The sequence below is a fragment of the Lynx canadensis genome, chromosome A2, assembly GCF_007474595.2.
Source record: "Lynx canadensis isolate LIC74 chromosome A2, mLynCan4.pri.v2, whole genome shotgun sequence".
Lineage (NCBI taxonomy): Eukaryota > Metazoa > Chordata > Mammalia > Carnivora > Felidae > Lynx > Lynx canadensis.
This window is the reverse complement of record NC_044304.2, coordinates 26,134,592-26,260,266: the sequence shown is the minus strand read 5'-3', so window position 1 is coordinate 26,260,266 and position 125,675 is coordinate 26,134,592. Positions and strand designations below refer to the sequence as shown.

The window sequence follows — 125,675 nt, the reverse complement described above, 5'->3', positions numbered from 1 at the left end:
CAGTGCCTGTCCTCTCTCCCCACCTCACTGCCTCTCAGCTGAACCGTGAGCTCCCTGAGAGCAGAAGCTGTGTCTATCTGTCTCAGAAGGGCACCCTGTGAGTACAATGCGTGCCTGGTACTTAGTACACACTCAACAACTATGTGCTGCTTTGGTGCATTCCCTCCACACCCTCTCTTGCCCCTTGCACTCCAGCCACTGGACAATGTTCAGTCCCTTCAATGAAGCATGGGGTCCCTCACCTCCAAGTCTTTGCTCATGCCGTTCCCTCTGCAGGAGTGCTCTTCTCTCCTGTCCCTCTATTTATTCAGCTAATTCCTATATGTTCATGAGGAAACTAGGGTTGTCAGATTCAGCAAATGAAAATGCAGGATGCCCAGTTAAATCTGGATCTCAGATAAACAACAAAGAATTGTTTTAGGAAAAGTATGTTGTGAATATTGCATTAAATACAAGTGCCCCAGCAGGAACCAGCACCAGTTCCACCCTCCTCTGGGAGGTCTCCCTGATCTCTACCCCTACCGTCTCAGGTCTGCTCACCCCCCAACAAACTGGGCTCCTAAACCACCCTCCTGTTTGCCCCCACTAAGCATAAAGCTCACTCTGTTTTGAAACTGACTTTGAATGTGGCCTCCTTGACAGAAAAACTGTGTCTCAGTCTTCATCCAAAGTGAGTTTTCTCAGTTTCAGCCCTGCCACAGGAAATGGCTAGTAAGGTTTACTGAGTGGAGAAATGAAAGGGCACAGAGGAGATAAAGGTAAAGAAGATAGGAGGAAAAAAGGAACTAGCAAATGAAACTGAGCCCAAAATGCAGGATAAATCTCTGGGATGATTACCCACAGTGGGGAGTTCCTCTTCTCACCCCTCCTCCACCCCCTGCCTTCTCTTTGTCACTTAGAGCCCCTACTCACCCACCCCCAGCTTTATTTATTTATTTTTTTTTTAATTTTTTTTTTCAACGTTTATTTATTTTTGGGACAGAGAGAGACAGAGCATGAACGGGGGAGGGGCAGAGAGAGAGGGAGACACAGAATGGGAAACAGGCTCCAGGCTCTGAGCCATCAGCCCAGAGCCTGACGCGGGGCTCGAACTCACGGACCGCGAGATCGTGACCTGGCTGAAGTCGGACGCTTAACCGACTGCACCACCCAGGCGCCCCATCACCCACCCCCAGCTTTAAAGGGAGCCTTAAGATTGGGGGAGCAGAAATGCAAAAATAAACAGTCTGTGTCCCTTTAGGGGTTTTTCCAAAACAGTCTCTTGAACATTCAAATGGGAGGGCCAGCAAGGTATAGGAAAAGGGGTAGGAGGGAGTGTATACATCAACCTTAAATTGGGAAGAGGCTGTGAGGATCCCCTGGGTAGAGAGGTACCTCCAGAAGTTGAGGGGTTCTGCTCCGTTGCTCAGAGAGCTATTGAAGTCCAACCAGACCACCTGGGGGGCCAAACCTACACTCAGCCCACCTGTTGCATTCCATATACCTCCCACATCCCTCCCAAGCTGGGGATGGTCCCTAGGGACCCCCAGAGGTAAGGAACCCTATCACAGCTAATTGCATAGATCATCTGGACCCAAAACATTGCTGAGCTCCTTCCAACTACCCCTCCTAGAGTATTCCAAACACCCCAGGAACTGGCAAATGGAGAAGTCCACTCCTTCTGCCTGTTTTGCTGACAGAATCCAGTCTCCTCTGTGTGTGTGTGTGTGTGTGTGTGTGTGTGTGTGTGTGTGTGTGTGTGTCTCCCTTTCTTGCCCCCAGTCCGCTTTGGTCCTTGTACCACTGGTTTCACTGGGCTGAGGTTCTCTTGAGGCTGCTAAAAGGCATTCCTTAGCCTTTTACTCACTGGCTGGCCAGTTGAGAAATACATTTCTAAACCTTCTCCCCACTCAGCCCCTGGGGACAAGCCCTAGTCCCTCTGAACACTTGCCGCAGCCTCTAGGCCACCCCTTTGGCACAAGTGACCCTTGAAGTCAGTACTTTACAATGCTTCCCCCACTTCCAGCCATGGAGACGCTTTGGTAAGTTTGATGAGAGCATTTTTCCTTTTTATAAGTTTTCTAATTACCTATTATTTCTGATCTTCTCTTTAATCAGCTTCCAGAACTCTGCCAGGAGCTACAGAACCAGGGGAAGGAAACTGGTTCTCACCAGTGTTGAGAGAGAGGCCCTGTGGTCCTTGGATGTCCCCATCCTCTTCACCATTATGACTCTGTAATTAGAGAGAATGGATCTGACATTAGACCAGGAATCAGAAGCTCTGGCTTTTGTCTTTAGTCCCATGAGTGTCTCAATGTGCCACATCTGAGAATTTCATGGGCCTTACGAGTCCAAAGGGAATAAAGCTGCCTGACCATAGCCTGGGCAGCTGGCATGCAGGAGGCAAAAAAACCCCAGATTCTGAGTCCTTATTCTCCCTGACAGCTCAGTGCTCTGAATGCCTGTCAGTAACACATTTCAGGCCTTGGTTGTCTTCCCACCTCATTCTTTTTTGTTTTTTTTAGATATTATGATTATTTTATTTTATTTTATTTTATTTTTAACTTAAATCCAAGTTAGTTAAGGGGCACCTGGGTGGCTCAGTTGGTTAAGCGTCCAACTTTGGCTCAGGTCATGATCTCACGGTTCATGGGTTCAAGCCCTGCGTTGGGCTCTGTACTGACAGCTCAGAGCCTGGAGCCTGCTTCAGATTCTGTGTCTCTGTGTCTCTCTGCCCCTCCCCCACTCATGCTCTGTCTCTCTGTCTCTGCCTCTCTCTCAAAAATAAACATTAAAAAATAAATAAAATAAATCCTAGTTAAGATATAGTGTAATAATTTAGTGATTCATCACTTACATATAACACCCAGGGCTCATCCCAACAAGTGCCCTCCTTAATGTTTATCACCCATTTAGCCCATCCAACACCCCCCCCACCTCATTCCTAATCCAAACCACCTCCTCTGCATGTGTTTATTAGCTTAGCAAGAGCCATATCCACTTGTAAGACACAGCTCTTGCCTCTTCTGCTGTCTCTCCCAAGGCCCTATGGCCTCTCCTTCCTACCATATCCAAGGCCTCTCTTTCCATACATCTTCCTGCCCAGATGCCCACACCCTCCCTCAACCTAGTGAGGGGGCATCCATGCACCTCCACCCAGCCAAATGCATCACTTTTGTCATGGAGTTTTTCAGGTCTCTGTCTAAATATGGTTGTATTACCTTTAGAGAGCTCTTATGTTTTACACAAAGTGGAAAAAAATAATATTGGTAAAGCTGCCATAGTACGAGATCTGTTAACGTTCCAGGAGCTTCTGAAATAAAAGCGTATGATTAAAAGGCAGGAATGCTATTTTAAACCTATTAAAATGTCCCTCGGGTTTCATGATGAAGGTAGGGGTTCAAACACCTCAATGGCTAACAGTGGATCCATTGTTATCCCAGCAATAACGAGAGCATCATGTAGAGAAGTAACTATAGTAACCGCGTGAAGAGCCATGATTCGGGCTTCAGAATTCTGTTACACATGTCACTTATTTCCTGTCACTGACGTCAGGTCCCAAGACATAGCAAAGCACATGGGTGGGACTCCAGCTTGCCCTCTGGCTCTGTCACTCACCAGCAATATGGGCTTGGACCCACTCAGGAGCCCCCAGCCTCAGTTTCCTCATCTGTAAATGGTATAAAAAAACTTCTTGGCAGGGTTGTTGTGACAGTGAAATGAGGCAATTAAAGTATGAAAAACTCTGATAATGCAGTGCCTGGCATGAAGTTGGCACACAATAAACTGGTAGCTCCTATTATAATAACTAATTGCTACACTGCTGATTTGAAAAGATAAATATAGAATTGAAACACTGGCAGGCAGCAGGACTGGGCTGAGAGAGGGGACATTTTGAGACTGATGATTTGATTGTTCCACCAAGGCCTCTTCAAACATCCATTTGTTTTGGTTGCAAGTTGAATATTGTCCACATTGATAATTGCTATGAATAATTAAGAAACAATGAATTCCGCTGACATTCTTATAGCACTGGTGTGATTAGCTAAATATATCTTTTCATAACCCTTTCTGAACTAAGACACATAAAACCTAAACCCTTCACATCATAAAACTAAGTTGGCAGGATGATGTCATTACAAAAAATAATAAACAAGAAAGTAGCAACTTTTTATTGGGAAGTTACGGTATGCCCCCCGCCCCCCCCCCCCATCTTAGCTGATTTTTTCTTCTCTCTCTCTCTCTTTTAGTAAATCCTGTTACTGGGATATAATGTTCATGTAGGAATGTACATGAAGCATAAATGAATGGCTTGATGAATTTTCACAAAGTGAACATACTCTTGTAACTAATACCCAGATCAAGAAACAAAACATCACCTGGACTCCAGGAGCCTCCTCAGGCCCCCTTCTGGTTGATCATTTCTTTTCTTTTTCTCTTTCTCTTTCTTCTTGGGGATATAATTTATAAACCATAGGATGTATTCATTTGAAACACACAGCTTGATGAATTTGTCTAAATTCATACAGATGTGCAACCATCACCACCATCATCTTAGAATTCTTCCATCACTCTGAAAACTTCCCTGGTTCCTGTTCAAGGTCAGTCCCCACTTCCATCCCTAGCCCCAGGCAACCACTGATCTGCTTTCTGTCTCTAGAGTTTTGCCTTTCCTAAATGTTCATATAAGTAGAAGCATACAATAGTAAACATGCCATCACAGTTTTTTTGTGTGTTATTACTGGTTTTTCATCCTAAAATATAGATATAAATATGACAAAATTAGTGTTTCTTAAGTGTACCCCATGAAATAACTTTAGGTGGCACATAGACAACTATTTGATATCTTAATTATGTATTTTTTCTAAGATATATGAAAACACCTAACCCATCAAGCCACTGATGTCACAGACACTATTCCTTAGGTCTAGAACAGAGTTAAAAACTAATCAATTTAAGGAACCATATTAGTAAGAACACAGATATTAAATAGAAAACACAAAAATTGTAAAGGTATATGCAGATGATTAAAGCCAGTAAAATTGTGACCTAGACTAAGACAAATTGTGGGCTCCTGGGTGGCTCAGTCAGTTAAGCATCTGACTTCGGCTCAGGTCATGATCTCACAGTTGGTGGGTTTGAGCCCTGCATGGGGCTCTGTGCTGTCAGCTCAGAGCCTGAAGCCTTCTTTGGATTCTGTCTCCCTTTCTCTCTGCCCCTCCCCGACTCGTGCTCTGTGTCTCTTTCTCTCTCTCTCAAAAACAAACATTAAAAAAAAATAATAATGATAGGGGCGTCTGATGGGGCATCCCACTCTTAGTTTTGGCTCAGGTCATGATCCCAGGATCATAGGATCAAGCCCCATGTTGGGCTCCACACTAAGCATAGAACTCACTTAGGATTCTCTCTCTCTCTGCCTCTGTCCCTCTCCCCTGCTCACACTCTCTAAAATAAATAATAATAATAATAATAATAATAATAAATAATAAATAAAGGAATGGCATCCTTTAAGAGTTTTCAGAAGGACCTTAAGTATAAGTTTAAATTGATAGAATACTCTGATGTGGTTGATATAATTAACAGAGATAGGAAGTAGACATTGAATGCCTACTTTTCATAGACTTGTATTATTGCTCTCATTTTATGGACATTTTGTGGAGACTCAGAGAGGCATGAAAACCAGGTCAGGTCACACAAACGGCAAGTGTCTGAGCCAGGATTTAAAAGCCAGGTCAGACATGCCAAAACCCTACAGGACATCCTATCCTCAGTGAGTTTGGATGGGAGCTGGGAAGTCAAAGGAAGAGTTGAAGAAGTCTCAGTAGGCAAACAAAAATTTAAGCAGAACTAGAAGGGGTTTTTTCTCTTTTCTTTTCTGTTTTTTTATTAGTAAACTCTACCCCTAACATGGGGCTTGAACTCACCACCCCAAGATCAAGAGTCACATGCTCTATACCAACCAAGCCAGCCAGATGCCCCAGAAGGGTTTTTCTTATTTTTTTAGATACAACAATACTGCCAGTGACCTCTCAATTTTTTTTGCCACATCTGAACCAAACACAAAAGTATTTGAAAATGCAAATGCTTATGAGATATACAATTCAAGCAAGTATTTATTGAGCTACAATAACTGCTGGGTGCTGTTTTATAGTCCCACTGAGAGAAGGGCTGGACTATGGTACAAACTGCATGAAAACAGAATTTTCTAATGCCACACTAGGGTCACAGGTCTGACATTTTCTTTTAAAGCATCTAAGATGGGGCACCTGGCTGGCTCAGTTGGTTATGCATCTGACTTCTGCTCAGGGCATAATCCCATGGTTAGTGAGTTTGAGCCCCACATAGGGCTGTCTGCTGTCTGCTGTCTGCTGTCAGCATGAAGCCAGCTATGGATCCTCTGTCTCCCTCTCTCTCTGCCCCTCCCCTGTTTGCTCTCTCTCTCTCTCCCTCTCTCTCAAAAATAGACATTAAAAATAACCCCATCTAATATGCACTGCTTATAAATAAGGATTTGGATTCTAGTGTCAAAAGACTGAAATTCAAATCCCAGCTCTCCTACAACTTGCTGTGTGACCTTGAACAAGTTTCCTATCTCATTGAGCTTCAGTTTTCTGATCTGTCAAATGGAAATAATAATAGTACTTCATTCAAAAGGCAAGTGTGCTGATTAAATCAGATGGTGCTGGGTTCAGAACTTACTCAGTTGAGGTTACAGAATATTAAGTTTTTATTATTTTACTATTCCTTTTGAAAAACTATATTTTGTACAACCCCATGTACAAACACAGAGCTGGAACAAAGGGAGAGCTGGCTGCCAGCCTGGATTATGCAGGAGGGTGTTAAACCACACTGTTGGTTCTTCCTATATTTTCCTTTCTCCCTTCCTCCTATTCAAGAAAGGAATGGATTCTAGGAATACTGACTGAACCTGAAAGCCTGTGGAAGGTGGTACAGCCAGCCACTGGGACAACCTCAGAACAATTCCCAGGGACTGATAATGTCAACAAAGGAGCAGAGGACCCTGCCAAAGGGACCACGTGGGCAGGGCCAACAGATCCCTCCATCAACCATGTGACTAATGACTCAGAGCCAGAGTCATCCTTCTCCCTTATCTTGGCCTTCCTTAAACCCTCAGCGCAGTGTGATGCTCAGTATGGTTGTATTGCTGAGAAGTGGGGAATATACGCCTAGAAAAGACTGCAGATAGAGGTTTTATACCAGCTAAGGAGGGGGAAGGCATGCATTGAATGGAGTTCTAGGAAAGAAAGCCTTATTTCTTTTCCACCCAAGTTGTAGACTGAGATTCATACCTGCTATGGCAAGAAGAATTCAGAGTTGCTTGTTCCCAGGAGGTTGGGGTGGATACAAGGTCCACAGATTCCAGCAAGAAATAGAAAAGAAGGCAAACCTGTCATGGCCACTATAGGCCCGTCATCTGTTGGAAAGCAGGCTGATGGCAAATGTCCAGAGGCCTTTGGTCTGAGCTTGAGGACAAACAAGGAAGCAAAGGAGAGGAGGAACAAATAAATGCACCTGGCAGAAAAACGGCACCATTCACACAGCCTTTCACACCCAGCTCTGATTAAATCCAGAAATTTGGGTTTGCAGCTACGGTTTAGCAATTAAAACTGTTATGTTGCGACACCTTTATGGTTTAAAGTGGTGAAGGCATAAGGCCTGTGAATTTGTGGATTTGATTACCACAGCCTTCTGTGCAAACAGGTGACTCACTCTGCCTGCCCCTCCAGAGAGGGAAGAAGCCAGCTCAGGTTTCACTATTAGCCCACCCCCCAAGCTCTGCTGTGAATGTCAGTTCTCTCCCAGAAGCAAATTGAACCACCAAATCTCTTTAAATCAGGGCTGACAGCCTAAACCTGAGTTTACGAAGCTTTAGGCCACAGAGGCAGCCCTTTGCTCTAGGGCTGCACCGTGTGAGGTGAGTGCCTCTGACTCTACAGGAACCAGAGCCTAGATTTCACTGTTTTCATTGCCTTGACATTTACATTCAGAGAGCCTGGGGAAATGGATCTTTGAGACAGAACATTAACCTTTGCTATAGGAAGTCTTGGCTGTCTTAAGCCTCTAACAAAAAATGGTACTCCTTATCTCCATCCTAGCCTCGAGTCTACTGGAAAGGTCACAACATGAGGGGAGCTCTAACAGCAGGAAATCTCAGGAAATCTTAGCGCTTACAGGACGGTAGTGACCATCTTAAGTTCACTCTGGCACTTTATGCATGAGTAAACTCAAGCTGAGGAGAGGTTACAGAACTTTTGCAAAGTCACATTACTGGATGGTCATTGAACTGTGGCTGGAATTCATGTTACCTGACTATTCATTCACTATAATGAACATCTATTGGTTACTATATTTGACCCTTGAACAATGCAGCGGTTGGGGGTGCTGACTCCCGCACAGTTGAGTATAACTTTTGCCTCTCCCTAAATTTAACTACAATAGCCTACTGTTGACAGAAGCATTACTGGTAACATAAAGTAAATCAACACATTATAAATATATGATACATATTTTATAATACATTTATATATATAACTGTATTCTTATAATAAAGTAAGCTACAGAAAAGAAAATGTTAAGAAAATTATAAAAGAAATTACATTTACAGCATTGTACCACATTTATAAAAAAAAATCCATGCATAAGCAACACGGAACCTGTGCATGTAGTTCATACTCATGTTGTTCAAGGGTCAACTGTATTTGGAGACCACTGTGGTTGTGTGGGTCACAGTGGGGAACAGGGCCTCAACTTTCCCTATAAGTCAGAGAGGCCCCAAATCCCTCTTTCCACTTCCTGGAAGCAGGGATATAACCTAAGCTCAGCCAACAGGACACTCTCATCCAGCACTATCATGATGTTCAACCTGCCGGTGGCCACCATGTTGGTTCTGCCCTAGGAACAGACTGAGCAGAGCCACGTGTTTTATTGATAAACTTACCTGGTGACCAGTTCACTCATTTACCAATTTGCATAATGCAGTTTACCTAAAATTCAAGGCTCTTTGGACTATTTTTGCATTCAATTGGCTGCCATGTTTTTGGAGGTTTTTTTGGCCACATTATTTGGCATTTTTACAGATTTAAAAATGAAAATTTCCTCTAAGGGTTTCTTTTTCCTCTGCTAAATTTTGTGTGTGTGTGTGTGAGCTCTACACCCAATGTGGGGCTTGAACTCACGACCCCAAGATTGAATCACATGCTCTACCGGCTGAGCCAGCCAGGCACTCCATAAAGTTTGTATTTCTGATTAAGTATTTTTGAAATGGGCCACCTTTTATAAACAATAAAAGTGTTCTTTATTGTTGTTGGAGTCTTTTAATAGTGTATGAACCTTCCAAACACACTGTAAGGGACTTTTTTACAAGTTTGTATAAAGACTCTTCCTTCACGTTAACTAACTTGAATTTAAAAAAAAAAAAAAACAAAACTCTTCCTTCAAAGTTGTGTGCTCAGCAAGAGACCCTTATTGAATCTGATATTCCAGGTATTAAATTCAGAATAATCCTAAGTTTTAAGCACAAAATGGAGTCCCTTGATCAGCAATTGATTTGACGTTAGCAAGGGCATGAGACAAGCACAGCTCCTACAATTAAAGGTGATTAATGTCTGACTACAATGAATACAAATATACTAGAGCAAATGTGTAATACTGGGTTCATATTCCATTCAAGTCCATTAAATACTTATTTAATACATAAATAAGTGTTAAGTTTGGCTATGATAATAAAACAACTAACATTTCTCAGAGGCCAACAACAGGCCAAAAGCCAGGCTGAACACTGTACTTTTTCTTTCTTTCTTTTTTTTCTTTTTACTGTCCACAGTATTTATTAGTTGTTTATTAATCAAGAGAAACTATTCCATAACCCAGTATTCATGTTTCATAGTTCAGGAACACAGGTCAGTAACAAACTTCCATGGAACTCAACCCAAAGAAATTCTTTACATTCCGAAAATCACCTTGCACTCTGAAAGATACCAGCCTTCTTCATCTCCTCAAAATCTTTTGTGGAATCATAATTTCTGTAGAAGTCTGCATATGCCCTCTTTCTTGGTTCGGCCATAGCAAACATATAGAAAGCTGCAACCCCCAGGGATACAGTGAATGTTCTAACAATATGAAATCGCAGACACTTGGCCAGAAGGCCTCACCTCTGAGGTTTAATCAAAGCACTAGAAGTCATGGTAGTGACATCCAACATCCTTCCTAACTGATACCTGAACACTGTACTTGTATTTGCTCTTTTAGTTATGATCCTTGAGGTCAGGGCTTCCCTTTGTTAACTGTATCCTCAGCCAGCCCATAGCAGACACTCTGTGACTATCTGCAGATAACACAATGGCCCTGTTAGCTGGTACCGTTTTTATGCCCTCAAATGTAAAGGTGAGGAAATTCAGGCTCAGGAGTTGTTACTTGTCCAAGGACACCAGGAAGGGCAGCATGACCCTGGAGCCTGCGCTCCTAACACAGAGGAATGTGACCTCACCTGTGTATTCTAACAACTAAAGCTTAAAGGGTGGGGTGAGGGTAGACAGACTATTCAATAGAGTTTTAATGATGTTTAGTTCTGGGGAACCGGGGATAGGTTGTATAGATACAGAGGTCTCTGGGAGGGTATGGTTCTGAAATGACTCTCTAAGGTCTCTACATGACTATTATTGGGGGTAGAACGTTCCAGAATAAGCCTAAGCTTCATGGGGAACCTTGGGGCAGAATATAAGCAAGGGTCAGAGATCCGGGGAAAGCCCAGGTGGCCTGTGCAAAGTGTTGTAGCTTTCCAACAAAAGCTTAGCTTGATGGTAAGGGAAGACTCATTTTGAAAACCTGACACAATAAACATAGGACTATGGCCCAGCAGAGATTACTTTTGACCTGTATTTTTCTCTTCACTTTATATAAAATTTATTTTTTCTAGAAACTAAAAGTAACTTCGATTCTCATGTGCCTTTGGCCTAGTGCCATGTGCTAACAGTAGTCAATAACATTTTGTATAAAAAGAAAACTGTGTTTGGGAATGTAAAATGGTACAGCACTCTGGAAAATAATTTGGCAGTTTCTAGAAAACTAAGCATACACTTATCCTACAACCCAGCAGTTGCAGTCCTGGGCATTTATCCCAGAGGAGTGAAAACTTATGTTCACACAAAAACCTGTACATGATTGTTCACAGTAGCTTTATTTGCAATACCCCCCAACTGGAAACAGTCAAAATGTCCTACAACAGGTGAATGATTAAACAAAACCGTGGTACACTCATACTACATGGAATAATATTAAACTATAAAAAGAACAAACTACTGATACAGGAAGCAACTTGGATAGATCTCAAGGGCATTGTGCTAAGTGGAAAAAAAACCCACAATCTCCTGCTATGTGATTCTATTTATATAAAGTTCTCAAAGTGACAACATTTTAGAAATGGAAACCTAACTAGTAGTTACCAGGGGTAGGGAAGGGTAGGTACTAACAAGGTAGCACCAGGGAGATCTCTGCAGTGACAGAACAGTTCTGGTGGTTAGTCAATACTACCTAGGTGATAAAATAGCAGACATGCACATTGTAGTGATATTAATTTCCTGGTTTTGATATTGTATTATGTTCCCTGAGCCATAACCATTGGGGGAAACTAGATGAAGGGTAGAAGGACCTCTCTGTGCTATCTTTGCAACTTTCTGGGGATATATAATTATTTCAAAATAGAAAGTTCAAAAAAAGAAAAGAAAATTGTGGTTGAAACATCACCTGATTTCTCAAATTTCCCTTTAACACCACTCTGAAGAAATTTTAGTCAAGTGGAAATATGGATATGCCTCTCATATACAAAAGTCTTCTTTACTCCTTTTGTATCTTCATAATATTCCATTTCATGTCTGTGCCACATATTTTTTTCATCTAAAACCTGAATATTTATTTCCATTTTTTTGCTATTGTCAATAGTCATTATAAATATTATTATAAATAGTTACCACAAATCATCTTATACATAAATCATTTCACCCATTTCTTTTATGACTATGTTTGCAGCTCAAATTCTTTGAAGTAGCAAAGCTGGTTTTCCTAACAACTATGCTGTATTGCTATATTTAGTCTGTATTTTAAGAAAAATATAAATTTTCCAAAGAGACTCATTTCTGAAAACAGATATTTATGTACACATTCTTAATGGCAAAAATTTTTAGTCTACTTCAAGTTGCTGTACATATTCAACATTAATAATAAAACATTTCTATCTGACTAACTTAAGCTAGTCATTTATCCATTGGTGTCGACTTAAATACGTTTTTAAAGCTATACACCCACTATTACAATACAGCTCGTTCTTACACAGATCCAGAGAAAATGTGAAATCTTGTCTACCTAAATATAACAACTTACACATAGAATAAGACTGGTGTTATTAATTCAGAGACATCTTCCAACCCCAGCGTTATAAACAGGTTCTAACGTATTAAATAAAATGGCTTTCCTTTAGCCAAAAACCATTTTTTAATGTAGTCCCATAATCAGCAGCAAAACGTTTGGGATGCTATGCAGTGCCTGGAAATGGGGTGTTGTATCCATCCTTCAAAAGTTCACGGTACAGCGTGTGGGTGAAGGTTTCTGGGCAACCTTTCACTCTTTCAGTCTTTCCTGCTGCGAAGCCAAAATGTGGGCTCTTAGTCTAAGTTTTGCAACCCACAGAAAATGTGGCTAAGGCCAGAGAACAGACGTATTTATACTTCTGGAGGCCCCACTTTTCATGAGTCACGTGGCCGCCCTGACACTGTGGCTTCCGCGCCTTCTGCCGCTTGCTGCCGCCAGTCAAGTGGAGCGGGCGCCCTCTAGGGCTGAACCGCGGGAATAAAATAGCTACCAACACCTGGGAAAGGGACTGGGCGAATTCACCTGGATGGCTTTTCCATAACAGCTACCCTTGTAAAGCTTCCAGAAACTAAATTCTATAAATGCGGTACCGGAAATAACCCGATGGACCGATGTGTGTGCCTGTGCGTGCGTGCATGCGTACACACCCATAAAATCCCCTTTAAAACCCATAAAAGAGGAGCAGGGCATTAATAACAGTGCACACCTTCCAGAAGGGGAACGTAACAAGGCAGACAGGTATGTGGGACACTCACTTTCCCTCCCCACAAACTTCTGAAAAACTTTCAAACATACAGAGAAGTTGAAATACCGCAATGAGGGGCGCCTGGGTGGCGCAGTCGGTGGAGCGTCCGACTTCAGCCAGGTTACGATCTCGCGGTCCGTGAGTTCGAGCCCCGCGTCGGGCTCTGGGCTGATGGCTCGGAGCCTGGAGCCTGTTTCCGATTCTGTGTCTCCCTCTCTCTCTGCCCCTCCCCCGTTCATGCTCTGTCTCTCTCTGTCCCAAAAATAAATAAACGTTGAAAAAAAATTAAAAAAAAAAAAAAGAAATACCGCAATGAATTTCCACATACTCACCACACTCAAGATTCCACAGCTGTTGTCATTTGTCATATTTGCTTTACCTATATATTATTTTGCCTGGATTATATAATTGGAGACCCACATAAAAAATTGTCTATTTGGACAATCCCACGGAACCTACAAAAAAAACTTCTACAAATAAAAAATGAGTTTAGCAAGGTTGCAGACATAATGTCAACACCTGAAAATCCATTGTATTTCAATATACTAGCAGTAAATGACTGGAAACTGAAAATTATTAAAACAGCACTTAGTAGCTTAAAAAGGACAGAAACACTAAGACATAACTCTAATAAAAGATGTGCAAGATGTGAATGCCAAAACATACAAAAGGCCAATGAAGAAAAGAAGATGGATGTAAACAGAGAGACATCCTGTGAATGTGGTTGGGAGACTCAGTATAGTCAGGATACCAGTTCTTCCCAAAATGTTCTATAGATTCAACACTATTCCAATAGAAATTCTGTCAAGAATTTTTTTTGGAGATGCAGATAAGCTGATTGTAAAACAATTTTGAAAAAGAAGACTAGAGGCAGGGCTGGCTCATTTGTCAGTGGAGCATACAACTCTTGATCTCGGGTTATGAGTTCCAGCCTGCACTGGTTGTGTAGAGACTACTTAAAAATAAAATCTTTAGGGGCGCCTGGGTGGCGCAGTCGGTTAAGCGTCCGACTTCAGCCAGGTCACGATCTCGCGGTCCGTGAGTTCGAGCCCCGCGTCGGGCTCTGGGCTGATGGCTCAGAGCCTGGAGCCTGTTTCCGATTCTGTGTCTCCCTCTCTCTCTGCCTCTCGCCCATTCATGCTCTGTCTCTCTCTGTCCCAAAAATAAATAAACGTTGAAAAAAAAATTAAAAAAAAAAAATAAAATAAAATCTTTAAAAAGAAAAAGAAGGGGTGCCTGGGTGGCTCAGTCTGTTAAGTGTTCTACTTTGGCTCAGGTCACGGTCTCACGGTTCATGGGTCTGGGCCCCACTTCAGGCTCTGTGCTGGCAGCTCGGAGCCTGGAGCCTGCTTTGGATTCTGTGTCTCCCTCCCTCTCTGCCCCTCCCCTGCTCATGCTCTGTCGCCCTCTCTCTCAAGAATAAATAAACACTAAAAAAAGAAGAAGAAGAAGAGTAATGCTGGAAAACTTACACTATTTTATTTATTTTTTAATGCTTATTTATTTCTTTTGAGAGAGAGAGTACAAGCAGGGAGGGGCAGAGAGAGAGAGAGAGAGAGAGAGGGAGAGAGAGAATCCCAAGCAGGCTCCATTCTGTCAGCACAGAGCCCAAAGTGGGGCTCCAGCTCAAGAACCTTGAGATTGTGACCTGAGATGAAATCAACAATCGGATGCTTAACTGACTGAGCCACCCAGGTGCCCTTACATTATCTGATTTTAAAAACTATTACACAGCTACAGTAATTATAACAGAATAATATTGAAGGGATAAACACAGAGATCAATGGAACAGAATAGAGAGTCCAACTATAGACCCACTCAAAACAGCCAATTGATTTCTGTGCAAAGGTGCAAAGGCAATTCAATGGAGAAAAGATGGTCTTTTTTATCACATGATGTTGAAACTAATGGACACCATATGCAAAAAAAGAAAACTCGGGACCTAAACCTCACACCTTATACAAAAATTAACTCAAAGTGGACCATAGATCTAAATGTAAAACTACAAAACTTTAGAAGAAAACATCAAGGAAGACCTTTGCAACCTGGTGTGAGACAAAGAGTTCTTAGATATGATACCAAAACATAATCCATAAAAGAAAAATGTGGTAAACTGAATTTCACCAAAATTTAAACCTTTTTCTCTACAAAAGACACTGTTAAGAAATTGAAGAGATATGCCACAGACTGTGAGAAAATATTTGAAAATTAAATATCCAACATAGAACTTGTATCCAGAATACATAGATAACTGTATGAAAATTTCAAATGACCTAATAAAAAATGGGCAAAAGATTTAAACAGACATTTCACCAAAGATGATATACGAATGGCCAATGAGTACTTGAAGAGATGTTCAATATCATTAGCCATTAGGGAAATGAAAATTAAAACCATGATGATATCACTACACACCTAACAGAAAGGAAAAAAAAGCAAAAAGAACAAACAAATGATGATACCAAGCATTGGTGAGGATATGGAGCAGCTGAAACACTGTTGGTGAGAATACAAAATGGTACAGCCACTCCAGAAAACAGTTAAATATACACACCATATGACCCAGCAATCTCTATCCCACACCAGAGACAAATAAAAACATATGCTTACACAAAACTCTGTAAAAAATTTTTTTGTATAATCTCTGTTCATCATTGCCAAAAACTGAGAACACTTTAAATGCCCTTCAACAAGTGAATGGAGAAACCAACTGTAGTACATGCATACAATAGAGTGCTATTCAGCAAGAACAAAGAATGAACTATTAATACACATGACAACTTGAATGAATCTCAAAGGTATTATGTTGAGGGGAGCCTGGGTGGCTCAGTCAGTTAAGCATCTGACTTTGGCTCAGGTCATGATCTCATGATTCATGAGTTTGAGCCCCACATGGGGCTCTGTGTTGACATTTTGGAGCTGGAGCCTGCTTCAGATTCTGTGTCTCCCTCTTTCTCTGCCTCACCCTCCCTCTCTCTCACAAATAAACATTAATTTAAAAAAAAATTAAAAGATATTATGTTGAGTGAAAGAAGCAGTCTCAAAAAGTTATATACTGTATGATTTCATTTATATAACATTCTGGAAAAGACAATAGTATGGCAATAGAAACAATGATTAGTGGTTATCAGGGATGGAAGGAGGGAGTAGGCTTCATAAAGACAGTAGGAAGCAGTTTTTGGGGTCATAGAATTGTTCTGTATCCTGATAGTGGTTGTCAGCTTCAAAACTCACAGAGCTGGACAGACACACACATACCACACACACACACACACACACACACACACACAAGTTTACTGTATACTCACTTAAAAATATATTTTTTTAAAAAGCTAACTTTTGTGTAAAGAAAGGCAGATACAGACATACATGCTTATACACAAACAGTCCTTCTCTGTAAATACAGAGAAGAAATGAGTCATAGTGGCTCCTGAGGCAGGGAAAGGAGGCAAAGTGGGTTGAGGTGGGATGAGGGAAGGGCAATTACTTTATACCTTTTAGTACTTGAATTATTTTTACTACAATGAAATAAATGTCCTACTCAAAAGTATTTTTAAAATTCAAAATAAAACATAAAACATAAGTGCATATGGATACATGGGGAAGGAACATGTAGAAATCATAAGCAATATTTCAATCACAATTGAGATTTATTATAAATCTTTCTTTTATTTTTAAATTTTTTTAATGTTTATTTATTTTTGAAACAGAAAGAGAGCGCGAACGAGGGAGGGAAGGAGGGAGGGAGGGGCAGAGAGAGAGAGGGAGACACAGAATCTGAAACAGGCTCCAGGCTCTGAGCTGTCAGCTCAGAGCCCGATGCAGGGCTCGAACCCACGAACAGTGAGATCATGACCTGAGCCGAAGTCAGACTCTCAACTGACTGAGCCACCCAGGCGTCCCTCTTTTATTTTTAAACCTCATGTTAAGCTACTACATTCTCCTTTCTAAGTATTTTTCTGTGCATATATAGTTTTAAATAAAATTAGGATTATATTTCAAACTATTTTTATCTGCTTTTTCACTTACTATTATTTTATAAACATTTTTGCATATTATTTGATATTCTTTAAAAAATAATTTGTTATTATGTAATATTTCAACATCTGGACATATCCTAATTTATCTAAATAGTTGACAATTTTTCCTACTATATATTATAGTAGGAATATATATAATATTATATGTTATATATATTATATATTATATATTATATTTCACATAAGTTAATCAGTAACAACCAAGATTTAAGAGGATAAATCCCTACAAGTAGATAACTTGACGAAAGAAATATGTATATAATGTGCAAACACATTTATTTATATGTATAAACCTATTTTTAAAGGTTCTTGAGATCTACCAACAAACTGCTTTCCAGAAACAATGGAACAATTAATACCATGTATGAGTGTCCATTTCCATAAACCTTTACCAGTACTGAATGAACTTTGTTAAACTGTTAGTAATTGAAGGGCCAAGAAACAGGTCACATTGATGCTTTGATTTCTATTCCTTTGGATATGACTGAAGTCAGACATAGTACATGTTTGCTAGTCATTTCTACTATTTTGTGAAGTGTGTATTCACACTCTTTGTCCATTTTCCATTGGGATTTTAGAATTTTCTCATTACTCTTTAGAAATTCTTAATGTATTAAATATTTATATAAATATATTGCCATATTTGTGGCGAAGATTTCCCAGTATATTATTTGGCTTGTAATTTTATAAATTGTGTATGTTAATTAACAATCAATTAAAGAAATATATGCTAATTATTAAAAAATCATACTACATAAAAGGTATAAAAAGAAAAGTAAAATGTTTCTTGACCTCTATTAGTCAAATCTTACCCCTACACTATTTAGTCTTTGTTCACAGTTTCTTATGAATTCTTTCAAAACACTTCTTTATGAGTATATATATTTATTTCTGCATTTTATTTACACAAATGGGATTCCATTTTTTAGTTCATATCTCCCTTTGCTTGGAGATTGTTTCCAATAAGTACATATTGTATATGTGCGTGGATCTGTAAATGTAGATCTGCCTCACTCTCATATTTTTATTCTTTTAACAGAAGAATGACATTCCATGGAGGTGTAATATGCTTTGTTAAACCAGTTCCCAACTGATGGATATATGAATGCTTCCAGTTTTTCACTACTTCTAGTTTTTTTTTTAAACTTTCTTTATCCACTATTCATTTGTATATTATATTTTGGTATAGGGCTTCCCACTTTTTGTAATGTGTGAGGAAGATAAAAATGTATTTGTAAGATACCATAGAAACTGGAGACATTGTTGTTGATAAAATAATTATTATGTCACCAGTCCCTGGAGAAAAAGCATGTCTTCTCTGCTTCTTCCTATAGGGAACAGAAGGAAAGCTTCATTACTGAGAATTTACATGGGAAGTTTGAATTCTGTCATGATCACTTTCTTAAAAGAAATTGACAGACAATAAGCACATGGAAAGTGCTCAATGTGATTTATATTCAAGGAAATAAAAATTAAAACCACATGAAATATAAAAACACACCAAGCAGGATAGCAAAATTTTAAAAACTGGTATTACCAAATGTTGGTAAAGATCTGGAGCAACTGAAACTTGCTCATCTTGGCAGAAGGAAAATAAAACGGTATCACCACTTTGGAGAATTGTTTGGCATTTCTTGTAAAGTTAAACATATACCTTATCTATGACCCAGAATTTCACTCCAAGAGAAAGAGAAACATGGGTCTACATAATGACTTTTATCTGTATATTCATAGCAGCTTTATTCATAGTTGCCTCAAACTGGAAACAGTCCAGGTGTCTGCCAATAAGATGGGTGAACAACAACAAAAAGGAGTGAACTGCAGACAAACTGATTCTAAAATGTATGTAGTAAGGTAAAAGAACTAAAATAACCAAAATGATTTTGAAAAAGAATAATGTGAGGCGGCTGGGTGGCTCAGTCGGTTAAGTGTCCGACTTCGGCTCAGGTCATGATCTCACGGTCCGTGAGTTCGAGCTCCGCATCGGGCTCTGTGCTGACAGCTCAGAGCCTGGAGCCTGCTTCAGATTCTGTGTCTCCCTCTCTCTCTGACCCTCCCCCGTTCATGCTGTCTCTCTCTGTCTCAAAAATAAACAAACATTAAAAAAAAAAAGAAACTTTAAAAAAAAAAAGAATAATGTTATAGGAATCCCACTACCTGCTCTTAAGAATTACAATATAGCTACCGTTATCAAGACAAAATGGTATTGGAGGAGGAGGGACAGAGATATAGATCAATGAAACAGAATAGAGTACAGAAATACATCTATACAACCCTGGCCAAATGATTTTTGACAAACATGCAAAAATAATTCAATGGAGAAAGTAGTCTTCTCAACAAAAGGTATTGGAATAATTGGACATTCTTAAGGACAAAGCCCAAAACCTCAACCTAAAACTCATGTCTTATACAAAAATTAACTCCAATTGGATCATAGACTTAAGTGGAAAATATAAAACCATAACACTTTTATTAAAAAGGAAAAAATCTTTGTATGCCAGTGTTAGGTGAAAATTTCTCAGATATGATACCAAAAATCATAATCCATAAAAGAAAAAATTGAAAGATTAGACTTTGTCAAAATTAAAAATTTGTGCTCTGTGAAATATCTTCACAGGATGAAAAGACAACCATAAACAGAAACATATTTGCAAATCACATAACTGACAAAAGACTTGCATACAGAATCCACAAACAGTGCTCTGAACACAACGTAAGAAAACAATCTCAACATGCACAAATCAATCAATGAAATACACCACATAAACTGAATGAAGGGAAAACTGCATGATCAATTCAATGGATACAGAAAAAGTATATGGCAAAATCCAATGCCCTTTCATGTTAAAAACATTTGACAAACTAGAATAGAAGGGAACAACCTCAACATAACAAAGGTTATATATGAAAAACCTACAAGTAACATCAGCTAGGTCAATGGTGAAAAACTGAAAACTTTTCCTCTAAGATCAGGAAGAAGACAAAGATGCCTGCTTTTACCACTTGTACTCAGCATAGTTTTGGAAGCTCTAGCCAGAGCAATTAGGCAAGAAAAAAAAAAAAGGTGTCCAAATTGGGAAAGGAAGACATAAAATTATTTGTTTTTACAGATGGCATTATCTTATACATAGAAAATCCTAAAGATCACACACACACGCACGCACACACACACACACACACACACCTATTACAACTAATAAATTCAGCAAATTTGTAGGATATGAAATCAGCACTCAAAAATCAGTTGCATTCACTGAGAATGGACAATCTGAAAGGAAATTAAGAAAACCATTCCATTCATAATAGCATCAAGAAGAATAATTAGGAATTAACTTAACCAAGGAGGTTAAAGATTTAAACACTGAAAACTATAAGACATTGCTATAGATAATAAATGAAAAGATGTAAATAAATGAAAAAAAGACAAAAATAAATAAAAAGACATCCTGTATTCATAAACTAGAAGGCTTAATACTGTTAAGGTGTCAGTACCACCTGGAGCAACCTCCAGATCCAAAGCAGTCCCTATCAAAATCCCAACAACAGTGTTTGTAGAATCAGTAAAACCCATCCTAAAATTCATATGGAATCTCAAAGAATCCCAAATAGCAAAAGCAACCTTGAAAAAGAATAACAGGGGTGGCTGTTTGACTCAGTCAGTAGAGCATCCAACTCTTGACCTCAGGGTTGTGAGTTAAAGCTCCACACTGGGCGTGCAGCCTACAAAGAAAAGGAAAGAATAACAAAGGTGAGGACTCAACTTCTGATTTCAAAACTTACTGCAAAACTACATTAATCAAAAACAGTGTGATACAGGCATAAATATAGGCATGGAGATCAAGAAATAGACTAGAAAGCTCAAAAATGAACTCTCCCATATATGATCAAATGATTTTCAACAAGAGTGCCAAAACAGTCAACAAGTAAAGGATAGTCTTTTCAACAAATGATATTGGAATACCATTTGGATATCCACATGGAAAAGAATGAAACTGGACTCCTACTTTACACCACATATAAAAATTAACTCAAAATTTATCAAAGACCTAAACATAAGAGCTAATACTGTAAAACTCTTAGAAAAAAATATAGGAGAAATGCTTCATGGTATTAAATTTAACAATGATTTCTTAGATATGTTACATCAGAAATAAACGGAGACCAACCTTAAAAATTCCCCAAACAGACAAAACCAGTTTAGTCGCACAAAGCTTAATTTAACTTACTTTGCAAGGCTAACTTGATCTGGATCATTTCTTACTTGTGCCCATAAAAATGAAAAGCAAAACCTGAACTCTTTCCTAAGGTTAACGTGAAGTAACCACTGAAAATTGTAACCAATCACTGCAAAGAATAAATTCACTGCTTTCTCACTATATAAAATGCTTTATAACAATATACCCATGAGCCTCATTTCATGCTTTGGTTTGAGTGCTCCCGGTTTACAAATGGTCTTTTTGGTGTGTGCATAGTAAGTTTTTACTAATTACTACTTCAGTGATTAATTGGTGTTACTTGGGCTATTTTGAATCTTTGACATAGGATATAATACCAAAAGTACAGGCAATAAGAGAAAAAATAGATACATTGGACTTCAAAATTAAAAACTTTTATGTAACAAAGGACACTATCAACAGAGTGAGAAGGCAACCCAAGGAATGGGAGAAAATATTTGCAAATCGTATATCTGATAAGGGATTAATATCCAGGATATAATACAGAACTCCTATGACTGGGGCACCTGGCTGGCTGAGTTGGAAGAGCATGCGATTCTTGATCTTGGGGTCATGAGTTTGAACCCCACGTTGGGTGCAGAAATTACTTAAATAAATTTTTAAAAAAGGAACTCCTATAACTCAACAACAACAACAATTCAGTTGAGAAATAGGCAAAAGACTTGAATAGCCATTTCTCTAAGAAAGACATACAGATGGACAACAAACACATGAAAAGATGATCAATATCACTAATCATTAGGGAAATGAAAATAAAAATCATGATGAGATACCACTTCATACAGATGAGGATGGCTATTAGCAATAAGGCAAAAAAATAATAAATGTTGGTGAGAACATGGAGAACCCTTGTGCATTGCCGGTGGGAATATAAACTGGTGTATCTACTATGGAAAACAGAATCGCCATTCCTCAAAACATTAATCATAGAATTAACATATAATCCAGCAACACCACTTCTAGGTATATACCCCAAAGAATTGAAAGCAGGGACGCAAATAGGTATTTGTACACTAATGTTCATAGCGGCATCATTCACAAATCTAAAGGTTGAAAACAACCCAAATGTCCATCACAAGAATGGATAAACAAAATGTGGTACATGCATATAATGGAATATTAGCCTTAGAAAGGAATGAAATTCTGGTACATGCTACAGTATGGATGAGCCTTGAAGACATTATGCTAGCTGAAATCACACACACACACACACACACACACACACACACACACACACACACTGTCTGATTTCACTTACATGAGGTAGAGTAGTCCAATTTATAGGGATAGAATGGTAGTTGCCAGGAGCTAAGGGAAGACGGGAATGGAGAGTTACTGTTTAATGAATACAGAGTTTCCTTTTGGGAAAATGAAAAAGTTTTGGAGATTAACCGCGGTAGCGACTGAACAATACTTAAAATGGTAAATTTTATGTGATGCATATTTTACCACAATAAAAAACAATCTAATTAGAATATGAGCAAAAGACTTGAACAAACATTTTACCAAGGATGGATGGCAAGTAAGCATGTTTAAAGATGTTCAATAATCATTAACCATTAAAGAAATGCAAATTTAAGTCATGAGGGACATTGCTACACATCTATTAGAATGGCTAAAATAGAAAATATGGATAATATCATACACGGGCAAGGATCCAGAGCAACTGGATGTCTCATACCTTGTTGGAGGTAACATAAAATGGTATAGCCACTTTGGAAAAACACTGATACCCTTCTCAGTATTTACCTGAAGAAATGAAAACTAAGGTTTACACAAAAACCTATGAGCCAATGTTCATCGCAGCTTTACTGGTAATAGCTGAAAATGGATACAACACAAAGGTCCTTCAAAGGGGGAATGGATAAACATACAACTACTGGGCAATAAAAGGGTTCAAAATGTTGACACGTGCAACAATTTGAATGGATCTCAAGAGCATTAGTCTGAGTGACAATAGTAACTCCAAGAGTTACATATTGTACAATTCAATGTATAAAACACTCTTGAAGTAACAAATTATAGTCACTGAGAACAGATTACTGGTTGCCAGTGTAGATAGGGGTGGAGGAAGGTGTGACTATGAGGTAACATGAAGAAGCTGCTTTGTGGTGATGGAATAATACTGTATTGTGATAGTGGTGGCAGTTACGTGAATCTGTACATGTGATGCAGTTCTACAGGATTATTATGCTTTCCCCAAGAATGCATATAAAAACTGATGAAAGCTGAATAAAATCTCTACCTGAGTTAACAGCATTGTACCAATGTCGGTTTGGGGAATCTGACAATGTATTATGGTTATACAAGATATCAGGCAAAGATAGGTGAGGGGTACATGGAAACTCTTTCTTGCGAGACTTAGTCTTTCAAAAACAACTGTAAGAAAGAAAAGACGAGGGGCACCTAGCTGGCTCCGTCAGAAGCACACGTGACTCTTGATTTTGAGGTTATGAATTTGAGCCCCACTGTTGGGTGTAAAGATTACTTAAAAAAAAAAAAAAAGGAATAAACTATTGATGCACTTAACATGGATGAATCTCAAAAACATTTTCTGAGCTATAGAAGTCAGACACAACAGTACACTTTGTATAGTTCCCTTTTTTTTTTTTTCAAATTCTAAAAAGGGCAAATTGAGTTATCATGATGTAAATCGAAACTGTGATTGCCTATGGAGTGATGTATGGGGAATGATTGGGAGAAACATGAGGGAACTTTCTGAGGTGGTGGATATGTGCATTTTACTGTTTAAGTTACACCTAAAAAGGTGGGAGGGGGCCCTTTTTAATAAATCTCGCTTGAAATGACCAAAAAAAAAAAAAAAAAAAAAAAAAAAAAAAAAAGGTTGGTCAAGCCCACAGAGACTGAAAGTGTTGGATAAAGGACTTTTAGGACTTTCTGATGACTGACAACCCAAAGTGACTTGAGGACAAAAAGGGATGGTAACAGTAATTACCTGAGAGGGTTCCTGTGAAAATTAAATGAGCTGTACAATTCTTACCATAATGACTGACACACAAGAGGCCGCTTAACGCACCTATGAAAGCTCTCGTTCGCGTCCTACGGGAACAGACAGCGCAGTCCAGGGAAGACCGGGCTCATTCACAAGGGAAAAAGTTCCTACACTAGACTGTGCGCAAGCGTTACTTGGTGCCCTAAGGGTTTCAGTGCCTCAAAGGCTGACCTAACTCTTAAGGTCCCTCCAGCCTTCAGTTATGTTCCTCAGAGTCTGACTTTCGGTCCCGTGCTTCAAGGAGCACCACTTAGGGACGTGTCCCCGACGTGCGGCCAGCATGCCAGCAGCCGCCACTCCGGACGAAGTCGATTGGAGTCAGGCCGCAGAAAGAGCTGTAGAACCACCCCACGCGCCACTTTGGTCCCGCCCTTCGGCCCCTCACCCCAGGGGGGGGATGGGCGGGGCACGCAGGCGCGGCTCCCTGCCATTGGCTAGAGCTGGCGGGGGAGGCGGGGCCTGACAGGACTGCGGCCGCGCTGTGTTGTCATTTGGCGGCGGCTAGAGGACACGGTCAAGATGGCGGCGGTGTCTGGGCTGGTGCGGAGACCCCTTGAACAGGTAGGCAGCGGCACGCGTGCCTCCGCGTGATTCCTGCCCACCTTGTGCCCCCTCTCAGCGTGCTCTCTCTTCCCTCCAGGTCTCCGGGCTGCTGAGGAGGCGCTTCCACCGAACGGCGCCGGCGTCGCTGCAGGTAAGTCGCCTGGACGCTAGCCGGGGGAGGGAGGGGGTCCCTCAGTCCCGGGGAGGAGACCGGGGACGCGCCTGCGCTGTGCAGAGAGGGGGGCGGCAGCGGGCCCTATGGTCTGCGGGTTCCCACGTCCTGCGTGGGACTCGTGGTTCCCGTTTTGTGACCCATCGCCAAGCACACCAGCATGTCACCCCCTCCAGGCTCATTGGAATCTGTGGGCGACCTGAGTAAACTAGACGCTTCTTCCCTCATCCCCCTTTAAAATGTTTTATTGTAATAAAATATACGTAACCAAATTTACCATCTTAAAGTGTATGTTCAGCGGCACTAAGTTCATTTACTATGTTGTGAGACCATCACCACCATCCGTGTTTAGAACTTTATCATCCTCACAAACAGACACTCTTTACCCCCTTAAACACTAACTTCTCATTTCCCCCTAGCTCCTGGTAACCTCTATTGCACTTTCTGTGTCTGTGAATTTATCTATTTTTGGTACCTCCTGTAAGGAGAATCATACAATGGTTGTCCTTTTATGACTGGCTTATTTCACTTAGCATGATGTTTTCAAGGTTCATCCATGTTGTAGCATGTGTCAGAATTTCATTCCTTTTTTAAGGCTGAATAATATTCCATCTTATGCATATACCACCTCTTATTTATCCATGCATCTTTTGATGGACATGTGGGTATTTTCACATGTGATTGTGAAATATGGATTTGTAAATGGTGCTGCTAAGAACATTGGTGTGCAAGTATCTCAGTCCCTGCTTTTTTTTTTTTTTTCTTTTGAGCATATTTAGAAGTGAAATTGTTGGATCATTCCTCTTTGAGGAATTCCCCACCCCCCCCCCTTTTTTTTACTAGAGGATTCTACCAAGCTGTTTAGTAAAATAACTTGTAGATTTTGAAGGTAGTGCCTGGCACGTGGTAAGTGCTCAAAACATAGTTTTATTTAGGCTTCCTTAATAGTTCTCTGCCCTACACTATACCAAATGTGGAAATAAAACAACCCAGTATATTTTCTACTTAGGAAACTACCCATGAGCTGGTCTGGCCAGTAAACAGATTTTTAGAATTTTTTTAACTTTTATTTAAAAAATTTTTTTTCATGTTTATTTTTGAGAGAGGCGGGCGGGGATGGGCAGAAAGAGAGAAAGGGAGACACAGATCCGAAGCAGGCTCCATGCTCTGAGCTGTCAGCAGAGAGCCTGACGTGGGACTCGAACTCACAAACCACAAGATCGTGACCTGAGCTGGAGTTGGATACTTCACTTACTGAGCCACCCACACACCCCAAGAATTTTTTGAACTTTTAAAGAGAAGCCTGTTCTAGTGATAGTTTTTATATTCTCTGCTGTATGCAGCCTAGGTAATTATAAGAGAATCTGAGTCGTATCCAAAATGATCCTATAGTTTATTAACTGTTTTTCCCATCCCTGTGACAGGTGACAGTTCGTGAAGCTATAAACCAAGGTATGGATGAGGAGCTGGAAAGAGATGAGAAGGTATTTCTGCTTGGGGAAGAAGTTGCCCAGTATGATGGGGCATATAAGGTAATCAAGATACCTGAAATCAATATGAATTAAGGTAGCCATTTGCCCCCAGATACACTTAAAAGTAATGAAATCAATGTGTAATTTTAGGTTAGTCGAGGCCTGTGGAAGAAATACGGAGATAAGAGGATCATAGACACTCCCATATCTGAGGTAAGGCTTCCATCAGGAAGCAGACCTTTCAGGGTGTGTCTGTTCACGTGTACACTGTTCTAATTTTTATGGATTTTCACTTGTGTTTGTGTTTTACTTATAGATGGGCTTTGCTGGAATTGCCGTGGGTGCGGCCATGGTATGTAATCCTCTTTATGAATCTCATCCAAAGAAATTTCTTTTCATGTGACCTTTTGAAAACATTGTTTGAATTTTGGAGTGATTGCCACTCTTTACTGCTGTTTCTCATTTTTTTTAAGATCTTTGTTTTTGATTTGACAGGCTGGGTTGAGGCCCATTTGTGAATTTATGACCTTCAATTTCTCTATGCAAGCCATTGACCAGGTTATAAACTCAGCTGCCAAGACCTACTACATGTCAGGGGGCTTTCAGTCTGTGCCCATAGTCTTCAGGGGGCCCAATGGCGCCTCAGCAGGCGTGGCTGCCCAGCACTCACAGTGCTTTGCTGCCTGGTATGGGCACTGCCCAGGCTTAAAGGTGGTCAGCCCCTGGAATTCAGAGGATGCAAAAGGACTTATTAAATCAGCCATTCGGGATAACAACCCAGGTTAGTAGAGTGACCCTTGGGTCTCTTTTGATCATTAAAGAACTAAATTGAAATCTTTGCCTGGAAGGAACCCTTATAGGCTTCTAGTTAGGCTTAGATCATATAAAATGTTAATGATTTAGAGAGACAATAAACACAGTTTAAAAGTTGTTTTATTTTTGTTTTCCTACTATAAGGGATCCTGTTAGGTACCTACAACACTGGTTTAATTGCAACAGGTAAAATTAGGATTGGCCAGACTGTAAATGCCAGTACCTAAACCATCCATTCAGGGCTACTGGACATGACAGATATGAGGCCTCCTAATCAGCACAGTGTTAGTGTTGAAAATACATTTAGTCACGTAGTTACTTTTGTTAAATATCTGTATTTTGCATGGTGCCTGGAGGCTCAATGAATTGAGTGGTTGAGTGTCCAGCTCTTGATTTCAGCTCAGGTCATGATCGCACAGTCATGAGATTGAGCCCTGAGTCAGGCTCTGTGCTGAGTGTGGAGCTGCTTAAGATTCTCTCCCTCCATGGGGCACCTGGGTGGCTCTTTCAGTTAAGCGTCCAATTCTTGATTTTGGCTCAGGTCATGATCTCATGGTTCACGGGATCGAGCCCCGCATTGGGCTTTGCACTGATAGTGTGGAGCCTGCTTGGGATCCTCTCCTCTCTCTGCCCCTACCCTAGTGACACATGCTCTCTCTCTCAAAATAAACTTAAAAAAATTTTTTTTTTCTCTCCCTCCCATTTCCTCTGTCTCTCCCTTCTTGTGCTTACTTTCATTCTCTCTTTCTCTCTTCTTTTTTTTTTTTTGTATTTTGCAGTGGTGGTGCTAGAGAATGAACTGATGTATGGAGTTCCTTTTGAATTTCCCTCAGAAGCTCAATCAAAAGATTTTCTGATTCCCATTGGAAAAGCCAAAATAGAAAGGCAAGGTAAGAGAACTTAGTACATTTAAACATTATTTGTAATTCAGCCACTCTACTTATGTTGGTCAGATTCGGTCTTAAGTTATTGCTTTTTACTTTGATCAGGAAATTACAGGATGAGTTCAAGTTAAGAATGTGTCATGAGTTGCTCATACGCTTGTGCTTTCCTAAATCTCAGCCCAGTAGATTTGTATTTCATCTTTAGGGAGGCCGCCACATTCCTCATCCCACCGGAATGGAGTGGAGCTGAAGATTTTACACGTGAACAAGAGCTGCAGTGGCCGCAGAGCAGTACGGCAGCTTTCGTGCCAACGCGCCTCTGATCTGTGACCGCTCTGTTTCAGGGACACACATAACTGTAGTTTCCCATTCAAGACCCGTGGGCCACTGCTTAGAAGCTGCAACGGTGCTATCCAAAGAAGGAATTGAATGTGAGGTATATGGACATTCATTTATTCTTAAAGAATCAGAAAGTTTCCTTTTAGTTTTAAGTTAACCTGCTACAGAATTCCAACTCCCCTAAGTGTAAAACTCTTGGTTTGTCACTCAGTTCTGCCTCTGCGTGAAGCTGGGAACCCGCTTGCTTTTCAGATATCTAGCTTTTTACCACATAGGTTGGATCTTTTAGAAGAGTACCTGCTTTCTCAAGTGGGGAGCCAGCGTTGGAGCTGGAGGTTGGGAGAAGGGGAAACTTAGAAATCGGTGTCTTACCCTTTCACATCCAGGACCTACCACTTGCTAGTTCTACTTGAACAAGATACATACTCTGAATCTCAGCCCTGTCAGCGGTAAACTGAGGAGAGCATATTTACTGTCCCATCAGGGTGGTTGTGAGAATCACACTTAGTGTGGCGCCTGGCACATGGTGAGCAGTCAGTTGTTAGTTATTAGTTGTTTTGATGAGAAGGAAGTTAAAGTCCAGGAGGATAAGTGAATTTTTTTTTTTTTAAGTTTATTTTGTGAGAGAGGGAGAGAGAGGGGTAGGGGCAGAGAGAGAGAATCCCAAACAGGCTCTGCGTGGTCAGCGGTGGCCTGATGCGGGGCTCGAACTCACAAACTGTGAGATCATGACCTGAACTGAAATCAAGAGTCGGAGGTTTAACCCAGGCACCCTGAGGGTAAGTGAATTCTTAAGTTAACAGGGCTCCTTGTGGTAGAAAGACTTTTGTTTTAATTACAATTTATTTTTTACCATTTTGTTCTTGAATAGGCAGATTAGATTTTCCTAGACCCCGAGATTAACAGGAAACCAAACAGGGAGTGCCATTATGGGAGTGAGACTATCTGTGGCGCAGTGGCTCCATAAGGCGTATCTTTGTTTAGGTGATAAATATGCGAACCATCAGACCAATGGACATTGAAACAATAGAAGCCAGTGTCATGAAGACCAATCATCTCATAACTGTGGAAGGAGGCTGGCCACAGTTTGGAGTAGGAGCTGAAATTTGTGCCAGGATCATGGAAGGTACTTACTTCAGAGAAACTGGTTCTAGAATGATTCAGCTGTTGACTAAAATAGTCAGGTGTGTACCTGGATACTGGATAGAGATCAGAGGCTAGGGGTGACCAAATGCCTCAACTTTCACCTTGTCACCTTGGCATTTTTCCTTTGGGTGAATGTTTAAAAAAACAAAGCCAGAAACAATCCCCGTAATTAGTATTCCTTTAGATTTTCTCTTCTTTGGAGAGCCACACTTCCTGTGCGAAGGTGTTGGTCCTCAGTGGCTTTTCTTGCCTCTCTCAGTTGAGCGTCCTTCTCTCCTAGGCCCTGCATTCAATTTCCTGGATGCTCCTGCAGTTCGTGTCACTGGTGCTGATGTCCCTATGCCTTATGCAAAGATTCTAGAAGACAACTCGGTACCTCAGGTTAAAGACATCATATTTGCAATAAAGAAAACATTAAATATCTAGTTTGGACTTGAATTTCAAGTCATTGGGATTTACTAAAGTACGTCCTGATACTTCACCTGGATTATACTGTAAGACCTTATGATTCATAAAGTTATGTCTAAAGCAACAACACAGATGTTTTTGTACTTGGAATAAGTTTAAATGTGCTTGTATGTGGAAAAACTCTTCTCTCCCACCCTAGACTCCAGGGTGTTTTTTTGTGTGTATGTTACAATTACCATGGTCTTTGAATAAGGCTGATGTAAAATTTTACCCTCTCACAAAGACAACGTATGAATGTGGCAGAGTTCTGCTGAAAGATGTATCCAAAAATGGCAACTTATATGTAAAAATAAAGGCATATTATGTACATTTGCTGTTAGGTTGTTTTGATAAGGAATAGAGGAATTCCTATGACTAATTATATTTTTATATTCTTGAAGTAATAAATGTGGGATGGGAAGAGTCTTAAAATTCTGGTAAAAAATTAGCGATTCTAATCACCTAAACTGCTGTCACACTTGCAACAGGAACTTGTCCACAGACCCTTCAAATGTCCAATTCTATTAGGGTTCCCATCAAAATTAAACCAAAATTCCTGTCAGGTATTCTTCCCATGGCCAAAAACCAGACATTTGCCATTTGCTGTCCTCTTTAGAAGTTGAGACAGAAAAGACAGGTTTAAGTTAGTTCTAGAAACATAGAAGTGGTGTCTAATTTAGATAGCAAGGCAGGATTGTTAGCTTTTAGTAATTAAGAGGGAAAATAGCACACAAAAGAAACACATAGGATAGGTGGGAAAGAAACTAGAAATACTGTGTGGATGTATGTTTCTAAAAGCTCCCACAAAAAATTCCCACTTACAATATCTAGCCAAGCTATAGACAACACATTTTCTTGACATAGTTTATTTTAATAAAAAATACAGCTGAACATTTGTCACAGATTAAATGAAACTATACACAATGACATTCTCTCTGCATAGTAACCAACACTGATGTGTGTATTTGAATTTTTAAATGGATTACTTATAATCCTTTAAAGTGCAATTTATTTAAGGGTTTAAGCAAATTGTAGGATAAAGGATCTAATGAGTAACGTTAAAAAAATGATATATTTGGACAAATCTTTCAAAAATCAGAACTGATTTCTATGGATGCCAAATTTACTTTTGTTGTAATAGTAACCCCCTCCCCCAAACCACAAACTTAACTTTATTGCTGAGGATTAAGAAGGTCCTCTAATTGGCAAGAGCTTTTCCTGATGTTAACATCTGTCTCAATACACTCAAACTCAAAGGAACCGTGAGTCTAGAGTGGTTGCCTTAGCAGCCCTGAGTTCTGTAACCACAGCAGTATTCCTGTTAGAACCTAGAGAATGTTATGGACTTGGCCCCGTCTATTTGAGTGGAAAATGAACTCAGTTGCTTCTCTGACTCCATGACGTAACTATGCTGTGGACTACGGTGTTAATGTCTAAGAGGAAATAAAGTAGCAAGAATGGGAATTAATCTAAGAAATAACCAGAAAATGCTTTATATAGAGAAATGAACTATGAGGGGAACATTTCTGGGAGTGTCTGATGGGATGGGAGGGATCGCAACACAAAGGTCATTCACTGCTGGGAGTGAATATTGTCATTGTTTTTCTGTCCATTTCCTTAAGTTGGTGCAAATGTTGACTCCAATATGCTGCTGCCCCCAAAAGATGCCCATTAGAGGATGAACAAGACTCCTTTAAAATGGTAATAAAGGAGCGAATTATTTCTTAAGGCAGAAACGCCAGCCTGACTTTATTCTACTTGGATATTTCCCTCTTGAGAAGCCTCTTAGATGAGCATCTGCAAAACAGTATGTGGCTTTACTGGCTCAGCAATTGTTCATCCGGAAAAAGAGTGCTGTAGGGGCTGGAGGTGGGAGGAAAAAACAAAGAACTTTTCCCTCCAAGTGTAAACACGAATCTTCAGCCGATCTTAGGAGCACTGTGATCACAGGTTTCGGCTTTCCTCAAAGTTCCCTTTTGGAAATTCTGGATGGAGCTGAGTAAGGCCCCTCGGCTCACACCATTCACAGCCTGGGGCGGAAGCTGTGTAGGCGCCTCTGTGCTCGCAGGAAGCAAGGGAGCTGCTGGTGGCGGAGGCGGAGGCGGTGGAGGTAATGTGGACATCCCTACGGAGGAAAGAACGCGCAGTCAGTATCCTCTCCAAACACCCTGCACACAGGCTCCTGCTCGGTCCTGGGTGCAACGAGCTTTGAGGAGACTGCAAATGTTTCTCCCTCAGAGGGACCAAGATTACCCAGTGCTGTATGTTTTTTTTCAAATACTGAACAAGGAAGCTACAAGCATCAAAGGGGAAGTAATTAAAGGTTGCCGTTTCTCCCAGTAATAGTCATGTGGGAAAAAACTGAACAAATATCACAGATTACACGAAACTCTGCAGAGTGACATTTTCTCTGGGTATATGAGGCTCTAACTCCATTTCCAAATTCTAGCAATGGTCCCAAGAGAAAAGCTCCATTAGCTACTTTAGCCAGGTCCTGGGCAGCACCACCTCTGAGCTAGCAAGTAAAGATAGACATTTGTATGCACAGAGTTGGGCTACCTGAGTAACAGTGACTAATAAAGGATGAACATTTCTTTAGCTGCGCCAGCACACACAATATTTGAAGGATGTGATTTAATGTAAAATGACAAACTGGATTCTCGGCAAGGAGGGGCTGAGTTATGGGCTCCCCGGGGCCATCTGTCTCCAATAGTCATTTCCTATTAGGCTGCATTAAAGAAATACAACATGCGAGTAACCGTTAACAGTGAAGCAGGGGGCAGCAGGCTCTCTCCCTGGCAATGGTATTCTCAGGGAGGCATCTTCCTCAGCGCCCTTCCTTCCACTGTGGCCTAACCCAGGGCCAGGACGGAGCTGCACTTACCCTACATCTTTGCTGAAGCAGCAGGAAAGACTCTACCCTAGTGGGCAAGGAGAAGGAAACTGGAAGCGTATCTGAAACTTCCCCTTAGCTTCCAAGCATGTGAACATTTGGCAGTTTAATTTTATAGTTCTGAATCAATGAATGAATTATTCTCCTAGGACAAAATAAAAACGGAGTACAGCCAAAGACCTTCCTTAAAGCACTTGCTTGTGCCACAGAGTTGGTTGCCCATTTCCTGTGACCCTTGCAGCTCTCGGTAACTCCACTATCTTTTTCTGGCCTTACCCTCAGCCCCTCCTAGGGCTACACCAGCCAGACATTCTGGTAGGTAGTTTTCCCCCCTAAGCTGCTACTGAGCTGTGATGGTAAATAAATATACCAACTGCCACTTGAATTTATATGGGTGAGTGTTTCAGGATCACCAATAAAATACTTGGGTAAGAGCATCCTTTTTATCAAATGTGACACATAACAGTTAAAGTCTTGTATTTCATAGAAAACCACTTACCTTCCTTACATCTTTTGCCCAAACCTAAGGCAGCTGAAATTAAAAGAATCACACAGATACACACATTCATGCTCTGCAATCTTAGAATTCTCAAATAATGGAAATACAGCAATACAAATAAATATTAAATACAGACAAATGAACAAAATGTAATTCTCCTTGGTTCCATACAGTAACAACTAATGAATGAAGTTCTATTATGTGCTCTGCCACGGTGGATTGTGGACAAATGTTCCCAGCTTTATGTTACCAGGCTACAAAGATAAAAAGGACTTTAAACGCACAAATGATTGCTGAGGTGAGAAGAGCAGCGATGGTGTGTGACAGAAGCATTCCTCTGAAGGGGGTTTTTGGATAGTGGCCGATGAAATACCAGGAGGAGAGGAAATGGTCTCTGAAGGCTCTTGGAACTCAACTGCAGCACCGAGAGAGCCTGGAGGAGTCAGCGCGCAACAGTAACCCCCAGCACTACCCAATGACCGGCAAAGGGCGGCAGAATCTGGACTTGACATTCAGGGCCTGATGTCAAGGAGCTCCAGGGTTTCTGCCTGCCAGCTTTGTGCTTTGACCCTGGAGAAGAGTCACTGCAGGTTACAAGAAAGAAGGCAGGCTCTGGGCTGCGACAGCACTTGAGTTCTTTCTGATAAAGGCATAGAGCTGGCCATCCAGAGACCAGTTACCCCTCTAGCCCAGGATTCTGGGAGGCTAGAGGCAGGCCTCAGCAGCTGGACTTGGATATGGGTTGCCTCTTGGCACAGAACAAATCTGCCTGGTCTTCACAAGGAGCCAACCCTTGACTTTGGTTTCATCACCAGGCACTCAAAGTTAAAAGTGCAAATTCACTATCCCAGAGTTTGGGAGTTGCAGGTGATGTTCAGTACATGGATCTTCATGTTCCAAGTAAAGACTGAGATTGTTAGGACTTTAAATGAATCTCTCAGAATATGTAGGCAGCATAAATAAATACATAGTCCCAAGTGCCACAGAGTAACCCATGCTTGTAAAGCAAATGACCTACTCATCCAATGGTAAAGAGCAGGGTCATGGAGGGCCGGACCAATCCCAAAGGGCCTAATGTCCCACGAGGCCCACTTTTCCTCACTGGGCCTGCAACAACCAGGGCAGATCTTGACGTGTACTATCAGGGCAACGCCAGACCTCAACTTGCCAGATCAGAACACTCTGGAAGTGGGGAGGAGGTCTGGGAGTCAGAAGGCCAACGCTGGAGGAAGCAGGAACACAGACCAGGGACTCAGTCTCTGACTGTAAGCCCTACCATGGTTTTTGGCTTTTTCTTTTTGCCTTCTCTATAGTTCACAAGCTTCCTTTAAAGGTTTGTTGGGGCTTAAGCTATAATACATTCTAACAATTAGCAGTATTAATAAGGGCCAAATTCAGAGTTGGCTATTTGGCCTGTGGCAAACCTGGAAACAACTGCCTAATGCCTGAATGCCACTGACTCCTCAGGTGCGAACAAGCTCTCCCCACCACGGGTTTTCTGATAGCCCTTGTCCCCAGGCCATAGACAAGACCAGGCAGATTCCATGTTGGATTGGTTGCTAACTGAATTCACCAAGCTTTGAAAAATACTGGCCTGCAAAAACCCAGAATGAGGGATGCTCCAAAACAGCTGATCTATAATTATATCCAGTTCTCTCCCACCTTACCTACTCTTGGGCAAAAAGACCAAAAATCAACTACTCTATCCTCCCCAGAATCCTATCCACCAAACTAATGGGAACCCGGCAATCCAGCAGAGGCCCTGGAACAGGCCATGGACCGTTGCAGGAAGAGCATATGTTAGGCCCAGAAAAGAATGTCTTGCCAGAAACATCCTCACCAGCCTCGTGGGAAGGATATCTGGGGATCCCCTTTCTTTGGGGTCAGTTTTAGCAGTGGGCAGTCTACAGGTCTTGGTAGGTCTGCATTCCTTTGTGATCCACGAATAGAAGTGGGGAGGCCACATGGCCACCAGACCAACACCACAGCTGCTGGCTACCCTCGAGAGAGAACAGACAGCAGTGACCCCCTGGAAGCAGGCAGCCCCCAGCTCTTGGCAGCTGCCTTTGTCTTCTGCCTCAGATAGATGAGGAGGCTGCACTCGTGTCTCAACTCAAGAATTATTAGGGATGCTTAAAAAAGAACTTTTCCCTACTGCCAGTTATAAAAGCCAGTGAGTTGTCTTCCTGTAACCAAGAACTCAACCAGCTAACACTCTTTCCCTTCATCAGAGTGATAAGGAACCGATATTTTTGCTGCACAAGGACTTTGGGACCCTGCTTTGTGAAATTAAAATATGCCAAAACGCCATGCAGTTGATTTTTAGGTTTTAGGGCTGTGTTTTAAAACTACCATCAGAGGGGAAATGAAGATTTTGAAGGTCAGGGTGAAAATGAAATGAATAATGAAGTCACTTGGGTGCTTTTTAAAGATGCTGCATTTCATTTAAATGTTCAGAGAAGGAAATCATCTCAAATCTGCTTTCCCATTTGTTCATCACTTCAGTGATCTAGATACATTGGGTCCCATTTCATATCCAGAAACAGAGCATCTTTAAAGTTAGAGAAATCAGTATAGCTTACTTTACCGAAAATTCACGTTCAAAATGGTGCATGCTCTACTGAAAACAGCAAAGACAGAGACAGAGACAGAGAGAGAGAGGGAGAGAGAGGGGGACACAAGTCATTATTCAGCTTTTAGTGTCATTTAATCAAATAGTAAGAGACAGTAAAATATTAGTTTGAATCACATGCTTATTATTCTCACTGCCAAACTAGGCTATATTTAACTGCAAAACGCACTGGTTCGTAAGCATGATTGTGACTTTTTTAGAACATGGCAAACATGCTAATAGAGCAACCAGGGAGTCATTTTCCTCTTCATACTCTTTGTTCTGTTTTTCTGAGCCACTTAGGTGCTGTTTTTGTTTACAACACTCACTTCAGAAGACCTGTGAAGGTTCTACCCCGCCTGAAAAGTGGAATGGGTACTGGAAATGCAATTAGTTCTATTGCTAAATAAGGACAGTCTACCAAGAAGTCTACCACTTTCTTCCAATCAAGCCTTCCATAGTCTAAAACGGAGACCTGTCTTTTTAAAGTTGGGAGGAGCAGGAGCACAGGGCAGGTCTAAGGCAAGCTCCAGGCCAGGGATGAGAGGCCCCTCCCCGAAGGCAGCTGGGCTCTACAGGCTGAACTGGTCAGTGAGTGGCATTTGCTTACTTTAGGCCATGAAACCATTAAAAAGAAAAAAAGCAAGGCAAACGTTCTTGTCTTCCTTTTGACTGACTGGATTCCTGGCGAAATGTGAAGGATAATGCCTTCCCTGACAGGGAATCCCAGAGTTCCTGATGAACCAATGTGCCCTACTGTCCAGAGGAAAATCCCTTTGTCTGTGGAGGGGCTGAGAAATGAGGCCCATGAGGGGCTGGGCAGACTGACCACTCACGTGGGACAGCTCTGGGAGGACGCCAGGGATACTGTCCTGTGCCACTTCCACCCGAACCAGCCCACAGCTCAAGGGAGGAGCTTACACGCTTGGGCTGGGAAGTGGGGGAGGGAGACTAAGAGGGCGGGAGAGCAGAGCCAATACACTCTTCAGAGAAACGCTGCAGGCAGAGCTGTTCATCCCAAAGATGGGAACTGCTTTGTGTATGTGTAGGTCTTTAGAAAAGGGGGCAATTCGTGGGGTGCCTGGGTGGCTCAGTCAGTTAAGCATCCGACTTCGGCTCAGGTCATCATCTCACGCCTTGTGGGTTTGAGCCCTGCATCAGGCTCTGTGCCGACAGCTCGGAGCCTGGAGCCTGTTTCAGATTCTGTGTCTCCCTCTCTCTCTCTGCCCCTCCCCCACTCGCGCTCTGTCTCCATCTCAAAAATAAATAAACATTTAAAAAATTAAAAAAAAAAAAAGAAAGAAAAGAAAAGGGGGCAATTCTTATGGCCAGAGACATGGATTCTGAGCCTAGATTGGGTTTCAGACTTTAACCTGGCTAGACAAATTCTGGAAACTCCAACATTCTCAATAAATACATTTTTTGTGTGTGTGCCTCATTTATTCTTAACCATCCTTCCTATTATTTAAGCTTCTGGTCACTTTGTGCCCATAAGGCTCTGTTTTCCCTCCTCCAGATCTCCAGATATGAAACTTCTCTCTCTCCACTCTTTCTTACACACCGAGTTTTCTATAAATTGCCAGCTCTCTCCTCAAAATTATTACTTTAAATTATAAGCTGCAAGCATGAAGGGCTAGAATTCTCTTGCAGGGCATTTATAGCTTATGCTTGGTAGTACTTCACTGCTTATAAAGCTTTGTTTTTGCACGTTACCTAATACAGATTAGGAATTCCTTTAAAAGACAGCTTCAAAGAATGGAAATTACTTGTCCAAGGTCACAGCTGGGAAGTGGCAGACCCACAGCCAGGGTTTTCCGACTCCACTTTCAGGGTTCTTTTCCTGCCACTGGTCAATATTTAACAGCAACCTGCAGTGCACCCAAGGGAACAGGCACCTGATGAAGATTGGTAGGGGTAAAAGAGCAAAGACAGAAGCAAGTTTGGATCCTGGCTCTAGCACCCCCCGCTTGTGTGACCTTGGTCAAAGTCTGTCACCTCACTAGAGCCTCTGCTTCGGTGTCTTTAAAATGGAGCTATAGTAGAAACTACTCTCATTGGATAGGAAGGTATTCATAAGGATTAAAACAACGACTGTAAATCACTTAGAACAGTGCCTAGCACAAAATAAGTGCCTACAATATGTTAGATACAATTATTAAAAACAACAATAATGTAGAGTCTCCTGCTTTACTTAGCTTTCCCAAACCCGGTGTGTATGGAGATTTGGATCTTCTAAACCACTCATTTCTATGAATACAGAGTGTAAACACGAGTTGGTGATATTTACCATGAAAAAAGTCAGGATAAAGAATTTTAAAGCTCTTGAAAGAGTGACTGTCCAGAGGTAGGGAGCATAACCTTTAGCAGAAAAGAAAGGAATGTTCTCACCGAAAATATAAGGATCCAACACAAGAGTTTTAGAGAATCCCACCCCTCCCAATGGAATCACCACCAAACTCAGGGACATATTTATCCCTCAAGAGGCTCCATGGCAGGCAGGTGCAGTAAGAAATGGGAGAGGCCCCATACTTACGCAATTGGAAAGAGCTCATGAGGGTGACACTCCTTCGCTTAGAAACATCTGTCACTTCTGCTCCATACTAAAAGTAACAGGGCTTAAGAATACCCTAAGCTGTCATGTATGTGCTTAAAACTGATACTTTCAGGAAGGAAGGCAATGCGGTCAAACTGAACTTGCCTACGCTGACCTATTGTTGAGCACACAGGGCCCCCAGTAGATTTACACTATGCTTGATTAGAAGGGACCGTGAGATGGTCTCCTCTTAATTCCCACATTTTTTGCCTTTGACAGATGAGGTAAACAATACCTAGACATGGAAAATGACTCATCCAAGGCGTCCCAGTAAGGAACAGTGTACCGAGGGATTACTATACACCCAGTGCTGTTCTAACCCCACACCCAGGAAATGCTCTGGAACTTTGTAATAACTCCCATAGGCAGGCACTGTCATTATCCTCACTGACACATGGGAACACCTGAAGCGCAGGGAGGCCAACAGTCTGGTTCAAGGTCCCAGAACTAGCAAGTGTTCGCCCTTGAGTTTAGGTTCCCCGGCCTGAGGTGTAGTTCCTTCCCAAGGGGCTCCCAGATTGTGTTTTTGAGATGCTACCTTGAGCAAGAATACTTTTTTTAATACTAGCCCTTGAAAGTGAAGATTTTTCCTTCCTTTCTTGAGAAAATTGCATTTGATCATAAAGCTAGAAGACCTATCCTTGACTTGGTTCCCAGGTAAGCATGCCATTTTTTTTTTAACCATTACCTTAGCCTAGAAGTAAAGCCATATAGATTAGAGCAAATGTGATTCCAGCAACAAGATAGACAGTGCAGAGAGGCAACGAGAAAGATGAGCCCACTGGAGAAGCCTGGCCTCCTGTCCTGGAAGGAGGGGCCAGTCTAAGCAGGGGGCTGACCAGCCAGAAGATGCCACCCTAGGCTGGGAGTCTGCTCTGTCCCAGCAGAGGCCCTGAAGGCAGAGCAAGCCCAAGCAAATCCAGCAACAAGGATTTACGGAGCATCAGCCATGGGCACAGCTGCATGAAGCTACTACGTGTTTGTGGCTCCCTCGTGCCTCACACAGCACAGAAGCTTGGGACGCTGCTTGCTGGAGGACTAGATTTTCGGGGGGAGATTCTCTATTGAAGGAGGGTAAATATTGGGAGAAAAAAAAAGAAAATTACCATGGCTGGACCTCAAGGAAAGCATTTGCTTAATTATGTCTATCATTTTGGAGCTCTTGAGAGGCTCTAGAAATGCGACTCCACATGAGCTAGGTCCCTGTCTATTCGTCCCTGTAAGCCAGGGCCAGCCACAGTGCCCAGCACATTTCAGCCTCTCACTAAATGCATCATAAATAATGAATAAATTCATTGTTCAAGGCCAGAAATGCTGGGTTGACAGGCAAAGGCTAGTTCTCATTTTTAAGAGATGCATTACAATAAGTGCCCAGCAGAGGTCAGAGTACAGTCTTTAGGGCTGAGTTGCTAATTTCATCAACAAAACGTTAAAGGAGATAAAGGAAAGAAGGAGCCAGTGTTTGCTGGGAACTTATCACTTGTGCCAGGCTTTGTGCTTGGGGCCTCACATATTTTTCCCTCTCGATCCTCACAACTCCCTTTCAGAATAGGTATGATCAAAATTCACAGTAACGCCCCCTACCACTCCCACTCACCTCAAAGTTTTTCCAACATTGACTCTCATTACCAAAAATTCCCCCTTTTTCTTCTCTCCTTCTGAAAATTCCCTCATCTCATGCAAACCTGCTACAGTATGAGATAGCTCCCATTCAAAACACAGGTAAATCAGAGGATTCATGAAAAAAAAAAATCCATATAGATGGAGAATTCCCTGAGGCATTTAAAAATGAGAACTGGCAGTTAACTTCCCAGGACTATACCTAATGCATACAGTAGATGTTCAATATGATTAAAGAGACACCTTATATGTTAAAGGGTTTATGGGTTCTCACTATTCATTCTCTCCAATTTTCTTCAAATGTCTAAGGGGTATGTAATTAATCCTTTCTTCCAGAAAATGGTTCAACATGATCTGGGCAGTGGAGCTCCAGAAATTTCTGACCAGCCTATACAACTCACCCCTACACAAGACGGAAAAGACGAGATTCTCCCTTGATCAATATTTGGGGGCTTTCTTGTAAAATCTGCTGACAAAGTCAGCCAGGGAAAAGAATGATCATTCCCACGAGCCAGGTACTTGGCTCCTCAAAACGGGTCCTGGCCCAGAGCATTCCCCAGCAAACCACCAGTAACCATCCTCGGTCAGCAAGAGGAGAGACCCACCAGCCAGAAGTAAGCTGAGTAAGAAGTTTGTACACTCTTATAGCAGAAGTTTGTAAACTATTCCCTTTATGCTTGCTTGTCATTTTCCTAAGAAGGTCAATTAGAAGTATTTGAGAGCAGATGGGTAATGCTCTTGATAGCTCCTGGGTGCTGCCTTAATCCTTGATGAACATGGAACTGTCAGCTCATAAATCAAGCCCAGGCAATGACCCTCCCTTCAGACAGCTACAGCAACTCTTCCATGCACAGCTGACAAGCTCTGAATGGCAGAACCAGCTCCTCTGACATCGAAAACATCTGGTTCCTTTAAGAAGTGAAAAGAAATATGACTGGTTTCCCAATGTGTTTTTATGAGGCTAGCAAAATGGTCAGGGAAGAGATATTAGTTCAAATAGGAAAGAGGGAAAGAGCATCATGAGACTATTCCACGAAATTGGAGATTATTTTTATAAATATTCCCCAAGATAAATTCTTTCTACATTTTTCAAACAAAACTCATTGTAATCTGATTTAATTCACAAAGGCAAAACAAAGGCCACAAAAATATTCCCAGGACTAAACGTGTTACAGAGCAGAACAGAGCACCAACAGTTATCGGGAAATCAGAAGTTCGGTGGTTAGGTCACTCCCACACCTGGGCATCTCACCAGTTCTGCTCTGTGACCACACAGACATTGTGGCTGGGCTCCCTGAAGAGACAGCTCTGGCAGAACAAGGCGCCTGGGCAGCAGAGCAACTGTTTAGTTCAGCTCAGCATGTACCGAGGCGAGCTCTGATCTGAGGAGCCCTGCGTGAGGCTTTTCAGCAAGAGAGCTGGCTGGAAGCAGAGGGTGGCTACTGCCTCTGAAATCAACTATTCCACTCCCTGTGAAGTCTGAATTTGGAAATCTAGACCCTCAGCTCTTCCAATTTGCAGTCCCACCGCTTTCTCTGGAGGAGGCAGGTACGGTCTGACCCCTGACACGCTTGGGCCCAGGCAGGAAGAGAAAGGGCCCCATTCCTCCTCCTGCTGGGTCAGAGGATGGCAGAGGGTTACTTTGCCTCCATCACTCACCTGCTGTAGAGGGTGGAGTCGGTGATGACGGGGATGTGAGAGGTGAGCTGGCCCCAGATCCTGCTAAGAGAAAACACAGAGAAACCCTCATGGGGACAAAGACAGACACCTGGAATCTGGCCTGAGCTGGGACCCACCATTGCCTGAGAATCTGCACGTGGCTTAGTGGGTGGGCCTTATGGTAAAAGATGAGGGGGGACAGGGAATTCAGAGGCTGGACTCAGTGACCACAGGCTATCACTGCTGTGTAGGGCATGTTTCCTCCCCAGGCCACTGAAGGCTCCTTGCCACCCACTGCTCCCCACACTCTGCCTGGTTGAAAACAACTTTGAGCTGTCAACGACTTGTGCAGTTGGCTGTAGTATCTTTTCCTGACCCAGCTTCTGTCCCTGGATAATGAACACCAAATGACAATGGCCACAAGCAATACAGGGGACAGAGAGAGACAGAGAGGGACAGAGCAGTCCAGTGGAGGCCTCTCCAAAGGAAGTGAGAGTCCCCCACAGCATCCACCTAGCAATGCTCTCTGCAGAAGTTCCATTTTATCAATTAGGTAGGGTCAGCCTATTCAGTGTGTGGGTCTCCCAGGCCTCTTCTTAGCTGAAATCCAGCAAATACCATTATTTACATTAAAACAATATGCATATTCCCCATATTCTCAAGTTCTCAGCATCTCCCCATTGCTCAGAAGTCTCCAGAGAATATTCTCCTGGCCTGACATAGAAGTGGCCCAATAAGCAGATAGAGGCTCCTACATAAGCCCTTCTGTGGCAACATGAAGGCTGCCCCCTGACACAGAGGTCCTATGGAAGGGTTAACCGAGGCTCCAGGGGTGGCTGTGATCATGTCCCTGAGAAGCCTCCAACCATCACCTCACCCACTGCCCACAGGACAGGTTGGACATGGCATGGACGCTGGGCATGAGGAAAAATGTCTGAATTAAACCGCACCTCCCTCAAGCCGAGTGGCTTTTCACTATTCACAATATGCTCTCACCACCCTGTTTAAATATGAGAGGCGTTTTACTGAAAAAGGAGGCAAAACCCAACCCATCCTGTCTTCCCACTGCTTTGTTGTGCTAACATAGATTTTAAAGGGGAAAAGACCGAATCTGTGATTCCGGTGGGGTCTGGAGATAATGTTTACATTTCTGCCAACTGCTACTTGGCTTTCCTGAACACCTTGAGGGTGCGGTGGGGTCTTGGAGTCCTTGGAATCTCATCTGGCTGCATCCGGCCCAGAACCTTGCAGGCAGGCCGGGCCTCGGGAAGGTGGAGGACCCTGAGCCAGGCTTTCTCTGCTTGGAAAAAATTAGTTGCCGGACAGAATGTCTGTCAGACATGCTGGTTGGAGACATGAGTTTCAGCCTAATGATGACAAAGACTGGCCCATGTCCGTTGCATCAACCATGGAGAAAAGAGACCTCCAGCTCTGGAATTACCCGCCAGCCACAGCAGCTGCTGTATCTGAGAAGCAGGCCTTCATCCTCACTGGGGCTTCCCGCCTCTCTTCCCTTCTGTGGCGGCTGCACGCTACAGGCAGTGGTATCAGCACATTCTCCCCTCTTCCTGGAGTGGGTGACTTCCAGCCCAACTCTCCCAACTTCCAGCCCCTCCCACACTGCCTGTGATCTCTGGCTTCGGCTGGTCCAGCCTTCAGGTCCTGTGCTCCCTGACAGCCATCTCCTCACTGACTGTGCAGAGACCTGAGAAGGCATGAGTTGGGAACACCCTCGATGTCCTCCCTTCCTTCTATTTTTAAATGTCTCTGCCTCTTCACCCAGCCCTCCTGGCTCCTACATCCCAGAAGAGATGGATGGGCTTCCTCCCTGGTGAGACTGACAGTTGGGGTCCTGCGGCTAACCTCTTGGCCTTCCAGCCCCCTACCATTCTCTCACACAACTTCAGCTTCTCTCTCTCTCTGCTTGGCCCTTCTCCAGCCTGAAAGTATATGCAGCTATCCCTGAACCTAACAAAACCTCCCCTTTCCTTGGCCCTCCGGGCTAAGCCAAAGCTGCTTCGGGTTAGATGAAGCCTTTCCTTCTCTATGTGGAACTCTACCTCGGATACATGCATAAGGTGGAAGGGGGGAAAAAAAAGATTCAAAAAGTGCATCAGGTGGAAGAACTGGCAGTCTCCAAGGGATCATTTAATCTGGCTCTGATTTCCAAAGATGGAGACATTAAGGCCCAAGGCCAGCAGGGCTGGGCAAGGGGTCACCAGGAGTGACAGCTAGGACTGCCAGTCCAGGATAGTCCTCTCTGTATCACCACAGTCCTTCTGGAAGGATGCTTCTTGCCATCCCCACACACCGTTGAGTCCATTCCTTAACCCACATATGAGGGCACATCCTCCCACCATGTGGGGACTGAAGTACAGGGCAGGATTCAGGGTTGTTTCTGTTCATGCAGGTTCTACTGACAAACAGGAGGCCTTGTATTGTAAGTTGGATTGGTTTTTCAACCATGGCTAATGCTCATCTTTGGTTGATCAAGTCTCACTATCAATGAGGAGGCTGTGTTACCCCATAACCTCAGAGGATTCTTCCAGCACTTGAGTCCTGTGAGCCCTTGCATGTTGTCACAATCCTTCACTAGGGGCAAGGTTCTTCTGTTCCCTACACTGCCCAGTCTCTGGCCACCAGAAGCCAAAAACGACTCCAAGTCCTGACCTTTGGGTTCTAGGGCCCCACGATAATCTTTAACCAGTTACCTGAATTATTGGAGTTGCTATATTTTGCTGAATACTCTTCACTGTTTTCAACAGCAGACCGTTTTGACTTCTTTAAAAATAAAAGAGAGATGGGGAAAAGTAAAGCATAAACACACTGAAGCTGAGAGTTAGAATACAAATATTTTCCAGGCACAAAGTTAAACTAGCTACATACAAGGTCATATCTGACCTCATAACTTAATACAGTTAAGAAGCCACAAGCCACAAACAAAGGGGGAACAAAACCAAGAAAGCTGAGTGTACTTTCTCAAGCCAGTCATTCTCCTCAATTACATTAGGCTGTAATCAGCCCAGCAAGCCAGGAAACTATATGGTCCATTTCTCTGCTGATATTATATGGCTCTTTTTTAAAAGCTGCAAACCAGTCATCTGGAACTAGTTTTAGCTTTCAAGGAGACATAGCACAAAATCTTGTCTTTAACTAAACATGCACTATTAACCTAAGAACTTTCTTCACATGTAGTCAAGAATTCACAGAGAGAATTCAGAGACATCAGGCTTACCTTTCGAGCTAAAATCTTTCTCTTTTTCCTCTCTTCTTCAGATCCATGGTGAGACTGGGCTCTTGTCAGTCTTCGATGCTGGTGAATCTTTAAGAGACCACAATTTACCACAAAGTAAGTATATCCTATGTTAATGAAAATCTCTAACAAGTTTTGCCAAATCAAATTATTTGGATGAAAATTCTTTCCTTGCTCAGCCTGTCTGCCTCCAAGCTCGGGTCTGGATGTCTGGAAAAAGAGTATGCCAGAAGATGAAGACCTTTTCCATTTTTCCCCGTTCCTTCCTGCCTTTCCCTCTTCTATAGAAGACAAGTGTGGCTCCTAGCACTTTTATTTTTTTTTTATTTTTTATTTTTTTTTTTTATTTTTTTTTAAATTTTTTTTTCAATGTTTATTTATTTTTGGGACAGAGAGAGACAGAGCATGAACGGGGGAGGGGCAGAGAGAGAGGGAGACACAGAATCGGAAACAGGCTCCAGGCTCCGAGCCATCAGCCCGGAGCCTGACGCGGGGCTCGAACTCACGGACCGTGAGATCGTGACCTGGCTGAAGTCGGACGCTTAACCGACTGCGCCACCCAGGCGCCCCGCTCCTAGCACTTTTAGAGTAAGGACCACATGTGCCCCACCACCATACTGCCTGCCCCAATCAGAAATGCTGACCACCCTTTATAGGCATGTTTGTTTTCCCCATAAGCTGAGCACCTTGAGGGAAGGACTGTGAAGCATCTGGCTCTCTCACAGCATTGAGCATGGAGTCCAGTTCAGAGTGAGGATGCAAGAAATGTTTATGGAATGAACAGCCAGTCAAAAGTAAGTCACTGTGAATACTATGGCACAGGATGTGAAAACTGAAAGATGAAAAAACAATAAGGAACTACTAGCAATTTACCTGCTTCTGTTCTTCAATTAGTCTTTTTTCTATACATTCTTTGGCAATTCTCAATGCCTCTTTTAACTTTGTGGGAATCTGAAAGAAGAAAAAGTACATAACCCACTGAGTTAAATGGCCAGAGATGTTCTCAAGTCCTGGTTTTGATAAAGGAGCAGTTGGTTATCATGAAGGAGGGCATCTGGAATAAAATCAGTTACAAAATACCCACTTCAATACTATCCTGAACACCTCTGGCATCCCCATCATGCTTACCTCATTACCATTTTTAAGCAATATATAAAATGCATAAATAAACATGTTTCAAGTAATTCAAGTAATACTCAAGGGATTCCAAATTGCCAAAACCATCTTGAAAAAAAAAAGACCAAAATTGGAGGCACCACATTTCTTGATTTCAAAATATAACACAAAACTACACAAATCAAAATAATGTTATACAGGCTTAAAGACAGATACACAAACCAAAGAGACAGAATAGCCTAGAAATAAACCCTCATGTGTACAGTCAAATGATCTTTGACTAGGGTGCCAGAAGGGGCATAGTAGAGAAAAGACAGTGTCTTCAATAAATGCTGCTGGGAAAATTGAATATCTACATGTAAACGAATGAACCTGGACCCCTACCTTATACTATATGCAAAAATTAACTCAAAATTGGACTAACGACCTAAAAGTATAAAAGTCCTAGAACAAAACAAAAGCTTCATGACACTGGATTTGACAGTGATTTTGGACGAGACACCAAGAGCAAAGGCAAGAAAAGCAGAGACAGACAGATGGAACTTTTTAGAAACTTCTGCACATCAAAGGAAACAATCAACAGAGTAAAAAGGAACCTATGGAATGGGAGAAAGTCACTGGAAATCCTATATTTCATAAGGGATTAAGAGCCAAAATATATAAAGAACTCTTAAAACTCAACAACAACAAAAGCAACCCAACTAAAAAATGGATTTGTCACAAAAAAATAGATTATACTAGAATAAAGCTGAAAAAAAAAAAAAAGATCAGAAAATCTAAGGGGAAAAAAATGGGTCAAGGGCCTGAAGAGACATTTCTCCAAAGGTTTACAAATGGCCAACAAGTATACGAAAAGATTAATCAACACCTCTCGTCATTAGAGGGCTGCAAAAGAAAACCATGATGAGATCTCACCTCATACACATAGGATGGTCACCACCAAAACCAACAGAAAATAACGAGTGTTGGCAAGGATGTGGAAAAATCGGAGTCCCACCACACTGATGGTAGGAATGTAAAATGGTGCAGCTGCTGTGGAAGACAGCATGGAGGTTCCCAAAAAACTAAAAACGGAATTACCATATGATCCAGCAATGCCACTTCTCGGTATACATATCCAAAAGAATTGAAAGCAGGATCTTAAAAGAGATACTTGCACACCCAAGTGCATGCAGCATTATCCACAATAGCCAAGAGGTAAAAAATGCCTAAATGTCCACCAACAGAGGAATGGCGAAACAAAATGTGGTTAAGACACACAGTGGAATAGTATTCAGCCTTTAAAAAGAAGGAAATCCTGTCACATGCTACAACATTGATGAACCTAAAGGACGTGACTGAAATAAGCCAGTCACAAAAGAACAAATACTGTGTGCTTCCATTTCATATGAGGTATCTGAAATAGTCAAAGTCCTAGAAGCCGAGAGTAGAATTGTATTTGCCAAGGGCTGGGGATGGGTTAACGGGGAGTTGTTTGATGGGTCTTGGGTTTCAGTTAGCAAGATAAAAACATTCCAGGGATATGTTACACAACAAATGTAAATACAGTTAACACTACTCAACTGTACACTTATAATAAAAAATAAAAAACATATACAGCTTATTGGAACGAACACACACACAAATTCAAGTAATTATAATATTTTACTATTTTGTAACTTCAGAGGAATTTTCTCTATGAAAGATCTACTTTCTAAATTTCCCAAGAGTAAGCTTTTTCCTGCCAGAAGATGCTCTTAACTATAGCTTGGTACCTGGTATGCTTCTGAGCCTGTCATCTCTTAATTTATTAGTCTCTCAAGCCACAAGGAGCTCAGGCCTGGGAAACAAGACACCTGGATCACACTGAACTTTTTTGTCTCTATTATTCTTTTAAAAAACGTTTGAGTAGGTAATAGGGTTCAAAATTCAAAGATATGAAAGGGTACATACACAGTAAGAAGTCTGCCACCTAGTTCTCCTTTATGGAGGCAACCGATGTCACCAGTTTCTTGTGTCTCTTTCCAGAAAAAAAGTGCACATACAAGAAATTAACCTTGGTTTTTAAAATCACATTGTCATTGCTGCACAGATGCTCTGATTCAGAGAAAGAACAAGGTCTAATAATAATCCTGGGCTGGACTTTCAGGGCTTGGAAGAACATGTTTATTTACAAGGCTGAATATATTTCCTGAGGAGTTTCAGTGAAGAAGAGAAGAACTTAAGAGTTTTTCTTTCCTACTTCAGATCCAAATAAGCTGTTTTTGTTGGAACTCCTCGGACTGGCAAAAAACAGGACAGAGGAAAGCTTCTTCCTCTCCTGTACAATCTCCTGATCCCATTGTTTTTCCTAAATTGAATTTAATAATAGTATTACATTTTCTTTTAGAATATGGAGAGGAGAAAGAATCAGCCTTCATTCTACTGCCCAAAGCAAACTCAACCATGAGCACTGAGGAGAGCCAGGCCCTGAACCAGGCGCTCACATAGATCATCTCAGTTGACCAAGGACAATAAACAGGTGTTACTCATCAACTGTACACACTGAGTAAACATCAACTCAAAGATTAGGCCCATAGATGACTGGATCTCAAATGGGGGTAGTCTTGCCCCCTCCTCTCTCCAGGGGACACTGGACAATTTTTGGAGACCTTTTTTATTATCACAATGTGTGGGGTGGAAGTACTGCTCACATCTAGTGGGTACAGGCCAGCGATGTTGCTTAACCTCCGACAATGCACAGGACAGCCCCCCACAGCAAACAACCATCTGGCCCAAAATGTCAAATGTCATGTCTGAGAAAACCAGCCTCAGATTAATGGCTGGTATGAAAAAAGCACAGTAAGGCATCAACCTGAGCGTTTTCTCTCCATGATACTACACAACACTGCTACTTCCCAGGATATTTCCTTCCTGCCTTTCTCTAGACACAAGTATTCCTTTTTTTTTTGACACAGGTATTCACACATTGTATTTTATATCCTGCTTTTTCCCCCTAAGCCCAAATAATCATTTTTCGTGCTACTACATGTCTTTATAAGTTTGACTTTTGGGGGTACCTAGCTGGCTCAGTCAGTTAAGCGACTGGCTTTGGCTCAGGTCATGATCTCACAGCTCATGGGTTCAGGCCCCCACACTGGGTTCTGTGCTGACAGCCCAGAACCTGGAGCCTGCTTCAGATACTGTGTTTCCCTCTCTCTCTGCCCCTCCCCTGCTCACACACTCTCTCTCAAAAATAAATAAACAGTAAATAAATAAATAAAATTTACTTTTATTAGATAAAAAACATTTTATTAAACAGATGTACCATAATTATTAAACTATTCCCTAATTGTAAAACATTATGATTGTTTTCAAATATTCACTATTATAAATATTGTACCTAAACTAAGTAAGTTTAGGTAAAATAAGTAAGTCATGGGTATATAATATACAGCATAGGGAATACAGTCAATAATATTTTAATACCTTTGTGTGGTAAAAGATGGCAACTAGACTTATCATGGGGATCATTTCATAACGTATAAAAATATTGGGCACCTAGGTGGCTCAGTCAGTTAAGCTTGACTCTTTTGGCTCAGGTCATGATCTCACAGTTGTGACATCAAGCTCTGCATTGGGTACCATGCTGACCATGAGGATTTTGCTCAGGATTCTGTCTCTCCCTCTCCCTCTGTCCTCCCCTGGCTTGTGCACATGTACACTCTCTCTCTCCCTCTCTCAAAATAATAAACATTAAAAAAAAAAAAACCATTCTCCCTCTGTCCCTCTCCCCTGCTTGCACTCTCTTTAAAGAAAAAAGGAAAAAAAAAAGTAAAAATATCAAATCACTTTGATGTATGCAAAATAAGAGGATATGGTATGTTAACTATATGCCAATAAAAAAATATTGTACCTTCTTTTGTTCGCTTTAAAAAAGCACTAACTTGACACACAAATGGCCAACAGGTAATGAAAAGGTGCTCAACATCACTAATCATCCTGCAAATGCAAATCAAAACCACAAGAGGCATCACTTCACATCTGTTACAATGGCTATTATCAAAAAGATGAGAAAAAACTTTAAAAAAAATTTTAATGTTGATTTATTTTTGAGAGAGAGACAGAGTACAAGCAGGGGAGAGGCAGAGAGAGAGGGAGACACAGAATCTGAAGCAGGCTCCAGGCTCTGCGCTGTCAGCACAGAACTGACGCAGGGTTCAAACTCGTGAACCACAAGATCATGACCTGAGCCAAAGTCGGACGCTCAACTGACTGAGTCGCCTAGGCGCCCTGAGAAATAACAACTTTTGATGAGGATGTGCAGAAAAGAGAAACCTTGTACATTACTGGTGGAGATGTAAATTGGTACAGCCACTAGGCAAAATAGTATGGAGGTTTGTCAAAAAATTAAAAATAGAACTACCATATGATCCAGCAATTCCCCTCCTGGGTATATATCTGAAGGAAATGAAAACACTAAATTGAAAAGATATACACTCCCATGTTCACTGCAGCATTATTTACAATAGCCAACATATGGAAACAATCTAAGCGTCCATCAATGGGTGCATGGATAAAGAAAATGGGGGTGTATACAATGGAATATTACTCAACCATAAAAAAGAAGAAAGAAATCCTTCTATCTACAACAACATGAATGGAGCTTTGTGGTATTATGCTAAGTGAAATAGGTCAGAGAAAGACAAATACCATATGATCTCACCTATATGTGGAATCTAAAAACAATACAAAACAAAACAAAACCCAAACTCATAGAGGACAGATTGTTGACAAAGAACAGACTTGCCAGGGCTGGGGAGGGGGAAGGGGGCAGATGAAATGGGTGAAGGGGCCAATAGGTACAAATTTCCAGTTCCAGAATGAGTAAGTCATGGGATATAATGTATAGCATGGTGACTATTATTAATGTATTGTATAGTTGAGAGTTGCTGAGACTAAATCTTAAAAGTTCTCTTGGGGCGCCTGGGTGGCTCAGTCGGTTAAGCGTCCGACTTCAGCTCAGGTCATGATCTCACAGTTCGTGAGTTCGAGCCCCGCGTCGGGCTCTGTGCTGACAGCTCAGAGCCTGGAGCCTGCTTCACATTCTGTGTCTCCCTCTCTCTCTGCCCCTTCCCTGCTCATGCTGTGTCTCTCTCTGTCTCAAAAATAAATAAACATTAAAAAAAAAAAAAAAAGTTCTCACCACAAGAAAACTATATATAGCGATAGATGTTAACTAGGGTTGGTGATCATTTCATAATGTACACAAATATCGAATCATCATGTTCTACCTCAATAATTTTTTTAAAAGCACGAAGTTTCAAAATCAACTCATATATGTCACAAACCAAAAAAATGATACGATTTGCTTTACCTTAAACTGTGGCTTTTCAGAAGTGGTTAGTAAAACATCACTGAATAACCTGTAAAGAAAAGAAATAAAAAAAAGTTTTCATAAGCCAGGTGTCCTCTCAGATCAAAATGGAATGAGACATCTTTAGCCCATGAGGTTCCCACCACATCTCTCAGCCCTGGCCCAATCTACCAGTTTGTTCGTGCTTATCAACAAACTCAAAGGAGTTTACAGGCCACCCAGGCTGACCTCGGAAAAACCTCAGAACCTCCTACCCCCACCCCCGTTGCCCCTATTCCCTAATATTAGAGGGGCTATACCAGGAAGAGACTGGGTCAGCCCTGTACTGAAGGTTATTTCCCCACCTGTGGGACAGAAGACGTCTCCTGCTATATAGCAAAGCAATAATGCTTAAAAAAAAAATCAGTTTTGCAAATCCTTATATTATTATTTCATTATATTACTATATTCATTATATTGCAAATAATGTACACAGTAGATATTGCTAAACAGAAGAACCAATTTCCCACCCCCGCCCCCACCTTTTTTTAAACACCAGAGGAGGATAAAACTCTTTCTCTCTCCCCCTTTCCTTCTTTCCCCTGTTTACTCTCTCCCTAAAAATATAATAAATAAGTCTTTTTAAAATATTGTGTTACTAAAAACAACAGCATGAGGAATTCTGAACTGCTTTGACTAAAACAGTTGGGAGAATTTAAATGGCTGCTTGGACAGTGCCCAAATGGCTGTACGTGATTCTTTCCTTGAGGAGTCTCCCCTTTTCTAAAAAACAGGAAGTATGTCACAAGTAGAAATGACACCGTTAACTTTTCCCCACAGTGCTCCTGGGGTGGCTCTGGAGGTGGAGACATAACTCTCCTGTCCAGGCCACAGGTCCATTTACTTCCAGAAAACATGTTTTAACTGAACATAGCTCACGCCTCTTCATATATTCAAGTATTCTTCGCAAGGCTGAAGGCCACACGGTAGAAAGACTTAAGTGAGGAAAAAGCAATTTGGATTCACTTTAGCACTGGAAGACGGGGTGGAGAATGGAAGAGCTTCGGGGGGCAGAAGGGGGGCTGCAAATGCAAACCCAAGTAAATCAACATGGACACGGGCTGTTCCCTAACCACAAATGCATTTTCCTCTACCAGTTTGTGTGAAAATTATTTTATTTCCCTAACTGGATCTATTCTTCTGTATTCACATTGCTGTTAAAGGAGGATGCTTGGGAGAGGGACATGCCAGTGTCAGCAGAACTTTAATATGTCACATCCTCAGGGCAAGGGCTTGGGCTGCTTGCCTCAGCACCAGCTTCCTTGGGGCCTAGGACGGCACCTGGGCTATAGCAGACCCTCTCTAAACACGAGGAACCTGAACTTACCACAACCTCCTCTGAGTTCTGGCTGTATGCACTTCCAGCTAAGTCCTGCCCTGTTCCCCACATTATTGTTTCCTGAGTACATGTGTTCTACAGCAAGCTGGTACAGACAAAGCACTGGGCACACTGCATGGCATGTCATGTTCACAAAAGATAAGCTGAACCAGTATTAATCATAATGAACATTTGAAAAGCACTTATTGGGGTGCCTGGGAGGCTCAGTCAGTTAAATGTCTGACTCTTGATTTCAGCTCAGGACATGACCTCACAGTTCGTGGGTTCAAGCCCCAAGTCGGGCTCTGAGCTGACAAGGTTGAACCTGCTTGGGATTCTCTCTCTTTCTCTGCCCCTCTCCTACTCACATGTTCTCTCTCTTTCACTCTCAAAATAAATAAATAAACTTTAAAAAAAAAAGAGAGAGAGAACTCCTTTAAAAATAAAATAAAATAAAAAGCACTTATAAGTACCTGGCACTTTATTAGGAATCATCTCATTAAATCCTCCCAATAACCTTCTGAGGTGGGTCCTATTATCATCCTCATTTTACAGATAAGGAAACTCAGCTTCTAGACAGGAAACCTGCCAAAGGTCACCCAGGTAGAAGTGGTGAAGCTAGGTCCACCCCCATAACCCTTAGAGGTTATGTCTAAGCCTCAGACACATTCTACTTAACCACTTGCTGCCTCTCTAAGAAGGGATAGAAAATATACTGAGAGGCAAGGCCCCAAAGTACTATTTCAATTGTCTTGCTTAACTATTCATAACCCAGTTTAAGGGAGAATGCCTTCTGAGCTCCAAGCCCCTAGCACAAGGCCTGGTACATGTCAGATGTTTAATAAATGTTACTCAGGGAGCAAAGGAACAAACAAGTGCATGGGAGGCAAGAAACGTGCTACCCTCCTCTTAGAGTTGGATCCACTGAGGCCTATGACTTGTGAACCAGTCACAGCTGAGGGCCAACTGGTGTGCTGAAACAGGGCCATAAAGGACAGCGCTTGAGCAAGCCCTCTGTCAGGATTTCCTAGGTGGGGGATGCCATGGGTACACACACACAATGCTAACACCAACAGGGAGAGACACGTGTGAGAGTGTGGACATCAAAGCAGAGCCATCAGACTACGGTAGCAGAGAGGTCATGAGGAAAGGTCATGATATCATGCTGCAAGTGACCAACAGCAAGCAGGTCACTCTAACTCTGCAAGGACCACGATTGGGTATTTACTATGGTACCAAGCACCTGGGTTAGTAGGCTGGCGTTTGACATAGTTATGAAGATTACAACCAAGGCATATGATTGACTTACGGCATCTGTAAGAGCCGGGAGACGGTAGGCATGCCATTTTTACAGGCTTCACAAGACAGCGTAGACTCCAACACGGCCACTTGAAATGAACAGATACACATTTTAGTTCCACAGAACATGCTGGCAAATCCACTTGGTGATGAAAAGTTTGACACCACTTCGCAACAACTGTCTGCAGGCTGATCAGGATGGTGTCAAAACTCTTCACGCACAGACAGATGGCATACACGGGGGAGGGGGATGTTGGCACCATGGATGTTACCGATGACTCAAAATAAATGGTTCAGAAACCACATGCTGACAGAAAGCTAAATATATCTCAAAGATAATTGGAGGAAGGACTCAAGATATCATTCATAAAAGTGTTTGCTCTCTTAAAAGAGAAGTAAACACCACACAGAAAGTTCTGAACTTGAAAGACATTTTGCTGCTTGTGTGCCTTTAATCAAAACCAGCACACAAAATGCCAACTGTTGATACCTCATCATCCAACACCTTGGATGATATATAAACAAAAGCAGCCAGACTTTTCTACTCACAGGTCACTGTTGAGTTTCAGCTGTTCAAACTCAACACAAAGTCGTCTCAGGGCCTGTTCTTTTGAACCACCTCATTTGACACAGAACTAGCACTTGGTGGAGGCTTAGCTTGCAGATCTTGAAGACTTGAGGGTCCAGGAGCTACCCTGCCCTCCCTTCTCAGTGCTCTAGCAGTGAGTTCTGAGCTGGCTGTGGAGGGCATGAAAGGGTCCCTGGATGAGTGTGCATCAGTTCCTACATCCCTCTCCCAAAGGTGTCTCCCACCTGGCCTCGGACTCTCCTCGGTCCCCTCAGTAATGCTGGAAGAACTCCTGGATCCAATTTTCCAGGCATCTGTCTACCTGCCTACCCCTCCTCACGCTCGTCCTGCCAGACTTTTATTTATAAGAGGCCCAGCCCCTGGTTCTCTTGTTCCCTGCAGGTCCCACTTCGGCCTCAGTCTGGCTCCCAACACCTGCCCTAGTCGAAAGGCTGCCTTCAATTTGCCTGCTCCTGGTTTCTGCTTTTCTATCAGACTCAGTCCAGCCATACTTCTTTTTACAACCTACTTTCAAAATTCTAAAAACAGTTACAAAACATCTCCTGAGGTTTCAGATAGCCTGACAAATGGACAAGCCATCTGAATTTTTAGTGAAGTGCATGTAAATAAATTGCTCAGACTTTGTTGACTTTTAAATTGGATTTGATTGACTGTGGAGCATGCCAACTACCTCTGGGTCCTTCCTGGACTCTGGAAAGGGGGTGAGTAACTCTGCAGACTACCAGGGCCCAGAAGACTCCTTCAAACCCCATACTAACCCACAGCCATAGACGGTGCAGGAGGGAAGGAGTCTACAGGCACTGAGTCTGGCGGTCGTCCATAAGTCATTTCATACAGTAAGTGGCCAAAGCAGTGGACGTCCACACTTTCCAATGTCTGTGGAAGACAAGACAGCAGCAGCGTGGTCATCCTTCAGTTTGGGTTTGTGAATTCCAATGCTCCTTTCCTACACTTCCACTGAGAAACATGGCCCAGGGGCAACTCCACCCACAACTGGTAGTGAAAACACAACTCCAAAGCCTTTTGCAAAAGCTCACAAGGCATTACTTTGACTCAAGATCTTGGTCCTACTCCACTGTTTTCCAGTCAGTGATTCTACATCTCTCCGTGTCCCATCTACAATTTCAACAAGGCTCTTGGAGGTACAGTGATGCTCTGTAGGAGGAAGAGGGCTAAGAGGCATGGCCTACCCTGCCTGTACCTCTCACTGCTTAGTGCATATTTCTTACATGGGCAGATCATGGGTCCTGCATGGGGGCAATTTATACCAAAAAATGAACTTGCTGTTTTGTTACTTTTAGCAACTTACATTGATTTTCCTGAACTGTGAGAAATAGGATCGGTAGAAGGAAGGAAGGCCCAATAAAGAATTCTCAAGGTCTAGCAGCCGGCAAGTGTCACCATCTAGCATCACATTGGAGGCATGCAGATGCCCATAAGGGAATCCCTTGTCATGTAGAAACTTTAGTACCTATTAAAAAATATGTATAGGTTACATTTTCTCCCCCAATTCATTCAACTATGAGACAGGTTAAATTTGTATTTTAAGTCAATACATTGTGAAACAAAACCAAAGAGGTCACTGAGGAGATTCCTAAAGAAAAATGCCACTTCCATCCATTTCTTTGGAGAAGGGGATGATGCTGAATGCTTTCCAGCTATGAGACACAACAATAAGCTCCCTCATTTCCAAACAACAGAGGAGTAGTCTGCATGTACTTGGGGTTAACACCTTTGGTGCCAAAAAGCTCTACTTTAAGCACTTTCTGATCTCAACGGGCCAGCTCTTTTCAGGGCACAGTCTTGATCCTCCTGCACAGATGAGTAAAGCTATCATGTCAGGGCATTGGCCAAAGTTATTCAGGAAAAGAGGTTGAGCTGAAGACATCTCTAGACCAATCTCTTCTCAGAATATACTGGGCTGTTTATTAACAGAAACATATGACCGGCTCCCACAGAAAGAAGCAAACTTTTCCTGCCATTTAATAAACAGTGGCTCATCCAGTAATCCAGATCCCTAGATAAACCCCCACAAAGACCTTGTGAACTAGAGCAGTGCTAGCCAAAGGGGGTGCCCAGGGCAATCTACTGAGGACTGGAAGAAAATGATACAACTTCTCCCTTTTCCCTTCCTTCCTTCCTTCCTTCCTTCCTTCCTTCCTTCCGAGCACGCACGCATGTCAGCAGGGTTGGGGCAGAGAGAGGGAGAGAGAAAGAATCCCAAGCAGGCTCTGTACTGTCACCATGGAGCCTGACACAGGGTTCAAACCCACAAACTGTGAGATCATGACCTGAGCCAAAATCAAGAGTTGGACCACTGAGCCACTCAGGTGCCACTTTAACTTCTCCTTCTTCTTGTTTTGTTTTTAATCTCCTTCTTTCCTAACTTATAATGTACAACATATATTAGTAGTTAGTAGGGTACGCATATAATAGTTAAATATATGTAACATCGGCGGGGGGTGGAGTGGGGTTATGTTTAAATTATTTTCACTGATAGGGTCTCACAATCCAAGGAGCCTGGAGAACACTGATGTAGAAAGAAAACGGGAAAGCCTTTTCATGCTAGTTACACTTATGCAAGGGAGCCATACGGTTACATATTGACAAAACAAAACCAACAATATTGGCACAAAGATAAAGATCAACCAAACATAACACAAAAGTTGGTATCTGCACAGTAAAGTTCTTAAAAATCAGACACTAAATTCCAATAGCTAAGCTTTGGTAATTTTGTAGATCTAAACTGCTGTCTTAGGTCTGAAATATTTGCTTTTTAGGATAAAATGGGACAATGCCATCAGTTTATAAGTGATCAGACAACTTAAACTATTTTGGATGTTGCCTAAGAACTTTCCCAAAAGAATACAGTAAACTGGATGAAATTCCAATGCAGCTTAAACAAATATTAAATACCTCTTACCTCTAATATTTGCCGCCCATATGTTTTTATTTGCTGGAGTTCAAGGCCCTGGATCTTCTTAGGGTTGCAGTACTTCTTTAGGAATGGGTCTTTTGGTTTTGCCTTTGGAAAAGAACAAAGAGCACATAAGAAAGCAGCAGAGGGTTTACATTCTGCACACAGCCTCCTGGAACAGGGAGGAGTCTGAGCAGCTGGTGGTGCCTGATGAGATCAGCTCACAGGAGGTGGTTTTTTTAAAATACAAGGGTCTGTACAGTTGATAGAAAGAAGCTGACCTGGGTTCCATCCCTTCTCTAGTCCAGTGAAGATCAAACAGGTCTTGACCTTGGCAGACCCCAAAGTCATATTTTCCAACTTTCCTGAGATACTGCAGTATTGCTTTCTTAAGTGAAAGACACAAACTTCAAAACTGACCTAAGAAGCAGCCTACAATGTAATGGACCTAAGCACTGTGTGTCCAACCTTCTTCCATGTGGGGAAAGGAATGCTCTTTAACCAGACTGGGTAGTTTTATTGCTAAAGTCAAAATAGATTCCAAATAAAATCAAAATTAAAATAAAGCCCCCAGGGCCTAACTTCTGGAAACTTAAAGCTCAAGTATCAACAACAGGTTCTGAAGGGACTTGAGAAAGTCCTTATGACCATGAACTTGCACAAGTACCTTGTAGATCAGGTCCTTCAAGTTCCTTTTTCATTAAACATCCTAATAAGCAATGCTGAGGATTCATTAGCTGTGGCAAAGGTGACCCGATAGATGTAAGGGTGCTGCCAAAACAAGAAAGAAATTCACGATTATTCACATCAGTGTCTAGGTCCTTTGAGATAAGAATCTGGTTACATAGAGACAAGTACCATTTCAGCTGTGTAGTTGCGCATAAATGTGGGGATGTCCCTGAATACATGGCATTCAAGATGACCAACTAGCACCTCGTTCTTTATTTTTTTAAACGTTTATTTATTTGGAGAGAGACAGAGCGTGAGGGGAGAGGGGCAGAGAGAGGGGGAGAGTGAAAATCCCAAGCAGGCTCCCCGCTGTCAGCACGGAGTCCCATGCAGGGCTCGATCTCACCCCAAGCCGAAATCAAGAGTCAGACGCTTAAGCGACTGAGCCACCTGGGTGCACCTGGTTCTTTAGATGAGAGAAGGAACATAAACAAAGGGAGGTGGCTAACCGGCACGGTGAGCTCTACATGTGAAGGTATCTGCCTGGGTATGCACATTCTCAGAACCCAGGCAAAAGGGTGGAAGAAAGAGAAAGTCTGAGTTTGGGGGACAGTGGTTTTAATATTCTGCTGCTGTAAACTGGTAAAGACTATAGCCAAATCCTAGAACAGCCAAGTGAGGACCAGGGTAAATGTGTCTTTATTCACAGCTTTGCCTAACATTTCACACTGCTGTTCGGTACCACGCCAGGGAATGTAAAAGCCAGAAAACAAGCAAAAGCAGCATCCTTTGGCATCTTAAGCCCTTATCAAAAGCAGCTTGCAAGAATCTTCCGATCCTTCTACTGGAGTGTGCAATATGACGAGTCACAGGGTATTCCTGAGATGGGGACACTGAGTCAACCAAGTGGGGTGAAGAGTGAGACAAATTATTAAAAAAAATTTTTTTTTTCAACGTTTATTTATTTTTGGGACAGAGAGAGACAGAGCATGAACGGGGGAGGGGCAGAGAGAGAGAGAGACACACACACAGAATCGGAAACAGGCTCCAGGCTCTGAGCCATCAGCCCAGAGCCTGACGCGGGGCTCGAACTCACGGACCGCGAGATCGTGACCTGGCTGAAGTCGGACGCTTAACCGACTGCGCCACCCAGGCGCCCCTGAGACAAATTATTTAATGACTGAAAGGAAAGTCCTCGTATGACCTGGAATTTTGGTTACATGAACAAAGTGGCTTCAGACAGATATTACAATATCCATTAGCTCAAAGGAATAACATTAAAATTTAAACCCTTAGGAGCTGAGCTGTGCAAGGAATCGGGAGGCAGGGGTTGAGTGGGGTGGGGATGGAAGGGTGCGTCCAAAAAATACAGTAACTGATCATGAAGTTTCTCCTGATCATCACATCAAAATGATTGATGTTGACACTCTAACAGCTTTATTGAAATATAACCGCACATACCATTAAAATTCATCTATTTACAGTGCACAAGTCAATGGTTTTCAGTAGATTCAGAGCTGTACAAACTACCACACAACCTAATTTTAGAACATTTTCATCACCCCAAAAAGGAACCCAATGAATAAAATAAAAATCTTTGAGTCCATACGATATAAACAGAGGGGAGAATAGGAAGCTCTTCCTTAGAGTGCCAACTCATAAACCTAAGAAGAATGATGAAGTTGGAAAATCTCAATGAGGCTAAAACTAGTGGATTTGGTAACAACAGGATATTTATACAGTCTCAAAATATCTCCTTTATTAATTCTTATCATCTTATGAAAATAATTAAGGATGGGTACAAATGTTTAGCCTGAATTGTTCACTGTGGCTTTTTTTTTAAAATAAGAACAAAAAACTGGAAGTGGTCCAAATGTCTAGTATAAGATTAGCTGAATAAACTGAAGTAAAGCCAACGACAATTCTATGGAGTCAGAATAATGATGTTATACTATATGTATTGAACATAAAAGATGCACATGGTATACCATTAACCAAAAAATCAGGTTTTAAAATAATATGTGTATAATTTTTCAAAAAAAACCATATAAAGCTCTAGAAAAGCAACAACTACACATTTTGGTTCATGCTTCTGGTTGGTTGGGATTACAAGTGAGTTTTATTTTATTTTTGCTTTTCCATGTTTTCTGACTTTCCACAATTTTAATATGCACCACTTATCTGTACTACCTCCTTTTAAAAAACCACAACCATTAAAAGAAATTTGGAGGGGCGTCTGGGTGGCTCAGTTGGTTAAGTGTCCAACTTCGGCTCAAGTCGTTGTGATCTCACAGTTCATGGGTTCAAGCCCTGCCTGAGGCTCTGTGCTGACAGCTCAGAACCTAGAGCCTGCTTCGGATTCTGTGACTCCATCTCTCCCTCTGCCCCTCCCCTGTTCGTGTACTCATTCTCTAAATAAATAAATAAATAAATAAATAAATAAATAAATGTATGTATGTATGTATGTATGTATGTATGTTGAAAACCAAAATTAAAAAAAAAAAATGGAATTGAATGCTGAGAGCCTGTATCACACAACTAATCGCACTCAAAGACCACAGCATTTTTCTTGGCTACATATCACACTTCATTAAAAGCTTGGTTTTGCTAGCCTGACAAGACCTTCTATCTTCAAAAACGAACTTGCCAACCCAACTAGACAGGTCAGCATAATTGTGCTCATGAATGACTCAGTCTAGGGTCCTACCTCCTCATGCAGACCACAGATAAAGAGCATCAATACTAACTCAATTTTCTGGCCAGATTAGTCTTTTCCTGAAGACATTCTGCATATATTCTGAAACATATTGATGTGTTTTTTTCCACTAAAGGCCTTGGATCAAAATGTACATTAGCATAAACAATACCAGGCACTCCTAAAGGCCAACTATTTGGCCTGTGAGAATAGTGACTCAGACAGCAAAAGAGCTCTTGTGCTTCCCCGTACCCAGCCTATCTAAATCTATATTAGTTCTGTTTTCTCAGGCTAGAAACAGATCTTTCAATTCCATGGATATAAACATCCTCATCAAGAACAAAGTGGGTGCTTTCCTACTCTGACATTTGTTTAAAACACACATAACCATTTAAATTATCATGTTTCATGGTTTGTGTAGATGTCACGAATGCCATTTAAATGGCCTCTGAACTATGGGAGTAGCCCTGAACAATTTCAGTCTGAACTAAAATCCACTCTACCTCTCCATTCCGTTGAGCCTACAGGGTATTTCCAGCTCGTCTGTCCATGGTCACCTACAAGAAAACACTGTGAATCTGTCATCAGTATGTAGAATAATAGAAGGGCTTGTACTCACCAAACAGGAAGGCAGAAGTTTGATTAGACACTGAAAATCTTTATCTGACAGATACTTGTCGGGACCAAGGTCAGCCTGAAAACATGGGGGGGAAATATTAAGGTGTTGCCTTAGTAATCAAAAGAAAAATTCCTTGTTACTCTTTCCCTTTTTTCATTTGCCCAAATATATGACTGTAAACCAAAGATGAAAACCACACTAAGTCTTGTTGCCTCAAGGCTTTTCTGGAGAGGTAGAATATAAACATATATGTACCAGGATTTAACTACACTCTTTATCAAATTCCATTAACCAAATCACTAGAACTCCCAAAGTGAGAGATATAACATAAAGTAATGTTCAAGTATGTCTTCCTTAAAACAAACTGCAAAATTGCCAATCCTAAAGAGGCTCCAGAAATATTTTAAGCTGTTCCTGTTTCTTTCCAGATGTTTACTAGTTGATCAGATAATATCACATCCATATAACCAAATGAATAAGCAAAGTGACTCAAAATGACTCTCTTTTGTTGTGGGACTGAAGAGGCCTTATACATCATTCAGGAGCACAGTACAGTTTCTTAATTCTCTTTTCCAATATCTGCTTTCATAAACCCAGCTAAAGTCCCTGAAATGAGACTGAAGCAAAAAACCAGCTTACCCAGCTTAACACTAGCCGTTCCTTTGGCTGATTTTTAATCTTCATCAAGAAATATTTCTTCCTTATTCTCCAACCTGCCATAAAAGCAGAGAGGTATTTATAGCATATCATTTTTACACCAACAGAAATATCATCAACTAAAGAATAATAAAACTTAAGTTTGGTAATACTATCCACAGTAACACAGGCACCAGCAAAATGACCATTTGGTAATGTTGACATGGGAAAGACTGTACTTAAGAAAAGCAAAACAAAACAAAAAGTCCAGAAACCCCACCAAAAAAACACCAAAAACAACGGCAAAGAAACTATTCTATTCACGGGAATAGGAAAACTTCAGTTAAAGTTTAGTGAGAAAGAGTGACGGCAAATGAATGAGGGCCCTAAAAGTACACAGTACTACCCTCCAAACCCTCAGGTAGTGCTTTACCCAAGATTCATGAAGTATAAAAATTATGGGCTGCACCTCCAGGCAGTCAGAAAGCAAAAAGAAAAAGAAATCACCTGCATTTAAGAGCTTTCTCAGGATACAGATAGGAAAGTGTGACAAAGAGTCCAGTTCTGTGACCTGTATTAACAGACTAGACATATGCCAGTTTCTCACCTATGTCTTTCAATGGTTCTACCACCTCCCACTTTGGTTCTGATCGGAAGAACATGGAAACTTGCTGTAAGGCAATCTCTGCAAAGACATTTTAGAAACTCATCAGGCAAACCTATCATGAAAGTACCATATGCTTAAGATCTTATTCTAGCAAATGAAATCCTTATGGTCTATGACCTTCTTAAAAAACTTAATTAAAAAAAAAATCTGCAGATAAAACTGCAATGTAGGATTCTAGATTGGATCCTGGAACAGAAAAAGGACATTAGTGGAAAAACTAGTGAAATCTGCATAGAATCTGTAGTTAATAGTAATGCACCAATGTTGATTTCTTAGTTTTGATAACTGTGCCATGGTCATGTAAGATGGGGAAATTCGGTGAGGGGTGGTATATGGAAACTCTCTGTACTCTATAAGTCTAAAATTATTCCAAAGTAAAAAGTTTATTAAAAAGAGTAATTATTAATGATATAAAAAAAATGCATAGATATTTTTTAAACTGAAAGATCTAAAATACCTAAACTAGTTGGCATAAGCCAGGACTTCATTATATGCACCAGGCCACAACCCAAGCACAAAATTCAAAATGTGATCTGAGGTCAGCTCAGAACAGTCTTTATGTTGCTCCAAGTGATATTTATCCTGTCTTCATTCCTCATGGAATTACAGCTTTCACCAACAAAGAAGCGATTAGCCTTAAATATATATTGGAAATAAAAGCCAGTGTTTTAGAAAAACATCTATGTACAGCAACAACACAGTTCTATTGTGGGAAGTTACCATACCCCTGTTTACTGGAAAAATAATCCATCCTTCTTTTGTGTTCATGTATCGTAAGAACGTTTCCCCCTTTTAAGAAGACAATGAGAAGAGGAAGTTCTTTAACGTTCACTGTATTAAGAAATTATCAGAACAACTGTGCCTTTTTACATTTCCTGCAAAAAGCAACATCTGTAATTTGCTATTTTCCCTCAATGCAATGAGAAAATGAAGCCACTCTAGATCCCTGAAAGCAAACAGCAACACTGCAAGTTCACTGTGGAATTTCACCTCCACCTAGCATGAATGACATTCCAGGCACACTGGTGAGGAATGAGAGATTCGGCAAAAATGCTCTCCATATGTCAGAATGACCTAGTCTGGAATTACCATGCCAAGCACTTGGCAAACAATGTCATATATTTTACGGCACATTATGAGTTAAGAGATTCGGGGAAGAAAACAATCGACTCGTTTAGTGACTCGATACATAAAGTGTTGATGCTATCCACACAGAAGAAAACAAGACATGATCAAATACAAAACTGACTCCACCTACATTTGTTCTAACTACCCCAAAGCAACAAACCACCTGGAGGGACCGAGTATGGCAGAAGCATATAAAATTTTCATAATCAACACTGGGACCTCTGTACCTCCTCTATAATTAATGTTGATAAAAATGTTTTAGCATTTCCAAAACAACTTGAATGTAAACAATCGTAAAACAACTTCAACATAACTTAGAAACACATTGTTTTCAGTGAAAATCATCAACTTTGAGAAGGATCATGAAAAATAATTTTCTAAATGCAGTACAATGTGATTCTAAGAGCTGTAAAGGACAGTTCATTCACAACCAACAGTGACTCATAATTTCCCGCAAAATCCTTATTCAACATTTATCGTATGCTACTACATACCACATGTTGTTCTAGGAATGGGGGAAATAGCTGTCAACAAACAGAACGTGCTGAATTTGTTACTGATAAATTGAGGACTGGAAAACTGATTTTTTTTTTTTTAACCTTAGAGAATCAGGAAATTGCAGAAAGGACATTTTCTTTCCCTTGAACTATGACTTATTGTGAAGCAAATCACATACCTACACTTTCAGTATGAATCCCCTCCCTCCCCAGATTCAGGCAACACACTTCAATCCTAAGCATCGACTCCTCTGCTTAGAAACATTTACTAGCACATCATTTCCTAACAAAATCAAGGCCAAGCTTCTAAATCTAGTGTTAACTCAGCTCTGGCTTTATCTTTCTGTCTTTACCCCTCCACAACATGTGGTACCTAGATTTACCTGCCTTGACCCCCAGAAGACTGGCCTGACCCCACCCCTCTGCATTTTCCATTCCTGTCCTTCAAGGGTCAACCCAAATCTGCTGCTCTCCTAGCCAGGTCTCCCTGGGCCCTCCATCCTCTGTACATTCCCAGAGCTACAAGTGTCCTTCTCCTATGGGATTCACCGTGGACTGTCCTGAGGTATGGCTACTCTCTTCCATTAGACTGTGAACTCCAGCTGGAAGGCTATGTCTTAGTGTGGGCAAAAGCCCACAGCTACATGGAATATTTTTTTCTCTCCTGGAGCACTGGCCCTTGCCTCTGGCCTGGCAAACTTCTACTTATCCTTAGATCTCCACGTAGGTATCAACTTCTCTGGAAGCCTTCCTCCACCTTCAGATCTGGATCATCTGCCCCTCTACCCCTACCCTCAAGGTGCTGCTTCATGTCTACTCTGCCACAGCCTTCACCTGTCAATCTCCCTGCAGAAGTGCCTTGGGGTGCGGGTAGGGGATTATATTTTGCTCAATGCTGTATTTGTAGCACCCTGACACAGAGTAGGCACTCAATAAATATTCCATAAGCAAGAACTAAGAGTTCAACATGTGTTCAATGGATGTGGATGCTCTCTCCCATTAGAACGCTAAATCCACGAAACGAAAGGCATCTGCTCTCTTATTTCTTGAACACTGACTGACACCTGGGGAAAAACTGCATGCTCAGGAAATGCTGATAAACCAGCCCCAGGCAGGAAATGCACAGCAATGCCTTCAGGCCCATCCTGTGCTTCCCACAGAGCTCTGACTTCTCAACTCAGAATATACCAGTTGCCCCCAGTATGTGCAATCTTTGAGCTCCTAGATCCCAGCTCCATGATGATTATAGGGAACAGCCTCCTCCAGCCCAGCAGCTGGGCTCCAGATCCCCCATCTACTACAGCACAAGTAGTAGAGGAGGTCTATAGCAGGAGTAGATGTGTGGAGGTCTGCACAGCGGACTGCGGCCTTCAACCTCCCAAAGCATCCTGCTCTCGTTCTGAACACAATCCATACCCCCACTTGGGCCCACTACTGCCTGACCTACTCACAGGGTTCCTGGGTAGAAGAGGGCCTGTCCACTTCCTGTCCACTCCCCTTTCCCCTCTTCTTGTTTTATAGATCAGGACCTGAGGTTCACAGAGGGGAAATGCTACAAAGCTGTCACCGGGATCCAAGCTCCTCATCTCTGGTACAAATGACTTTGCATGGACATTAAAAATGGACATTAAAAATCCCCTATTCTGAGGAGGTTTGAGGTCTGAAGCAGGAAGATGGCTACACTGCACTGAGGCTTTAAAAAATGTTTTTTAATGTTTATTTATTTTTGAGAGAGAGACAGAGACAAAGCACGAGCAAGGAAGGGGCAGAGAGAGAGAGACACAGAATTCAAAGCAGGTTCCAGGCACCCTACACGGGGCTCAAACTCGCAATCATGACCTGAGCTGAACTTAGATGCTTAACTGACTGAGCCACTCAGACAGGTTTTTAAATGATAGAAGCATGAGAAAGAAAGAAAGAAAGAAAGAAAGAAAGAAAGAAAGACAGAAAGAAAGAAGAAAGAAAGAAAGAAAAGAAAGAAATGAAAGGGAGAGAAGAGAGAGAGAGAGAGGGAGGGAGGGAGGGGAGGGGAGGGAGGGAGGGAAGGCAAAAAGAAAGAGAAAAGCAAGAAAGAAAAAAGAGAAAGAAGAAGAAAGAAAAGAAGAAAGAAAAAAAGAGAAGAAGAAAACAGAAAGAAAGAAAGAAAGAAAGAAAGAAAAAAGAAAGAGAAAAAAGAAAAAGAAGAAGCATCTTGTTAGATGAATAAGGTGAGGTTTGTGTGGGGTGGCGGCATGTGTGTGTGCGTTTTCCATACAAAGCCCCTAGTGACTGGGAAACACACTGTTTCCCTAATACATTGGCTGGCCCTGCGGGAATTAGGGGTTGGTAGACTTGGTAGTACACAAATGGACACCTTTGGAATTAAATAAAAAGTCAACAGGGCACCTTGGTGGCTCAGATGGTTAAGTGTCCAATTTTGGCTCGGGTCATGATCTCACAGTTCATGGGTTCGAGCCCTGCATCAGGCGCTGCACTGACAGTGTGGAACCTGCTTGGGATTTTCTTTCCCTCACTCTCTGCCCCTCCCCTACTCACACTTTCTCTGTCAAAAATTAAATAACTTAAAAAAAACTGAAACAAAATACAAATGGACATCTCATAACTCCCCACAAGAGCACTAAGGACCTGTATTTCCTTGGTCATCTGGAGAACACCAGGAAAAGAAGGAAAAGATCAGCAATCCCAGGCTGGAGGACCCAGCGAGAGAGGAGCAGCCGCTGGTGCCCTGAAGCTCCTAGTTACCCACCACCTGGACACTGTTGTGGCATCAGAGTCCCCACTCCAACAAGGCATCTTCAACCTCAGAGCAAGAGACAGCAAGAGTGGCATTGGTGACTTTGGCCACATGAATGCAGCATGCACATCCTGCTGAAGTGGAAAGGGGTGGTGACCACAGACCATTTGGAAAAAGGATAAGAGGGGAGACATTACCCAAATGAAAGGGGGAAGTGGCCCTGCTTTGAGAGGTGCCACATGGTGGAGGTATGCAGAGTGTCCTCAGGAACCACAGGCCATGCTTTGAGTTTCAGGAAGCCTGGACCAGTCCACCTGGCTTTCCAGGGACTGGCTGTCAAGCTGGTACAGAGGAGGCTGCCTGGGCTTCCCTTTCGAGGCTGCTAGTGGGTCAGCCTAGAGACAAGACAAGTTCTGACAGTTTCATTCAAAAGGGGCAATAATCAGCATATGCTCTGCAAAGAGCCTCCATCCCCTACTGTTTCATTCCAGGACTGTGCCGCCTTCTTGAGCACTTGGGTTCCGGTGGGAGTCTCTAGCAACCTTATTATACCTCTGCCACATATGCTTTGGACTCCTGACTGTTCTGCCATACAGGGGGAAAGGAGAAAGATCAAGAAAAATAGTAGCATGTGAGGGGTACAGTAGTAGGAAATACAGGGATCAGATCATCTTCCAGGGGCAAAGCAGCATCTTAACTGGAAAACAGACGTTGTATGCTTGTACAGTCATACGAATGTGCAGCCCTAGGTAAGGCCTTCCTCTCAGGTGATCTCTCATCTATGAAATGAAAGGGTTGGTCTTGACATGCCTGCTCCAAATCTTTTCTAGCTCTGACCCCAGGTAATTCAATGTACTCCTGGTACAAGCTCCCTGCTTGTAGGGAGCGCATCTTCCTTGCACCTGCATCCCCGACACCCGGACCTGCACCCAGCACACAGCACAGGCAGAGCAGACAGTGAGAGCCTATGGGATGAACGGCATCATCATGTAGGCACTGCACCTTGATGCTTGCCCTCAGGAGCACATTAGCAGACACTCAGGAACTAAGTAGACAAACCAATGAACGGGGCTAGGTGAAGGCTGATTTGATAGCAGTCAATCCAGATGGTTTGCCATCTGACAATTTTGGGAATGATCGAGGTGAAGCATGGTGACTGAAAGCCATGAGAGATGCCACACTGAAAGAATCTAAGCTGTCTGGGAGCCCCATCCTGTGATGTCTTTTCTCCTGTATGAACCAAAAAACAACTGGGGGGAGAATAAAAGCCTTGTAATAACTTAATGTTCAATTTTGTAACTTAGAGTAAACGTGAGTTTGAACTAAACTTTCCTTTATTGGCTGCATTCTAGAAAGGCATTTTTACCTCTGCAGGTACTTCCATGAGAAGAAAGGAGGTACATCAGAGGCTTCTCAGACTTTAATGTGCATGCAAATAACCTGGGGACCTTGTTAAAATCAGATCCTGATCTGTAGGTTTGGCATAGGGCCTGAATTCAGCATTTCTGACAAGCTCCCAGTGATGCCAGTGCGTGGGTCAGAGGACCACACTGTGAGTAGCAAGGCCCAAGGGCTGTGGTTTTCAAACTCAGCTGCATATTGGAATTTCTTGGGGAGCTTTCCAAACCAGGAGCCCCCACCCCCATCTGTAGAGATTTTGATTTAATTGGCATGAGGGCAGCCTAGGCATCAGGATTTTTTTTTAAAGCTCCCTGGATTGAGTTTATTATGTAGAAAAGTTTGGTACCTGACAGGCAGCCCTCTATTTCCCTCTCTGTGAAACAGGAATAAAAGTGCCTCTTTCTAATGACTTCAAAAGCAGTGTCTTGAGGACATGAATGTAATGTGTGAACAATCTATTCTCTTAGCAAGGAAATCAGCTTATTAAAAATACCCAGAGTTCCATTGAGACTCTAAGCATGGGTCAGCTTTAACAGCTCAGTCAAATTCTAGTTTCTGGCTCGGTTCTACAAGTTTCCATGGGTCTCTTCAAGGCCACCCCAAGGCATATTGAATATTTAATCACTCCTTCTGCTGACAACAGGCTTAGGTTATTGACGTTAGCTTTGTGTATAACTGGCACCCTCTCCACCTCAGTCCCCTGGTTGATTTGGGGAAAATTTGGAAGAGCTCCTTAGGCTTTGCACTGAGCGGGTCTCTGGGAACAACTGGGAAGACACAGAGAGGACCTTCTGAACCACTCAGTTTAAAGTAATTCCCAGATAGGGCGCCTGACTGACTGGCTCAGTCAGTTAAGCATCTGACTTCAGCTCAGGTCATGATCTCACGGTTCATGGGTTCGAGTCGCCCATCGGGCTCTGTGCTGACGGTGCAGAACCTGCTTGGGATCCTCTGCCTCCCTCTTTCTGCCCCTCCCTTACTTGAGCACACTCTCTCTCAAATAAAATAAATAAACTTAAAAAAAATAAGGTAATTCCCAGGAAGTAGACATGCTATATACTGTAAGTACGAAAGGAGAGCCAAATTAAAAATCAAATTAGGTTATTGTGGATTATTTACTTTCTGTTCTGCCAGGGAAGATAATAAAAGACTCCAAGTACACACACACAATAACTTCTCTTCATATTCTTCTGTGCCACATTACACACATTTTAGAAGTAATTATTTTCTTCTTATACTCTTACAGTAAATTACAATCAGGCAAGTATTAGTAAAGGAATAATGCCCTATAACAAATGTACACGTGTCCCCGTTTGGAAGGAGAGTTTCTCCCACATGTCTTCTCCAGCAAGAACAGTGCCTCTTTAGTCATGCAACCGTAGCTCGGAGACCCCTTTGCTTACCAGTGTAGTTTGCGGAATAGTTGTTTGGATCTAAAAACTTCTTAACCAGCTCACAATTAGACAAGACATGATTTGTGGTGATAACGTTGAGATAGTTCTGAAGACCTTTCTGCCTCTCAGCTATGAATTCACGATCCATGTTACCAATCAATTTTTTGGGAGGAAGAGGTAGACTTAGGCCTGCAATCTTTAATTAAAAGAGGAAAAAGTATTATACTCATGCCATCCCCAAAGAAGATGCAATATCAGAATCCTGAGCCGCCATATTTCATTAAGATGTATCCTAATTTCAGAGGGATGATAAAATGTGAAAAACTGCAACTGAGAATTGATAAAATGCTATATTAACCATAGAAACTTTAACACTTTAAAAACAGTGTTTTCTTTTTACCAAACATATACATGAGTAATTTCAAGAGTCAAATAGTTTTTTAATTGTTAGCAGTCCCATGACACTCTCCCTGAAAAATACCTCTGCCAACAGGTGACCTAGCCATTCCCGTCCCCGAGACAGCCGCGATCCAATTCTCTGAGCCAATCTTTTTGGTACAGGGGAACATTCACTAGAATTTTCATTTTAGGCATTATCTATTAATTTCCCATTATGGATTAAGTTCTCTTTCACAATCCTAATCTCATCCCCTGCACAACCTATTCCTAATCCCTCCAATATAGTTATAATTTTTACTTAGTGCAATATCCCTGCTACTTTAGGTTAAGTGATATTCACCTCTGAGCCAGAGAGCCATGCTACTATTCCTTTTTACAACTGGTCATTTCTGTTTGTTTGTTTGTTTGTTTGTTTTTAGTTTTCTATTCAACTCCAAGCTCTCCATCTAAGCATCTCTCAACATACTCAGATACAAAAATGCATCAATTCATCTTCTTGAAGAGTCCCTGCTCCAGGCAGGACTGGTGGTCCCCACTTCTGCTGCAGAACTGGCATCCTGGGACATCATGCTAGGGATGGCTTTTGCCTTTCTCCCTTGAACACCATTACTATATCCATACCTTTCTTTTTTTGTAGAGAATCCCTGATTTTTTGTGGAGATACTCTCCGTCAGCTTCCTAAAATGGTGCTGCAGAGGTCAATTATTTTGGAAAAGTTGCATGTATAAATGTCTTTATACTACCCTCACACTTGAATGACAGAGAATCTTGATGTGGAATTCTAAGTTGGAAATATTTGTTCTTCAGGATTTCTAAGAACTACTTCATTGTCTTCTAGCTTCCAGTGCTGCTGTTAACAGTAGATTCTTGCTGCATTTTGTTTTGTTTTGTTTTGTTTCCTGGAAGCTTTTAGGCTTTCTCTTGACTTCAGTTTGTGACATGCACGTGCCTCTCTGCAGGCCTATTTCTAGCCTCTGTGCTGAGTATGTAGCCCTTTCTATCTGGAAACGAATATCCTTATGAATATCTTTGGTATTTTCTTGTATTAGGTCATTATTTCTTCCCCTCCTGCCCTTTGCTTTCTTTTTCTGGAACTCATATTCCAGTGTTAGACATTCTGGACTGGTCCTCTATTCTTATCTCTTCACTCCTATTTTCCACTTTTGTTAAACAACTTTTTTTTCCCTACTGAACAAATTTTGGGGGATATTTCCTGTATCTTGCGGCTCTTCTAAAGAGTTTTCATTCGGGGCGCCTGGGTGGCGCAGTTGGTTAAGCGTCCGACTTCAGCCAGGTCACGATCTCGCGGTCCGTGGGTTCGAGCCCGCGTCGGGCTCTGGGCTGATGGCTCAGAGCCTGGAGCCTGTTTCCGATTCTGTGTCTCCCTCTCTCTCTGCCCCTCCCCCGTTCATGCTCTGTCTCTCTCTGTCCCCAAAAAATAAATAAACGTTGAAAAAAAAAAATTAAAGAGTTTTCATTTCTACTATTATCTTTTTTTAAGTACTCTTTTTTTTAACAGTATCCTGAATATAATGCATTTCTTATCTCTCTGAGATTATAAAAAATAATTTTTTTTCTGAAGTAGCTGTAATGTTCCTCTTGCTGTATATATTCTGCCTACAAAAGTTTTTTTTTTTCCTTTTTTCCTGTTTGTTTTCATTGTTATCTTTCAAGTTAAAAGTGTTCCTTAGGAACCTGGCGATCCTGGGATGCCTGCTTATACTGAAGAGCACAGCACAAAACCTGACTAGAAGGGCTCAGTGAGTGGCTGGGACTTAACTGCTGTGGCTTTATTTTAGCACGTGAACCTCATTCAGCTGTTTCATTGGGAGAACCTGTGATCTCCATACCTTTAATTCTTTCTTCTTAGGTTGGGCAGATCCCCCTCCTCCCAAATCTTCCAGTCCCCCTGCCTGGAGGGTCTAGGTCTGACCAGTAATGTTCTGTGAGCTAAAAGGAAGAAGGTTTTGGAAGGGGGCAGAGTTGGGGGTGAGAGGCAGTGCTGACATGTACTGTGTAATTATTTTTAACTGTGCCTGCATCCCCCAGGTCCAATGTTCTAACCCTTTCCAGATAATAAACTTCCAATCTTCTGCTGGAGGGAGAAGGGCAGCAGGTTGTAAGTTGCTAGATGGGGGAAGATCTGGAGATCTGTTTCTTAAACATACTCTCAACTTCTGATTTCAGCTTGACCTTGCCCCCCACTGGAGGCAGCACCTTGTGCTAAACCTTTGGAGGTTCTGCGGTGTAAACTGAGACACAATGAGGTTATCCATCTGCCTCCCAGCTCAGAATTCTGCCTTCCCATATCTACTTAATTAGCTCTCATCCACTGGATTTTCAGCTTCAAATGTTTTGTTGTAGCTTTATCCTTTCCTATTCTATTTGTCCTTGACTGTGTGTGTCTGTGTGTGCGTGTGTGTGAGTGAGTGAGTCGGTGTGTGTGTGTGTGTAAGATCAACTACTGCTGTTTTAGAGGGCTTCAGAAGGAAGGAAAAGTACATAGGTGCTCAATCTATCATTTTCCAGATCCCTTAAAACTTTACAAGTCTATTTTTTATTTTTTTTTTTAACGTTTTTTTATTTTTGAGAGAGAGACAGAGCACACGTGGGGTGGGGGCCGGGGGTGGGGGTGGGGGTGGCGCAAGGAGACAGAATCTGAAGCAGGCATCAGGCTCTGAGCTGTCAGCACAGAGCCTGATGTGAAGTTTGAACTCATGAGCCGTGAGATCATGACCTGAGCTGAAGTTGGGCACTTAACCAACTGAGCCACCCAGGTGCCCCATTAAGTCTATTTTTGAAACTTAAAGCATCACATTGGTATCTTAATTTAATGAGCAAAATCACTTTCAAAGAGCAGTGGTATTCTACACTTGTGCTTAGATTAGAGCAGCCCAAGTGACATGCATATTGATTGAGGGGAAAGTCTAAAGAGAAGAGCATCTTGAATTCAGACAAGGATGCAATGTAAACCACCCATGTGGGCAAACCTAACTTAGCCTGTGTATTTTTCAAACAACACTGAAGACCTTGAACTTGATATTGGACAAGATGAAAAGGTTGGCTGACAATCATAAATTGCCTATTTCTCCAACATAATTATGAAATGTGTCAGAGCATACTTAGAATGAATTTTCTATCATGGCATAATTTAGCTGCCAGCTAAGACACATAAATTTCAGGTCATTTCCTCATTCATACAATTCAGCTTTACCTAATAGCAGTTTCTTTATTAAAGCATACTTAAGAAGAAAGCACATCACTCAGCTAGTACACATCTAAGTGAATCACCTTATTATTACTGTTATTATTATTTTTGTTCTAGAGCATTGAGTAATATAATCAAAGGTACTACTAAAAACATAACTTTTTCTTTTTAAAAACTTTTATTAAGTTGCAGAATATAATCTCAACAGCGTGTGTATGTGTGCGTGTGTGCTGTGTGTGTGTGTGCATGTGTAAGTCCAGGGATATGGATTATGCATGCACCAAAAAAATGTCTAAAAGGACTGCCACTACCACCTTAAGAACAGCTAACTCAGATTGGGTTGGACAACCAATGTTTTCTATACTATGAAATGTTTACATTTCTCATTTACTATTTTTTTCAATTAAAAAAAAAGAAAAACTCTTGCTTATAAAGCTGACCATATATACAGCAAGGATTCTTAAAAATTACCATAAACCAATATCTGCCCCTTCCCTTGCACTACCCGCCCAACATCTATCCAGCTGAATCCCACATGACTCATGACAGGAAGAGTCACATCTGACATCATCAGATTCAACACCAACAGGGCTATTTTTCATTCATGGTGGGGATATGAAAATGAGTTTGATAAAGTATTTGTTTTGAACTTTTTGGCCTTCAAGCTTCCACCAATCTATTTGTTCAAGCTTAATTTCATTTTAGGAAAGAAAATGTATTGATCTGCCCCAGACATCCCATCAGCTCTTCCAAATCATCAGGTGAAACAAAGTGTTATTTGCCAACAGTTGGAATTACAGTATCCCTGCTATGCCAGTCTGCTGGATAGACTAGAGGTTTTTTTCCTACTCTTCCTTAACATCTCACAATAACTATTTCTACAAGCATTAGAAGTATGCAATATGTGTGTTATTTTAAATCTTGCCTTTCAAAAAAGATTAGCATTCAAGAGACACTTATTTGTCTTTCAGCTTTCTCCCAGGATTTCTAAAATGCTTGACAATTACAGAATATAAAACTTAGAAGTCCAATGACTCATTAGAAGGGAGGGAAAGAGAGGTGCCTAGGTAGCTCAGTTGGTTGAGCATCTGACTCTTGATTTCAGCTCAGGTCATAATTCCAGGGTCGTGGGATTGAGCCCCGCATCGGGCTCCGTGCTGGGCATAGAGCCTCCTTAGGATTCTCCCTCTTTCCACCCCCCCCCCAAGCCCCTCTGCCTGCATATGCTCTCTCTCTCTAAAATATAAAAATTAAAAAGGGAGGAAAGAGAGTACTAGCACAGAGAGCAACTGAGTCACTAATCTAGTGATTTCCTACACGCCTCCAACATTGATAGCTTCAAGCCATGACACTTCACCATCCCATTTTCGATAGCTTTCCTCTTTAACGTGCCCTATGCATTTCATTCTTGAGTTTCTTGTATATGGGGAAGAGAACAAGAAAGCCAGTAGAGGGGCGCCTGGGTGGCTCAGTCAGTTGAGCGCTCCAACTCTTGATTTCGGCTCAGGTCATGATCCCATAGTTTGTGGGTTCGGGCCCTCTGTTGGGCTCTGTGCTAGCAGCACGGAGTCTGCTTGGGATCCTCTCTCTGTGTCCCTCCCCTGCTTGTGCTCTCTTTCAAATAAATAAATAAATTTAGAATAAAAAAAAAGAAAGCCAGTGGAGAAGTCCCCAAAGTTCCATCCATAACACCTGCAGAGTGACAAGGCAAAGGGGGAATGATCACCAAAGTGAAGTCTAGAGCCCATAATCTGGCCCATAAGTAGAAGCCTCCAAATTATATGACAAACTATGTGGCAATTTTAACAAAACTAGCTTTTGTCTGGAGGAGTGACCTTCAAACTTTGAATCTGTCAATTTCTCACTTTCAATATCAGATCTCAGTGGTCTGCAAATTGCCTTCAATCATATTCCAGTGAGTGTTCTAGGAGTTCTGAGCTCTCAACAGACTCTTAACTTGTCCCAACACTCCCCCCAACCCCCCTCCACCAGGGAACACAGTAGAGTCTCTCTCTCTCCTATGTCAACAGTGGGAAGTAAAATTCAAATCACAAAACATTTATGCTACCACAGCCTGAGAAGTCATCTTGTTCAACCCCTTGTTTCAGATGGGGACAGTGAGGATGGAGAGGGGAAATAACTGACCCAAGGTCTCCCTGCCATAAGGAGCAGAGTCTGGACTCCTTCCCAATCTGGGCTCAGTTCCCATCATTTCAATTCCTGCTCCTTTCTTTATGTTGTTGTGTGTGGTTTCCCTAGATGGTTACTAATTGATGTTGCCTTTAAAAGAAGCTAGTGAGGGGCACCTGAGTAGTTCAGTCAGTTAAGCGTCCAGCTCTTGATTTCGACTCAGGTCATGATCTCACAGTTCATGAGTTGTGGCCCCGTGTTGGACTCTGTGCTGACAGTGCAGAGCCTGCCTGGGATTCTCTCTCTCCCTCTCTATCTCTGCCCCTCCCCTGTGCACTTGTGTGCTCTTTTTTAAAAAAAAAATTTTAATGTTTATTTATTTTGAGACAGAGACAGAGCACCAAGTGGAGGAGGGGCAAAGAGAGAGGGAGACACAGAATCTGAAACAGGCTCCAGGCTCAGAGCTGTCAGCACAGAACCTGACGTGGGGCTTGAACCCACCAACTGTGAGATCATGACCTGAGCTGAAGTTAGATGTTTAACCGACTGAGCCACCCAGGCACCTCCCTCTCTCTCTCTTTCAAAAATAAATAAACATTAAAAAAAAATAAGGTAGTGATTCTTCTTCACTATTACCACAAAATATGCTCACTATAAAAAGTTGGGGGAAATGAAGCTTTTTAAAATGTTTTGCTTATATAGCTTATATGAGCTTGTTTATAAAGAACTTGGAAAGTACAAAACAGTATAACGAGCCAGAAAAAAAAACATAAGCCATATCCTGCCACCTGGGGATCACCATTGTAATAGTTGGCATATTTCCCTCCAATCGTTTTTCTAAAACATTTCATGTAATTATATTATATTGCATGTATAATTTTACATCTGTTTTTTTTTTTCATTTTGCATTTTCCTATGGTGTCAGACAACTCCACATATGTGTATTATATTTCTCTTTCTTCAGCAGGAACTCATTTATCCGTCAGAAGGGTAATCAGACACTAAAAATCACAGTCAAGTTTTATTCTGTGGTTTGAGAGTCTTTTTGGTCTGTTTTATGAAGGTTGTTTTGAATTATTTTCTTGCCAAAAGCTGTGTGTACTTTCTTCTGTTTGTTTACTTGGATCTAGAAAAACCTCCCACTGAAATGATGTCTGGCCATATCCTGCCCAGCATAAGCCAACATCAATACATGTGGATACTTTGCATTGAAATTAAATGCACACTGAAAGTGCCTATTTAAAGGGAAAATTACACTGAAGCAAAATAAAATTCTATTATATTAAAAGGCCATCATTGAATAGTCATAGAGATTCAACCTTACATCCCCTAAGCAAGAACAATATGAGATAAAACCCTTTCCTCCCATCCCCATTTTTGGGGGCTGGGCCTAGGCAATTTCAAGTTCAGAACCTTCCTCCCATAAGACTTACTCCTGGCTGAATGACACTGTACGAAGATCACTGGGCAAAGGTTCACTTGTGCATTGTGGATGAAACCACACAGTAGGCCCAAAGTTGGCTCCCAGAAGCTCATGCCAGGGTGGAAATGTTGCATGGAAATGTCTAGAGAGACTTGTGGAGAAAATCCACTGTTGGAATACACTGCATTTCGGTGCCTCATCTACAGTGCCACCACAGACCCAGCTTTTGTCTAGTGGAAGGCTAGGCTATAAAAATCCATAAACCAATTAAACCCATCAATGAGTAGAATCTGATCTCTTCCAATATTTTATCTGGAGATTTAAATTGGTCATACTATAATTACAATTTAAAAAGACAGCATTTGGCAAATGCATAACCATCTGCCAATTATATAAAGGTCTGTAGACAACTCAGGCCAATTCTACCAGAGAGAAGTTAGCATTCATGTTTTCAGCAGGGCTGTAACTAATGGTAAAGTTTAGATACTACATTTGCTACTTCGAGATTATTATCAATGACCACAGCCTTTGAAGGAAAGGAAGCATTTTGCTCCCTGCCAGCCTGCAGTCTGACTGACTTTTGTGGGCAGGATCAGAGGTCACTCAGAATAATGTGATGGCTCGTTCACCGATGAAGGGAGCAGTGCTTCACCTCCCAGCTGAGCTGGTCACAAGCCATGTGCTCTGGCTCAGATTTATATTACCAATCAAATCTGAGATATGACACAAGCCCAATGGTCTGCAGTAACCCACAGCACTTGAAGACCAATCTGCTGAATGGAGACAGGAGTGCTATTGCCACTACTCACTACGGTGCTTAAGCCCCTCTAGGACCCTTCAAGCACATCTGTTTCCAGAAAAAGGCTCTGCAGCTCATTTCTCTGTCCATTATGGCCACCAAAGTGGGAATATTTAAACTAGAGGGATTTAGAAATATGTATTTAAGAGAAAAAAGTTACGGGGAACCTGGGTGGCTCAGTCAGTTGGTTAAGCATGTGACTCTTGGTTTCAGCTCAGGTCATATCTCGTAGTTCATGGGATGGGGTCCCAAGTTCAGCTCTGCTCTGACAGCACAGAGCCTGCTTGGGATTCTCTCTCTCTCTCTCTCTCTCTCTCTCTCTCTGCACCTACCCTGCTCATGCTCTTTATCTCTCAAAATAAACATTTAAAAAAAAGAGAGAGAAAAATTACATTGAAAAAGACTGAGTCTCTATTTATTGCTGAGTATTGATCTGCAACTGACTATGCAGCCTAGTTCAGTGGAGAGAGTCTGAGACAGTCCCAGCTCTAAGTGAACAAGTCCAGCAATTTAGTTAGTCATTCCCAATCTGTGCAAAGGAGATGATCACAGCATCCATGGCTGTGGTAAGGATGCAGTCTTGCATAAAGGTACTCACTTGCAAGGTGACTATCATAAATCACATGTTACCAACAAGTTTATTTTAGAGCCACACATCATCTGTTTAAAGTATAAGTCTATCTCCTCTGCCAGGGAAATTTGCTGATTTCTTGTTCCTGATATTGTCATTTCCAAACTAATTTCTAAGACAGCCCAAGCAATGAACATGCGTCATTAGTGTTTCAAATATTTACCTGCAAGCTGTTGTTCAGCAAATCAAAGTTCACTGTAATCTCCTCACAATCTGTAAGACAAGACAGTGGTGTTTTCATTTGGCAAAGACCATCTCTTTTCATTTCCTTATTTAATATTTATTGACATTCTAGAGCTCAGGCATTTGCACTAAGCGTAGGAGGGCTCATACCTGGTGCTTAACTTGCTTAACTAGACAGGCCCAGAAAACAGACCCAGAGTTGGCCGGGTCACACAAAACTGGTTAATGCCAGCCAAACCAACAAGATGCCAACAGGTAAGAGAGAATGATTTTGTTTCAGAGTGAATAGTCCTTTCAATATCCTTCTCATTAACCAGGCATCTGGAAAGATGAATTAATGATTTACCCAAAAAAGTTTTACTGAACATGGAAATCAAAGTAAAAGGAAATGGATTAGCTTTGAGGCCATTTCATCCTTGCCCTGGATAAAACTTCCCCCAGTTAAGATCCCCCATTCTAGAGACAGGACTGCATCTGCAGGCAGAGAGGCCACACCTCTCCCAGATTCTCTGCATTTCCCTCCCAGCAGACATCCACCTTCCATTGTCTATACATTCTTTCTTAGTTCTGCTTGATGCCATTGCTTGGGCCAGAATCAAATTCCACTAGTTCTTCAGGCCTCTGGGCAAGGAAATTATTTTGCTTTTGAATGGTATGACTTCAACCTTTTATTGATGATTCTCAAATATGAGTGAGCAGAATTACCTGCTGATCATCTAGGACTCCACCCTCAGAGAATCTCATTGCAGTAGGTCCAGGGTGGGGCCCAAGAGTCTACATTTTTGTTAAGTATCCCAAGGATTCTAATGCATTGCATCTAGAAAACTGCCTCAAGGATTCCTTCTTCTGGTAGGACAATGCTGTGCCCTGCTTGTTGAATATACACCAGAGAGTTAAATACAAGGCCATCCCCGATAAATACAAAGGGAGCAAAAGGTAGCAACAGCGGTTAATCACAGAGTAATATGCAAATCCAACCCTGTTCTGTCACTGATCTGAGTATGACCTTGGACTAGTTACTTACCTCTTGAATGTAAAATGGGGTAATACAATCAGTATAGAACTGTTTTTAAAGGTTAGGTGAATCGATGTGCTTGAACCAGTGCCTAGAAGAAATGCTCACTAGATGTAAATAGTATAATTATTGAAACAAAAGCATTGAATTTCAGGCAAAGGGGAAGATCAGGTGTGGGCCACTGTGGTCCAAGACTCGACTTAGGGATGACGAGCACAGTCAAGCCTGAAGCCAAGGTACTCGGATTTTTTTTTGTAGATTGAGAGAGAGGAGGGTCAGTATAATTACCTACTAGGCTGCACAGAAATGCCCCTATACAGAAGTCAGCCACCCTCTGAAAGTCAACTGACATAGAAAGGACACCTGCATCTAGGTAGGAAGTTTTTTCTTTTCTTTCTTGAGGCCACCCCTGAGGAGAGCAGACCCTGGGGCTGTAAGGTAACCCCTCACATACACACACAGTGAGGGAACTGCACTAGCATTTGCCCATGAGCGGCTTGGAGTCCATGAAAGCAGTGTCCAAGCTGTACAATATCCAAGGTGCTATCTAGCCTTTCTACCTGATGGACTTAACTCTAAACCTCCCCACCCACACCATGGCTGCAGGGGAGGAGGTGTGAATTACTAAGACAAAACCCAGGAATCTGCCTACTATCTATCTATCCTACTCTGGGCCAACTGGGGAACAATTCATAGATACTCTCTGTGGTAACATCCATACACAATTAAACCAAACACTGGAAACGAAAAAGCCTTTATATATATACTTATCTTAAAGGCTGAAGGTTTATATCTCAAAGAAACAGGATTCATACTTAACCATGTTTTGGTTTTTCCAGATTTTTAGATGCCCCGAGTCAGACTTTTAAACATATAAACATTTTATCTAATGACAAAAGAAACAAAAAAAAAAAAAAAGCCTACCTGCCAGCTGTTTTCTAACAGAAATTCCTCTTTGCACCCCGAATGATATATTCCTAAAAAAGAGGGGGAAAGAGCCTCAGTTATAAAATACCCAAATCAGAGGATCAAAAATATAAGTGGAAATATCAGATAAAGTACACTTCAGAACAAAGAAAATTCTAGAGACAGAGAAGGATATTACATCAAGATAAAACAGTTATCCACCAGCAAGACATAGAAATCTTAAATGTGTATGTACCCAAGCCAGAATTAGTACAACTGATGGAACTGAAAGAAGAATAGACAAATCCATGATTATAGTTGGAAACTTCAATAACCCCTCTCTCAGCAATTGATAGAACAATTAGAAAACCAGGAACAATATAGAACTCAACAACCACCACAACAATACATCAAACCAGCGATTTAATTAGCATTGTTGGACACTCCATCCAACAACAGCAAAACACCACATTCTTTTCAAGAGGATATATAGATGGCCAAATAAGTACATGAAAGATATTCGATATCATAGTCATCAAGTAGATGCATATTAAGACCAGAATGAGATATTACCATACACCAACCAAAATGACTCAAACACACAAAAAATAATACCAAATGCTGACTAGGATCCAGAGAAAGTGGACCACACATGCATTGCCAGTGGGAATGTAAAATGGCATAGTCACTCTGGAACACAATTTAGCAGTTTCTTGAAAGATTAACGTGCAAAATATCATATGACCAAGCCAATTGTACTCCGGGCACTATCTGAGAGAAATGAACATTTGTGTTCATACAAAGATTGTACACGAAGGATCAGAGCAGCTTTATTAGTAACAGTCCAAAATTAGGAAAAAAAGTCAAATGTCCTTAAACGGGAATGGTTAAACTTTGTTACATCTAATCATGGAAAACCACTTAGAAACAAAAAGGTGTGGTTCACACAACTGGATGAACTGCCAGAGTTATGCTGAGTGAAAAAGCCAATCCCCAAAGATTATAAACTACATGACTCCATTTATATCACATTCATGAAATGACAAAATTATAGAAATGGGGAACAGATTAGTGGCTGCTAAGAGTTAAGGCTGGGGTAGTAGGGTGTGTGGAGGAGGGAAGCAGGTGTGGCTATAGAAAGTGAGGTGCTGGGGGCGCCTGGGTGGCTCAGTCGGTTGAGCGTCCGACTTCAGCTCGGGTCACGATCTCATGGTTCGTGAGTTCGAGCCCCGAGTCAGGCTCTGGGCTGATGGCTTGGAGCCTGCTTCTGATTCTGTGTCTCCCTCTCTCTCTGCCCCTCCCCCATTCATGCTCTGTCTCTCTCTGTCTCAAAATAAATAAACATTAAAAAAAAATTTTTTTTTTTAAAAAGAAAGTGAGGTGCTATGGTTTGAATGATTGTGTCCCCCAAAATTCATGTTGAAATGCCCCCCAAAATGATGGTATTAAGAGACAGGACCTGAGGAAAGTTCTTAGGTTGTGAGAGTGAAGCCTTCATGAATGGATTAGTGCCATATCGAGGAGGCTCCAGAAGGGTTCTTTGCTCCTTCCACCATGAGGATACTTTGAGAAGGTGTCAGCTATGAACCAGGAAGAGGACCCTCACCAGAAGGCAATCACGCTGATATCAGACTTCCAACATCCAGAACACTACAGAAAATAAATTTCTGTAGTGTATAAGCCACACAGTTCATAGTGTTTTGTTATAGTAGCCTGAACACACTAAGATATGAGAGATATTTAAATCGATATCTTGACTGTATCAAGCTAATGTACTGATTGCCATACTGTACTACAGTTTTATAACACATACCATTGAAACAAATTGGGTAATGGATACATGGGATCTCTCTTGCATTATTCTTACCAACTGCATGTAAATCCACAATTATCTAAATAAAAGTTTAACCTTAGGCATTCAAACTAGCTGTGGTAGCAATCGGAAGACCAAGATCCAGGGGCACCTGGGTGGCCTCAGTTGGTTAAGATCTGACTCTTAATTTCAGCTCAGGGCTCAAGTCATGATCTCAAAGTTCATAGGTTCCTGCCCCACACTGGAGCCATGTTAGAGTGGAGCCTGCTAGGATTCTCTCTCTCCATCTCTCTCTGCCCTCCCCTGTGTGCTCTTTCTCTCTCAAATAAATTAAAAAAGAAAAAAAGAAGACTAAGATCCATGAGTTTCAGTGTTCAGAGTTTCCATTTTAATATGCTTTGTCAGCTAGAGAAGGCCATGATTAAGAAAACAGGTGAAAGGTGGAATAGAGATGCAGTGATGGCATTCCAGGTCCAGTGACCCCCAGACCGGCCTGATTATTAACATCTATCTCCCTGCTCCGGAGCAGGGAGAAGAGAGGGTATTAAAAATACACATTCCCAGGCTTTGCACCAGACTTACTAAATCAGAATCTCTAGGCTAGAAACCTAGGAATTAGATGTTTTTACAGCCTCCCCAGTAATTCTTACTAATAAGTAAGCAGGAAACACAGACCTAGTCCAGCCTTTGCTTATACACACAGGGAATCATGATGAAGGTAATAGATTAAATCATATAAGAATGTTAACATTTTTTCCTCAAATACTCAGAATCATTTTAATATCCTTGGATGGTATGATTTACTTGTAGTCACTACTCAACAAATGCTTATCAACACAGTATTCGGTAAATCCTTTCTACCAAATTAATTTTCATTTAAATAGGTTATTTAGAAAACAAAGCCAAGTAAGCATTGTTAACCCCGGTAAGTGGGTTTTAAGACAGATCATATTACACTATCATTCATTTCCATTCTGTTTATTTAGCAAAGGTTGATGAAGTTCACATAGCAGAACTTCCTGTCTTCTCAGGAATATATAAAACATGGTAATTCAACATATCCACTCAATTATGAGTGAATCAACTGTGTATCTGGAACTATGTTTAGCTGGTTTCATATGGGGATATAAAATAATGTTTTAAGAGTATTTGTGTGGTGTGGACAAATCTCTTAGCAACATGCTAATGCAATTATTTCTGAATACATAAAGAGAAAATGCTGAAACCATATGACTTCTTACATTTTGGGGATCAATCCTTTAGCTTGGAAATTTTCATTTTTTTCCAGAATTGTCTTACTGGCAAATTTTCTGAGCTTTTAACATTCTTAGAGTAAAGCTGAAATTAGCACATATAACTGGAATACTTCCAAACACTACATCATAGGCAAGCTCTTTTCAGGTCTAAAATTGAGGGAAAATGTTAATTCTCAAAAATACTTCTAACATTTATTATTTCACTATGATTTACCAGAGGAATAATAGTAATTTTAAAAATTCCAGTTCAATGTGGGCACTTGGTAGGTGCTAAGTAAACACCGATGTCTTGCTTATATTCTTTGAGTTTGAAGTTCAGACCTGCGCTTTACAAAGATGTGCTGCCAATTGCAAAACATCAACTAAGCACCCACAGTGTTCCAGTGCTGTGCTTCTTCCATGCTGGGGTGTAAGTCTGAACAAGGAACTACAGTTCTGGGGTGTCTGGATGGCTCAGCTGGTTAAGTGTCTGACTTCAGCTCAGCTCATGATTCTCACAGGTTATGAGCTCGAGCCCCCCATCGGGCTCTCTGGCTGACAGCACATAGCCAGCTTCAGATCCTTTGTCACCCTCTCTCTCTCTACACCTCCCCAGCTTGTGCTCCTATCTCAAAATAAATGAACATTAAAAAATAATAATGTTAAAAAAAAAAAGAAATGTACAGTTTGACCCCATTTCTTGCTTTCTTCTTCTTCCAAGATCCCATTTTTCAGCAATCTCCACACCAACATGGAGATAGATCGAACTCACAAACCCAAGATCACATGCTCCAACATGTGTTGGAGGGTCACATGCTCAACAACCAAGCCAGCCTCGCGCCCCTCATTCCTCTCCTTCTGAAGAACACAATTAGATTTTTTTTTTTTAAACTTGTCCTCTAAATATGTGACAAGTGTATCTTGTCTCGAAATACGTGTCTCAAATACTTGATTTTGGGGTCAGGAGCTTGAGACCTACACTGAGGGTAGAGTTACTTAAAAAGTTAGAGTAGAATAAAATAGAACAGAATAGAATAGAACAAATAAAATTCAGAATTTCCTGAAATATATTTGTGCCAGAACTAGGTATATACAATTCAACTGGCAAAATCCTTCCTATTGTACTCCCTTTATATCTGTTCCCTGCCCTTTATTCCTCTTCCCTCTCCTCAAATGACAGTAACAATATGTGTTCTAGTCTTCCATGTGCCTTTATTTTTTTCTTAAGTTTATTTATTATTTTGAGAAAGAGAGTGTGAGTCCGGCTAATAGTATCCTCGCTAAGGTATTCCTGAAGCCTCTTTACTGATACTCTACTAAATGTGTCTATTATTGTGATCTAAGATTACTATATTGTCTTTAAAAAAACTTGTTTATAAAAGGGCACATAATAATGATTGGGAAAAGCATTTGGCCGAAGGGAAGCAGTAACTAAAGATAATGCCTGGGTCATGGTCAGACTGTGGTAGCCAAAATGATATCCTCATTAATGTTCCTGCCAAGACATTCTTTATATTTAGGTCCGTGATCCCCAAAGAAGGTGATTCTTCTGATCAAATGACATTTAGCAATGTCTAGAGACATCTGTAGTTGTCGCAGGGGATGGGGGAGTGCTACTAGCATCTAGTAGATAGAGGTCAGAGATGCTACTAAACACCCTACAACGTACAGGCCAGCCTACTCCCACCCCCACACCCACTCCCACCCAAGGGACTACCTGGCCCCAATGTCAATAGTGCCAAGTGAGAAGCCTGGATTCAGGTGTATTGATAAACCAGTAGTCCCAGTCCATGAAGGCCTGGGATGCAGGATGGTGCTAGGGTTACTTCTGCCATCATCTGCCCTTGGCCATAGCCCCTGGCCCACTGGTACCTCACATACAATACCATTTGTAATACACACATGTCCACCTAGAGTTTGCTTAGTTACTGGCAGCCTCAAAGCACCACCCATTGTGTAAAAACACATTAAGGCACATTCAGGTTCCACTGAACTGTATATATATATATATATATGTATATATGGATGTATATATGTATACATGTATATATGTATATATGTATATGTGTATATATATGTGCATATGTATATATGTATATATATATCTCCATATTTTTTTTAAGTAAATTCTACCCCTGTCTGGGACTTCGATCTCACAACCCCAAGATCAAGAGTTGCTCTACTGACTGAGCCAGCCAGGTGCCTCTGCTCAGAAATATTTTTATTCCACTTTAGTGAACAAGGTGGTCCTTAACTACAAAACATTTGAATTTTTTAGCTTGCCTGGTACCACCATCCACTTGACCAAAGGAAGTACTTTCACCCGAAATCTCCAATTTGTAAACTAACACAGCACAGCTGTCCACTGCTTGCAACCAGGCTGTAGCTCTTATTAAAGCAGAGAGGAGAGTGCCCTGGAGACTAATAGAAACCCAACATTTGAAGTCAGGCCTCCTCCTCCCGAGCTGGAGTCAGCAGCCCAGAATCTTCCAGTGAATCATTCCCATCTTACCACCGTCTCTGATGTGGAACGGAAAACTGCAGCATGTATAAAAGAGACAATAAACGCCAAGGCCCATCAGGCAACAAAGGGAGAGCTAGGAGCTGCGAGGTGCGGCCCTGAGTCACAACAGATCTCAGCCTTGCCACCAAACCCTGCCATCTGCTACCACTTCCCCCAAAGGGCCCTCTTCTTGCCCCTCCTCACAATACCACACCCTTTATCTTGGCGGGGCAGGGTGGCTACCTTGTCAAGCCCTGGCATGTGAGATTGCGCTGGTCAGTGTGGTCTGGTGTGAAGTTCTTCAACTGGAAAGGCATCAGGACCACGTAATTCTGACTTAAGTGAGGTTAGAGAAGAGAGATGTAACAAATGAGGACCGATCTGGTTCTAGGAACCTTGCTAAGGCCCCCTTACTCCATACTTCTCATTCCATCCATCACAGCTGCCTAGAGGGGAGATCTCAGTCCAGCTCAGCAAATTAAGTGAGCTGCCCAAGGTCGCACAACTAGGAAGCAGCTGACTGGGAGTGTGACCCAAATACCTGATTCCCAAGACCTTCCAACCTGTCAGGCATGGCCAGCAGTGCTCAGTGACCTGGCGGGGGGAGGGGGGGGTGCCCTGAGTTTTTCCTGCAGCCCTGAAGATGGGGGTCCTCACTAGTTGGTGGAACTCAGGTGGTTCATTTCTAGTGATGTCGATCTATTGACTCCTATCCTGAGGGGGGCAGGGGCAGGGTTGGGGCTGTTGGTTCCACAACTGTTGATTAACGCTTCCTACATAGGCCATTTTCCAAGCACAGCATCCCCACTGGCATTTTGTTTTCTGAGTTCCCAAAAAAATATTGAAGATTATTTCCCTGCACAATAGCTGATATCCAAAGATGCCTTGGTTGGATGACATTTTAGGAAACACTGAGGAGGAAAACTTATTTTGAATCTGTCTGGCCCCAATGACCTTACTGAGACTATAAACACAGTTCATTTGGAAAAAAAAAAAAAAGTGTTAAATGAGCTAAAACCAAAACTTCAGCAAACCTTCAAACCAGATTAACCCAGTAATTCTTCTCCCTTCCCTTTTGGCATAGATAATCAGGTTTACTCAGAGACTCAAAGTACAGAGAGACAAAGGCAGCTGTTTGGAGGTATTTTACATGTCAGTGTCCCACATCACTATATCTAAAACAGAGGGTCCCAAACCTGCTTGCTGCATTCTAAAATCACCTAGAGAACTTACACCATTTTTTTTTTTTTTTTTTTTTTTTTTAGAGAGAGAGAGACAGCACAGCATTAGGGGAGAGGGAGAGAGGGAGGGAGGAAAAGAGGGAGGGAGGAAAAGAGGGAGGGAGGGAAAGAGTGAATCACAAGCAGGCTCCTTGGGATCATGACCTGAGCTGCAATTAAGAGTCGGACACTCAACCGAGACACCGAGGCACCCCAAATCACCTAGAGAACTTAAACAAACAAACAAACAAAAAACCATACCCATGGTCAGCCCTACCTCCCAGAGACTCTAATTTTAGCTTCTCTGAGAGGAAGCACAGGCATTAGTAGGGCCTAAAAGTTCCCGGGTGATTGTAATGTGCAGCCAGGGGTGAGAACCATGGTTCTAAAACTTCTTAAATAGGAAGCAGCTTCACACTGCAAAAATAAAAACCCTCTCAAGAGAGGAAGGAAACTAATGAACCAAGCACCCACCAAACCTCACAGCCTCCTCTATCCCCACCCTCTCGCCTCTCAAGGGTACAGTATGTACCTAACTTGAGCCCTGCGGGGGTCCCCACACTGGGCCCTGTAGTGGTAGAACCATCGAACCATCTGGAGATGGCCCTTTGAAGCAAGTAAGGAAGAACCATTACCCTCACTTTGCAGCTGGGGGCAATGAGTCTCTGAAGGGATAAATGCCTTGACTAGAAGTTATAGATCTGGGATAGGAGGCCAGGTCTCCACTACCCACTAGCCATATCGCTCCCCTGTATTCATCCCCAAATCCGCTTCCTCCTGGCGCTTTCCCTTCAAAGGAAGGCCCGCAAAGAATGCTGAGCACATGTGAGCTCGCTAAACATCCAACACTATCCTTTCCCTGCTCGGGAACATTTCAGGCTCCACTGGCCACAGAATAAAACCCAACTCCTTAGCCTAGCTTCCATGTTCTGCTATCAACCTAACCACAGTGTCCTAACCTGTTCTTTCTACTCAAACCTTCCTCTACTCAGTCAGACTCTGGGTACCCTAAACATCCCTTATCTACTCCCCTCTTCGCAGGTCAACACCTGGGAAGGCTGGCTGTTTAATCACATTACTGCTATTTTTGTCCTATATCTACCTGTGTCTGGGGAAGGCAGGTAGGTGGGGGGGGGGGGGGAGGATCTCTCCAAATGAATTAAATTCTTCAAGGGCTAGGATCACACATTTCTTTGTATCGCAAACAGCACCCACCACAAGGTCAGGCCAATAAGAAGTGCAGCAAATACCAGTTGGTGGGCATTTGTTAACTGATTGATTGCTCCTTTGGGAAGGAAGAAGCATGTTGCTCTTTTTCACGTGCATGTACATCAAGGAAAAGTCAAAGAGCATGCTCAAGAAAATCTCCATGCGGCTGCAGGTATGGGCAAATAGGTGAAGGGGATTAAGACGTACAAACTTCCAGTTATAAGTCACAAAGATGAAAAGTACAGTATAGGGACTATAGTCAGTAATATTATAACAACATCGTATGATGACTATGCTTACCCTGATAAGCACTAAGTAACATATAGACACGTTGGATCACTATGTTGTACCCTTGCAACTAATATACCATTGTATGTCAACTATCCTTAAATAATAAAAAAGAAAAATATTTTTAAAAAAGAAAGTCTCTGTGGATCTCCCAAGCCCTGATTTATTATCCCTTCAGTGGACTCAATATTCAACCCCATGGTATCACACAGCACAACAGCTGCAGCTCATGGGCAGAGGGCAACATCACCCTGAAGGGAAAGCCAGGTTTCTGGGGAAATTCTCAGTCGCAGGACTTCTGCTCAGCTCACCAGCCACCTGCCTGGCTGCTTACAATTCTTAATATTTCACTTAGAATTAATGATTACTCCTTACTCTGCTAAGTATCATTATTTATTGTTTCATTTGTAGATTTCCAGTGCTGAAATGTACCTTTGTTTTATTATATAATGTGCAAAACCTGCCCCAAAACAAATGAAAGCATTAGGGTTTTTAAAGGCATTTGATGAATCTCCACTATCTTAACCTAAATTTGTGCAGGTGAGTGAAGCCAACTGTATCTCCTTTTCAACCAAGTGAAATAAACTTCATTTAAAATCTAACTGAATCAGGGCACCAGGGTGGGTCAGTCAGTTAGACATCCGACTCTTGATTTCAGCTCAAGTCATGATCTCACAGTTTGTGAGATGGAGCCCGTGTTGGGCTCTGCGCTGAGAGTGCACAGCCTACCTGGGACTCTCTCTCTCTGCCCCTCCCAACTTGCGCGTAGTGAGCGTGCGTCTCTAAATAAATAAATAAATAAATAAATAAATAAATAAATAAATAAATCTAACTGAATCATAGAACTGCGCGCTTTACCTTTATGCAAAACAAGTTCTCCGGTTTCTATTCTGTGTTCACAGAAGGGACACAGGAACACATCATAAACTTGCTTTGATGCCTGCAGTGAGAGCACCGCCTTATTAGCATATGCTTCTCCCTTCTCCAGGCCTTTTGAAGTCCATGGTCTCCTCTGCGGGACAGTCTCCTGCCCAGCCAGGGGAGCTGCTCGCCACACCCAACTTCAAAGACAGCTGATGTTCCAGCAAGGAGAAACACTGCAAAGAAGCACTCAAAATCCTTTTGGCCTCAGACATGACTACAGAATGGATACATTTTAAACAGCACCTCCTATAGCATTCTATAGTACAATGACCCTTAAATGGCACCAAAGCAAATTTACATAATTTGCTAAAATGGGAACCCATGAATTCCATCTTAAGTCAAGCAAAGGGGAAACAAACTCAAAAATCCGGGGCTCAATTAAGTAGTAATTAAAAATGAAACATGACCTCCAGTAATCCTCACATTTCTTGGGCCGATGCCCTAAAAGTGTAGAAACAGATGCAGTGAACATAACCTCAGAGAACTAATCACCACATATTTCACTGGCTAGAAAAGACAGAAAACACGCAAACTCTGATCTGGTTGGAAATAATGATTTTTATGTGGGCTCTGGTATCCGAGGGAGGCCCCCTTCTCAACCCTCACGCCCTAAGCTGGTAACGACCTGAGTACTTGCTGGGAGTGAAGTGTTTCTCCTCCTGGGGCCCCTTCTCTGCCTGCCCCCATGTACTACTGCCCCAAAGTCAGGCTGCTGGAGTCCTTCTCGAGGTTGATGCAACTGATGACTAGCCACACTGTGCGCTCCTCCCCCATCTTTCCCCATGCCACAACCACTAGTCTCCCAGGGGAAAGGGCCTGGCTTCCCAGTCACAGAGACCCAATTCAAAGCCCAACTGGCCCTTACTAGTTTTGTGACCTAACTTTGCTGCATCTCTGGGCCTCAGTTTATTATCTACAAAATCGTACCTTTCCAACAGGATGGCAGTAAATATAGATGAGGTTGTACACTTACAGCATCCAGCAGAGGCCGGCTTTGTAACTTAGTTTTCTTTCTGCTAAGAAATAGCAAGCATAATAAGGTGTGTGCAGGTGACTACACCATGGCCCGACTCAGTAAGCACAGGAGATGGCCAAAGCTCTGTGAAGGGCACCAAGGGAACAGCATAAAGGAGCCCTTCTCTTTGAACATAGGAAACAATGTTATCAGTCTGATCTCTGACAGTGAATGCCATTACTCAAGCCTCTCTTGTCCCACCCTTCTATGCCACTTTTATATTTTTTTAGATTATTTATTTTTAAGATTTTAAGTAATCTCTATACCCAATGTGGGGCTTGAACCCAGAATCCCAAGATCAAGAGTCACATGCGCCACTGACAGAGCCAGCCAGGCACCCCTTCTAGGCCTTTTTTTTTTTTTTAATGTTTATTAATTTATTTGTGAGACAGAGAGAGAAAGACAGAGAGAGAAAGTGGGGGAGGGGCAGAGAGAGAGAGAGGGAGAGAGAGAATCCGAAGCAGGTTCCATGCTGTCATCGTAGAGCCTGATACAGGGTTCGATCCCACAAACTTTAAGATCATGACCTGAGCCAAAATCAAAAGTCAGACGCTCAACTGACTGAGCCACCCAGGTGCCCATTTGCCCACTTTTAAAGGGGCTAAGTAAAAAGCCTTCCCTTAAAGAGCCTAGATATTAGCAATAAGACAATGGATAAGCTATTTATGGCTTAACTATATAGTGGAAGAATCTGCACGCCTTTAAAGGGTATATTAAAATAAATTTTCATTACACAGGGCAAGGTGTACATTATAATGTTAATATTTAAAAAGGATAGAAAACTGTGATAACACTGATAGGAAGACAGAACTATAACAAATGTAACGGTAGTTGTCTCTGGAGTGAAATTATGTGTGGTTTAAATTCTCTTAGCTATTTTTTCATATTTTTCAGGTTATCCTCAATGAGCACATATATTACTTTCCCAATCAGGAAAAATAATTTTTCTAAAAGTTCCTTGGTTTGCTACACATGTAACTTAAAACATGCTACTTTCAAATAAAGAAGCCTGAGTGGTAAGGATTGAAATTGTCTGAGCTCGGATAAGGGCACAGTATGTTATCAATGATAAATGCAAGCTATCATCTTTTTTTCCTTTGGCAAGGGAACTTTCAGTCATTTTATGAATCACCAGCATCTTTACTGTACTGGAGAGAGTGGAAAAACAGAAGATGAAAGTCAAATAAGTTAATTATTCTACTAGAATCAGGAGTGGTAAAATATTTGGTGGGAGAGGAGCTTGAAACTACGGGGAATCAAGGCAGGAAAGTCCCTACTGGTTCCACAGAGTAGAACTGATCACTACCACCAAGGATGAGGGAGGGTTGACTGCAATACATTTATTCTACCTCGCCTGAAAACATCATCGTATTCTCCTGAGATGCTAGTTCCAATCATAACCACGTAGGTGACTATACACACTACGCCACCATCGATCTCTTCAGAGCTGAAGGTAGTAACCGCTATGTTTAGGGGACACTTATTCTTCTGTCCCCTCAGCTTATCCCATCTCCCAGGATTGCCTGGAGGTACCTGCAGCTACTTCTCTTTCACAAGAACCTCACCTCTCTGAGAGGGACAGATGCCTTAAACAAGGGCACTCAGCTAGGAAGTCATGAGACTGGACTCCACCCTAGGCCTGTCTGACCCAGGGACACAGCAGTTCCTACCTCCTTCTATGGCCTTAGGCAGGATGCTTACACATCATACACCCCTCATTTTGATGGATAGAGATCAGCTAAACAGGCAGAACCAGTCCCTCAAGTGAGGAAGAAGCCCGGGAAGAGGGGCAGATTAAGTACGGGAACTCAGGCCTGGGTAATAGCAGTTGAAATAGCTGCAGAGCTCTCAAAATACCTCCTGGCCTAGTCTCCTGACTTTACTACCTCTGCGCTAAGAAACCCACCTCCTCCTGCACGTTCACAAACTGCAGTCTGTGTAATCTGAGCTGAACGTAATCTGGGCACCGCACAGAAGCTGTGTACAAATATGAAAAATTATTTTATCTTCCGATGCTACATAAGCCCCACCATGGACATCAGGCAGGTTCTGAAGAAGCAGAGAGGAACATTTTTATATGAACATACCTAATGTGGATGTCAGGTTTATGGAGTGAGTCCCCAGCAATGTGAGTGGTGGTTAATTTCCGTTGTACCAAAATGGAACAGAGTCTTTGACAAGGGCTGTTTATGTTTCCGCACTATGCTCCTACTAAACTCTAACAACAGCTGCACTTCTTTCCTGTGCTTTACTATTAAAAACTATGAAGGCTCTGGGTCTCAATGGTCACAAAGCCCTACTGGTCGCAGGGCTAGCAGGTTCTATGCTCTAGCTCAGCTTTTCTTACTTGGTTCAGCAGTTTGGAGACAGTACTGACCTAAGTCTGTGACATCCAATACAGTGGCTGCTGTGCACATGTGGCTAAGGGACTGCATTTTTAATTGTATTTAATTTTATTAAATTTAAGTAGTCTAAGTGGCTACCTATGGCCACTGAACAGTATAAACTATTTGCAGATATAAACATTAGAGACTTGTGAAAATATAAGCATACGAAACATATATGACTTGCTTTTTTCTCCATTTAACATAAAATGAATCTCTTTCCATATTAGTAACCATACATCTGGATGTTGTTTTTAATGTCTGTATCTGGGCTGTTCAATATAGTAGCCACAAGCTGTAGGTAGCTATTGATGACCTGAAATGTAGCTAGTCCAAATTGAGGTATGTTGTAATTGTAAAGTGCACACCAAGTTTCAAAAACTTTGTATGACATAAAAAACATAAAACATATTATTAGTTTTTATATTGATTATCTATTGAAAGAGTATTACTCTGGATATATTGGGTTAGGAACAGATTATATAAATTAATTTCACCTGTTCCTTTTTGTTTTTCTAATGTGGCTACTAGAAAACTTAAAATTACACACGTGGTTTGCATTACATTTCCATTGGACAGCTCTGCCTTAAAACCTCCACCGCATGTAATGAACTAACTCCACGCCTCGGTAACCAGGATGGGAGAACTGAGAAAATGGTAATCCAAATCAGTGTCTGGTTCTGTGGCTCAAGGGAGGACCCCTAACTCCTCCTCACCTAGGCCTGGGCTTAGTGGAGCCATCAAACAGGTCCACTGCTCTGAAGGTCCTAATAACAGATCAGGTTGGGGATGGCTCAAAGTCCACTGGCCTATAAACCATTCTGCCACCCCCAGCCCTATGGCCTGGAGGAAGTTACTGACCCTCTATGCATTCATTTTCTCCCAACTAAAAAATGGGGATAATAGTGAACTCAATTCAGAATTGTTATGAGGATCAAATAAGAATCTAGAAGAGTTTGGCAATTCCTTATTAACTTAAATATACACTTACCATAAGACTAAGCAACTCCATTCCTAGATACTGGCCCAGGAGAAATGAAAATATGTCCACACAGACTTGTACCCAATGGTCATAAGATCACTATTCACAATAGCCCCAAAGTAGAAATGACCCAAATGTCAACCAGCTAATGAATGCATAACAACTACTGAGCAGTAAGGAGAAACATGCAACATCATGAGAGAATCTCAGAGCTTTATGCTAAGTGAAAGAAGCCAGACACAAAACATTACACCCTATAATATGTATTTACATATAACATTCTAGAAAAGGTAAAACGGCAATAACGGAAAGCAGATCAGTAGTTGCCGGGATCAGAGGAAGGATACTGACTGCAAAGAGGCATCAAGGCAATACGTGATGAATATGTTACAGTGGTTGCCTGGGTGCAGCATTGGTCCAACTTAGGAAATGAGATAAGTTAACATAAAGAGCTGACCACAGGGTTGTGCACCTAGTAAGTACTTAAACAATGCTGGTTGTTAACATGGCAAGTGCAGCTGCCTTTTCAGTACTACTCAAACTTTCTAGAACCAAACTCAGACTCATGATCTTCCTGGTAAGACTAGCTACTGTTCACTTACCGTGGACTATTTCTCTAATCATTTCTGGTGCCTTTGTTTCCCTCATGGCCTCTACCTAGTAGACCTCTCTGTTGTGTTCCTCCCTCTCTCCAGTCCTTCTCTCCCTCCTGCCACTGATCTCACGTGGCCTTTTTAACCCCACTGCTTCATTACCTCCCTGGACTCTCCTCTCCCCTTCCTTCACTCTTCTCATAGACTCCTACTCACTGCCAGCAAACTAGGCTTCCTAAAATACCTCATCCACATGCTACAGACCTGCTCAAGTCTCTCACTGTTTGGACCCTTTAGCCTAACCTCCAAGGAGCCCCACAACGGGTGCCAGTCTCCCTTTCCCATCTTTTACCCCACACCAGAATCCACCATAATAGACCCTTTGGGAATGAACAAAGGCAGGGAACGCGTCTGTCTTTCAACCTGCACCCCCAGTGCCTAGACTGGTGCCAGCAACAAGGGCCATACTTACAGCAGTATCTGCTGAATGAACTCCTGAAGTCTGCAAATACACCTGGCCTCAGAGAACACAGCTAGTCATGCTTCAGGTTTTTCTGTTTTTCTGTGTTTTTTTTTCTTCACATTTATTCATTTTTTGAGAGAGAGCGAGCAAGAGCGGGAGAAGGGCCAAGAGAGGGAGACAGAGAATCCAAAGCAGGATCTGAGCTCGGAGCAGAGCCCAATGCAGGGCTTGAACTCACGAACAGTTGAGATCATGACCTGAGCTGAAATCAAGAGTCTGCCGCTTAACTGACTGAGCCACCCAGGCGCCCCTGCTTTAGTTTTTAAACTAAGATCTTTCTGGTGGATTAGTAACAGTTTAGAACAGGATGAACAACTAGGGTCTCTGGAAGGATTTACGTGTTAAAGGCTTCTGTGTCTAGTTCTACTTTTTAAAAAATACATCAACAAAACAATTTATTTAAATATTTTCTCCCTTTACCCTGAACAGACTAAGAGCTTCCAAGTGTACACGCAGAAAGCATGGGGGCAGTCATAGAGATGAGTGTGTTCGTGGTTTCTTTCGTTTAGCATGGTTTGGGCCACTACATAGCTTTTTAATTGATTTTGCTCTGAGTCATACTTGGTTTCATTTACACCTATTAATGGACCATGACTAAAGGCAGGCTTTAGGAGTGCCAATGGTAAAATATGAGTTAAGTGAGAAGTTAGTGAGAAATATGAGAAGTGAGAATCATCACAAAATTGGTGATTCTGCAAATTGTCTGAAGATGCTCATTATCAGTGCCTTAATCTATATTCACCTTATCACGATTCTCACCGCTGCTGTTTCAAAAAAAAACAGTGTAATTCAGATCACAAAATTATGTTAATTTTTAATAATGTAACGATCTGAATAAAATATATTTTTAATTCAAAATCACATCCAGAGGTTTGTTTTTTTGTTTTTTGTTTTTTACAATTCAGGATTACTGTGAAAGGAGTCTGCAAGTTCAAATGCCTGGGGAGTGCAGATTTAGAAGCCATTCTCTGGAACGCTGTGAAGCCCAAACTCCCAGGGGGACCCAAGTGGATGGAGGCACTCACACCGCATCCTCACTGCTCCCGGGCACACTGGCACTTTCAGTACCTTATGTCCCCTTCTAGCAGGAGTAAGCTCCGTGCTTCATTCATCTTTTTATCTTAATACACGACCCAGTGCCCGGCTCGCAGAAGACTCCTCGTGGGTGCTTGCTGGCATCCCCAACACCTTAGTGGCTTTCCAACAAAGAAACTGCGTGCTTCAGAGAGTGAAATGCACCCATACCTGATGTATGTGCCCACAGCCTGACTGCTGGTGCGTGGCACTTAGGGGAAAGGAAGTTGGCAGGGCTCTACAGAATATAACTGCATTTCTCAGGAAGCAGCGTTCTGAAGATGTCAGCTGCCCCCCACCCCCTCACAAATGTCAGCTGGCATGGTCACTTGGCAGAGTAAGTGGCAGGGGAAAGAACAAAGCAGAGGGCTTTCTATTTTATTTTGTCACCCCGCTGCCAAAGGTCAAATGTGTGTGCGCCGATGCTGGTGATGAACAAAACCTGGGAAGTGAAGAGCTGAAATGGGCATTTGCCCGGGGTCCCCTTCCCTTCAGGCCTGGCCTCTGGGAACACATCTGCCAGTTCAGTGGCCAGGCCCCGTGGCCTGCCCATTTGCCTCTTCCACCTCTGAACACCAGCAGCCAGCTCTGCTGCCAGGCAGCCGCCCTCAGGGGACCCCGTGCCGCATCCCCCCCCGAGCCTGGCTATCAAAACGTGTCCCTTCAGAATGAAAAAGAAAAAGGAGGCAGGGGAGTTGCTCTTTGACATGCCACTGGTCTCTCTTGCAATTTGTTAGCAAAGGAGTCCCGGTGAACAGTGAGAAAAACTTTCAAATGAAGAATTCGCCTTTTTCCATTCAACGCCACTTGAGCGTACTGGTACCTAAAAACTTACTAGTGCTCTGGCAAATACAGAGGTAATACACTACATCAAAACAGCTGATACTTCAGTGCTGAGTTCTGTTCGGAATGTTCCATGTGTGAGCTCAGTGAATCCTCACAGCAGCACTGACATACTCTTCCTATCCCCACTTTACAAAGAAACAGGCTGAGGAGATAAAGCAATCTGTCCGAGGTTGTTCAGGTTTTGTCTCTTTGCTCCTGCCTTACACTTTCACATGTGTGGGAGGGAGATGATATAAACAGAAAACAAAGTAGTAAGAAATAACAGGTATGTAAAATGCTGGCACTTTGGGGACCAATAAAGCTGAATGGGCATTTCAGAGGAAGGAAGCTACAGCCCAGATAACTGCAATCATACAACAAATTCATTTATTCAACAAATATTTATTGAATGCTTACTATCTATATGCTAGGGAATGTGCTAGTTTGAAATAGAATCAAAATAACGATACATAGACCCGAAAGGCTGGATTTAGAGGGAAGGAAAAAAAAACCTCAAGAGAAAGACATGGACAGACGCAGAACAAGCTGCCGTCTGACCCTTACCATCTAAGGAGTGGGAAGGGGCACAGGTGTGTCCTCCTCGCACAGATGCTCAGCGGCCTAGGAGCTCCTAAGTAGGGCCTGCTCACCACTGCATCCGAGCGCTGACCACAGTGCCCACTGGAGGGCCGGAGCTCTCGAAGTACCACGAATTAACAAGCAGAAGGCTGCTAGCAGACGTGGTGACCTACATGGTCACACGGAGGGATGCCTCGAACATGGCAAGGTGTCACCCAGCCATTCCCTGTGCTCTGGTGGAACAGTAGGTACTGTCATGCCTGCCAGACCCTTGGCCTGACTAGAGGTCTGGTGTGAGCAGGCCCGCTTCAGGCTCCATTTCCCTCTGCGGGACTAAAGTGCACCAGTCACCTGTCACCTGGGGGAGGGGCAGGCTCAAAGGAAGACCTGATGAATGACGCTGCTTTCCCTTTTCACCTCTACAGGTGGTTCTGATGTTTTAGATCCAGGATTACCCCATACCAACACTCTATTCATTCCCTCTTCCCACCCTAAACCAGCCTCAACTGAACTGAGGAGAAATGACCAGTTTCTGATGAGCCACACAAAAGAAAGCAGCTTTGTTTAGATGTCATAAACAGAGAGCTGGCCAGGGCACAAACGCCCTGCTTTCCAGCACAGAGCCCTTTGCCCTTCCCTTGCGCTACTCTAATAAGTCATCTGGGCACCTACAACTAAATGCACGAGGCAAGGTGCAACCCAGAGCAATTTCTGTCACACCAGCAGGACATAATTCATCTATTGTTCTAAACCCAGGGTTCCTTAAAGCAAGGTGCAATGTTTAGATGTATGCTAATTCTCCAAGTTTGCAGCTTAGGAATTCTTACCCTAAGATTCATTGCCTAAGAGCAGGCTTCAGGCTTCAGTGAGGTTCTGGGAGGTTATCTAAGCATGTATATGCACATTTATGGAGAATTTGTCCCTCTGATAACATCGTGAAAGGAGTTAAACCCAAAGAGGTAAAGACCTTGTATTAAGAATATGTCCTCAGTTTAGCATCCTGCAATGTTATTAAGACTTCCCAGGGTGACTGCTGAACGGTTTGGGGCTTCCTTTTGGGTAATGAAAATGTTCTAAAATTAATTATGGAGATATACAACTCTGTGATATACTTATATTGAGTTGTGTATTCAGTGGGTAAATTGTATGGTATGTGAATTATATAAAGCAGTTTCTAAAAAAAGAAGAAAATGGGGGCTGCCTGAGTGGCTCAATCGGTTAAGCATCTGACTCATGGTTTTGGCTCAGGTCATGATCTCATGGCTCATGGATTCAAGCTCCACGTTGGGCTCTGAGCTTACAGCACGGAGCCTGCTTGGGATTCATTCTCTCTTTCTCTCTCTGCACCCCCCCTCAAAATAAGTAAAATTAAAAAAAATTGGGGCACCTGGGTGGGTCAGTTGGTTAACTGTCCAACTCTTGACCTCAGCTCAGGTCTTGATCTCAGGGTCGTGAGTTTAGGCCCTGCATTGGGCCCCATGCTGAGTATGAAGCCTACTTAAAAAGAAAAAAATTTTTTTCTGGAACACTCCTGTTGCAATAGATTCCTCAAACTAACACTATGTTAATAGAAGCACCCTCTTAGCCACCAAAAAATAACTACTCATTATTTGAAGACAACGGTAGCAGTAGCAATGCATTTCCCCTTACTCTGTACTCTTTTAGGAAGAGGAAACACTTGATAGCTTACTCTCAGTGGGAAATGACCAGGCTTATCCCAAATTTGGTAGTTAGCAAGATCAGCTGGAGACTAAATGGTCAATCTGCACAAACTCTTCCCCTCTAGAAGTCCAAGTGTTTACCCCCAAATGCTTGCCCCTTAGTCCTTAGTCAAAAGTTTCAAGGGGCGCCTGGGTGGCGCAGTCGGTTGAGCGTCCGACTTCAGCCAGGTCACGATCTCGCGGTCCGTGAGTTCGAGCCCCGCATCGGGCTCTGGGCTGATGGCTCAGAGCCTGGGGCCTGTTTCTGATTCTGTGTCTCCCTCTCTCTCTGCCCCTCCCCGTTCATGCTCTGTCTCCTCTCTGTCCCAAAAATAAATAAACGTTGAAAAAAAAAAAATTTAAAAAAAAAAAAAAAAAAAAAAGTTTCAAGCTGAGGGGCGCCTGGGTGGCGCAGTCGGTTAAGCGTCCGACTTCAGCCAGGTCACGATCTCGCGATCTCGAGCCCCGCGTCAGGCTCTGGGCTGATGGCTCAGAGCCTGGAGCCTGTTTCCGATTCTGTGTCTCCCTCTCTCTCTGCCCCTCGCCCGTTCATGCTCTGTCTCTCTCTGTCCCAAAAATAAATAAACGTTGAAAAAAAATTAAAAAAAAAAAAGTTTCAAGCTGAAAATGAAGGGCCCTGTCTTCTCCTCTGAAGACAGCCATACCTTAATTTCCCTTACTATGTCATATTACGCGTGAGAGAAGTCACTGACAAGGATGACTTCCAGTTAAGGTGAAAAAGCAATGGAAAAAATCTATTACCCTCCCTTCTACAACACTCCCACATACTCAAGCACTTCTGAGTTCTAAAACCATGCTCGACCCCAGCTCTCCTGTCTCCCGGATGCCAAAAGCTAGAACATAAAGGAGTCTCATTTCATGGGAAGCTGCTTAGAAACCTCTATGAGCTTGAAAGGAACCACTACCTGCTTGCAGTAGAAATAGGTTTGTTTTAGTTGGTCCAAATGAACCCATTTAGATCATCAATCAACAATTTATATTTTGGAGCACCTGGGTGGCTTAGTCGGTTGAGCGTCAAAATCTTCTTGGTCTTGGCTTAAGCCATGATCTCATGGTTTCATGAGTTCGAGCCCTGCATCAGGCTCTGCGCTGACAGCATGGAGCCTGCTTGGAATCGTCTCCTTCTCTCTCTGACCCTCCCCTGCTTGCTCTCTGTATCTTTCTCAAAATAAGTAAAAATAAACTTAGAAAAAAGAAAACAAAAAAATCTATATTTTGAACTCTTTTTAAAATGTTTTTATTATTTATCTTTGAGAGAGAGAGAGAGACAGAGCCTGAGTGGGGAGGGGCAGAGAGAGAGGGAGACACAGAATCAGAAGCAGGCTCCTGGCTCTGAGCTGGTCAGCACAGAACCCAACATGGGGCTCGAACCCAAAACCACAGGATCATGACCTGAGCCGAAGTTGGACGCTTAACCGACTGAGCTACCCAGAGGCCTCTTTATTTTGAACAATCTTAAGATCACAATTCATATGGAAGCTGTGTACACAGGGGTGGATAGTTACAATAATCCCCTAGGGAACAAAACACATAAGCTCTTTTCTCATAAAATAAATTTCAGCCCCAGAATCCTATGTTTCTTCCAAATAACTATAGCTGGCTTCTTATTTGTATTCCTACTACAAGAAATCTTGCTAGGGGGATAATTCTCAAAAGAGATGATAAATGGGGATTAAGTATTACCAGCCCCTAAATCACGCTGCAAAAAATTGACTTCTTCAATAGGAACAGTTTACTTACAATCTCTAAATTAACTAATTACCATTATCTAAAAGGTTCCAACTCAGACTTTTGCAACTGCACCTATCACAAGTTTCAAAGACAAGTGGTGAAAAATATATAACCAAGTAGAAGACAAGTGATTAGATTCCAAGAAAATAACTCTTATTATCTTATTATAATATGAAAAAGTGCTGCAAGTTAACTACCATGCAGTCTGCATTTACCTATGCGAGTATCTTCAAGGAATTTTTTTTTAAGTATTCAGTATAACTTGGAATTGTAAAGAAACATCCAAATAGTATTCCAAAAGGAAGCCCAGATAGATCCTGATACTGAGCACTGGATTGCCTTAAAACGTCAAGCTCAGAAAGCAATGAGGTCTGCTAATTTGGCGTCACATTTGAATAGGTATTCTGATGATGTATGAATAGAGTTTAAAAGACTATAAAATAGGTCACTGCTTAAAAAGCTGAGGCTCAATAATGCAAGTCACAAAAGGAACTTCAAAACCATCTGTGTTATGACAGGTAAAGACTCTGACTTGTCTATACCTTGGAAAACGGAAGACCTCAGAATCCTATAGAACAAAAGCTCCGTGAAAGCAGGAGCTGTCTAGCTGAACACCAGATCTCCAGCATGTGCCTGGCACGCAGTAGGCACTCAGCACATTTTTGTTGTATTAATGAGTACTGTTGAATAAATAAACTCTTCAGGAATAGTTTCCAAAAGTCAAAGGGTCAAGGAGAGTAAAGATTCTCAGTAAAGAGCTCAACATGTAATATTATCTTTCCCACAGGTTTTTTAAAATGTTATGCCTCAAATATCACTAAAATTATCTTTTGTTTCTGAAGAACAAAGTGCACCAACTGCAGAGGAAATGGGCCCTGATTCAGATGAACCTCACAGAGAGTATTTTAAAAGGAGAAAACTGAGATGACGCACTATCACACTACAGCATATTGACCAGCATATTTGATAACAACCCTCTCCAAAACTGTCGGGTTCCTCTGGTTTCTATTTCAGCTAGGTAAGCAGTTTTTCAGTCCATTGATTTTAAAAGTTTTCCCTTTCCCATAGCCAAGAACTTCTACATTTCCCTTGTCTTCTCTTAGTCCCTGCAAACTTTCCCATAATTCACCTGTGTGGCTTTTTATTCGAATTCCTTTTGTTTGGAAAATCCTTCCCTTTCCTCCTATCCCAGGCGGAAAGCATCCTCCCTAAGTACAATCCCTTCTGATTTATGTAAGTTTCATTTCCTTGCAGCAGAGGCCTGGTCTATTTCCTGAAGCCAAATTCATTGTGCTCCATAAAAGTGAAGATAAAATCATTCAAACCACAGTCAGGAACAGAATCATCTACCAGTCTGTGGTGCCCTTTCTGCCAATTTCTCATCCCAATATGACTTTCTGATGGTGACCTTGTGTTCCTTTCATCCTGGCATCTCTATTTTCTAATCCACAGAATTTTCCCCTCCCAAGTCCATAAATTTTAAATCATATGCAACCTAAAATTTTCTGCTATAAATTCTGTTTCCCAAAGTTAAACAACCTTGATAAATGAAAGGAACTATGGACAGAAATTAGCTGATTTACAATAATAACATTTTAATGTGTTTAATCCTTTGGATATTATTTTGCCAAGGAGTAAATAGACAGAAGAAATGCACAAATACTTCATAAAAACTATTTCACTTGATCTTTGTAATAACCTTGGAAGGCAGGCAGAACAGGCATTTATTACCCCCTTTAGAACAATAAACTAAACATCAAGAAGTTTACTTTTCTGACTTGCCCAACCAGTGTCACAGACCAACTAGTATCTGCCCAAAACCATATTAAGGTCTTGCCTCTTCCAACTCAAAGGCCATCTACTATATACTCTCTGTGTGTTTCTATCCTACAGCCAAGGAGCTACTTCCTAGATATTCAGCATTTCAAAGAGAGGATAGCCCTCTGGCTTCTGGGACACCATCTCCCTTCAGCTAACAAGCAGGAAAGCCACCTTCAACTTTCCCAATAGAAAACAATGCTCTTTTCTCTCACATACCACCATTAACAACTACTTTCCAACATAATTTCCAACAGTTCCTGCTTTAAAGGGCCTTACTCATAATGAGCTAATAATCCAGAAAGTCTGCATCAGCATATGATTTTCTCAATAAAGTTCAGGGCTGATGCAACATTTCTCAGTCTGCAATTCTACAGCTAAAAGGACAAGAACACAGAACAGTCAAAAATTACGCAAGACAATGTTACAGTTTTTTTTTACTCCACCACATCTGCCTCTATGGGTCTCCTGTGAGTCATTGTCTTTTGTGTTCAGTCATCATTATAGGAACTCCCATTCTCTAAATTATTTTATTTCTTAAAGCAAAGCTCTGCAATAAAAATGGAATCCTATTACATCTTTCACCTTGCTGAAGCACTGACCCCTTAACTTAGCACCTCAGATGCCATGTTGTTCCAATTTTCACCACTACCATTTTACACAAACAAAAAAGAGGCAAAGTAATGTTGCAATTCATTTATTTATTCATTCAACAAACACATACGAAATCCTATCAGATACCGGGGACTGGGACCCAAAAATAAGCAAGTATCCTTCCTCTCATAACCTGGAGGAGAGGAAAACTAAAAAAGTAATTACAGAATAAACTGATCTAGGGTAAGGTGGAGGGGAGCACAGGGCTTGGGGCAGTGGCCTTCATGGAATGCTTCCTGGAAGAAGTGATCTGTGAGCATTTATATAAGCATCTCTTTACTTTCAGCACAAAATAAACATAAAACACTAACCCTACTCCCTGAAAGTTTATAAGCTTTACTTGCCAAGAGTCAAGTGAAAAACCTAATTTAATAGCATAATTTATTCTTGACTACTTGCCCTAAATTTCGACCCTTAACCTATACTCCCTTCAGCATAAATTACAGAGGGTACAAATTCTGACCTATACAGTGCCTTCTCACAAGTCTGTAAAACAGGATTAAAGATATGCACAACAAAATAAAACGCACTTTTTAAAAATACAACCATTTCACTAACTGGAAATAAACACTTTGAACAATCCAAACCCTACAAAGCATGGCTGTCGGAAGAGGAAACTGAGGTTCAAAAAGTCCCACTTTAATACAACAGAATAAAAGATCTCTTTGAAGTCACCAGAACAGCTTGAACAAAAAGAGAAACAGAAGGCTATTGTGGGGCTTTAGCCTCCAGATGATGAACCCCAAACACACTGCAATGGTAAACAAACAAGCCTCTGAGCCGGAATCTGATTTGGTGACCTGACAAAAACATTACAATTTAAGGAATCTCTCTCTCCTCATTATTCCCCAAAGTTCCACTGGCTAGCAGCTCGTTTTCTTGCTGGTTCCTAGGTTTATTGCTTGTAAATTATAATGCAGTATGCTTTTCAAAAAAAAGGTACAGGCAAATGAAAACAACCCTGGTTTTAAAGACCTATAAAAGACAGTATATGTAACAGAAATAGTGTTTACTATGAGGACCTATTACTCCTTTATGCCACTCCAGTGGATTTTAAACTCAAACGAATGCTACCACTGCCCACTTAAAGAGCAGGTTACAGGAGGGAAGCAGCACACTCGTACACCTGCCTCAGCAGGACCCCAGACTGCCTCTCTCACCATTTCCCGGTGCTTAGGCCAAGTAGCTGCCTAGAAACTGGGGCTGCAGATGCCAACCACTTATATTCTGCTATCCCAACAAGTAGGCTCTAAAGTCATACTTCCATTTGGTCAGGCACATATATCCTCATCCTCACCACTCAGATCCCCAGCTGAAGCCAGAGAAACTCAGCGGCCCCAAGGAGAAGGCTGGCGGCGGGCAGAAGTGGAAGAGAGGGTCCCGAGTGATCCCTTTACTCCGCCAGTCCAAGGTGGGCCCGGTAATCCAACACCTACAACTCGGAGCGGCACCGCCGAGCCCCTCGTCCAGCTTGGCCCAGGGGGCTGCGATCCCCCACCCGAGATCCCAGCAGACCTCAGAGTTCACCTGGGCCCCGGGGCCCCTGACCCAGAACCGCCGCCACGCCACTGCCCTCCTGGCCTGGGCCGCCGACCCCTGGCCCCGGTCCCCGCCCGGGAGACCCTGTCCGGCCCGCGCCCGAAGCCCTCTCGCGGCCCGGGGCCGCCCCGCGCCGCCCGCCCAACCGGCGGGCCGCGCACCGTGTGGGACTGCAGGCTCTGGCTCGCCTCGATGGCTGCTGTCAGCGGCACCGTGTCGTCCAGCAGCACCTTGCCGGCCGGCGGCTTCTCCATGAAGGCCATCCCGGGACGCTCGTCCGCCACCACCTCGACACCAGGGGCAGGAACCAGAGGCGCCGACTCCCGCCGCCCGCCCGGCTCCGCCGCCGCCGCCGCCGCTGTCAACACGCGCCGCCCCACGCGCCGCCGCCACCCGCCGCGCCCGCGGGGTCCTAGCGCCGGCCTCCCGGCCGCCGCTGTCAACACCGGCCGCCCTTCTCGCCACCGCCTCCCGCGGGGTCCTAGCGCCAACCTACCACAGTCACCTCTGCCCTCGACCCCTGTTTTTCAAGCTCCGCGCATCCGCTCGCGGACCCAGTACCCTTAGCACCGGCCTCAGACCCGGGACATTCCACCCCTAAGCCATCACCTCCGGAGATCCTCTGATCCGAAGACACCGCGTCCTGAGCCCTGCGATCCAGGAACCCTCAGGCCAAAGATTGCCAAACCATGCCTGGCAGTGTTGGGCTTCTCACTTTAGGGCCTCAGAAGCTGGGAATGCCAGACTTGAGATCTTTAGAGCTGTACCTCTCCCACCCAGGCCTCCCGGGCTCAAGTATCCTAGGATCCAGAAAAGGGGCCTCAGGGTGAGCCCCTCAGTCGGAGCCCTGCAGATCCAGAAACCCAGAAAATCAAGGTTTTACTGAACCTATCCTAGCTTTTCAGACCCAAGAACCTAAGAGCTGGGTCCTCAGAATTGGACCCCACAGTTGGAGCCTTTGGACTCCAGGACCCTCAGACCTGAGCTCTTTGAACTGGGGATCCTAAAAACTGGGCCTCCATCCGGGACTCCAACCTCCACCTTTGTCCCCAGCCACAAAGCCTTATCAAAAAGAAAACCATAGGCCCCTAATGGAGTCACTTATGCTAAACCACATCCCCAAACCCAGGGCTAACCCCCCAACCTAACTGCAGTTTCAACCTCCCCCAGAAATGTAGTTTTAACCCGTCAGTCAGGAATTTCTGGCCAGCACCAGTGAAGTAATCTGTCACACAGACCTAATCCATCCCCCCAAAGGAAGATAAGGTAATTTGCATAAGACCCCCTGCTCTTCCTCTAAGGGAAAGTCACCTTACTGAAATAATCTTTTTGCTAATAACCTTCCTGCCCCACCATCCTTCCTATAAAAACCATCCATTTTGTACAATTCCTGAGAGCCTCTTTCTACTTACTAGATGAGATGCTGCATGATTCATGAATCACTTAATAATGCCTATTAGCTCTTCAAATTTACTTGGCTGCATTTTGGCTTTGTAGCAGCCTTCAACCCTGAGAACCCTCAACCAAGATGCTGTAGACTTGGGTTTTCAGTGCCACTGTACTGGCTCCAAGAACCTCAAACCCAGAGCCAGAGAACTTTGAGATCAACTTTTCAGCTCCAAATTAGTCTCCACAGTCTTTCTGAACCCTAGACCACAATTCTGGCACTCCCCCCCCCCTTCCCCCACCCGGAAATCCCACCCACACTGCTCTTTCCCAGGGCTGCATCCCCAGACAGTGGAGACAGACATGGAACCAGATGACAAGGATCTCCAGGGCTCTGGTATTTACCAGCTGTGTGACCTTGAATAAGTTACCCAACCTCTCTGAGCCTCAGCTCCCTATCTGCAAAATGGAGATAATAATACCTGTATGGAAAGGTTGGGATGTGGAATGCAGTAAGACAGGATGGGGCTTGGCACATTTTGCTCAATGATATTAGTTAACTTCCTTCCCCTACAGTTCACAGAATGGGGAGTTTCTAACTCTTAAATTTGCCTCCCCTACATTTCTATATTTCAGACAAGAACTTAAAAGTTCTTGGTAACCCCACCACCACCATACCACCACCACAATGGGACATGACAGCAAAGGCCTCCACAGTATCTAAAGAATACCCTCTCCAAATCTTGAGCTTATAGAGATTGTTGGGCAAGTAGCCACGACAGACTGAACATGTGAAAAGGGAAAAAAGAACTTCATGATTCGGTCCTAATATAATCAGAATTCTTCCTGCATTCCATTTTTGTCTCAGCGTGTTTAAAAGCAGCAGTCTATTAAAAGGCAACCAGATATGATTTAGGGATGAGTCAACTTTTTAGTTCCACTTTTTTTTTTAAGGTAAATGGATTATTTCATTGCCAGAATCACAGAAACCAAAATTCTGCTTTAATCATTATTCCTGTCATGATGTGGACCGACTAAGACAAGACTCTTTTCGAATAATGCTGGTGGGAGTATAAATCGGTCCGACCTCTCTGAAAGGCATTTATCCATTCAACAATAATTTATGGAGTACTTACCATGTAATAGGTACCTTACCTGGTGGAAGGGGCTAGAATTTGACAATACATATCAAGGGCTTTAAAAAAGTTCTCACTCAGTAATTACACCTTTAAGAGGGTATCCTAAGGAAATAATCAAGAGATCAGTGAAAATAAATAGCAAGAAAGGATAAATACCTAACAATAAGGAATTGGACAAATCATGGTACAATCATAAATAGAATATTTTGCAATGATTAAAAATCAGATTATCAAAGGCTTTTAATGATGTTGGGAAGTGATCTTGATGCGATAGTAAGTGAAAAAAAATATGTATTTTTTGTATGATCCCAATTTTAAAAAATGCTTATATAGAAAAATAACAAGGGAACAAAATATGAACTGAGGGCTCTAGGGAAGTGGGATCATGATGCCTTCCATTTTATGCTTTTCTGGTTTTTTTTCAAAATGTCTCTAATGAAGGTATTTTACTTGTATGATCACGAAAAAAATAATATTCAGCTGAATTGCAGAGGTTGTAAAATAACAACTTTGTCTAAGTTTTCCTCACTAGGAAAAGGAAACTGAAACAAGAAATCAGATATTTGATGGAATGAAGCCAGAGACTCTCAGACTTTCCCTTTCTCTGGAAATTCTTGCCTGAAGTAAGCCCCTCAGAATAAATACTATGGTGAGCTTTATAATTTCATTTTCATCTGCCCATATCAGTACCTTGTCAGTGATCCCCTGAGGATCCTAGACATAAGTGGGTCCCTATTGTCTGGAAACCAGGCCCCAAACCATGTGACAGCTTTTGGAGTGGCTCAGGCTGAATGTGGGGAAACCTTTCCCAGGCCAGGGCTGATCTAAATCAAATCAGCTTCACTTCTGGTCTCAGGCCAGGTAAAGCTAGTGACTTCTGTGGTACCTTGGTTTTTGCCCCATGCACAACTACTCAGGCTAGCAGGGAAAGAAATGAGGATGCTTTACTGAGGATGCTTCTAGACCTGGCAACTGCTCTACAATCAAATCATAGAAGCTTGTGAAAAACTCAGTGCTTCTTAAGCCGCATTGCCTCCCAACTCAAAATTATTGCATTTCTTTGAATATTGATGACCTGTATAAAAAACAACAAAATTTGATCAAACTCAGATAGGATCATTTTTATTTCCCTTACGTGTTGATATTTTCCATCACATCATGGAGGAATTTTGCCCAGGGTTTAGAAGGTCATATGAACTGTTACAGCTAAAAGCCACCCTGGAAATTGATTGTGGCCTAGAAATTGCCTGTTGGTGGTGCCTCCTATTAATCCTGTTCTATTTACATAGTGTCAACATTAGTTTTGGGTTTTCTTATGATTTTGAACTTGAATGGTTTCTTCTAGTTGATTTTGCCCCAACCCAAAATTTCTCTGAAGATGTTGAGAATTCTTGTGTCTGCTGTGTTTGTAATCCAAATGAAGGCAAGCCAAGAACAAAGAAAGTGAAACATCTGGGACCCTGGAGATACTGAAGTGCAGCCCAAGACTAATTTCACAGCACTCCCATTCTGCTCAGATAGAGCTGGTTAATAAATTATGCCAACACATGAGGCATTCAGAGTGCTACAGCTGCTCAGAGTGACAGTCAACCCTTGGTAGAGTAAGTTTTAATATAAAAACTTAGTAGATACAATTTAATAGCAATTTTCTTTGGGAGTAAATTGGGTCTGTGAATCATACTCTAAGAACATAAAAGAAAAATGACTGATAATTCAGCACAAAATGAAAACCTGTGGTTACCTAAGAGGTACCAGTGTGCATTTAGCAATTTCTTCTTCTAGATGAATACACAGATCGGTCTACAAGATGAATGGTGGCTGTGGTGAGGCTTTCTTCCCGTTGCTACTCAAGATTTGCTGCTCAGAAAAAGAAATGAGTGGCATCTCACCAATATGGAAATGTTTCTAATAGAATATAAAAATCTGTTAAGCAATTTTCCAGTACATTAGGCTGAAATTGCTTAAGATGGGTATATCTTTCTGTAGCAATCAAACATTACATAAATTGCAGTCTTACAATGCCCCTATGTGGAAAGTGCTAGTACAATTTGGCCTGCTATCTTAGCACTTTTGTACTTCCTTCCACTTGTGACCTAGTACAAGCAAGGCCACCTCTCAATTATCCAAGAGAGAATTTCCTAATATGAGGGTAACCCATGCTTTTATTACAAGACTCATTCTTTCTGGCATCTCCTGCAGGGCTCAACATGAAAAAGACAACCAGTCAGTTTCTCTTATAGCTAGCTTTTACAAACCATGAGTGGTTTGAGAAAATCTCTGAGTAAAAACAGTAAGTCATCACTTACAGAGTAGTAGTCCCTTCTCACCTCCTTCTCAATTCCAACTTTTTATTGATTTACAGAGATCAAAGACAACTATGGGACCCAGCAAGCACGGAGGAAGGAAGGAAGGAAGGAAAGAAAGAAAAAGAAAAAGAAAAAGAAAAAGAAAAAGAAAAAGAAAAAGAAAAAGAAAAAGAAAGGCAAAGTGCTCATATTGAGAAGGTACTTTTGAATTACACAGTATAAATCAGTTACCAGTCAGATCTGGTACATTCCCCTTCCCCCACCATACTTGGCCTACACTTAACTTTTCACCTTTAGAATAATGATTTCAGTAATTCTGCTCTAAAGACAATCACTGAGTGACAACTGAGAAAAACGGTAGGTGATGGTTATGGGTGGAAGCCATCAAGTAACAGTGTTTAGGATAATACTACAACTATAGCAGGGAATGAGATCTAGCACATTTTGAATATAAAAAGAATTCTATACAATGGTGGTTCCAAACACTTTATGCCACATAACAAGATACTATTATAGAAACTGACAGTGCTCCAGTAATGGGATTATAAGACCCACAGGGAGATGGAAGAAAGAAATGCTTTGGAGCCAGGCAGGCTCCTATTTGCATCCCAGCTCCACTGCATGCTAGCTGTACAGCCTTGGGCAAGTCACAGAGCATCAGTCTGTTTCCTTGCCTTTAAAATGGGACATTAGGGGCACCTGGGTGGCTCAGTCGGTTAAGCGTCCGACTTCAGCTCAGGTCGCGATCTCGCGGTCCGCGAGTTCGAGCCCCGCGTCGGGCTCTGGGGTGATGGCTCAGAGCCTGGAGCCTGCTTCCGAGTCTGTGTCTCCCTCTCTCCCTGCCCCTCCCCCGTTCATGCTGTGTCTCTCTCTGTCTCAAAAATAAATAAACGTTAAAAAAAAAATTAAAAAAAAATAAATAAAAAATAAAATGGGACATTAACTTTAATTCACAAAGTTTTCAAGGATTAGAGTTAATGTAGAAAATTGACTCATTGGGGTGCCTGGCTGGCTCAGTCGACAGAGCATGCAACTCTTTATTCTCAGGATTATAAATCTGAGCCCCACATTGGGTGTAGAGATCACTTAAAATCTAAGGGGCACCTTGGTGGCTCAGTTCAACTCGGTTTGGGCTCAGGTCATGATTTCGCGGTTTTCTGAGTTCGAGCTCTGCATCGGCTGATAGCATGAAGCCTGCTTGGGATTCTCTCTCTCCTTGTCTTTCTCTGTCCCTCCCCCACTTGTGTCGTCTCTCTCAAAATAAGTAAACTTAAAAAAAGAAAATAAAATCTTAAATTAAAAAAAAGAAAAAAGAAAATTGGTGAAAAACAGTAAAAAGGTAAAAAAAGAAGATAGTGAAAAAATGGTAGTTACTAGTATTAATGATCACATCACACTCCATTTCTGGACCTATACTTCAAGACTGCTGCTAGTCCCAGAGAGTGAGTTCTACAGGAAGATGCAGTCTTGGCTTTGAGTCTGTATTTTGTTCAAGTTCATATATATATATATATATATATATATATATATATATATATATATAGTTTTTGTATTGATAATGTTGTTTTTAATATAATTTATTGTAAAGTTGGCTAACATACAGTATATACACCGTGCTCTTGGTTTTGGGGGTAGATTCCCGTGATTCATCCCTTACATACAACACCGGGTGCTCATTCCAGCAAGTGCTCTCCTCAATGCCCATCACCCATTTTCCCCTCTCCCCCGCCCTCCCCCATCAACTCTGTTCTCTGTATTTAAGTCTCTTGTGGTTTGCCTCCCTCCTTCTCTGTAACTATTTTCCCCCCTTCCCTTCCTCCATGGTCTTCTGTTAAGTTTCTCAAGTTCCACATATGAGTGAAAACATTTGATATGTCTTTCTCTTATTACACTTAGCATAATACCCTCCAGTTCCATCCACATTGCTGCAAATGGCAGGATTTTATTCTTTCTCATTGCCAAATAGTATTCCATTGTATATATAAACCACATCTTCTTTAACCATTCACCAGTTGATGGACATTTAGGCTCTTTCCATAATTTGGCTATTGTTGAAAGCACTGCTATAAACATTGGGGTACATGTGCTCCTATGAATCAGCACTCCTGTACTCTCTGGATAAATTCCTAGTAGTGTTATTGTTGAGTCGTAGGGCAGTTCTATTTTTAATTTTTTGAGGAACCTTCACACTGTTTTCCAGAGGGCTGTACCAGTCTGCATTCCCACCAACAGTGCAGGAGGGTTCCCGTTTCTCCACATCCTCAGCAGCATCTGTTGTTTTCTGAGTTGTTCATTTTAGCCACTGTGACTGGTGTGAGGTGGTATCTCCATGTAGTTTTGATTTGTATTTCCCTGTGATGAGTGATGTTGAGCATCTTTTCACGTGTCTGTTGGCCATCTGGATGTCTTCTTTAGAAAAGCATCTATTCATGTCTTCTGCCCATTTCTTCACTGGATTATTTGTTTTTTGGGTGTTGAGTTTGGGAAGTTCTTTATATATTTTGGATACTAACCCTTTATCCAATATGCCATTTGCAAATGTCTTTTCCCATTCTGTTGGTTGCCTTTTAGTTGATTGTTTCCTTCGCAGTGCAGAAGCTTTTTATCTTGATGAGGGCCCAATAGTTTGTTTTCGCTTTTAATTCCCTTGCTTTTGGATATGTCGAGCAAGAAATTACTGTAGCTAGAGTCAAAGAGTTTGCCTGTTTCTCCTCTAGGATTTTGATGGTTTCCTGTCTCACATTTAGGTCTTTCATCCATTTTGAGTTTATTTTTGTGTATGGTGTAAGAAAGTGGTCTAGTTTCATTATTCTGCATGTTGCTGTCCAGTTCTCCCAGCACCATTTGCTAAAGAGACAGTCTTTTTTCTCTTGGATACTCTTTCTTGCTTTGCCAAAGACTAGTTGGCCATATATTTGTGGGTCCAATTCTGGGTTCTCTATTCTATTCCATTGGTCTGTGTGTGTGTTTTTGTGCTAATACCATACTGTCTTGATGATTACAGCTTTGTAGTAGAAGCTAAAGTCTGAAATCATGATGCCTCCCACTTTGGTTTTCTTTTTCAACATTACTTTGGCTTTCAACATTCCGGGTCTTTTGTGGTTCCATACAAATTTCAGGATTGTTCTAGCTTTCAGAATTTCCATTTTGTTTTCCAATGCTGTATCAAAACTTCAGCTTGTGTAGTCTTTCACCTTATAAATGAGTCTTCTTCAGGTGCACCTGAGCCCGCACATGCTGTCTATTCTGAAGCCCATGGGAATGGCATCCTTGCTTCTCACATTGATTTTAGTATTTTCATCTCACCCATCACCAACTAGTGTACGGTACAACACCTAACAGTTTAAAAATATTATTTATACACATCACTGCTCTCTAGTGCCCAGAATGACTTTTTCTAGTAATCTGCTTAACTTCTACCTTTGATGTAAAAACAAAATCTAGTTACTGATCCACCAGGAGAAAAACCTTTTGCCAGGAAAAGTGAGTTGATCCCTCCAATTACACTTGATCTCATCTTCCTGATCAAAGCATCTAGCTGTAGAACCGCTCTATAAAGCTACAGAGCAGAAGTGGATGCTGTACTACAGATTATGTTATGTTGGCTGCATTGGGGATGATCACTCAGTACTAACACATTAAGCGCATTTCCTCTTCAGCACCCCTCAATTTTTTTTTTGATGCTGTTTAATTTTCACTACCCCTCAACTCTTTTAAGAATTTGGCCTCCAGTGTTCCTTATACATTTTATTTCTTACAATATGTTTACAATAAGCATGTATTATTTATAAAGGGGAGAATCCACAGTATTTTCAAGGGAGGGAGAAAATAATCTGGATTATCAAAACAAATTTTGCATTCAAACTAGTCCAGGTTTAGACTGACTGACAGCCTGAAAAATTAGCTTGTCATCTGTTTAGTTGTGGGCCAGTTTGCTTTAAACTGAGGAGAATCTCTAACCTCACTGACAGGGGAAAATGGATGACAGTAGTGGCTACTTTACAGGCTAGACCTGGTACTTAGAGATTTGCATCTATCAACTCCAACAATCCTGTGTGGTAGGTGTCCTTATCCTCGTTTTATACATGAGATTGACAGAGTTTACATAAATGAGTCCAAGTGTGTGCATAAGCCGTTCTCCAATAACAGGAAAACCATCTGGAAGACAAATGCCACTGATGATGGAACAAGGTGCCATCGTGGTACAAACGGGAACAAATTACAATAAACTCTGACCTGGAAACTACTCAACAGGATCTAAGAATGCTGACTGGTAGAAGGTAGGTGTTCAAAGACGACCTGACTTCTGTTCTTGTCCTCAATAATTAAATGGTAGTTATAAATTCAGTGAGGAATTTACTCTCCACAGACACAGGCAGGTTTGTGTTATCCAAATGTATACCTAACTAGATGTGAAATCCTAAAAGTAGAACCTTCAGCTAAATAACCTTCCCAATAATTTTTCAATTTTAAAAACCTAGACAGATGATGAATATACTCAAGTCTGCATGAAGCATAAAACTGGATTGGATAGAGGACTTTTGCACACCCCTCTCCCTGCTCCCCTTCCCCGACTCAGGCTTCTGGGTCTATAAGCCATCCTTCAGTGAAGAGCAGCAAAACCTATTTTCCTCAGAGGCTCCTCACGAATAGTACCACTAGCACCTGAACGTGCATCTTTACACGTTTCAGGATTTGGGAGTTTCTGGGACCATAACTTTAACCAAGCCTTCCATAACAGTCTTTTTACTTTCTATTACAAAACACGACACTGCAATAACAGCAATGAACCGCTTTAGCTTTCGCACTTCTGCGGAAGCTAAAACAACTTCTCCAACATATAAAGGGGCTGGAAAGCTGATTTCCTGTGAAAGTAAAACACAGCCTGGCCCTGGCATTTTAGTTCCCAGGAGAGCTGAAATAAGCCCATTGATCAAAACTCCATGTACAACTGTCTTTCCAAACTTGGTGTGTTTTGCAAACTCTTCATTTAAATGCAAAGGATTGACATCCCCCGTTAATTCTGAGAAGGCGGCCACGTCCCTCTGTGTGAAGGCCCTGCTGAGTTCAGCATGGTCTCCAACTCGGACATGCATCTGCTCAATGTGCCACCTGCTCGGCACTTGCCGGCTCAGGCAGATTCTCCTCTGAAGCCCACCCCACCAACGATAGCTGCAAGTTACTGGGAACATCTTCAGCACTGTCAAAGTCCAGCAATCGGAGCTTTTAGACTGCTTCAATCTTCAGATGTGATTCTGGCATCAAAAAGTACCTTTTGAGAGCGGAGGAATGTTTCTGACATTGAAGACTATTCAATCCAACACTAGTTCCCTACTGTTACCAGATAAGGCAAGAAGAAATGGAGAAACCTGTAAGAGAAAGAAAAAGTTAAGGAAATATTGGGAAAAGACTGCACTGAAACACGGGGCATGTGGAAACATGCCTAATTTCATGGGGTAAGCAAAGCTGATGCAGCAGCATTCTAAAGAGCATCCTTAGAGGTGGCCTTAGATAAATAAGTGATAGTAAGTTCAGAGATCGTGTTCCACTATTTAAGGCACTAGGCATTAAGCAATAAATGAAAAGTTAAGACTTTTCCACAAGAGCTCTAAGTTTCATCCCCAAACATCTCCCATAAAATCCAGAATCTAAGTGCTCTGTCTCACACTTCCAGAAGCAACAAAGTCCTTATCCCTCCCCACCACTCCCGGCTGAATAGTGTCAGCCATACTAGATTTATGCAGGCACAAAAATGGAACATGTATTAAAAAGCAGTTTCATCCCTACTCAACCTGGTTTGGAATATGTGAAGGAATGGGCTTTACCTGAATCACTCTGAAAGCACATTTCTTGCCTTTATAGGATCCCAACAGAGTCAAAGAGCTCCACAATTTTACAAGACCACTGTGGAAAGATCAAGAATACATAAAGATTTGTCGCGGTGACATCTCCCTAGTACCTTCATGACGGTCCAGGCAGTTAAATTAGGTCCAGAAAACCTAATTTAAATGAGAAAACTTCAAAAGTAAAAGCACAATATGTTATAGGCAGAGAATACAATGAACCTCAATTAGGAATTTTTAAAAAAAATTTTATTTAAGTAATCTTTACACCCAATGTGGGGCTCGAACTTATGACCCCTAGATCAAAAGTCACATGCTCCTCAGACTGAGCCAGCCAGGAGCCCCGGGAATGTTTCTAAAATACACATCTCTGAGTTTGCAACCATGACCATCAATTGGGAAACACTACAATTGTAAGCAAATCATGAGTTTTCCTCTGTATAGTGTAAGCTCGGTGGATGAATGTTCATATCCTTCCCAGTTTAAACTTCTAAAAGCTGCTCAGGGTTCACAATGACAAAACTCTTCTCATACTGAGAGGAGAGCATTTTTGCTCTATTTCTCCACTCAGCTCTCTGCTCTGTTATACCACAAATATGCCACCATCTGTTGTACCTGCTACATATCCTCAAGATGGCTGACAAGGTCTTCTCTTCGTAGGTCAGGATGTCCAAGGGTAAGGCTGCATCAACCTAGGTATGGAATAATACTATTAGGAGACTACTGTCATCACTAATCTTTATTCTTTTAAGTAATCTCTATGCCCAGTGTGGGGTTTGAACTCATAACCCTGAGATCAGGAGTCGCATGCTCCTCCAACTGAGCCAGCCAGGTGCCCCTGTCATCACCATTCTTAAAGTCTAATAACTAATCCTGTCAACTGCTTTTCTCCTCCAAAAAAACAGTATTTAGTAGTGGTGTAGTACTGGTCCTGCTTATTTACAATTCCCTGTCTGGAATGTTCTTCTTGTACCTCTTCATACTGCTAGTGACTCTTCACCTTTCAAGTCTTTGTTTAAACTGTCCTATCCCTGGGAGCTGGGTCAGTTGGTAGAGCATGAGACTTTCAATTTCAGGGCCATGAGTTCAAGCCCCACGTTGGGCATGAAGCCTACTTAATAAAAGGTCTCATCCCTGATCCTCAAGCTTAAGCTCAATTGCTTGGTATGCTCGTTCACATACAGGAACCACATACTTCCTCGCATAATATTCATTATTCTTGCCAGTAACTGTTCAACAGAGTTTTCTACTAAAATAATCAAGACTATTCATCAATGAGGCAGATGCCCTGTCTGTTCATGGCTACATCCTCAGGAACCAGGTTTTATACCTGCCATATAGAAGGAATAGTTTTTCCTTGAACTTTTTATTTTGAAAAATTACAGTCACAGGAGGTTGCAAAGAAATTTACAGGAAGGTTCTACGCACCCTTCAAAGCCTCCCCCAGTAGTACAATATCAAAACCAAAAATCTAATATCGACCAGTTTATTCAGATTTTACCAGTGACATACGCACTCATGTTTGTGTATTTGCATGTGTGCGTGTTTATGTGTGTACTTCTACGCAATTTTACCACATAAGTAGTTTCACGCAACCACCAGCACAATCAAGATAAAGAATTATACCATCACCACAGGGCTTGCTCCTTCTACCTCTTTTTAGTCACAGCCACTCCTCCCCCCAACCCCTAACCACTAATCTTTCTCCAGATTATATAACTGTTATTTCAGGAGCATTACATACATGGGATCACCTGACTGTTACTTTTTGGAACTAGCTTTTCACTTAACATAATTCTCTGGAGATTCAGTTACACTACTGCATATATCTATAGTGTGTTCCTTTTTATTATCGAGTATATTCCATGGTACGAACATTTAACTACTCGCCCACTGAAGGACATTTGGCTAACTTCTGCTTTTGGGCTCTTACAAATAAAGCTGCTATAGGCACTCACATACGAGTTCTGTGCAAACACTAGTAAATTTTTACTTCTCTGGGACAAATGCGCAGGTGTGTAACTGCTGGGTAGTACAGTAGCTGCATGTTTAATTTTTTCTTTTACAAATGGTGTTCCAAAGTGGCTGTGCCGTTTTACATTCCCGCTAGCAATGCATGAGTGATCCAGTTTCTCTGCATCCTTGCCAGCATTTAATGTTATCACTATCTATAAAATTTCAGTTGTTCTGCCAGGTGTGTAGTGACATTTCATCGTGTATTTTTAAAAAAATTTTTTTAATGTTTATTTATTTTTGACAGAGAGAGAGAGACAGAGCATGAGTGGGGGAGAGGCAGAGAGAGAGACACACAGAATCCAAAGCAGGCTCCAGGCTCTGAGCTGTCAGCACAGAGCCTGACGCGGGGCTCAAACTCACAGACTGTGAGACCATGACCCGAGCCGAAGTCGGGTGCTCAATCGACTGAGCCACCCAGGTGCCCCTGTGTTTTTAATTTGTATTTCCCTAATGGCTAAGAATGCTGAACTTTTCATTCATGTGCTTCTTTGCCAATGGTACATCTTTTTTAGTGAAATGTCTATTCATATCTTTTGCTCATTTTCTTTTTGTTATTTATTTATTTAGAGAGCAAGCGAGCATGTGCCTGACCGGGGGAGGGGCAGAGAGTGAGGGAGAGAGAATCCCAAGCAGGCACCACACTGTCAGCATGGAACCCGACATGGAGCTCGAACCCACAAACCATGAGATCACAATCTGAGCCAAAATCAAGTCGGACCCTTAGCCAACTGAGCTACCCAAGCGCCCCTGCTCATTTTCTAATTGCAATGTTTGGTTTCTCACTATTGAGTTTTGAGAGTTCTTTTCATATTCTAGATATGCAGGTTTCAAATAGTTCCCCCAGTCTGTAATATGTCTTTTCATCCTCTTAACTGAGTCTTTTGTGGAGTATATGTTTTTAATTTTAATGAGATGCTTACCAGATGAATTTGATAAAACATATGAATCAGAAAGTAATTTTCTGAGTCATCTGCCTTTGTTCTCTCTCAAAATTCTACTATTTTCAAGAGAATGCTAAAAGAGGACTATTCAACGTGCCGGTCTGTGATAAAATAAGAGGCTGTATCACAATGTAAATGAACAAGATTGCTAAGCACATTGTTTAGTTCAGCTGTTCTTTTATTTTTTTTTAGTAATCTCTACACCAATGTGGAGCTTGAATTCACAACCCCACGATTAAGAATCACATGCTCCTCTGATGGTTTCAGCTCAATTTTTCACATAAGGAGACTTTCTCAGTAAAGGAAGTGGTGTGCTGATTCTGCTGCGAGCCACAAATCTTCACAAAACTATCTGCAGGTTGCAGATCTGGACCATACCGTGAGTAGTATTGGCCTAAAACAAACATTTGTCTAACAAGTTGCTCATCAAACAGAAGGCATATTAGAACAAACCTACCCAAAGTATATTTCTGAAAGTCCGCTTCTGCAATTTCAAATATGGTTTTACAGTTCTAAAAAAGTATTTGGAAGAGCACCATTTTAGTATTTCTTACAAAGATCTAAGGAGTGTTCAATCTACTAAGTGATTCATACCTCCCCAAACAGGTCCTTCAAGGCTGAAATAAGCAGCTGTTTGAACTGTGCAACATTCAGTCCAACCCCATGGTCTTGAAATTCTCTGTAATAACATTAAAAAGGAAAAAACGTATTTCATACTATTCAGACTCATAAAAAAGTAATCAAAAGTAGAACTTAGGAAACTGAACTTACAGACACACTTTCATATAGTGGTGCTCAGAGGGATTTTTGTAAACTATTCTTTCATATGTAGTGGCTGGAGCTGGCATCTTTTCCAACACTGACCACATCTAGAAATCAAGTCAAGAGAGCTAAAAGTTAGCAAGGTACAAGCTATTTTTCACTTTTTTAATGACAATCTGACCCATCTTTATTTTTTTAATTAAGCTCTACACCCAATGTGGGGCTTGAACTCACAATCCCAAGATCAAGAGTCACATACTTTACCAACTGAGCCAGCCAGGTACCTGACTCATTTGATTTTTAAAAGAACCCCTAGTATAGTGGGGTGCCTCAGTGGCTCAGTCAGTTAAGCATCTGACTTAGCTCAGGTCATGATCTCAGAGTTCACAAGTTTGAGTCCCATGTCAGGCTCTGTGCTGACAGCTCAGAGCCTGGAGCCTGCTTCGGACTGTATGTCTCCCTCTCTATCTGCCCCTCCCCTGCTTGTGCTCAAACTTGCTTGCTCTCGCTCTCTCTCTCTCTCGAAAATAAATAAATAAACTTAAAAAAAAAAAAAGATAAAAGAACTCCTACTATAGTAACTAATCTAATTCTGGTCAAACCAAAGTTACCCAGACAAAGTTTCCAGATTTTATATATGCCAGACCATTGTACTCTTAAATTCTAATGACATAATCCCAATGAACATTTATCATCACTTAGTACCTAGCTCTATGCTAAACGCTTCACATACTTTAGGTCATAAGTCTTCAAAATGATCTCACGAGGTAAAAGCTATTATCACTCCCATTTTTGGGAAAAGGACATTGAGGCTTAGCAAAGAGAGGGAACACTTGCCCAAGGGCACACAGATTCCAACGGCTCCTGAGTCCTCTCAAGACCACTCTAGTAGGATGTCTCTCTCTCTTTTTATTTTTGAGAGACAGAGACAGAGAAAGCGCGAGCAGGGGAGGGGCAGAGAGACAGAATCCAAAGCAGGCTTTAGGCTCTGAGCTATCAGCATAAAGCCTGACACGGAGCTCAAAGTCATGAGCTGTGCAATCATGACCCAAGCTGAAGTCAGGCGCTTAACCAACTGGGCCTCCCAGGCGCCCCTAGTATATCTCTTAAAAAAAAAAAAAAAAAAAAAAAATCGCATACAGGAATAAAATCTAGGATCTGAAGGCCCTCTTCTTGTTTACTCTCAGTCCACACAGTACATGAGCAGAATGAGGGGTGGTAGTTCTGCTGTCCCATCACATGCTGGTTTGCCTGTTGTCTGTCTGGAAGCCATGTCTGCACAGGGCTATTTCGCAAACCCACAAAAGACCAAGCTTAAACAGCAAGGGGTTTAAGAGGAATTCCTGGAATGGACCTCGATGTCATTCCTAACAGATTTGGATCTTTCAAGAACACAGAACATGCTGATCCCCCTGTGGAGAATCCCTGTCCTTGGCTCCACTCCCACCTCACTCTCCCTCTGCATAGCCCCTACTCATCCTTTGAATTTTAGCTTACAGGTTACCTCCTCTTCTCGGAGTTTCACCTCAAGGAGGCCTTCCTTGACACCCTGTTCTAAGTTAGATTCCCTTGTTATGCAACCTCTTAATACTGTTTAATATCTGGTTCTCCACTAAAGGAACCAGGAAACTGAGGTCCAACCAAGGAAAGGGACTTAGCAAAGGTCATAAAGCTCTAAACCAGCATTTACAAAAACCTATGCATCAGGCTTAGTTCCTACTACTCCTAGATGATATCCCCAGAGAAAATGACAAGTCAAGGTCAAGGAGCTACATCCAACCACCCACTTAATAGTTACTGTGTCTGGCGCAGAGTATGTATTCAGTAAACACTTACTGAATGGTGATGTCTTAGGCCTATATGTTCAAGGGTATCTTTGGTTTCAACACTGCAGAAATAACTACCTGATGATTCTTTCCCAATCATTAGAATCTTCCCTGACTAGAAGAACAGGAAGAATCACTTCATTCGTTGTCTCACACATGATAGGTGTTTTTTAAGAGTTACTATCAGCCTTGACAGAGTTGGCTGCCTGAGGTAGGGGAATGAGACTGGGGCCTGGGGCTCAGGCTGTCAAAAACAATGAAGACTTAAGGAGTATTCTGGAAATGGACCATGATAATGGTTGCACAGCAATGTTAACATACACTTAAAAGTGATAAATTTTATGTCATATATATTTTACCAAAAAAGACTTAAGGAACAAGTGTTTACTGAGCAGTCACCTCCACATAGCCTGAGCTTCAGGGTCAGTGACAGTATTGCCCTCTGCAGGTTATCCTGATATTAAAGGAGAGGGTGTCAGGTAGCCCTTCATACATACAGCCTGGCATATCTACCAGGCTCAGCACCATGAAAGCACTTCCACAGCCATTGTTATCATAATCTTTGAAGCCAGACTTTGTAATGGCTGCAAGGACGCTCATCAAATGACCTCCTAGTAACAGATGTCCCTACTTCCACCTGCTTCGCCCCAGCACCTCCCAATCTAGTTTCTACAGCAGCCAGGATGAGTCAATTAAAAGCTATTCAAGCCGCGGCCATTTCTCTGCTCAAAACCTTGCAACGGTTCCCATTTCACTCAGAGTAAAGCTAAAGGACCTACCGGTCCTTCAAGGCCTTACCTGATTTGTACCCCTGCCTCCTCCAACCGCTCTGATCTCATGTCCTTACCATACTCCCCTACTCAACCCCTTCCACCAGAGGCCTCCTAGCTCTTCCTCACACACCATTTCTCTCCCGCCTCTGCGCCTGGCTCCTAGCTTTAACGCAGGCTGGGAATGCTCTTTTTCCAGGTAGCCAGGTGGCTCGCTCCCTTGCTTCCTTCATGGCTTTGATCAACTCTCCCCCCTCGCTTTGGTCTGGTGGTTATCTAATACGGCAACCCCTCCAGGCTCCTGCTCTAGTTTTTTCTCATAGAACTTACTACGCCTCTAACACAACTACGTACCTCATTTATTCTCTACTTGTACTTCCCTCCTCCACCCCAACAAAACGTACACTCCACAAGAAACGAGAATATCTTGTTCAATACTGTTTCTCAAGAATCAAAAACTGCATCGCACACAGTACACATTAAATACATAAGGCTGGGGCCAAATCAGTCATTAAAGAAAAAAAAAAAAGCTCAATCATGCACTGTTGGACACTTCGGTTGTTTTCAACTTTCTTCGACCACCATCCGCCACTTATTTAGCGCCCACCTGGCGCCGGGCGCATGCGCTCTGCACACATGGTCCCGCTCGCTCCTCGCAGCCACCATCCGCTACCGAGACCCGCAGCACAAACCCCCAAGGAGGTGCGCGGCGGAACCTCCCCAGCCGCACAGTGTCCCAAACCCCAGCGGATAGGTACTTCAGAATGCCACGCGCCGCCTGCCGCAGCTCCCGTCTTGCGCACGCGCGCCTGGCGCACACGTCCTAGCGTCAACAGCGTGGCCGACTGAGCCCAATCCCGGCGAACAACCGCTCTGCTATGGTCTTCCACTTTTCTGCTCTCGGTCGGACTAACCTGGCGCCTTCCTGAATCCCGTTCCTTGCAAGACTCTGCCAAAGCTCGGAGCTCCCCCGCAGAGGCCAGACCCTGGGCCCGGGAAACTCCGGGGATGTTTACGTTTGGCTCCTGTTTCGCCCTCCGGAAGCGTCAGTGACGTCTAGGCGCGGATATGACGTCACCGCGCGGAGTTCGCCTAAGAACCTAGGGATAAATCGTGATCAGTAGCTGAGACTGGCCGAGCTCAGTGCCCCCTGGTGCTCACTCCAGAGAATGCTCTATGAGCGAATGTCTGAATGGGGTTGGGACTCCGGATGTGTTTATTCGGTCCGGGAGCTCGCTTCGTAGTCATTCATTTATGCATGCATTCATTCATTCAACTTTATATATAGCAGCTCTTCTGCTGAGCATTTGTCAAGCACTCCAAGGACAGGAGCCGCTCTCGATGTCCCTTGTGGCTCCCAGCATACAGTAGTGTATCTATCTGAGTTGGTCCAGATGGTCCTGTCTTCAAATTTAAGCCAGGTTTCATCTGTGCATTTATTCAGTAAGTACTTGCTGGCCCCGTACCCGTAAAACAAATAGTGTTTATATTTAATAATTAATAATAATAGATGATAATTATCAACTATTTTCTTTGGGCCAGGTGCTATGAAAAAAACTTTTCAGATGTTATTTCGGGGAACTCTCACACAATCCCAAAGTAGCTATTATTATGATCATCCCCATTTTAAAGGGGTAGAGACTGCGGCACAAGAGGCTGTTACTTGCCCAAGATCACATGTTTATAACTGGTGAGCAGACGGTCTGACTCCAGATGGTGCTCTCCATACTGCACCGTGCCACCACCAGTTGTGTGTTATGAGTCAGGAGTGCGTGGGGGAGAGGGGCTGGGGCTGCCATAACTTGAGTATGAGCCCCATGAGGATGGGGATGGTATTGTTTGTGTTGGCTCACCACAGCATTCCCCTGCCTGACACTCAACATATGTTTAGTAAATGCAGTAATTCATAGATGGGTGTACTAATTCTACTTCCTTTGGGGGCAAAGGGTTGCCCTGCACAGCCAAAACTGAGCCTGAGTCAGTTGGGACCTTCTCTCTTAATGTCTTTTCTAAAAATTCCACTGTCTGCTATTTCCCGAAACTTCAGTCTTTGGCTATTGTCGTGTTCTGCAGTCCTGCAGCTTCTGCTTCCCTTCCTTCTCCCCTCAGAGGAGAGAACTTGTTCCAGATGGGGGGAGAGATAGAGGAAATCAACACAGATCCCACAGCCAGTGGTGTTTTCTTTTTCTTTCTTTCGTTCTTTCTCTTTCTTTCTTTCTTTCTTTTCTCTTTCTTTCTTTCTTTTCTTTCTTTTTCTCTTTTTTCTTTCTTTTTCTTTCTCTTATAAAGTTTATTTATTTTGAGAGAGAGAGAGAGAGCGCCCGTGCACAAAATTGGGGGGGGGGGCGGGGGCAGAGAGAATCCCAAGCAGGGTCTGTACTGTCAGTGCAGATCCTGATTCGGGGCTCGAACTCATGAACCACAAGATCATGACCTGAACTGAAATCAAGAGTTGGCCTTAACCGACCGAGCCACCCAGGTGCCCCTGGTATGAGTTTCTGAAGTGTCCTTCCAGAGATACAGTAGGGGAGCTTTCCCTTTGTAACAATATATCTGAACATCACTCCTAATCATAACACACAAGCCTGTCTCGGTCTTTATAAAAGTTGCCTAGCATTGCACTGGTGGCATCAGTTGGCTCAAGATGGCCATTCTGGACACTCTGTTTCTGACACGTCAGAGCAAAGTTGTTGGGGATCTGAGAGTATTTTATGTTCCTGGAAGTGATGGCAGCTGAGAAAGAGCTGAGTCCATACTTCCCCTCTTCTGCTTTGTTCTTCAGCTCCCCTTCCTGCCTTGTAAACTGCTGCCAAGAGTGGCTTTTACTAAAACTTTCATAACTTTAGGAAGAGAAGTCAAGAGAGAGGCCCAAGTAGGATCACAGCCACAAATCTCCATCAGCCTCATGGGAATCATATCCACTCATGTCAGCAGATGAAGAAGGTAGGACAAAGTGGGGTGCCTGGGTG

At 42.2% G+C, this 125,675-nt stretch overlaps 4 protein-coding genes across 6 annotated transcripts; 1 reads left to right on the top strand and 3 right to left on the bottom strand.

Moving 5' to 3' along the window:
* Window positions 1-24,878: 24,878 nt before the first annotated feature.
* PDHB (pyruvate dehydrogenase E1 subunit beta) lies at window positions 24,879-30,542 on the top strand. The gene is made up of 10 exons (XM_030307105.1): window positions 24,879-24,957; window positions 25,037-25,090; window positions 26,536-26,643; window positions 26,734-26,796; window positions 26,900-26,935; window positions 27,079-27,364; window positions 28,176-28,286; window positions 28,625-28,716; window positions 29,604-29,745; window positions 30,046-30,542. The coding sequence occupies exons 1-10, from the start codon at window positions 24,916-24,918 to the stop codon at window positions 30,189-30,191; spliced, it is 1,080 nt and encodes a 359-aa protein (XP_030162965.1). The 5' UTR covers window positions 24,879-24,915; the 3' UTR covers window positions 30,192-30,542.
* A 520-nt stretch (window positions 30,543-31,062) lies between these two features.
* PXK (PX domain containing serine/threonine kinase like) lies at window positions 31,063-105,914 on the bottom strand. Its single transcript, XM_030307106.1, is given in 19 exon segments — window positions 31,063-32,337; window positions 42,088-42,147; window positions 44,799-44,868; window positions 45,323-45,409; window positions 46,214-46,291; window positions 51,792-51,840; window positions 54,458-54,536; window positions 55,795-55,912; window positions 56,346-56,507; window positions 57,960-58,061; window positions 58,621-58,640; window positions 58,643-58,724; window positions 61,937-62,011; window positions 62,576-62,649; window positions 63,180-63,257; window positions 70,403-70,589; window positions 79,147-79,196; window positions 81,106-81,158; window positions 105,879-105,914. Coding segments are annotated over 16 exon segments (1,479 nt in total). The 5' UTR covers window positions 70,542-70,589; window positions 79,147-79,196; window positions 81,106-81,158; window positions 105,879-105,914; the 3' UTR covers window positions 31,063-32,131.
* An 8,366-nt stretch (window positions 105,915-114,280) lies between these two features.
* On the bottom strand, window positions 114,281-115,760 carry HTD2 (hydroxyacyl-thioester dehydratase type 2). The gene has a single exon (XM_030307101.1). The coding sequence runs from the start codon at window positions 115,738-115,740 to the stop codon at window positions 115,237-115,239; it is 504 nt and encodes a 167-aa protein (XP_030162961.1). The 5' UTR covers window positions 115,741-115,760; the 3' UTR covers window positions 114,281-115,236.
* On the bottom strand, window positions 115,279-123,759 carry RPP14 (ribonuclease P/MRP subunit p14). Of its 3 annotated transcripts, none has more exons than XM_030307103.2 (6): window positions 123,621-123,759; window positions 120,120-120,217; window positions 119,943-120,027; window positions 117,007-117,083; window positions 116,374-116,452; window positions 115,279-115,917 (listed from the first exon to the last, which is right to left on the bottom strand). In XM_030307103.2, exons 2-6 carry the CDS (start codon window positions 120,215-120,217, stop codon window positions 115,861-115,863), a joined length of 396 nt encoding a protein of 131 aa, XP_030162963.1. In that variant the 5' UTR covers window positions 123,621-123,759; the 3' UTR covers window positions 115,279-115,860. The 3 variants fall into 3 exon arrangements, with proteins under 3 accessions (XP_030162963.1, XP_030162962.1, XP_030162964.1); XM_030307102.2 differs by lacking the exon at window positions 123,621-123,759 and adding an exon at window positions 123,314-123,502; XM_030307104.1 differs by lacking the exon at window positions 123,621-123,759 and adding an exon at window positions 123,465-123,511 and having other exon boundaries at window positions 115,831-115,917.
* Between the last annotated feature and the right edge of the window lie 1,916 nt (window positions 123,760-125,675).

Coding starts and splice junctions, on each gene's coding strand:
- PDHB (XM_030307105.1), top strand. CDS start 24,916: ATGGCGGCGGTGTCTGGGCTGGTGCGGAGACCCCTTGAACAG. Junction 24,958..25,036: donor TGCGGAGACCCCTTGAACAG/GTAGGCAGCGGC, acceptor TCTTCCCTCCAG/GTCTCCGGGCTGCTGAGGAG. Junction 27,365..28,175: donor CATTCGGGATAACAACCCAG/GTTAGTAGAGTG, acceptor TGTATTTTGCAG/TGGTGGTGCTAGAGAATGAA.
- HTD2 (XM_030307101.1), bottom strand. CDS start 115,740: ATGTTCCCAGTAACTTGCAGCTATCGTTGGTGGGGTGGGCTTCAGAGG.
- RPP14 (XM_030307103.2), bottom strand. CDS start 120,217: ATGTGGTCAGTGTTGGAAAAGATGCCAGCTCCAGCCACTACATATGAA. Junction 117,084..119,942: donor TGAAGGACCTGTTTGGGGAG/GTATGAATCACT, acceptor TTCCATACCTAG/GTTGATGCAGCCTTACCCTT. Junction 116,453..117,006: donor ATCTTGAGGATATGTAGCAG/GTACAACAGATG, acceptor ATCTTTCCACAG/TGGTCTTGTAAAATTGTGGA.